The sequence below is a fragment of the Phragmites australis genome, chromosome 13 (assembly GCF_958298935.1).
Source record: "Phragmites australis chromosome 13, lpPhrAust1.1, whole genome shotgun sequence".
Taxonomy (NCBI): Eukaryota; Viridiplantae; Streptophyta; class Magnoliopsida; order Poales; family Poaceae; genus Phragmites; species Phragmites australis.
In genome coordinates this window covers 19,218,270-19,351,740 of record NC_084933.1, presented here as the reverse complement: position 1 = coordinate 19,351,740, position 133,471 = coordinate 19,218,270, and the positions used below count along the sequence as shown (strand labels likewise).

The window sequence follows — 133,471 nt, the reverse complement described above, 5'->3', positions numbered from 1 at the left end:
CCTTATACCTAGTGGAATTTTTATGATCTAAAAGAACCCTACGTTGTTTTCCCGTGGCCACAAGACAAAGGAGTGTTTGGTTGTCTGTATAAGGGCCTGGTTAGGCTCGCGGGATGTAGGTTCTTGCTGTTTGGTTGTTTGATGGGTGCTTGGGCATAGCTCACCGGGTGCAAAAATATTATTTCAGCTAGGCTCCACAAAAATGTTTTGCGCTTCTCTAGAGATAGGCTCACGGGATGTAACCATGCACTCAGTTAACGATGGTATTAGCATATAATTAGTGAGTATTAATTTATATTAGTATATTTCAAATTGCATTGAGGGCTTTTGAGGAAAAATTCTTTATTTGCCATAAAAAAAGTAGATCTTTCCTTCATGCCATCAAATTTTTTTCCCTTCCTTATTTACCATCAATTTTACCTTTCTTTCCTTCCCCGCGACTCTGTGAGTCCTCCGGCAGTTCTCCCCTCAAAAAAGTATTGTTCGGGGGTACTGTTTATAGTGCTGTTCATAGTGCACAACGGCCTTCTGTTCCAAAAAATAAGTGCCTTCTGTTTCTCTAAAAGTCTTAGAATTTTTTTTTACGTATTCTGTAATCTACATACAACCTATTTTAATTATATTCTCACAAAATATATGGACAGAATTTAAACTAAAATTCTCAAAAAGACTATTTTATAACTTCTAATAATTGTTAGGGCCTCAAATAAAATCTTAAATCTAAAAAATTCACTAATAATTTTTTGATGTGATGTACTAATTTCTAAAATTATTTCTAATCCTAGGTTATATGGTGAAAGATTGATTTTCTTTGTAATGCTCCATTTTTATACCGTATAATCTAGGGCTAGAAATAATTTTAGAAATTATTCCATTATATAAGAAGAATATTATTAATTTTTTTCAGATTTTTTAATTTTATTGGAGGTCGTAACAATTATTAGAAGTTATAAAAGTAGCTTGTTTTTGGAGAATTTTAGTTTAAATACACAGGTTTTTGCATGGATCTAATTAAAATAGGTTGCATATAGATTATAGGGCACGTAAAAAAAATTAGGATTTTTTTAGAGAAATAGAATACCACTAATTTGTAGATAAACGAAAGGTTGTTGTGCACTATGGACTGTACATATGAACAGTAACCCAGGCAGTGTTTCTAGATGGGAGAATTGCGGAAGGACTAAGAAAGGAAAGAAAGATAAAATTGATAGTAGATAAGGAAGGGTAAAAAATTTTATGGCACGGAGGGAAGACTAAATTTTTTTGATAATAAATAAAGAATTTGCCCTTAAATTAAGACTTAATATGATAAATTAATTACTATAAAATATATTTATATAAAATAAATATCATGTTAACTCTTGTTTTTTATTTTAATCTCATACAACATATACATATGCAGACAATCAAACACAATCTTTTTTAAGTTAGATTGAGCACATACAACTAACTAAATAAATAATACTGTATGAAATAAGTCTGACTCAAATAAGACTAACTCACTAGATACAAGCTAGTCTAGACCATGCGAACAATCAAACGGACCGGAGAGGCCCATAATTCGCGAGTTTGTGTGTGGTACGTGCGGAAGTGGACGCCAAATTGGAGAGGAAGACTGCAAGCGAGCGAATGGCTCACTAGCAAGGCGCACGGGCGCGACCTTACCGGTTCGGGCTTCAACCCCGGGCATGCACCTCATTTTAGGCCTCCAATATAGGCTCTAAGAAGGGGATCCGACTATAAAAAAAAATGGAGAGGAAGACGGCATCAATCAGCAATACAACATTTCGCTACGCTCAAAGATACCAGTAAGTCTTCTTGATGGCTCAGGGTAGATAGTGATGTAGCGCAATCAGGCGACATGATGCACGCATAGGCGATAAGAGATAGCGGGATTGGTGTTGTTGATCGCCGTCACGTAGTCGTGTGGGTGCGGTGGTGGCAACGGACTTCACCTCGTAGCAGCGCCCATGATGATCGGCAGGGTTTAGAGATGAGGGAGGTTGGGCCTAATGTGAATGACGACCATCAGGTGCCGAGCTCCCCCTCATGTATTTATATGGCATTGTCCAAGATAGGACTGCAAACAACATATTGGTTGCACCCCAATCAGAGCGCCTACATAGGGATGGAGCTCCCCTTATCTCATAGTTCTGTTATGGCACGTTGGACTGAGATCAACTCCAACAAAATGTGCTAGTATCATTTTTAGCTCATAGCTTTGGAGCTCTCGAAGTGGGTGATCCATGCCATTGATAAACGGCACAGAGATTTCCTTTGGGAAGTTTGTGACAAGGTTAATGGAAGACATTGCCTAATTTCTTAGCGTCGTGTGTGTCTTACAATTGAGCTAGGAAGTATAGGGATACATGACCTTGAAATATTGAGTTGGTCGCTGTGAATGTGCTGGTTATGATTGCAGAAAACCCAACCTGACAACCCATGGGTAGGGTTTAAGCCCCAAATCCATGCCAACTCCAAAGCTTTGTTCAACGCCCTTGTCTTTTCGGAAGTCGAAAATGGAAACAATATTGTAATCTTGCAGGATAGGTGGCCGCATGGGAAGTCATTAGCTGATCTCGCCCCTCATATGGTTGCCCTAGTTTCTAAGCGCACCTATAACCATCGTACGATCAGTCAAGCTCTACATTAGAATTGTTAGGTCCATGACATCAAGGGTGCATTGTATGTTACGACTCTTGTCGATTTTCTGCAGCTATGAGATGTTATCACTGAGGTTAACTTGCAGCCAGATGTAGATGATGAACACATATGGTCAGCTAAGGCCTCTGAGATCTTCTCATCCAAATCAGCTTACATAATGTTATTCATGGGAAGCATCAAGTTTGAACATTGGAAACATATTTGGAAGTCATGGGGCTCGTTGAGGGCTAAATTCTTTATCTGGCTTGCCGTCTATAATCGGTGTTGGACTGTCAAAAGGTTGGAATGCAGAGGACTGCAGCATCCCAATAAATGTCATCTCTGTGACCAAGATGAGGAGACAATCAGTCACCTTTTAGCAGGCTGTGTGTTCTCCCACCAAGTTTAGTTCTCATTGCTCAGTGGGGTTGGTTTGCAACATGTCACACCCTTACAACAAGATATTAGCTTTAGTTCATGGTGGTGTAAGACGGCTAGGAGAGTTGATAAGCAAAGGCGAAAAGGTTTCCACTCACTGGTGATTCTTGGAGCTTGGTGAATTGAGAAGCACCGTGAGTGTTATGTGTTGTGGCGCTTTTATTTTTCTTTTTTTCCTCTCATTTTTTTATTTAGGTTGTGTGTTTTCTGTTTTTGTTTTCAAAGAGAAGCGAAGAGTCTCCCATTTGGTTCTAAAGGAGTTTAAGTTGTCATTTTTATTAGGGATGAAAAGGGTACGAAAACGATCGGAAAAGACCTAAACCACTTTCAGTTTTACATTTTCTTTGAAAACGAAGTCGATAATGATAATCCCATAAACGAATATGGTGTCGATAATACGAGAAAAATGAAAACGGTGTTGTCGGGACGGAAACATGCCGGTATCGATCAGGAATCGATAATTCAAATCCAAAAACACCAAACTGTAGTAGATGAACTTCATGTGACAAATATAGTACTAGCATGACTAAAAAAAGTCATGGATACTAACAAAGCAATCAATAGTTATGGTCTCATGGGTTATACATAGATTAAATAACTGTCCTTCAAGTCACTAAGAGATAAGAGTTTTGCCTCCCAAAAGAATGGAGTCTTTGGGCTATGATTGTGGATAGAGATATTGACGGATGACTCAAATAGGTATGGAACATAGGCTAGCAATTAGACTTAACCGCTTGGATCTAGGTCCTTTTGTGTTGACACTTAAAAATTGACATAAGTGGGTTGAAGATAATCGATAATTACTGGTGGATTTATTTTTCCGTCTCAAAACAGAAAAGGTCGGAAACTATCAGAAGAGCCTAAATCTGCTTCAGGCAGAAGACTTCAAAACAAGCCCCAGTAAATTTAACGTTTTTGTTTTCATCCCTATTTTTATCATAGGAATTTTATCTTTGTTGCATGTTCTAGCACGACATGGTGTGATACCCAGGTGTGGGTAGATCATGCTCCTAGTTTTGTTTTAGGTCAGTTGGCCAGCAATTTGCCTGTGACATCTGGGTAGTGGAATGAAGAATGTTTCCTCTAAAATATTGCGTAGCGCATGCATAACGCATAGTGAGTAGCATGACATACTAATTCTGTTTTTATCCAGGGTCAACCAGACATCGAAACTGCATGAGATAGATAGTGCAAGGGATATCAAAATACTTTGGACATATCACTTAAGTACTCAACCGCAAAAATCAGAACATGAGAAACGAGTTCCAGATTTCCATCCTTGGAGCAACAAGGAAATTGATCGAAATCTCTTGCTTAACTCAGGAACCACCAGCTTAGCTTACTGAACCGGCAACTGAGTACTGATCACCATCGTCCTAAAAAAAATTAGTACTACTTTAACCATTTCATTTTGATGTTTGCTTCTCCTTGGTCTTTTGGATCTTCAAAACCTTCTTCACAATCTTTTGCTCCTCGACAAGGAAAGCACGAATGATCCTGCAATAAAAATGTCAGAAGATGCATGTTACAATAGATATATAATGCTTGCCAGAACCAGCAGGTAAAACCATGAGACTTCACTAACCTTTCCCTAACAGCCTGACCAGATAGAACACCACCATAAGGACGGTTGACAGTCCTTCTGTTCCTGGATAATCTGGATCTTTTGTATTCAGCAGGCCTTAGGTGAGGTATCTACAAGATATCAAAACAAATATTGTTAGAAATCACATGACTAAATTCATAACAATATACAGCATGAAAAAAATTGCACCATCAAACAATAAATTCCTAGATGCAAATTATTATTACAGTAGTGAAAAGACTATGAAATTGCAGCTAAAGTGCACTATTACTCCCACTGTATGCAAAAACTGCTAGCAGTGTCTTCTTGCATCAGTGACAGATGCAGACATGTGCAAGAAGCAAGCTATTAATTTATTATTTAACAAGAAGCTTAATAAACAGTACAAGCCAACAAACAATAACATGGAAGGACTTTTAACATGTACATTGACCAACTAATATTGCACATACAGGCACATACAGTTCAAGAAGGTATACAGCGAATCAATGACAGTTTACGCTAGCCTATTACCTATATTCGAGGCAGTGAATTGGTCTTTGTTCAGTTAGGCACCTTCTAAAGAAAACTTTCAAGACCACAAAAGCAGAATTGTGTGAAAATGAATTAGCGTCATTCCTTTACTAGTATAGTTGATTTCATTCACTTTGAGCAACCATGTGCGTAGCAGTTGCAATAAAATTCAGCTGTCTAACTATTTTCTGGTAACAAAATACAACACCGTACCATCACTCAAACAAGTAAAGCTGCTTAGTAGAGGCAAAACATACATGGGACAACAGACCCGATCCTTCATTCAACAAAACTGAATTACAACATGGGCATTTATACAATGTTAGATAGTTTAGACACGAAAATTTGGGCACTCGATTCGCATTATACGATGTTAGATAGTTTATGCACTCGATTCACAATATTACTGCAGACCAAACCCATTCTAGAAATTGGTGAGTAAGGTACAGTGTCACAGCACAGATCACCCAAAGTTATCCTAATGGGGATAACATGCGGTCGCTTACCCCCTGGATCTTCTTGCCGGTGACCGGGCATTTCGGCCCGCTCGCCCTCTTCTTGGTGTACTGGTACACAAGCCTCCCTCCTGCACCAATAGCGCGGCAAAATTTAGCATACGTACAGCGAAGGAGCTGGAGTCGCAGCCTGAAAATCTGCCAAGGGAAGCGGTGGGGAAGATCTTACCTGGGGTCTTGACGACCCTGGTCTGGTTGGACTTGGTGGCGTAGCTGTGCCGCTTCCGGTACGTGAGACGCTGCACCATGGCGTCGACCTCTCTCTCACTCTGCGCTCGGGGGAGGTGGCGGCGGCGGCTAGAGCCTAGAACCCTGGACGAGCAAACTCGGTGGGCAGTGGCCGGGAGCGAATAAAAGGGAGGGTGCCGGAACCTGACCTATATCGGACGGTTCTAGATCGTCTGATCTAACGGCTAGGAAGGATGGCCCTGATAGCGGCGCTATAAACGTCACTTCAGCTGGTAGGCAGAAACTTTTGTTGTTACTGGCCCACGTGTCGTCCTCATATTAGATGTTATTTTTCAACTTGTATGTATGCGTTTTCGTGAGCACATTTTCCTGAAATTATTCGTCCTTTCCCCGCTCTTTCTTCTCTATTTTTTCTTTCAGGACGTGAATCTGTGGATTATGTGGGGTGAGCATTTCCGTCTATTAAGCATGTACCTAGGATTGAACAGGGACGGAGCCAGAAATTTTATACAAGGAGGGCCAATAGAACGAAAGCATTCAATTATATAATAATTTAGCAAAAGAACCGCATGTTTTTTAAGATCAAATTATTTCATGAGATGTGAAATACAAGCAAAAATGATTTAGAGAAACTAGATGTTCACTCTAGTCATTGGGGAAGAATCGGAGAAGAAAGGGCCAAGAGAGAACAAGAAAAAAAAACTTAGCAGGAGGTGTAAGAGAGGGGTTAAGCACATCTGCACATGCCTTTTACGCTCTAAGGGAGAAGGCCAATAAAATCAAAAAGTATGAGCGTATGACAGTCTTAGAAACATAAACATGTGTCAAGATATTCTGTACACATATGATACATGTATTATATTTAATATCAATGAAAGATTTAGAATTTAGGAGAGTCATATGGTGAACCCCTGTCTCCGGTTGCCTCCGTCACTGGGATTGAACGTCTTTAGCCACGAACGTGTCAGCTGCAAGCAGAGACAGTCTGGTGGTGCCACTGCCACCCGGCCGCGGCGCCAGCACCACCGGCTGCGATCAGTTTGATTGATCATCATCCTCATGTGACCTGTCTACTCGCTTTGCCAATTGCCATGGCCACTGAGCTCGCTTTGCCTTGCCGCTTGCCACACGCCCGCTTCTGCAATGCTAACGAGCCACTGGCGCCAGTTCCTGCGTTTGAAACCTGCATTCGACCACCAGGCAACCCCGCTGAGGCGAGGCCACATGCAACCGCAAGCTGTGTTACCTAAATACTTATGGCTAATTTTTTTGTCGATGGATACTTGATTCCGATTTGGATTTCAAACACGCATATTAAATTCTAAGTTGTATTTTACATGTTCATTTTTTTTATAAAATCGGATACTCAAATCCGAATTGGATTTCGATATCCATATCTGTGTTTAGGTAACAGTGGCGCAAGCAGCCGTTGGCTTGGCTGCCTTTGCTGCATCTAGTGACACGTTACCATGTAATCAGTTTCTTTCGAGAACATGCAGTAGCATTGCGCGCCATTTTCTTTCCTTTTTTTCTCGCGCATTTGAGCTTCTGAAACTCAGTACATATTGGAAACCAATTCAAGTTACACATAAGTAGATCGATCTCAACTTTCGAGTTGCGGCAGCCGTTCCCGTTCTTTCCTTGGCACATCTCTGTACAAGTATTTCTATAGCAAAATCGTTTGCACCCTAGAGGGTACAACAGCTCAAACCTCAAAGAGAAAAGTGCTAAACGAAAAAAAGAAACCGAGGATGAAAAATAGAAGAAAACCAAGAGAATTGATTCTTGTAAAGCTCTCTCGAACACCATGGATGTACTCTTCAACGATCAGCACTTGTTGTGTATCGGATCGGACCCTCTCCGGACCCGCCGGTTGCTCATCCTGTCGGGGTCGAACAATGTAGACGGCGACGACCCGGCCGCCGCGGGCTTCTTGGAAGCGTCGAGGCTAGCGCTAGCGGCGGCATTGCCGACCCCTGCAAGCTTCCGTGGTCGCTCCTGCTCAGCCGGCAGGGCACCCCGATCGCTCGTCTGGTCGGCAAGAACGGCCGGGATTCGGACCGCAAGAATCTCAGGACTGGACCTCAGAAGAGCAACGAGAACAAGAACCACCACCAGTGCAGGGCTGAGGACTCTCATCCTCTCCTCTCACCTTGCAATATCCGGGAGGCGATGGTAGAAGCTACGCCACTACCAAGCTTAGCTTCGCAACGTAAGTATGCAGAGAGGAGAAGCCTCGACCATCTCTGTTATTACAATGCCCGCCTTGTGTGCCTTTGTTCTGCTAGAGATATAGGACGGACCCCTCCCCTAGGCCACATCTGTAGTAGAGACGGTTGAGATCTCGGTCCAAAAGCGTAAAGCTCAAAGAGATGGACACCGAACAAGGGCAACACATGACTTTTATAAATCCTACTTGAGGGTGGCTCACCCCTCTTTGCGTTGTTTTCGGCATGGGGAAGGGTGCTACCTCCTCTTGCTTCAGAGAGAAGCTTCCAAAGTACACAGGGCAGGCGATCACGAAAGCGGCAGTTTGGATTGGATGATCTGCAAATTCTAAGGGTAATGAGGCGTAGGAGAGGAAAGAAACCAAGCAGTGCAACCAAGAACAGGCTCGGTCTCCAGCTCCAAGGCTGCTGGTGCTGGTCCCCACACCCGGCCCGAGCTGCTTTGTTTTTCCACCTGGCAGAACCTTCCAAAATAGCGTTCACTAGTTCAGAGTCCAGAATGCTACTTTGTTTTTTTTTTTCGTCGGCACGGCCACCTTTGTTTTTTTTTCCTTTCCTTTCCTTTTCATTTTCCATGTTGATCGTGAACGCAAAACCCTGCACCAACCCCATGATGTCCCCCGTCCTACACAGCCCTTGTCTTTTTTTTACGTGCCAAGCCACGGGGTTTACATGCAAATGCACAAGCAGGGAGCCCAGTGAATGAACACGACCTGGCTTTGTGCCTAGTCATGATCAGTCCCGATCGTGCCGTGCTTTAGCTTTGCTGTGCCGGAGCGGGCTCCTATCGCTCGCTTTGTGTTTCTTCTTCCTCCCGGCTTGCTGTTCTCGCCGTTTTGCTGCCTTGGATTGAGTGGGTCCGAGACTAAAAGCCTCCCCGTTCAAAGATCCAAAGGGGACGCCGCGCAGCAAAAGCTTCCCCTCCTACGGTTGCTAACTTGCTATGTTGCCGCTCGCAGCGACATTCTCCTTCCCTCTTCGCACATCTCTTTTGCTTTCTTCGGGTAGTCCCCTGATTTTAACTTAAAAAGCGTGCAGAGAAGAAGATAAAAAGGCACCATTTCACTACGGATTAACCTTATCAGTCACTCGCCGAATCACCGCCGTGGCGCGGCGCCATGTCCTTGCCGCGCCGCGCGCTGCCTGCGTGCGTGGCCATGTCAGTGAGCAGCGCGCCGGCTGGCTTCGGCCGCGTGGCGCGAGCGCCATGCCTCTGCACTGCAGCCGGTGCGACGAGAGGATGCCTTCCCGGTGTTCGATGCCAGAAAATAACTTACCGCGTGGACGGCGTTACGTGATCTTGGCAGCCGAAAAAGAGAGAGGAAGTTCGATTGATTACGAGCGCAGTCTTTCAGCGGGTTTTGAGAATCAGACTGATCGCAGTATAAGCTTAACAAAATAAACACTTGAAAGTGAGCATCATTTATGGCGAAAAAGGGCTCTGAATCGACTCTTGTTTTAACGAAATAGCTTGAGTGACTGATGCCGCAAACTTATACCGCGGTCCGTAGCTTGGAGATGTGAACTTCGGAAACACATCAAATGCTCGCCTCTTCTAAAGACAAGGTTACCTCAAGAGTTTCAGCACCTCTCCGGATTGTCAAGGTCACCTGATCTCCAACACCGTAGTCATCTAGAACCCTCAGTAGGTCAGATTTGCCTTTAATCTGCTCCGGAAATGACGATACAAGAAACAGAAGCAACGATTCGTAAGACTAGATCACAGAAGCCTACTGGAAGACCACAGAGATCAAATGAAGCTTAATCAAGAAGCACTCACAGGTTTACCGTCCACTGCAATGATGATATCACCAAGAACAATATTACCAGCAAAACCCCTGCTGGTAGGAGCTAGACCTGCTTTGGCTGCAGCACTGCCCCCAGGAACCTGCAGAGAAAGGTCTAGTGAGATCAGGGATAGCAGTGCGAATAAAGCATCGACAGCACCGTATTTGGCCAACGAAATAGTAGGGTACCACCGATTTAATCTACCTGAAATATAAGAGCTCCGTTGCGAACATTAAGCTGATATGCAATTGGATCCGGAGCAAACTCCACATTCAAGCCAGCACGGCGAACCTTATGAGACAAAAGTAAAGATAACTTTTAGACTACAATAAAATACAAAAACTAAGCAGATGTGTCAGCAATGAACGAAAACAAACGGTGTAATAAGAAAAGCCTAACTTGAGAGAGAAATGCAAAGATAACTTGCTTACTCATGCTCTGGATTTTTGTGAAGAAAACCTTTCAAGGCAGAGCAGAATATATAGTGTAAGTGATTTTAAGGAGGGAAAGGCATAGTTGCTTTCTGCTAGTCAAAACTCAGACCAAAATAATGTTAATGATCACCAACAAATGTTACTATACTATTTGCACAAACTCTTTGCCTCTTACTACCAACACCATCCTATAGAAATAATTCTGCTTGTTTCAAAAGCATTTGATCCACAATCATGCTGGCTGAAGGTACTCAACAAATGGAACATAAACAACTGCATACAAGCATCTTAAAAAAAGGCAACAGGTCATCAATAAAGATCTCTAATCTGTAAGATGGTATTTATGCATGACAAATATACTACTCTATACATATGCATAGCCATAGGAATAGCACATGATTGCAAGGCTAATATTAGAAAATTTGGGTATCAAAATGGTCCTGCGACTGAAAGGTGTCCAGGCAACATACTTTTCCAAACTGAATTAATTGAGGAGCGATTTGAAGTACAGTTGATGATGGGATGGCGAAGCCAACGCCTGCAGATGTTCCTGCAACATTGAAGAAATAGTGGCATCTCAGGATAACCCTATAAACTATATAAAATTAAAATAAATTAGGTGTAGATGAATCTGATATATGCACTACCAAGTCAACACAAACAACATAAAACTAACTTATGGTCTGGTTAGCAGCTACGAGGAGAAGAATCTACAATCATATCTCAATCAATTGTTAAGAGAATAGTGGCGAGTAAAAACACTTGTCCTCTAGGAGACTAGAATGGTGTTGATGTATATAGTGATATAAATTGGGAAGAGAGGAGCGTGTGCTGGGTAACACACCGAGAAAATCCTCAATCCAATATGGTATCAGGGCTAGGTTAGAAGAGAGGAGGCGGCGGTTCGGGCGCATCCTCGGCGGGAGCTGGTGGCGGAGCGCGGCGGGTTCACGCGCAGGGAGGAGGATCCCGCAGTGAAGGTGCGTGTTCGGGCTGCGGCAACTGCCTCCCTTCACGCGGACCTGTGCTCCCGTTCCAGACGCGGCTCTGCGCGGAGCTGAAGGTCAGGACGGCCACGCTGTTCATCTGTGACCAAGCCGGCAATGACGTCCCCGCCGTGGGCAAGGAGGGCGCTTTCGCGAGCGGGCTCATGCTGCGACTGGAGACCGACGACGTGAACGGGGCTGCGACGCAAGCGGCGGGCTGCGGTGGCTTCTGCTCTCTATCTTGGGGCGGGGGCGAGTGGGGCGCCCTCTCTACCAGCGGTCCCGGCAACAAGAAGGGGCGGCGCGCGTCGGCTAGAGATAGTTGGCTATGCGGCGCCGCAGTGGCGAGGTGCCTCTTGGCGATCCAAGAGGAGGAGGTCGCCGGGCGGTTGGTTGATACAGCCGCCGGTCGAGGAAGAAGCTGAAGTTGAGCTCCCAACGGTGTTGCTGCTGTTGTCCGCGGGCTGCTCTTTCCCCCACACGACATCTCTTGCTGAGCTGCTGTTGTCCTTAGGCCTTTTAGGGAAGGAAGCCTGGTCCGGTGACGATGACGACTCCGGAGGAAATGGAAGCAAAGAGGAAGGAGAAAGAGGTTATAATCAATGCTGATGATCCATTGATTTCAAACAGTGAGATGAGATGTATGATTCTAGAGCTTATGGGATGGGCATGATTGGCCCCAAGACATTGCCGGGATAACATGAACTGAAGCTAGAGCTTATGCCAAATGAGATGAAGCTAGAGGGAAGCAAGAATTACTTGAGCTAGGCTAGAAGAGTTGAAGTGGTGTTGGGTGGAAGAGGAGTATAGCACTTCTTAGACTATGTCCAACGGTTTCCTTTCGGGGTCCAGAATCCCTTCACGACAGAATTTTCGTTCCCTTCAGCGCTCCAACAGTTTCCCTTCACGGTTCCCGTCACGAAGGGATTCCCAGGGTCATTCTCTCCAGGACGAGATTCTCTCTCATTTCCCTTCGCGGTTCCCCTCGAAGGGAAACTATTGGAGATGAGAGGAAATAAAGGGAATGAGAACGGGGAAGGGAATCGGGAAGGGAACGAAATGAAGGGAATATGGTTGGAGATAGTCTTAGAGGAGGACTGTGTTGAGCCCGCCGACAAGCTTAGCAGTGAATGGAGGGTGTGTCACACTACAAATTCTGTCATAGTGGCATGGCTACTAGCATCTATGTCTCCATCTATCGGCAAAATGGTGGAAGCAATGCAAAGTGCGGCAAAGATATGGAAGACATCGAGACATGTACTTAGGACAGGGAATGTGATGATGATGAAAATTCAGAGCAAGGTGGATGAAGTAAAGCAAGAAGGGAAGCCAGTTGAACAATATGCAAGTGAATTGCAATACTTGTGGGAAGAGTTGGATCACTATGCTCCACTTCAGATGGAGACTCCAAATGATGCATAGACTGTATGGAAATGGGTGGAGGATAGAAGGGTCACTTATTTCTTGAAGAACCTTGACCCTGTGTGTTTGAAAGCAGGAGAGCTGCTTTCTGGCACCAAGATAGTCATCCGCTATGGAAGAGGCTGTTTCAGCCATGGTTCAAGAGGAAAGCAGACTCCGTGTCATGAGTAAAAACAACCCTGTAAAATTAGTATATACAACAACTAGTGATAGGGAGTGTTATAACTATGGAGGGAAAGGACACTTGAGCTACAACTGCCCTAAACCAAGGAACCATAATGGTGGTAGGTCAGGGACTCGTGGAGGCCATGGTGGCAGCTGAGGAGGTCAGGGTGGTGGCCGTGGAGATCGAGGTAGAGGTCATGGTGGCTCCTGTGCCAATGTGGCGATTACAGAGGATGCTCAATCAATCACCCTAACAAGAGAGCAGGCCATGCAGTGGGTGCAGTGGCAAAGGGGCAAAGCCTCTGAGAGCTCCACCAACACTTCCTCACAAGACTCAGTGATAACTCCTACCACTCGTTTTGGTAACATTGCCAACTATGCTCGTGCGAGCAAAGGTACTCAGGCACATGCACTTGCATCATATCACCCTCATTTAAACTGGATCATTGACTCAGGTGCATCTAGGCATGTGATAGATTCATGTCTTTCTCATGTCCTACACACCCTACACACATTTAGAAACTATTCAAACAACATATGGCACCTCTCAACCCATTAAAGGTATAGGATTTGTATAATGCACACCACAAATTACTTTATACTCTATTCTTTATGTACCATCATTTCCAGTCAATCTCCTTTTTGATTGCTCCATCATTGATCAATTCAAATGCACAAGCTTATTTGATGAGAACTCTTGTATCTTTCAGGAGAAGAGGATTGGGACTGGAGTTAGGCATAATGGGTTGTGGTACATTGGCCGAGAAGATGCGGCTCTAGCAGTGAAAGAAAGGAAAGAGCAAGATATTTTGTTGACCACCGTAGACTAAGACATCTATCTTTTGAGAGTTTGAGTAGGATGTATCCCAACAAGGTAGACAGGAGAAAACTTGTGTGTGATGCCTGTGAGTTTGGCAAGCATACACGATCTAGATATGGAACTATTGGTCTTAGAAGTTGTGAACCCCTCATGCTAATACATTCTAATGTTTGGGGTCCATGCCCTGTTACTTCTATGAGTGACTCAATGTGGTTTGTTATATTTGTTGACTGTTTTACATGTATGACTTGGATTTACATGATGAAACATCAGAGTGAAGTGATCAAATGCTTCCAATATTTTCACAAGATGGTGACCGCCCAGTTTAATGCAAATGTTCGAATCCTCCGTTCTGATAATGGGACGGGGTATGTCAATCATGAGTTTGAGACATATCTAAGACGGGGATGCTTCATCAAATTACTTGTCCTAAGACTCCGTCACAGAATAGAGTTGCTGAAAGAAATAATAAACATTTGTTAGAGGTAGCACACTCTCTTATGTTTCGAATGAATGTGCCAAAGTATCTGTGGAGTGAGGCAGTAATGACGGCGACATACCTCATCAACCGTATGCCGTCAAGAGTTCTTGGTATGAAATCTCCAACTGAACTCCTATTAGGAAAGAGGGAGTTCAAACTTCCTCTAAAAGTCTTTGGATGTGTATGCTTTGTACGAGATCACCGGCCTCATGTTGGAAAATTGGACCCCCATGCAGTGAAGTGTGTGTTTGTAGGGTATGCATCTAGTTAGAAAGGCAATAGATGTTGGGATCCGGTTGGAAAGAGGTTGTTTGTGAGTATGGATGTAACTTTCTGAGAATAGGAGCCATACTACCAGCATTAAGACGATCTTGCCTAATTCTAGGAGGCATTCTCTCCTGCCACTGAGAGTGACCATCGAGAGGGGGAGAATGCAGAAGGAGTGATTGGAGGGACTATTCCAAGTCCAATTGAGCCAGTAAAGGAAGAGTTAGAGTAGGAACAACTAGTTGATGATGGCAACAGTGTGACAAGGGAAGAAATAGTTGTTGGCACTATTCCATATCGTGTGACGCAAGTGGAGTCCAGGAGCCAGGTAGAGGGAAATGATAAAGGTGGCAAGGACAAGGAAATCAAGGTGTATCAGAGAAGGCGCTTTGGGAAACAGGGGGAGAAATCAACCAATTCGGTTAAGGAATGGATGGAGGACTCAATGCAGCTTGATAAACAATCCCAACCCAATATTCCAGGTGCTCCAGTCCTAAGTCTCTCCCCAGAACTCTCTCCATCAAGCTCCTCTACAAGTGGTAATAATTCCCCTTTTCCCCTTGAACATGCAGATTTACCACTTGCTTTACAACGTGAACGTAGAACTTGTTGGCCACCTGCTCATAATGGTTTCAAGCATCATGATATAGTCAATTTCATGGCATACTCTCATATCTCACCTACATACAAAGTATTAATTGCATCTACACAGACAGTGCCTATTCTGAGTGATTGGCGAGTTGCAAAGCAGGACCCCAGATAGAAGGAGGTGATGAAGGAGCTTCTTGCACTTCAAAAAAATCAAACATGGGAGCTTGCCTTGCTGCCAGCAGGTAAGCAAGCAGTTGGGTGCAAATGGGTGTTTACTATGAAACAAACTCCTGAAGGGAAGGTAGAGAAGTATAAGGTAAGATTGGTTGCTAAAGGTTATAGTCAAACATATGGAATTGATTATGATGAAACCTTCGCACCAGTGGCAAAGATGAGCACAGTGAGGATGTTAATCCCTTGTTCAGCTAACTTTGGGTGGCCTATTCACCAATTAGATGTCAATAATGCTTTTCTCCATGGTGACTTGCAGGAAGAAGTCTATGGAGGTGCCTCCTGGGTTCATAAATAGATAAACACATGGGAAGGTATGTAGACTCAAGAAGTCTCTGTATGGTTTGAAGCAGTCTCCACAAGTGTGGTTTGACAAGTTTAGATGCTCAATCTGTCAAGTGGGAAATACACAGTGCAATGGTGACCACACAGTCTTCTACAAACATAGGGGACCACTAATCACCATATTGGCAGTTTATGTTGATGATATAGTGATCACTGGAGATGACACTAAAGAGATCAGCTAGTTGAAGGAAATGCTTGGAAAATCATTTGAGGTAAAGGATCTTGGACATCTGAGATACTTCCTTGTAATTGAAATTTTCAGGTCCTCGAAAGATATAGTTTTCTCTCAGAGGAAACATGTTCTTGATCTGCTTGCTGAAACGAGAATGCTTGGATGTTGTCCTGCAGCTTCACCAGTTGATAAGAATCAGAAACTTTGTGTTGAGCCTGGTGATCCAATTGACAAGGAAGCTTATCAAAGGTTAGTTGGACGGCTAATCTACCTGTGCCACACAAGACATGTCATCTCTTATGTAGTGAGTGTGGTGAGTCTCTACATGCATGATCTGAGGACTGGACACCTAGAAGTTGTATATTGGATTGTAAGATATTTGAAGAGTTGTCCTGGAAAAGGTCTCTGATTCAAGAAGGACCAAGACTTTAATGTGGAAGGATATTGTGATGCTGATTGGGCAAGCAACATAGATGACGAGATCTACCTCAGGGTATTGTGTTCTTGTAGGAGGTAATCTTGTGTCCGGGAGAAGAAAAAAACAAGATGTGGTGGCTAGATCAATAGCAGAAGTTGAATATAGAGCAATGGCGTTGAGCCTAAGTGAGATGATATGGATGAAGAGTATATTATCTGAGCTCAAAGTGTGAGGAACAAGACAATTGTATTGCACTGTGACAACAAGTCCGCTATCAACATTGTAAATAATCCCGTGCAATATGATCGTACCAAGCATATTGAGATTGATAGGTTCTTTATCAAAGAGAAGCTAGATAGTGGAGTGCTAAGATTGAAGTATGTAAAATCTAGTGACCAATTAGCTAATTGTCTTACCAAAGGTTTAGGCCCTAGTGAGAGCAAGGACATGTGCAACAAGATGTGCATGATTAATATATTCAGCTTGTCTTGAGGGGGAGTGTTGATGTATATATATAAAAGTAGAGGGGTGTATGTGCAATAGTGATATAAAATGGGAAGAGAGGAGGGTGTGCTGGGTAACACACCGAGAAAATCCCCAATCCAATAAATGGAAGCCAATGTCAAACTAAAAATGCTAATGAAAAAAATGTAAATATGATAACAACTAATCACCCCCACCCTAAACAGTAAGCCATCCAACGTGCCATTATAATAATAGACAGTACAATGAACAGAGGAATCTAGAAACTGAAACCGAAACATATGTAGGTGAACTTTGGAATAAGCTAGTAAGATCATGATAGCAAACTGGGTGTCAGACTAGTGTTTTATATGCTCTTTCCAGTGGTAAGACTGAAGAGAATAGTGGCCGAGGTATAGTGTGGGTATAGAAAGCAGATGTACATTCTCAGCATGAAATAAATTACTTAAAATGGATTGACATACCTAGTCATGTTTTACTAGCACGGTTTTGACAAATGCATGGCAAAATGGAATTAATCTAACCTGTCTGTGTGAAAATTGCTGTATTAATACCAATCATATGCCCCTTCGAATCTAGCAAAGGACCACCACTACATAGAGGTTCATCAGAGTACATGGTTAGCAAAATACTTTGTAACACCTTTTTAGTTCAAGAAATCATAGTGTCTGAGATTTAATGAATTAAATATAACGACACATAACAAGTGCTAAGTACTAAAGATAGAGAGACATAGCATACATAAATCACCACTTGCAATTTATGATCCTTTACAGGACATGGATGTCCTTTGTATAGGAGAACAAGTAATTGTAAGAGATATTAAAAGACGTGTATAAAGAGGAGAATGGCCGAGCTTGTATTTCGAATGTGGTAGACTAAACTATACAAAACATCAAGCATAAAGAAATAGTTTACCGAATGGCTTTCACAAAGAGGTTAGAAATTTAAGTTGGTCAAGCTTACAACTTGAAGATCATGTGCTTAAGTTTCAGAGTTCAGACTAATATGGTAACCACTTATATAATCATTATGCCAACTGATAGAGCTGAAATTTGGCTTTGTTTATTATGACTTAGGATGCTAGTCACTTAAAAGAGTAGCAAGCAATAATTGTCTAGTCTGTATATTGATGTAAAACCCGATTCGCTGTTTTGCATTTTTGCGTATCCTCGTTATTGTGCAATCTCTAATACAATGTTGAGTAGAAACCATATATAGTATATTGCCACGTTAGGTGGAAAAGTAGTGACAAATGCTTAGGATGTCCGTGAGTTAAAATGCTAAGCTCAGTATAACAAAAGGATACCACCATTAACCAGTACTGATGCAGTACCGCTATGCATCAACAGTACTTTCTAAAATGAGTTCCGGTATAGTTGTTGGTTCAGAGAAGATACATCAATATAGAAAACCATTTTAAATTACACTCACAAACCTGTTACCAGGGTTAATAGATGCATCTGTTTGAATTCCACCTCCAATTGTCACTCCAGCTTGACTGAAAATATCTCGGTTTAAACCACTGATAACACCAACAGTTAGAGTATGGTCAAAACCAAAAGGATTTCCAATTGCTAAGCATTGTTGACCAACTCTTAGAGCTGAGGATTGTCCCACATAAATTGGCTTCAAGAGATCTGTAGGAGCATCAACCTATTGCATGTCCCTGTGTTAGATACTAAAATAGAAATAGTTGGACAAGAAGTTTTTCAGCGCAAACTATAGTAGCAAATTAGTCAACATAACTACTGAGTTCAGGTGAGAGATAAGGCCATAAGGGTGAACAATGGTGAACATGACTTGTAGACAATCATTCTATACATAAATGCAGCAGCATTTATGCATCAAATACTGATATTTGATTCAGAAGTAGTCAAATATGTCTTACCTTAAGAACGGCAAGATCTTTAACACGGTCTGCACCAACCAATTTGCCTTCGAAATTTTTCTGTATCCTTTCAATTAGATACACGAGACTATAAGTTGGCTTGCATATGCAGGATACTGGCATATGCATCATAGTGAATCCATGAAAATTTATCCTAGTTATATAATGATTTACCCTTCGGCAGCAAGAATGTTGACTCGTGCAATGACTTCACCAGGCTTCGGATTTTTGGAAAGAGCGCTGCCAACCACTGTAAAACACAATAATTACATGAGCTCATATTGCTCATATTTGGCACAGATATAATAGTTTCTGATTAACATACCATGATAATTTGTAACAATATGTCCAGAATCATCCCAAACTACACCAGAACCATTTCCTTCAGGGATCTAAAATGAATCAGAAGTTTCATTCAAATAAGAGCTTCTCACACCTTTATTAAAATTAATAATACGTCATTTACAGATGCTATCTGCAAAATATACCCAAGAGAAGGAATCAACAAATGAGCAATTCTTTGTCTAGATATACCCATCTAATAGTCCCGAAGAAAGATCAAAATGCTTCTAGGGAAAATATTCATATCAATTCATGCCACAATTGATAAATATTCTTGATTTTAAACATAGAATATGTACATGCATTTAGTTTACCTCAACAACACCAGTTACATTAAGCTGTGGCCGCAGTGTTGCATCAAAAATGTTGACAACTGAGTAAGTATTTGTTTCAAAAAGCTTTGCGATCCGTTTCTGCCATTCAAGAACATGACCCAAAGAAATGAAAATATATTTTATGAACAAGTTGATGGGATAAACCTAGCACGTAGGTTCAACTGAGTACTGACCTCAGTTGGGAATAATGGACCAGATGGGAAAATCTTAGGAGTGACATCCTCAATTTTGACGTATGGATCACCCAAAGCAAGTGCTGCAGTAAGAGCATGCCAAATTACAAAAGACCACATACTGACAGTTTTATAGTAATCTATTACAAGGGGGACGTCATCTGATCAGGTGAGACACATGAATTGATTTCTATTAACACCTAAATTACCATGTAAATTGGTCCGAACCTGAGAAGTACCTTGAAGAATGTAAGCAAAAACAAAAGGCTGACAGTGCAATAAGCTTCCTTCTTGATGCAAACAATATTATTTTGCTTGACATTTCATCAAGTTCCCATGTTGCCCTCAATGCCCTATAGGAATAGTAAAACTCATATACATCAAAAATCAGAATGAAGAGATAAAAAAGGCCGAGAGATTGGTGTCTTTTACAGCCCACTAGCAACACCTAATGTAGGTCAACAGAGTGACAAAGATGTAGAAACAAGGCATCAGTACTCGTATTCTAATAACAACTAGCAAAGTGCCGTGTATTGCAATAAAAACACAAACATTAGACGTGGTAACATCAAGCACAAACTCAAGATATGGAGATGTGGATGTGCCATGGGAGCGCCGCCGAACGAATATATTGAGAGCAATGTCGTAGTTTGATTTCAGATGGGATCCGAAAATGGAGGAGGTAATTATCTGCTAATTTTTTCATTTATTTTCATTAGTAAAACGGGTCTCATATCCGTAACCGATAACGAGACGAGGAGGTTAGAAGATAAGGGTAGATGGCAAAAGTGGATAAATTATTCGTTTTAAGGGTTTTATTAAATGGGATGAGAGTAGAAGAAGATGTGACGCAAGAACCAATTCGTGTTTATATAGTAGAGATATATGAGAGAATGTATGTAAGCCACCACTTGCTCTAGTGACTAGTGAGGTGCTAATTGATAACTAACACAAAACAAAGTTAGATTCTTATGTTCTAAAACCTATTTATTAGATGTCAAACGAAATATACACAGAACTATCTCCCAGTAAAAAGTGCCACAAGCATTGCGCTTTTTTATCTTCTCTCGAGATCCAAGACATGCATCTATTACATATATTAAAGAGCCAATAATTGAAGCAATTCTATGGGTCAAGTTACTGTAGCTATTGCTCATATAGGTCTCACATGTGTACGTGTGTGTGTATATATACACATACGGATACATACATGTATTAGTATATATATACGTATATGTACATATGTGTACATATATATACGTATACACATGTGTATCCATATATACATAAGTACACATATTTTTTTTGAAATTCCAGAAAATAGCGGTAATAATAGTTATATTGATAAATCGGCTGAAATAATCTAAAATGCATAAGAAAATATCTAAAACTCAAAAAAAATGAAACAAATTTAGTTAGGTTCATATTAATGTCTTCTACATGTTAAAATGATGTGCATGCATGAAAGTACCATTGTTTTCCCTACAATTAAATAAATGTGTTAAATATTGATAAATTCATAAATAAATATTGAGATATCCAAAAATAATGAATCTAATTTTTTTAATCTTCTTATATCATGCTCTATGCAAAAAAAAAATGGGCACAGACTAGCACGCCAATCCGCCTAGTTACACTCAGCGCAACAAAAGGAATCGGATATCCGAACGGAGCAGCCCGTTACTACGCACGAGCGAACAGCGAAGTGTCTGCCACTACTTGATTATGCCAATCAAAGGCACGTAGCCCAAGTGCCCAACAAAGTACATGGTATGAAGAAAGAGGTAGGCGGACCTCGGAGGCGCTTCTTCGCCGTCGTGGGTTGCTCCAGCGGCGCACTCGACGACAGCCCTCCGGCGGCCGATGCTCCTGCCCGCGGCACGCGCGGCGGGCATGGTGGTGGACGCGGCGCAGGCGAGGCAGTGCATCCGAGGACCTGGGTTCCGTGGGGGCGGTTCCGTGAGGGGTGTGTGTGTGTCACTGCGCGGCGCAGGAGATGCAATCGGGAGGATGCGGAATTGTGGTTGCGGATGGAGGGAGGGCGGCGTTTTCGCATTCAAGTCCACAAAGAGAGTTGTTATTGTACATCCTTCGATAGGTTCACGCACAAACAAATATCACCCGTATCAGTTCTCAAAATAAATATATACACCGTGAGTCTATTCTACATCTAGACTCAACTCTAATTACAGTTGTATCATCTTTAGTTACAACTTAAAAAACTGTCAGTTATAAGCTATTAGATAGACTAATTATGACCACGCATCCAAAAGTACATAATTACAATATGAGAAGCTAACAGGTTACAATTAATATATATAAGGATCAGAGTTACATTTTAGATTATACTACGATTACAATCATATTTCTTAGTTTGTATATCGTTAGACAAAAAAATGTTAGGACTTAGTTTCATTCATAACGTAATTGTAACGCAATTTTTTTTTATTTACGTCTGGTTGTAACTCCCTGTCTCGTGGATTGTAATTCTACTATTTTTGGATTATAGTTAGGGGTGGCGCAACAATAACTAGAGTTGAACCTAAACATATATATATATATATATATATATATATATATATATATATATATATATATTGTATTCTGTATGTACGCGTAGACCGTGTGCGTGCCTAACCGAGCAGCCAACCAAACTCTGATGTGCACGCTAGCCCCACTTGCTCCCATCCACATACCACGCGGGCTCACTGGATGATCGAGCGCATTCCCACCTCGTGAGCAGTGATTATGGTCAATTACAAATACGTACATAGAGGGGTTATAACTATAAGCATAGAGTGATTGTAACTATTTGTTGCAACTATAGATGTAGAGCGGTTATAACTATGTGTATAGTGAGATTATAACTTAACTGTTCAGACTAACTGATTGTAACTAATTGTGACTATGTTATAATTGACAATGTTGTAACTATATCATTCAGCATGTTATAACTAGAGTGTCTACCATATTCTAATGAGTCCACACTCGATCATACATGTTGTAACTATATTGTTTATAATATTGTAACTAGAGTGTCTACCATGTTATAACTAGTCCACACCCAATCATGTATGTCATAACTAAATTGTATACCATGTTGTAATTAATACTCACTCGATAATACATTATCGTAACTATAATGTCTACCATCTTGTAATTATGTTTTGATAACTCGAGTGTCTACCATATTGTAACTATATTGTTCAGCATGTTATACCTCGGTTGTTTCTAAGTCACAACTATAACCCAAATTATAATTATAGCATAGTACAAAGTACAATTGTATGACTTACATGGATTTAAATACTATAGAGATATTACATTTTAACGATTGGAATCAACAAAAGGTTCGTTGTATGCAAGCTTGTCTGGTGGGTGATGCGGTATAAGCTGTTTTATTGGCTCTTTTGTTTTGTGCATATAGGAGGTGGAAAAGAAACGCAGGTGCTTGCATCAAAATTTGTGCGTAGCGTGAGTCTGTTCTACGTGTATGCGCATAATAGACTCACATATAAGTATATATGTGTGTGTATATATTATGTGTATATATATATATATATATGTGTGTGTATATATATATTATGTACTTAGAATCAACTCTAGTTACAGTTACACCACCTCCAATTATAATTAAAAAATAGTAGAGTTACAATCCGGGAGATAGGGAGTTACAACCAGATATAAATAAATAAAAATTAAGTTACAATTACGTTATGGATGAACGTAACTCGTATTGAATTTCTTGTCTAATGATGTGCAACCTAAGAAACATGATTGTAATCGTAGTACAATCTAAAACGTGAAAGTGCATCTAACCTTATGTGTGGTTTTGGTAATTAATGACAATACCTATGTACTAACAATAGTGTTGAGTTTGTTAGTAGGTTGTTCCATAGGCAATGCATTGAGAGATATGCATGAGCTATAAGTGAATGGAGAGATTGAAAATACATCAAGATAAATGAGCTTTAAGTGATGCTCGGGAGATGCATAAGTGATGAATCATAGATTTCATGAGAAATGCCATGAGAACGAAAGAAATGCATCGTTGTCATTGAGCCCTTAGTGATGCTCATAAGGAGAAGGAAAAGCTTAACAAGATTGGCAATAAACTTGAAGACTAAGTTACTTGTGGAGATCAAGTAACTAAAGGTATGATATTATCAATAGAGTTTTATAGACTAACCCGTGTGCTATGTGCTGAAGAATGAGTGGGGTTAGGTTCTATATGAAGATTGATAAAAGGCCAATAAGTTACGTGTGGAGATCAAGTAACTTAAGGTACAAAAGTTGTCAATTAAGTTTTATGGACTAACCCATGTGTTTTGTGCTTGAGAGTGAGTTGAGGTTAGGATCTATAAGAAGACATAAATTGAATTGAAATCATATATGCCAAGAGTGAAGAACAAGAGTGGACTCTATATTTGATAAAGTAAATTCTTGAAGATGTCGAATACAAAGTGGTTTTCTATGGCAAGACGGTAAAGGGCAACAAGATTCGGCTGCGATGGACCAACCGGTGGTGAAGGGCAAGCAAATGGCTTGGCTCCGAAGGACCAAGGTGGTGGTGAAGAGCGAGTGAAGGCTTTGCGCCAATGGACCATGTGATGCTATGGGAAGCTATGAGTAATTCGCATCAATCTTGTGAAGAATCAAGAAAAGATAGAGTGAAAAATATATGAAAGTTGGTAACTGTCGGAGGGTTAACTCCTCAAGCAGGGATCCGGAGGGACCCCTTTGAGATTCGGCTGGAGGGATGATTCTGAATCTGTTTTGCGGGTGAAATAAATGGGCGTAAATGCGATGCAGGTGGAATGGAATGATCGGATGCAGAAGTAGGAAATACACAGGAGGTCTTTTAGACAGGTTCGAGCCGCACTGAGCGTAACACCCTACTCCTGTGTGTATGCTATAAATGCTCTGAGGATGTCTCTCAGAGATTTTGCTGGTTACAAGAATATTTGTCTAGCCTAGAGCTTCGGGCTCCTTGTTCTTCGGTGATCTGAGCTTCTGTGTTTGTACTGAACCTCTGTCCTCAACCTCCTTTCTCCGGGGAGCCCGCCCCGCCTTAAATACTCGCCGGGCGGTAGCGTGCCTAGAAAGGGAGGGTACGAGTTCCGAGGCGCCATAAATGGAAAGCAACCATCATGGGCTGCTACCGAAGTGACGGGGAGGGTTGAAAACGCACCCCCGTCCGGTCTTGTTCGTCATCATGATGTTCTGCAACGGGCGTCACGGAGAGGGCCCACCGGGCAGCCACTGAACAACCCGGCGTGCCCGCCCGGTCTTGTATACCTGACACAGCAGGGCGGCAAGCGGGGCGTCTTGGGCTTCGCGATGCTATCCCGAGACGCGCAGGATGTCCCGCGATGGGACCCGTGCATTAAATGTCACCACGCCTCCCTACCAGGCCGTTGAAAGTGACAGGCCACGCGCCCTCTTAAATGCGGCCCCGGACCTTTCACTGGTTGACACCTCACCGCTGGACCTCTGTGGGGGCCACCGGTGAAAGACTTCTGAGGCCGTCGTGGAACCAAGTGCTCGAGGATTACTGTTCACAGCCCCGAGCACTCTCTCCCGGATATGCCTTTTCTTGGTCCTCGGGGAACCGAGTGCTCTGGGGCTACTATTCACGGCCCCGAGCACTCTCTCCTGGAATTGGCTGTTCGGGTCCTCGGGGAACCGAGTGCTCGGGGCCACTATTCACAGCCTCGAGCACTCTCTCCCAGAACTGACTTCCCTTTGGTCCTCAGGAGACTCGGGTGCTCAGGGGCCACTGTTTACGGCCCCGAGCACCCCCTTCCCAGCACTTGGCTTTTCTGGTCGTCGAGGGACTTGAGTGCTCGGGGACCACTGTTCACAGCCCCGAGCACTCTCTTCCTGGCACTTGGTCTTCTCGGGTCATCGGGGAACTCGGGTACTCGGGGACCACTGTTTATGGCCCCGGGCACCCTCTCCCGGGACTTAGCCTTCTCGTACCTCGCGGAGATGATCCCCGCGGGAGGGCGCCACGTGGCAAACTGCTGATCTGGCCTCGGGACTCGGGGAACCCTGGTTCCTGTGTCACCGACAGTAACCATCAAGGATTAAATGAAAGAAGCGGTACTTGAAAGTTATTCAAAGGCTCAAAGTGGTTCAAATAAGTTTTATCTTTGAATTTGAGTATAGGTATGCTGCACTATTAAGAGGGATGCAATGTAGAGCTAATTGTCGTGTCTCAGTGCTCAAGAGTTTCTAACCAAACCCAAGTGAGAGTTCCTTTTAGAATCCCGATGTGAAAAGTGTGAAAGTGTCCGAATTAGGTTTCAGAGTGTTCCTAATTTGATCTAATGTGTTTTAGGTCATGAATTCAGTTGGTATGTGTAGCCATCTGAATAAGCTTTCCATAGAGTCCAAAATCATCGAAATCAGACTTTATGATCAAAAGTTATCATTGTTTTTCGAAGATCAGCTGTGCTGAATACGGATATCCCGGGTTAACCCGGATTATCGGGTTGTCCGGAGTCTCCGGGTTAGGTTCCAGGGAGAGGTCTTGGTTTGGGTCTTTTTAGTTGACCCGGATACTCCAGGTGAGGTTCCAAGTCTGGGTGCTCGGTTTTGCCTTCTTTAGCTTACCCAGATACTCCGGGTCAGTACAGAAAAGCCTGTAATGGCTAGTTTTTTAGGTGGGCTATAAATAGCCCCTCACCCACATCCTTTGGGGCTGCTGCAAGGGCACGAAATAAAAACATTTTAGAGCTAAAAGAACTCATTTCCACTCCAATCTAGTGTGTGATTTGAGAAGAAAAGTGAGTTGGGTTGTGAGATTGGAAGATTGAGTGCAAGTGAGCTAAATCCAATCTTGAACACTTGAGTTCATCGGCAAGAAGTTCGTGAAGCATTTGTTACTCTTGGAGGTGAAGCCTCCTAGCCAGCTAGGTGTTGCCCAGCGAGCTCCCGCGAGTGTGATGAGCTGCGGAAAAGTTTGTGAAGGTCGATCTAGCCTCCGCAAGGGAAGAGATAAAGCTAGTGGATCGAGGAAAACGGTTGAAAGAGACCCGGTTTGTTGGAGCTACCTCAACGGAGATGTGGGATTCATGGTGGTGAATCTGAACTTCGGTAAATAAATATTTGTGTCTCCACTTCGGTTGTTTACATTTGAATTCTTGCTCAATATTTGTACATATTGCTCGATATAATTGTTTATGTGTATTTGATTGTAGGTTCTCTATGGATCTATTTGGAATCATCACTTGGAACACACGACTTCATTTGGTTTGAGCTAGAACTCCTTAGGCGTTGTTTATTTTTAGTTTCAGGCTATTTTCTGTATAGGTCCCGGAAATTCCGGATTTACCCGGAGGTTCCGGAACTATACAACCCGGAGTATCTGGATTAATCCGGATACTCCGGTGAACACTGTTTTAGTATTTTTCAATTAATTTTTTCTTATATATCTTTTGATAGAATTGAATAATTTGTCACCTTAGGATTATAACTTTCACACTTATTTAGGTAGATTGTGTACTAGTTGAGCCTAGCATATTTAGTTTTTTCACTTGTGAAAATCTGTTAGTTTATATCTGCTGCAAGTTTAGGCCAACAGTAAAATAGGACGAATTTTTGTAAAGACGACTATTCACCACCTCTAGTCGACATCATTGTCTTTTCAAAACATAACTCCGGTTATTATATATACACACACTGCATATCTTTTATATGTATAGGTGCACTATAGTTCACTGTTACACTACTCTCAATTATGATTAAAAATAATATAATTACAATTCACGACATAGGTTGGTTATTGAAAATATATATGTTCGTGTCCAGGCCTGGCCCGGGGGGGGGGCGAGCGGGGCAGCCGCCCTGGGCCCCCCAAACCCAGGGGCCCATTTATGAGGCCAGCCGTCGCAGGCCCGCAGCCGAGCCGACGTATACTCGCGTGAGTCGTCGAGTCGCGCCCGTCTCCCTGCCGAGTCAGCGAGTCGCCGAGGCCGAGAACCCGATTACCCGAGACCGCGAGAGCTAGACGGCCGACTGGCGGAGACGGGAGACCGGAGACCGCGACGCGACACGCGAGAGGCGAGCGAGACACAGACGACAGACGTCCATCACCCAGAGCCCCAGACCCGAGTACGGGAACGGCGAACGGCCGACGCCGATTACCGAGTACGGGACGGCGTGCGTGTTTGTGACTTCGTGTCGACGAGACCGAGAGTCCGTCCGAGTCTCCGAGATCTTTGTGGCTCTGTCTCCGGGGGCGATTGCCGATTGGACGAAGCTACGCTGCTACGGTCGCCCGTCCAATTGCACTGGTACGAGGAAAAATAAAATTTTAGTTAATTAACTACTAAATTTTACATCTTCTGCATTATCTGATTTTAAACATATGTATCATTTATGTCTAGATATATCATATATTGGAGTGTACTCCGTCGCCGGTCGCTGGCTTGCTGCCGTCTGCGGTGGATTGGATTTGTGGATTCGTGGATTCGTGAACCGTCTGCGGACTGCAGTGAGTATGAGTCTGATAGTCATTTTGTCCGTGAATCCGCGATCAATTACTAAAGTATACATAACTCCTGACATAACTATTATTAATTTGTTTCAATTTGCAGCGGGGAGATAGTGGCTCGTCTTAGTCGACGAATTGATGATCGGTGACAACGGTGAGAGTGTGAGACGGTGACTTGTCCTAATTGGTGAGATAATTACTCGTCTTAGTCGTCTAATTGGTGATCCTTTTAGTACTTTAACCCCTAATGTATTTTCTTTTTTAATTTGCAGCATGTTCTTGAATCATGTCTTCTAGAAAGCATGCATCTGGTAGCGAAAAAAGGAAAAAAAGGAAATGGGTTGATGAGTTAGTGGAATCACAAAAGGGAGCCATTGACAAATTTTTTAAGAGTAATACGAGCAGTTCAAAGAACCCGAACGAGTTGGCGATAGTTGTTGTGGAGGAACAATCTAATGGGAATTCAGAAGACCAATGCCCTACAGAAGAAAATATTGATACCAAGGGGGATGATAACAATATGAGTGATCATGAGCATATATTTAATTCATCTGCTAGTGTTGATGAACAACCGTTTTTTTCCTATGAATATCTATGATCCAAGAAATTAGGGTAATTTTGATAACAAAGCAAGGGACGTATTAGTTGAGAAGGGACCTATAAGAGAAGAAAATCTTAAATTTCCTTTAGATGGTAACTCAAGACATTTTTCGTATGCTCATTATTCTAGAAAAATGAGCAATGGAGAGGTACATGACAGAAAATGGTTGGTTTATTCTAAGCAAGTTGACAAAGTGTTTTGCTTCTGTTGTAAGATTTTCAAATCTAACAATAATAAGAGTTCATTAGGAGATAATGGATTTAGATATTGGAGGCATCTCAGTGAAAGGCTCAAAGAATATGAAACAAGTGTCGAGCATATTACTAGCATGAACTCTTGGAATGAATTAAGTACTAGATTGAGCAAAAATGAAACAATTGACAAAGATTTCCAACAAGAAATCACAAAGGAGAAAGAACGGTTGAATCAAGTTTTGTTTCGAATAGTTGCCATTGTGAAATATCTTGGTAAACGAAATTTGGCTTTTAGAGGATCCAGTGAGCAGCTTTACAATGATAACAATGGTAATTTCTTAGCTTGTGTTGAGATGATTACAGAATTTGATTTGGTAATGCAAGACCACCTTAGGCGTGTTGAAAACAATGAAATTCATTATCATTATCTCAGTCACAAAATTCAGAATGAGTTGATTTCTCTTTTGGCTTCTAATGTTACAAATACTATCTTAAAGATTGTCAAAGAGGCCAAATATTTCTCCATTATCCTAGACTGTACCCCTGATGTGAGTCATGAAGAACAAATGACTTTGATAGTTCAATGTGTTAATATGTCTAAGAGAAAAACAAAAATTGAGGAGTACTTTCTGGGGTTCTTGAAGGTGGATGACACATCTTAATGTACTGCTTGAGTCTATGAAGTCATTTGGTCTTAATATTGGTGATATAAGGGGTCAAGGTTACGATAATGGTTCAAATATGAAAGGAAAACACCAGGGGGTAAAAAGAGGTTGCTTGATATCAATCCAAGAGCTTTGTATATGCCATGTGCTTGCCACAGTTTTAATCTCACTCTTTGTGACATGGCAAAATCATGTGTTAAAGCTATTACATTTTTCGATATTGTGCAACGAATATATGTATTATTTTCTGGTTCTACCAAAAGATGGAAAGTTTTGCTTGACCATGTTCCAAGTTTAACTGTGAAATCATTGAGCAATACCCGTTGGGAGAGTCGAATCAACAGTGTTAAAGCAATTAGATATCAAGCTTCTCATCTAAGGTCAGCTTTGTTTGAGTTACATCAAGCTTGTGATACCGAACCCAAGGACAAGAGTGATGCAAAAAATGTATTCGATGTTCTTGGTAGCTTTGAGTTTATACTTGGCATGGTTATTTGGTATGGCATTTTATTTGCTGTAAATACTGTGAGCAAGAAGTTGCAATCATCATCCATATGCATCGACTCTGCCTTGTACCAAATTGAAGGTATGATTCAATACTTTGAGCAGTATAGAAATGAAGGGTATGCATCTAGTTTGAACATTGCCAAAGATCTTGCATCAGAAATGGGTGTTGAGCCATCATTTCCAGTAAAACGTCGGGTTCTTAGGAAGAAACAATTTGATGAAATTGATTGCAATGAAGAAATATTGCAAGCTGAGAAGGCCTTTGAAGTTAATTACTTTTTGGTCATGGTTGATATGGCAACAACTTCATTGAAAAATAGATCTGAAGGACTCCAAGTGTTTCAAGGTATATTCGGGTTTTTACTGAGTTCAAACATCTTGAAGTCACTGAATAATATTGAGCTAACAGATTGCTGCACTAAATTTGCAAAAACTTTCTATCTACATGGTTCATCTGATGTGGAGTTAAATGATCTAATATATGAATTAAGGGTTATGCAATTGACTTTGCCGGATAAAACAATGTCTGCTATAGAGGTTTTTGAATTTGTTAGAGAAGTGGACTGGTATCCTAATATTTCTATTGCTTATCGAATCTTATTTACTGTACCTGTGATTGTGGTATCGGCTGAAAGAAACTTTTCAAAGTTGAAGTTATTGAAGAACTATTTGAGGTCAGTAATGTCTCAAGAAAAGCTAACTGGTTTGGCGACTTTATGTATTGAGAAGAATTTGCTAGATGAGATTGATATTGATACCATCATTAGTGACTTCATTTCTGTAAATATTAGAAGAAATTGTTTCAGATGATCTCCACAGGTAAAGTTACATTCATATGCTATTTTACTTTGTAAGCTTAGCTACATTTATTGTCTCTAACATGTATAATCGTATTCTTATATTTGTTTTAGATCTATGATAAGCTGACTTCTATTTTCAAGTTGGGTGATGGAGTCGTGATTGCTAATTTTGGTGCTGAAAAATACGAAGACTTGACTCAGAAGTATGTTTTTATTTTACCCTATCATATAGTCATATACTCATATGTCTCGTCTGTATCTTATTTTATCTGTTTATATTATTATATATTGGGTTATGCTATTTTTTTATATGATACATATAACTGCTATTTTTTATATATATATAATACAACACTGTTGTTTTAAGCCACTGTAATATATAAATATTTTAAACTTTATATTTAATAAAATTTTACTTTTAATCTCACCTTAGACCACCAAAATATCAGGACGGTCATAAGCCGCGTCTCAAACTTCGCGAAAGAACTGAGGCAGCACAAGTGGGTCATGGCCGCGGCCGACCTCACGTCGCCGCACACGTGGTACCCCTTCGCGCGCGCCATGCGCTGACGACGGTGGTGTACCACTGTGGCCCCACGAACAGTGGCAAGACGCACAACGCGCTCACCCGCTTTGCTGAATACTGCAGCCCGCTCCTGCTCCTCGCCATGGAGGTCTTCGACAAGGTCAATGCCCTTGGCGTCTACTGCAGCCTCCGCACCGGCCAGGAGGTTAAGGAAGTTCCTTTCGCCAACCATGTCGCGTGTACTATTGAAATGTTGTCCACCGAGGAGCTCTACGAAGTCGCCGTGGTTGATGAGATACAGATGATGGCTGATCCTGTCAGGGGGTTTGCATGGACACGTGCTGTGCTTGGGCTCAAGGCAGATGAGATACAGCTCTGTGGTGACCCTAGCGTGCTCAAGATTGTCCGGAAGATTTGTGCAGATACTGGAGATGATTTGGAGGTGCATCAGTATGAGCGATTCAAGCCGCTTGTTGTTGAGGCAAAGACACTTCTTGGGGACTTCAAGAATGTTCGCTCTGGTGACTACGTCATTGTTAAAGATGTCTAAATGGATCGTGTAATATGAGCCGACTTAAGACACGATACTATTTATACGGCCCAGGCATGGCACGGTACGACGGCTAATGGGCCGGGCCGGCACGGCACAATGACTTGGGTCATGCCTAGGCTGGAGCCGTGGCACGATGGGTCGGCACGGTACAGCTCATTTAACTGTTCATATTTTTTATATTTTATATAATTTGTTTAGATCTAATAACATATATGATATATGATGCAATGTTAGTGTGTTTGACTCTCAAGTAAAAGGTTCGGTGTTTGATTTCGAGTGAAAGCAAGTTTTTATGATTTTTTTAAATTTTTCGCGGGCTGACGAACCAGAAAAAGTCATCGGGCCTATCGTGCCACGAGCCGGCACGGTACGACCCGATCTTAAATAGGTCGTGGCTGGACTAGAGTCACAGCACGTGGGCCGGCACGGTACAGCTCGTTTAGCTAACGAGCCTAAACGAGCCGTGCCTTAATAGGCCCGTGCCGTGCCAGGCCGGATCGGCCATTTAGCCATCTCTGGTCGTTGCTTTCTCACACAGGGAGATTTGAGGTGAAGCTGGCAGTTGAGAAGTTTATAAAGCATAAGTGTTGCGTTATTTATGGAGCTCTGCCACCAGAGATACGACAACAAGCAAAGCTGTTCAATGAATAGGATAATTAGGATGATAAGCTTGTAGTTCATCACTAAATAAAAAATGAACAAGAGAACACACATAAGTGACGGGTCATTACACGATTTGTCACTTATGTTGTCTCAGATCGGGACCAGATATTTACCCGTCACAGATAACAAATAATAGGTGACGAGTCGTAATATTACCCGTCACCTATAATATAAGTGACGGGTAATAACTAAACCCGTAAGTCATAAGTGACGGATCTTCCTGCATCAGTCATAAGTGACGAATCATGTTACGAACGGTCACTTGTGACTTGGCAAATGTGATGGATTTCTCTAGGCCAGTTATAAGTGACGGCGACGATAACCATCTTATCTTTATAGCATAGACTAACACAACTGGCATTCTTTCACTATACGTCGCCACTTTTCACCGTCATCTTAGATGATCTACGTAATCAATAACTATGCACTATGCATCTTGAGATCAATGATAAAGGGGGAATATTGACACTACTATATTTTAAATTATGAATCTTCAAACATGGCTAAGTGTTAAAGGCTGCTCACAGACTTTGAGACTACATGATGAATTAAATTTTTTGAAATATACATTTAAATTAGCAAATAGTTTCTAATTTTGTCGATATTTAGCAATTGTTAACATTAATGTGTTTAGGCTCAAATCATGAGATATGTTCATACCTATATTTTGATTCAGCCTTTAGGAAAGAAGTGATAGGATCTTTAAATATAAAATAACAACACCTATATTCTGACCCTAGACACGAAGTGACCACATGACAGAGCTTCAAATATGAAATAACAACACGCTCATTTCTGTCTCAGTTGGTGGACGTTACGTGACGCAGCCAGTCCCGGCATAAAATAACAAACACAAAGTGTTACGTGGCACAACATTTTCCAGCATAAAATGATAGCATCAAAGTGCCCGCAGTTACAGGCCTTATTCGACACACGAGGTGCCGAATATGGCACTGTAGCTCATATTCGACACCTCATGTACTGAATATACCTAAAATTCGGCACATGGGATGTTGAATATGGGCTACAATGCCATATTCGTCACCTCGTGTGTTGAATATGGTCGGATTCACGTTTTTTCGACGTATGATGTACCGAAAGTCAGTTTTCGGTAAATAAGGTATCGAATACAGATACTAAAATTATAAATACGAAGATATGTTGTTTATTTCGGTAAATATGGTCACATATGTTATCAAATTTTGGATGTTTGCCCAATAAAACCAATGGGGGCAATGGGCTTCGATGGGGAGCTGGGGACGGGGATGCTGTACAGTTCGTTGTTGTTTTAGGAATTTCAAGTATTCATATACAAGTCGGTTTGTGGTTGCTGCGTTGTGTTCTGTGGATTTCAGTCTGTATCAGGAATCTGTAAACTAGTGATATACTGATTCCTGTAGGATTCTACTGTTATACCTCCAAAAAAGATGAGATAAACTAGTGACTCCATGATTCCTATCATCTGGATTCCTCTGCCGACAACACGGCCCGTTAGGCCTGCCCAGTTTCTGTTTAGCAAACCCCACCATGGCTCACAATGCCCAGAGGCCCAGCCCAACACTACTCAAACCGGCGGCAAGCGCGAATCTCCGCGCGGCCTGGTATAAAAACCCCGCAACATGCCCCCCCCCCCCCCCCCGCGCCTCCGCCCTCGGTTTCCTCCTTCGCAGTTCCCCTCTCCCACCGCGCGCACGGCGGCAGCAGCCAGTCGGCCACCCACCCTCCCCGCGGAGAGCTAAAACCCTAGAGCTCCTCGCGAAGGGGTTCTCACTTGCCCTCGCGATGCCAACAGCGGAGGAGAAGGGCAAGAGGGCGAGGACCGACGACGCCGAGGATGAGAGGGGCGAGCACGTCGACGGCGCCATCCTGCTCTCCATCGAGAAGCTCCAGGAGGTCCAGGATGAGATCGAGAGGGTGAGTCCCGTCGCTTCTAAAGAGATTTTTTCCTACATCTTTTGGCGCTGGTGATCGGTCGGGCATTTCATTGGTAGCTTTGTGGTTTCTGGAGCGGTTGCTGTTTAATTTAGGTGATGCTTTACTGCCAATTTGGTGACTAGTGAGCTATTCCCGGTTTGACGCAGCGTTAGGTGATTGGCTGGTTGATTGCGGTGTCTGGAAGTATTGTTTTGGGGCGTTGGGTTGGAACGGAGGTTTTTTTTTTTGCTTTAGTGCTCGAGCTGGAACTGCGCCGTCCTGTTTAGTGTGCGAATGGGACACTTGTTCTGTGCTCTTGCAGAATTGTGACTAGTTAGATACAAAAAGACACGTACCCGTGTTCTTTAGTGTCAGCAGGCTCTGAAGTCAGAATTCACATGCTTGTGAGCTTATGCCAGTGAATTGTAGACGCTTGCATAGCTTGGCTGCAGTTAAAATTAAGTTTCTGAGCTCTACGAGGTGCCCACGGGCTGGGGTACTTGACAGCTGATACAATTTGCTTTTTATTCAAAATAATGCTTAGCAGCTTGAAAATGTGGTGTCAGATGATTTTGGAAACCCATTATTGCCATAACTGTTGTACCCCCCTGGAAATTAAATATTTTTGGTGAAAGTTAATCATGGAAATGTACTGGCTAAATTGCTCCCATGTCCAGAACGAATGGCTAAATCATTCAACACGACTTCGCAGGATTTTCTCCTTTGAAATGAGAAGATACTCACATGCATTTTAAATGTAGGCTGTTTCAATGTATTTTAAGAGTATGTTGTTTCTCATAGCATCATTGATTACAGGTTAACGAGGAAGCAAGTGACAAATTTCTGGAGGTGCAACAGAAATACAATGAAATTCGCAAGCCAATTTATGTTCGACGCAATGAAGTTATCCAGAAAATTCCGGACTTCTGGCTGACAGCGGTTTGTAATATATTTCTATAATGGTTTTATTTGATGTTCTTGTTGACAGTGCTTATGGGCTGATCTTTTAAGTACTAATTGTGCCATTGCTGTGTACTGTGTACTGTGTTACCCTGCAGTTCCTTAGCCATCCCATGCTCGGTGAACTTCTGACTGAGGATGATCAACAGGTACCTTGATTTGACGTGCTTTGAACTTTTTGGACATTTGTACTAATAAAATCAATACACCTATATGCTGCGAAACTCTGCAAAACCAATCAGCAAATTTACTTACTTAGTATGGTTGTTCTGTTGTAGATTTTTAAACATTTGGAGTCTATAGATGTTGATGAGTTTGAGGATATTAAATCGGGCTGCTCTATTACTCTCGTAAGGATCTTTTGCACCTGCAAGTTACAATTCCATTTTTAAATGGTTTTACTATCTTTTGATTTTGAACTGGCAGACATTTTCTTCCAATCCGTATTTTGAAGATAAAAAGCTTACAAAGACGTATTCCATGAGTGATGATGGAGCAATCTCAGTAAAGGCTACATCCATTAAATGGAAGGCGGGAATGGTATTGCGCCTTGACTATCAAACTATGTGTTTAACTCACTAAGTTCCTGCTGAGAGAACATAATGAGTTTTCTAATTTATACATTAGGATATTGTCAATGGAAAGACATGCACCAAGAAGGGGGACAAGCGACTACTGGTTGATGAAAGGTATCTAGATTCTATTTGAGCATTTTCCCCATTTCTAGTTTCTCCCAAGTGATACACAATTATATAATCAAACAATCTATGCATGCTAGCTTCTTTCTTGTGTCAATTATTGTTCAAGCGGTTGCATTCTCTTGTTCACTAGATGTGTATATGTTATCCTATACATTCTGTTGGCTCCCTTGAGTTTTTACGATCTAGCACATTTCTATTTCCATGCTATTTTGTCAACAGCTCATGAAATTAGCTGAAATGTTCATGAAAATATGTTGTATACTAGTGCCTACTGGTTTAGTGGTTGTTTGGTCTTGTGATTTAGCATACAAAAACAAGCTTAAGCCAATACACTTGCAATTTTTATTGAAGACACCCTAGCAAGGCCATGTAGCCCCCCTGAAGTATCTGTTTGCGTGGCTTATTTTTTCATGGAGAAGCATCAATACTGTCAAGTATCCAACACATCATGGTTTTATGTCTATTTAGCAAGATTATCTTTTCGTGTACTTTGAAAATGTTCCTTTTTTGCATTTTTACCTCGTTTGTACATTACATTGTTTATTCATTATAGTAACATGTCTATCTCAGTTGAGTTGCAATTAGGAGATTATGTAAAGATGACTCGTCTTCCGTTAATTTTGCAGTTTCTTCACTTGGTTCAGTGATACAAAGAACAAAAGTTTTGCTCACGGTGAGATGGATGAGGTATAATAATTTCCAGGTCTCACCATTGAGGCCTCAAGAAAATATATGTATTCCAGCTGAGGATGTTCTCTGATAACCTCAATCACGTAGGTGGCAGATGTCATCAAAGAAGACTTGTGGCCTAATCCTTTGAAGTTTTTCAACAATGTTAGTGGCTCTTTTTTGACGAGTGATTTCGTTCATTTCTTTTTTGTATCTTTATCTAGTCCTCAAGTCTCTCACTGCAGGATCTTGAAGACGAATTTGAACAAGAGGATTATGTTGAAGAGGTAACCCTATTAATTTGTGTGTGGTTCTATATAATTTATTCCTTAGGCAAAAGTGCATTGTGTTCTTTCGTATCCCAATGATATTTTGATCTTTCAATAGCATTAAGTTTTATCATGTTACTATGAGCTTTTTTTTGCTGCACCTGGCTGTTAGGTTAATTGTGCTGCTGTCTGTCGTGTCATGACTAGTATACCAATTAGGCATTCACACACCTTGGAATGCCTAGTCATGTTTGTGATATCAGAGCACCTTGTCAAGTGTCTATTATTTGCGTACACAAATTGGAGATGTTGACCACAATCGTTTTTCTGTATCCATTCTATACCTGTATTCATCATTCTCTTGCAATGTTTTTAGGGATTTGGTGAGGAGGAAGCCGAAGATGAAGGAGGGGAGGATGGAGAGAACTGAGCCTGATCGGCATTGATAACTTATGTCTGCAGAATGAGGAGACCGGGCCTCTGAAGGGCTGATGAAACAAGGCGTCCCCTTTTGCGGTGTTCTGGTGCTCGACTTAGTTGGAGTTTTAGGAGCTATTTTTCAGAACTTTAGTTTATCGAGAAGCAACTCATGGATTTGCTGTTCAACAGATTTCTGTATGTGCAATCCAATGTACCGCGGAAGTACTATTTAGGCTGCTGACTGTTTGTTCTTTGTTGTGCTCAATCTTACGAGTTACAGCTTGTCCTGCAACCTTCTCATGGGCATGCGCCCATGTCTAGTACTTGTACAGTGTGTATGACCGGATCGCCCATGTTCAGTTCTCAATTTAGATGGGATTTACTAACAAATAAATGCTGCCCGTGCATATTAAAACCTGTCCACTAATATGCCACTGATATACGGAGGTATTTAGAGTTAGCTTTCTCATCAGAGATAAATGGGGTGTTTCGAATTTCGATCAAAGCTTGGAGCGCAATATAAAGCAAACCACGAAGAGCACATTTTTATCAAGAAAAATCACACGTAGGGTATTTCCAGTGTAAAGGTGCTTTATAGCAGTGCCTGTGTAGAGTTGTGAAGCACCCATATAAAACACGTCTCTCTCATGCAGACATCTTTCTGTAAATACTTAATTGGGTGTTTGGCGTACTTATTGATGATAGCTACATGTGTAAGTAGCTACCATGTATTAATGCTTGACGAAACACCGATGCTACAAAATAAGCACCTTACTCATCTTATATGGCAATAAAAACTGGTTTTCTTTTAGAAAACACCTCCACCCAGAGCCCAAGAGTCTAGAAGCAAGGCAGACTTCGTTTTATCAGAAAGTCCGCGGGCGGAGGGCAAGTTGGCAGCGGATGTTTCAGTTGGCAAGACCTTCGTCCGAATCGAAGTGTTTTTACTGTCTTGGGACCTACCATAAGTACCATCAAATTATACCTTCAAATGTATCACAATTTAGTACTAGGTACTGAAATTGGGTACTATCTTCTTTTTTTTACTTATCAATTAGGATATTAACATAGTCTTCAGTACATATGTTTTAACATTACTTTATAATTATAACTTAGTAAAATTTATTAAACATATAATCATATGAAATTTTTCTATGACGAATCTACTCATATCATTTATATATATTGAATTCTAACAATTTTATATGTATTAAAATTATTTTTAATTTAACTACACACATTCTAAAATGACAACCTATTTTAGAACGGAGGTACTGCTCTCAGTTATAACTGCCGAGACCTTGCGAGAATGTCAAGAGTAGGGATAGTAATTTATTTTGATTACCCGTTTATCCATGGGTAAATACCCGAATATGGTAAAATATGGGTAGCATTTGCTACCCATGGGTACGTTTATGAGCGAAAAATACTACTACCCATTGTAAGATGCTATTTTGTAAATATATGTGACATAAAAAAAGAGAAAAAAAAAAGAAAAGCCATGGCCAGTCCGTTCTCTTTCTACCCGGCTTGCTTCTTTCCCTCCTATTCTCTTTCAATCGAGTGGGCCGGCCCACATAGCCACTTCTCTTCTAGCCCAACACCGAACTGGGCCAGAGGGGTGCCGGCCTTCTCCTTCCTCTAGCTGACACCTCATCCATCTCCCACGATCGAAACTAAACAGAGCGGTCAAACCCTCCAAACCTGGATCAAATAGGAGAGAGGTTTCATCTGGATGCTATCGAATGGGATTGGTATCGAGTTCCAAATGGAATCCCCCTTTTATCTCGAGCCAAAATCAATTTAAACAGCCCCAAATCAAGTCGGATCGAGCTCCACCGATCGTAATCCCCGTGGAAGATCGTCAAGCCGTTGAGGTGATGACGACGTGATGCTAGCCAGCAATGTGTGCCACCTTGCTACACACGTTGCTCGTCGTCCAATCACATGCTACCGGATTCGTACGTTGGCGCTGCATGCATCGTAGGCCGCCCCAACCCGCCTCATCCCTCCGCGCCGCCCAGCCCCCGCCTCATCCCATTGCGCCACTTGCCGTTCCGCGGGTAAACGGGTATACCGCAGGTGAAATGTACTCGTGGGTGACGAGTTTGACGCTGGTCCTCACCCACATACGTTCACGGGTATAACCGTGGGCAAATAAAAATCCAACAAATATAGATATACACATAAGTATTACCCGAACCCACCGTATGCTATTGACATCCTAGTCAAGAGGCTCGTCGCCGAAATGCAACCCGACTCGACCCTCGGTTCTTTGCGGATGGGGCTCGCCCCGATCGGGTCAGCCGCAAGGCCCGCCTGCCCGACGCACGAAGCTGCCGCTGCCTGCCGGAAGCGGAGCCGATCAACCTAGCCGGCCGGCCGCGGCGGATCGCTCAGCGTGCATAGCCTCTACAGTTCCGCGTTGCGACGCTGCGTCAAATCAACACGTGGCGAGTCCGCCCCCTCGCCGCCTATATAAACCGCCTGAATCGCCGCCTATATAAACCTCCTCTCCGCGCACCTTCTCCGACGCTCTGGAAGCTTTGTTTCGATTCCCCCTCTCCTTTCTCGAGACCGAGAGAAGCCGGTCGAGATGACCGAGGAGAGCTGTGTCCCGCGGCCCTTATTCGGCGGCGCCATCTCCAGCACCTTCCCCGTCCGGTTCCAGGTACGAGGTTCTCCTTCCGTCGCACTCTCCGGGGTGCCTCCTCCTTCCTTCCGGCCCGAGGTTAAGCTTTCTTTTCCGTGTGCGCGTGCGCTAACGCTGTTTGGGTCCTCGTTTTGATTTGGTCAGGACGTGAGCAACATCCGCGATGTCCCCGACCATCAGGTTTGTGCGCTCTTCGCTCCCAATCCCTTGGGATGTGTTCGCGTGCATTTGGTGTTCTATTTTCCCCTTTTGGAGTGATCGATGTGTTTGATCTGTTGTCCTGCGCAGGAGGTTTTTATTGATCCAGCCCGCGACGAGAGCCTCATCTTCGAGCTGCTCGACCTCAAGGGCGAGGTGGAGGACGCCGACAGTGCTCTCTGGTTCCTGCGCGACATCGCCAACGAGCAAGACGCGGGGGACAACATGGTAACAATACAATAGCCCCTTGACTTGTCTGCTGTTTAATAAATGGTCGGGCATCGGGTCCTAATGGGTTACTCTACATCAAATGTTTAATGCCACCAAGCCATGTAATAACTCATGCTCCAGAACAAGTAGTTTTGTGTGCCTGGCATTTGGCAATTTGACAGTGTGTTCAGAAACTCCTTGTGTGCTTACTGTGCATTCGATGGTAATGATGCCTGATTGATTAGCAGAGGAGGCATATGGGTAATTCATTGCTTTTTTTTTCTTAAATACGTATGAGAGTTACGTATATTTGAATTAAGAAGAATTGAAGAGAACAAAATTTAAATATAGCAATCTTAGATGTCAGAGATCTGGTCTCAGCTGGCCTGAAATCAATAGAAAAAAATATAAAAAGGAAGCAACAAGCCCCACACATGTGATATTAAATCATATGATTGATGTGTAGCTACGTAGACGCTCTATTGTGATTGATAGGCTCTTAGCACCGATCTGGCACCTCCGAACCATATCCTCCCTAATGAGAGCTATCAACATGTTCGGAGGAACACGTTGATTGTTGAAAACGATGGCGTTGCGCGAGAGCCATAGTCTCTAATAGGTAAGAAGGATCAGCGAGTCGAGTCCCTTGTGTAGCCTGGAGGCCACTTGGTTTCGAAGCTGCAACCACAAATCACCCAGAGAAATTTCTGTCGCAAGTGCTTGAATCCCCAGGATTTGGCACCAAGCCTCGCGTGCCAGAGTGCAATGGAGGAACATATGGTCAATGGTTTCCAACTGTTACGAGTAGTGTGAGCAGGAATCATCGAACTAGAGACCGTGGCGCCTCCTACGCGTCGTCGTCCATAGCCGGCCATGTAGACAAAGCCAGGCGAAGAACTTAACTTTGTAGGAGGCCTAGGTTTTTCATACAAGATTAGCACCATCCAAAGGGATGGAACCCAGGAACATGGCAAGGTACGCCGACTTGGAAGAGTAAATCCCAGAGTTAGTCCACTTCCAAATGATTTGATCGTTGTCGTTGGTCAGAGTGGTACTTTCAAGTTGGTGCCAAATCCTCAGATATTAAAACATTGCAGTAGGGTTCAAAGGTCCTGAGATGTCACTGACCCAGCGCCTATTGTGCATGGCGTCCTTGACGTTCCTTTTTTTGGCGGTTGATGGAGACACACAACTGAACGGCTCAGGTGCAAAATTCTTGATCGATTGTCCGTTGATCCATGGGTCCGACCAAAAGAAGGTGGAACTGCCAGAGCCGACAACAAAAGAGGTTAAGGATTCAAACAAGGCCAAGACCAGACTATTATGATGCAAGGGGAGGTTGGCCCATGGCTTGGAAGGATCAGTGAGTTGCCATCATAGACAACGGAGTCGAAGAGCAATGTCGGCCAGTCTTAAGTCTTGGATGCCAAGGCCTCCATAGCATAAGGGCTGGCAAACACGAGGCCAAGATAGGGAACTTTTGCCTCCCGTCATCTGTTTGTTGCCTGCCCAAATGTAACTCTTTCTAAGCTTATCAACTTCCTTGATAACACAGGGAGGCACCGCGACAAATATCAGAGTATGAAGTGGGGTCAACGAGAGGACAGACTGCACCAGAGTGGCTCGCCCTGGCTTAGAGATCAGCCAAGCCTGCCAAGGAGACAATTTGCAGCAATCTTGTCAACTAATGGCTACAAATGGGCTTTACGGAGGCACCCAGTGGTAAGGGGAATTCCTAGTTATTGAATGGGAAAAGAAGCCAACCAGAATGGAAGATCCGCTTGAACATTGCTGATCTCTTCCTCAGTGCACCAAATGGGAACTTTAACACTCTTGTCCAAATTGGTTTTAAGGCCCGAGGCTGCCCCAAAAAAGTTGAGTATTGCAAGATGTGCTTGGATGTTCTGTTGCGCCGGTGATAAGAATATGACAACGTCATCTGCATAAAGCGAGCAACGGTGAAGGATAGAGTTGTGCCCTAAAGGCTCGATGATAGAAACTTCTCCGACCAGAGACAACAAACGAGGAAGAACGTCCATGACCATTACAAAAAGAAAGGGGGAGAGGGAATCCTCTTGACGAAGACCTCTGGCATGAAAAATGGTAGGGCCAGGGATGGAATTAAGGAGAATTAGAGTGGACAAAGAACTCAGAATGCCCTCAATCTAGGCACACCAGCATTGTCCGAAACCCCAAGCTCAGAGGACCTCCAAGAGAAAGGCCCAACTAATTGAATCAAATGTTTAGAAATGTCGAGGTTGAACAAGATCGTTGGTCGGCTCGTCTTCTTCAGTAGTCTCGTGGTAGAGTGCACAAGCTTGAAGCTGTCATGGATGCAGCGGCCCACAATGAAGGCGCTTGGGTTTCAAGAGATGAGTGAACTGAGCCTAGGAGCGAGTCGAAGGGCCATTGCCTTGGAAATCAACTTGCCCACGCTGTGGATGAGACTGATCGTGTGGAAATCAGATGCGGAGGAGGCCTCAGCGTGCTTCGGCAACAAGGTGATCCAAGCATTGTTGAGGTGGGAGAGGCCTCTGCTGTCACCGTCGGAGATGGCATTAATGGCAAGCATGACATCTGCCCTAATGACCATCCATGCGGTGTGATAGAATTCCACCGTGAACCCATCAGGGCCCGGAGCCTTATTGAGGGGCAAATTCTTTATAACTGCTACAACAACGGTCACATTTGACTTCTGGACACAGGCTGGCGGTCAGACCGCCAACCCTCTCGGTCAGACCGCCAGCCCCAAAACCTTCTGTACGCGCACGGTTAGACCGGCATGGCTACTGCGGTCAGACCCATATGCACTTGGTGGTCAGACTGACTGATACGGCAGTCAGACCGCCACCAGACCAGAGGCACTCAGAACTCTCTGAGTTGGGGCGATTGGACCGTGACAAGCCACCGATCAGACCAGCACCAAAAAACGAACTGCCCGGTCAGATCGCCAGCACTCAGTGACTTCCAAAAGCAGCCTTTTCAAAAGGGGTTTCTCTCAAACTTAATTTTTTTAACTCTATATGTAATGCAAGTATGAGCAAGTTTGGCACTATAGAAACATCAAGTAAACACACATCAACCCCTCTTAATAGTCCGGTATTTATGCTATAAATCCGGTCATTTTCTTCTCTAATCTCCTTCGACCGGTAAAACAAAAATGCCCTAACATATATCTTTGCCTTGAGCTAGCCTTTTTTTTATGCCTTCCACTTACGCATTCTTCTAGCTCTGCAACATCTTCGTAACTAAACATTTTATAACTCAATCAAACAGGTTAGTTCACAAAGACATATTGTCATTAATTACCAAAACTTAAATTAGGGGCCTAGATGCTTTCACAACGTCCATCCTCTTTGGACAGCCTCTAGAAAACCTGGCATCTTAACCCAAAATGCCTCGAAATGAAAGCAGTGCTGCCTAGGAGAGTGAACAGAAGTTGAGAAAAGTAAAGGGGAGTGATCCGAGCATTCTGAGGCCAGCGCTTGCAAGAAGCTCTCGGGGTAGGCAACGTCCCAACCTGAGGAAACTAACACACAGTCCAGCCTCACCAGGGTGGGAGAGGATCGCTCATTGGACCATGTATATCATCTGCGGAACAGATGCATGTCTTTAAGCTCATGGTCACCGATGAAGCGGCGGAACCTAGCAATGGAACGCCTATTAAGATTGGAGTTGTTCTTGTCTGCAACAACTACGATCTTGTTGAAGCTCTCGATAGCCAACCACGGACCTGAAAATTGCACTTGGATATCTGCAAGCTCGGTAAGAAGGCTACTTTATAACTTTCATCATTCAGACCATAAACAGCGGTCAGGTGAAAATTGCTTGTCGCCTACGAAGATATGCGGACATTGACAGAGAATTGGTTGACTTGAACTGCAGTTAAGGAAGTTTGATGATGACATGCCCCAAACATGGTCTCGCCACGCGAGGACTTTAGTCAAGCATTGTGGCGCCATGCCCTACTGTGGATAGGAAGGTGACATGCTACCCTACCACGATGCGCATAAAGTTGTGCTGCCGAAGGTATGCACTTGCCGCGAGTCCAACTCGGAGGCTCGCGAGGCCAAAGCAGGGTCTCACAAAGCCATCATGGCGAGAAGGCCCGGCACAGTTTTGCTGCCGGAGTCAAGGGAGTCGTACGTGTCGGAGCAGATGGCTGCATGCCTGCATGCGCTGTCAGCATACAAGTACATAGCTAGTAGGGGCCAAGACCACGACTACGTTAAATTTATTAAAAGTGATCGGTATCAGTGTGAGAAGCGGAAGTAGGTAAAAGTACTTTTACTCCCTGCCCCCCCCCCCAGCACCTTTTGACCATGCTCACATGGCCGTAGTATGTCTACCAACACTAGGACTGGGCCTAACGGTAGCTGGCAGCTGGTGTGGCGCTCCCACACTACTCAAAGTGTGCATGGACTGATAAGTCTTGTCCCCCTTTTTAGCACTAGCTGTGCAGGCTAGCGACAGCGTGAATATCTAAACACAGGCATCAATGTACGAATTTAATACGAGCAACTTTTACCGAGAAGCATCTTCATGCTGATTAACTATTTGGCTATGTAGCTTTGTGAACCCTCGTTGTTCGAGGTTGGCTTGGGCTTGAACGCGAACCTCACAAGCGCCACATGGACCATGCAGCAGCAGTCTAGGCACGGAACCAGAGCTCGTATGCGCAGGTGTGCAACGCGGCGGGGGCTTCGATGAAGATGCTGAACAAAATGGCAGTGGCAATCTGAACACCAACGGATTTAGGCGCGTTGGACGGCGTGAATGGCAGCCATGGCAAGCCCACCCGCGCTAGATGGTCCAGTCCACCAGCGGATTTAGGCGCGTTGGATGGCGTAAATGGTAGCCATGCAAGCCCACTCGCACCGCGATGCACAGACGTGGGAGCGCTCCTTGGGGTCGTCTACCCGGGCTGGCCACTCAATACACGGCTGGCCACCCCCTCATGCCCACCGAAAGGGATGACAAGGATGAGCAGCGGTCCCCCTTGCTACCGTATGTGCAATGCAGTACGCTCGCAACGTAGTTGCCATAGGTAGTTGCACGCCGCATCCCATCAGTCTCCTCCCTACCTTTTTGACACAGCAATTTGCTCGAAGATCCCCATAGACAACGCCTCTTTTGGCGCATGAAAAGTGCTTCGGATAGAGCACGGCAAGAGCCCCTCCCAACAGGGGAGACTCAAGCTTGGAGAAGAACACTGAGCCAAGATGAGGGAGAGAGTGAGAGGAAGAGAGTCTGTTGAATGAGTGAAAAAAGTCTTGTCCCCTCTATCTACCCCTTGGGGGTTCATTTTATAGGGAGATGGGGCAGGAAAAATTATCATTTCGCCTCTGAGATTATGTTACAATCATGTACATATGAGACTATTTTTAACTTGTTGTTACTTTTACTTGCACTATACTAATTTAGAAATTATAGTCGCCATAGTATGACGTCGTACAACGTCGGGATATCCATATGCTGAGGCATTTTCCCCAACAATGGATATTTAGTGTTCAATTTTGTACAAGTATCCAACGTTGTATCGTGAATCGACTTCCCATGAATTGCTCGGCAATTCACCTTCCAATTTGTGGGGTGCAAATCTCAACGCAAATGAGCGATTTTGATAAGTCATATGTGCACAAGGGCATGTGCAAAGTTTCACATTTGGTGGTCATTACGCTGGCTGTGGGGATTTGCAAATTATGGCTGTGCAGGCTGGGCCTTATGGAGTGCAGCTAAGCAGAAGATACCCTACCCTTCAGTTTTCAAAAGGACCTTCTACTACCCACTTAGGCGTTTTTGGCCCATCTAGCACCTGAATTTTTTTGGACCGTTGGATCTCTATCCATCTCTCATCCGACAGCTCCCCTTCTTTCTTTCCCCTCTGGCATTCTTCCTCATTGCTATGTGCCCCTGATGCCCGACCTGCGAGCCTTCAACCCAGTCCCGCCCTCCTCCCGTCATCTCCGGTGGCACCCACCGCTAGATCCACAACTGCTCCTCGCAGTTGCGTTAACCCGTCGGAGAGAGTTGCCCCCACCCCGGTCCTCCTCACTGGCCATCCTTCACCACCACAACCGGTAGCGCCACTGCATCCTCGCTGGCCTCCCTCTATGTCTGGGGATTGGAAGAAGGCTCGTCGGAGTCAGAATCCCCAAATCCTAACCCTAAGTTCATCGGGAATGGAGAAGACAAGATCGGATCTCGTCGGGATGAGAAATCGCGAGGTGTAGAGTGGGAAGAAAAAAATAAGTTGCGGAGAAGGCGAGAAATACCCTAGCATCATATACCTTTTCCGTTTCAAAATATATTTTCCACCAATTTTCTAGCGGAGAGATGTGGACAAGCGTCGCTCTCCACCTACGTGGTGCCATTTTCGAACGGTTTTTTACTTTCACCTTACCAGCTGATCTTATGTAATGATCGCAGCCACAAATGACAATACGCGGCGACTCATCCTACCTTTGCTGTAACGTTCCGAACTTGTAGCTTCTCTGCGCATATATCTATCGCATTACGTACTAACACTGATCATGTATTTATTACACATATAACGGAATCTAACCGGCATGCCAGTACGCGACATGGACAAATAACTACTGATAATCCACCCCACATTGTACAAGATCTCAGCCAATCCAATGGCATCAGAACCCCTGCCGTCCCGGTGAAGCAGCGGCTCAGTGCTCACGACTCGCCATCACGCGCTGCTCCACCGAATGGTTGCTCGGCCACACAGCAACAAACATCCGGCGACGCAGGCCGTGAGCCGCGCGGGGGCGGGCAGCAGGAGCCAGAAGGGTGTGCGACCTTGGGCTGTAGGTCACAGAATCACAGATGCATCCTGTAGACGCCCGCCGTGTCGACCGTCGAGTCAGACTCAGAGTACATGACGTGCGCCTGTCCCATCCAGCAGTCCAGCCCAGTCATCCACGGACCAGTGCAGTAACTTACCACACGTTGTGATGTGCTAGGCAAACACGAAAATTCCGCTTGGCATGCAGACACATGGCTTACTATTACTGTTAATTTACGATGAGATTCATATTAAAAATAGTAAAAAAAAATATAAGATAAATAAAAAAATTAATAGATATATGTGTATCAGATAAGAAAGATTGAGATCAAAATAGACCGCATACATAGGAACATAAGGAGTTATATTTCTCATCCTCGCCTCATGGACGACGAGCCGTATAACAACGTTGGTCGTTTCCCCTCATGCTTGCTCCAAGTCGGGGTGGGTCAGGCCCAGGGCCCGTGAAAGCCCCATGCCCGAGTCGTCATCCTCCAGAGACCTCTCGCAGCTTCTGATTTTCTTTTCTCAGACTTTCTGGAAGCAAAAATCTAGCCAAACCAAGCAGTACTTTTTCACAGCGGAAGGCAAAACAGATCCCGTATTTGTACACTAGTGCTAGTAAAAAAGAACTGCAGGCGAATACGATTCAAACGCACCATTAACTGCTCCCCGAAACGAGTTAGAGTAGTTAACGAATCAGCAACTTCTTCGAAGTCCTCGCAATCATCTGTTTTTAACTAGCCACAGGCCACAGCTTGGTGTGTTTTATACATCCACAGCTTCGCATCATCGCATGTGCCCTCGGAATTTTTAAACCCGAACTCGGCGTGCCACGGAATCTTTCTGGAACTGAGCCGCCGGATAAAATACTGCAAACCTACAACCCGCACAAATTCGAACAGGTTCCACGCCACGCTGCTCCCGACAGGCCACATTCCTCCCGGCCCGCCCCGACCCACGCGTGCGTGTGAACCGAGCAGCGGGAGCCGAGGAAGTTTTGCGGCGGCCTCGATCGGCGGCAGCTCGCGGCCGTTGCACGCAGAACTGCAGAACACGGTGCACCGGCCGCCTGCCACCGCCAGCTGGGCGGACGCACGCCATCGCCAGGTCACTCGGCTCGGAGCCCGGCTGCCTCGATTCCTGCGCGGCTGCCGGTGCCCGGAGCGCGGCGCTGACCGAGCCCATCTGCGCCCCACGTGACGGCGCGCAGAGCTGAAAGAGTAGCGAAGACGACCGGCACCATGCATGTGAGGGCCTGCCACGCTCCGCTCTGGGACGTCCCTGGCTGGGTCGGACCGCCGGGTCGGACGCGACTGCCTCTATTGGTAGTCGGGCGGGCCCTGCCCTGGACTACACGGTCACGTCACTGACCGCTCGCTAGCTCTGTTGGCCCCGTGCTACCCATCATGACTCGTGCGTGCGTGCTCGCTTCATGCAGTTGCAGGAATGCAAGGGCAGGTGCGGGTGCAGGGCATGCCCTTTCTTGTCACTGGCTCGTTATCAGCCTCTCCAAAGTCCTAAGCCGTAAGCACACGGACCCTACAAGGCCTACACCGGACGTTGTACTTGGGCTAGTACGTGTCATCGACTCGAGTACTCGCTCTATACGATCTCCTTGCAAGTACCTGTGCGCCAGTGGAAGCTATTGGCACATGGGCGGAGCAGGGATTTAATAGCCCTCATGCTTCTCGTTGCCGGTATACTTTAAGTTGATCATCGAGATCACAGCAATAACGCTGCCTCCTGCACAAGGCCTATCTTAAAAACAGCACCTCGGACCTCTCCTGGTAGGCACCAGTCGGAGTGGGACACAAAATCGCGTGAAGCTTAGCAGTGGCAGCATATGAATGGCGACACAACGCTCGGTCTCGATCAAGAGGAAAACTGCCGCCGTTGGGAACCGAGCAGGAGCACCGATTTCGGAAAGATATCCTCTACAGGTAAGTTATCCATACACAAGGTAAGTTATCCATACCGAGCAGGAGCATTAGGAGTTCTTCTTCGTCTATCTAAAACCAATAACTTATAGGAGATGCTACAGCGTTCTATAAACAGTAGAAACTATCGTGGCAGTAAACCAACATACTGTTACCAAAAGTACGTAGTGTCTACGGCATAGAACTGTTCACTCCTCACAAATAATGTAGCGACTGCTACAGTGATATGCACCAGCTTCAGTACTGCAGTATCCGTCATCCGTGTCCACCGAGTTCACATTCCGCCGACGTCGAGTCCAACAGTAGTTTGGCAAGTGCTGAAGCGCCTCGGCATCGATGTACGGGTTCGTCGATGTCCATGAGATAGAGCCGGGGTCGTTAGGATCTGGCACAATCATCCTTTCTCGTTGGATTTGCATAGGAACAGCTTTGAAACTCCACTCCAATGCAGTATCTACATGGATTCCATCTTTGAACCTCACAACTCTAGATCAGGTTCTCCAATAAAATCACGGTTCTCTTGTAGTACGAGCAAGTCAAGCAATGCACAGAATATGGCTGGGCTAGGCCTCCACTAAAGATGGCCAAAAGCTGTGTCTACTAGTCCAGCCCGAGTCACGGCTAGTTGAGTCGTGTCTGGGTCGATATTTCGGCTTGATAGATCGGTATGACACTGTTCAATTTAGATAGATCGGTACGGGTATAGTCTATTCAGCCTCGCATCGCCCGATAGTTGTGATGCCGTGCCACTAACCTCTTCACCCCGCCACTTGGGCGCCCACCTTGCCCTACCCATCGTCCAACCACTCGCCCCCGACTGCCCTACCCCATCGTCGTGCCACTTCGCCCCTAGCCTCCCTGCCACGCCACCTCACCGCCTGCCATGCCATTGTACCACCCATCTCGCTGCACGGCAGCCCTGCCCTCGGCCTCGCCACCCTATCGTCGTGTCGCCGTGCAACCCTATCTCACCACACAGTCGTCGCGCCCCGCCCCGTCCCACCTTGCCCGTGTGCCGCCCCACCGTGTGTTTCCCTGTCTCACCGTATCTATCAGGGCGGCTGTGTTGTAATAATGTCTGAACTGATCCAATATAGCATAATGATTGTCTACTCGTATCTCCGACACATAGATCAGTATGGCACGGCATAGCTAGTTATCCTATCAGGCTTGTTGGATCGTACTGTAGCAGGCCATCTCTACACGGACTCTTACTTAGATTGATCCAACAGACCCATTTAGGTCCTGTTTGTTTCAGCTGTAGATTGTGAAGAGCAACTTATAGATTGTGGATTGTAAAAAGTTGGATTGTAAAATCTGGATTGTAAAAGCTGAATTGTGGATTGTTATAATCTGGTAGAAGGTAGATTGCTGGATTGTTATAATCTGGGTGTTAGATTGTAACAATCCAGCTGTTTATTTCAGCTTATAAATTATGATCACAATCCAACTGTTTATTTTAGCTTTTAAATTTTGATCAAAATCCAGCTTCTATAATTCGAAACAAACAGGCCTTAGACATCTCTGGCCTTCACCCGGATGCCAACGTGCCGGTACCGCGGCGGTGTGACCCACGCTACACCAGACTAGCTCGCCGCTTGCCACGCTCAGGCCAGACTAGCTTATGAAACAGAGGAGCTCGAGCTGTGCTAGATTCCTACTTGTACATACTCCCATCCCATCAACCCGGTGCCCGCGATGGCCATGCCTGGTAAAGCTGTCAGAACAAGACCGTAAATGGTGACCAAATCAGCTTGGATCACATCTCATCTCGTCGGGATCAAGTCCAATCACTCAGCTGTTCGATTTGACGTGTCGTTAGTTGGGCGGGCCACTTTGACCGGCAGCTCAGCTCGCTGTTGGCCTCCGGTTACTTTGCCGGTGACAGACTCACAGTTCTTGCCGTGCGCTCTGTGAGGAGTAGGAGCTGTAAGTAATGTTGCCAGTACAAGTGGGGAATCGATTAAGGCAAGCCCACCCGCGTTATCTGTGTCATGCAAAGGGCATATGCCGCTGCCTAGAGAGTCGCGCTTGCCCTTTCGAAGTTTGGGCTCTTTGAGGCCGTGGAGGGAGAGAGTACCTGCTGCTAGCAGTGAAAATTAGAGAGTAAAAATTTGAATTATTCGATATTTATATTTGTTAAAGTATAAATATAAATATTTGTATTTATATTTGTTTATAAAATGGATACTAAAATGAATATATCTAAATTCGTTTTCGAAAATCCGATTCAAATGTGGATATCCGAATTACTTTTAATTCGGACGTGAAAATGAATAATATCCGTATCTGTCAACCATAGTACCAAATTGTGCTAATATTTTCGAAATTTTAGAGGTGAACAAAATTTATATATTCCAGCCTAATCAAATTGGAACATTTTCAAATTTGAACAAACTTCAATCAATTTTGACCAAAAATTTAAATTTTCAACATGAATTTCAAATTAAATTTCTAAAATTTCGGTAATTCCAAATGTAAACTTTTACACATTAAAATAAAAATTCTTATCGTTAAATGTGTAGAATATTTGCTTACAACCCGATCGAGTAGATATTCGAATGCGGATTCGAATTCGAACTATCTGATTCGTATTTGCATTTGAGTATTTTTGGATTTGTATTTGTATTCGTATTAAAATATGGATAGTAATATGAAAAGTGGACTATTCGATCCGTATCCGATCTGTTTTCATCCCTATTAGCTATGCTGTGGGGCTACATATTGTTTAGGGACTGTTTATTTTAGTGTTGGATTATAAAAACAATTTATGTATTATGAATTATAAAAATTGAATGGTTATAATCTAGAAGTTGAATTGTACATCCAGTTTTCACAATTCAACCTATTTATTTTAGTTTATAAATTATAATCACTATATATAATCTGTAAAGTGAAACAAATATATCTTAGCTAGTGCGCCGGCTTCAGAAAAGGAAAAGAAATGGCTCGCCCGTGCTTATATCTATGCATTGTTCCCCGTTCTCACCATCTTGTTCCCTGCTGGAAGCGGCTTAAACCATTTGTGCGCGCATCAGGCGTGATTGTCTTGTCACACACGATGCCAACCCTGGAACCAACGCAACGCACATACCGCGATACTGTAGTGGAGTCGCACAAAACGAACCCTTGGATCAAAACATGCCGCGGGTGTAATACAAGGTGGAGTGAGCTATAGACCATCCATAGCAAGAGGCGAAGCCAAGCATGCAGCAGAAAAGGGTAGTGAAGATGCAGGAAAGGCGCCGGCCTCGCGTTGCACGACATGTCATCGGCGGAGTTAGGATTTCATCGCTAGTGTCTGCATTGGACACTCTAAACTTTCGATCCAACGAATAAGTATAAATTGTATTAAAAGTATAATATAAATATATAAAAGTTTTCAACATCGTAAATTCGACAAATAAATTTGAAATTTACGAAAACTATAATATAAGTAGTTCAAAAATGAAATAAAGTTTTGCATAGATAGAAGATTATAATACTTATTCTAAACTCATCTTTACATTTTCTTATGGTCATAAAAGTCTCGATTATATCATTATCACTTGTCTTACAGAAAATATCACGCTCAATAAATATAACTAAACAATCATTTAATAATTTTTCAGTCATATTATTTCTCAATTTATTTCTTATTAGACTTAATATTGAAAATACTCTTTCAACACTTATTATTACCACCGGTAAAATCAATAACAATTTAAGAAACAAGTACACCAAATCATAAAGAACATGCTTATTTGTTTAAACAAGCACAATAGAGAGTTTATCGAAATTGTTTAGGCCTTTAAATATATTATATTTTTCCATATCATCAATAAAATTATCAAATTAGAGTTAAGTCTTATCAAATCTATACTTATATGTCCAAAATCTAGTGTAGTCTAAGCCTGTCCGGACTACCCTTGGATCCACCCATGCATGTCGCCGTGAACAACGCAGTGGGGGCCATGAGCCACAGCTTGGCGTCTTGGCTGCCTCTGTTTCGCTTGGCAGGCGTGGCCCCGATCAGCAGCGGCGGTGTTTTGGCGGCCTCTCCCTGCAGCTCAGGATGGTCCCTAACCTGCACGGATTAGCCAGCCGTGGAAACGGCCACAAGGCACGCATCGGGCTAACTGCATCGTGGCCAAAGCGAATCCAAGATTTTTTCAACTGTTCCGGCACCCCGTACGTCTCCGTGCAAGGTTTGTGTGGCGCCCTGGCTTGCTTGGCGCTCACACGTACTCCACGGCTATCCTCCTGGTGCTCTTCAACTTCAGTGAGGGGGATATATACTTTCCTTCTTCATGTCGACGAGACACCGCATGCAGTGCAGTGGTTCGCATCTCCTGGTGTTGCTCAGAGTCAGAGTAAAGATGGACCCTGTGCTTAGCAAGGTGCTCGTGATGACAGTATCAGAGGACGATTCTCTGCCGTTGCCCCTTCATCGATCCTGGACTGGAGTAACGAGTGTGCAAGCCGCGTCGCTGTAGCTCGTTTAATTTTGTTTTTCAATGTGCATCGACCCATTTCGCCAATGAAGACGACGAGAATCCAAACCCAGCCTTGTCACCGCGGCAGATCGATAAAGCCGGAGTACTACACGCGAGCTGACCTGACAAATGGGCGCGAACGCTAACGCCTCCAGGGATCACAGTTCTTGGCGGGTACCGAGCTACGAACTGGCCTGCGGGCCCCTGCACCTCTGATCGCCGCAACCCCGCCCGCTGCACCAGAGGAGTCTCGTGATGGCACAATTCCTCGGCGCATCCCGAGCGTCGGAGCGTGACCCTCTGGCCGATCATGCGCGCGCCCTGAATTCCCTCTCCGTGCCCAGCGTTCCGTTTCGTGCTCCTAGGATTCTTTGACCGCGAAACTAGAAAAATAACTGAGCAGGGATAAAAACAAATCTGATCCCCACCACTGGCCACCGCTACGGACAAAACTCGGCTAAATCATCTTTAACAGATACTATAAAATTTCATCTTTTATAATATTATTACAACATTATCTAACATTATTACAGTATCTATTATTTTTTTTATCTCCAATATTTTACGGGAGCTACTGGAGCTGCCCTAACATAATTGTTTTATGATAAATTTAAAAATTATAGAGTAATGTTAAAATCAAGATCACTTATGTACGAGTCCTCCGTCTAGACCCACACGTCATTGACCATATCATCCACTGATCCAGTATTCAGCTTCACATGCCGATTCTTTTCTCCCGCTCTGCAATGATGCAAAACGCACTTGACTTGGGCAATTAGATCTGGCAACCAGAGCGATGACCGGATGACAATTTGAATTGGCGAGTTTCCTTGAGTTATTTTTTTCACCTACCTCACATGCCGTGCAGATGGACTTGTTTTTCCTTGGTTATTTTATCCACCTCTGCATCTCAATCTTGTGAGCTGTGCGTGCTAGTAGTTGACTGAAATTTTGTATCCACCCTGTGTTGTTACTAAATGAAGAATGGAGATGCCGTTGATTGTTTTTTCTTTGTACATATTGTTTTATCTATGGCTGCCTTTTACCAGCGATACTTGAATCTAAATAAATGTTGGTATGTATTTCTGGTTGCTATAGCAGAAGCCAGTGCTTACATATAGTTGATGCATCACCTAGTTACTTTAGCAAACTAACATACTGTAGCATCAATGCCGGCTGCTGACCTATATATAATGGCCAGCACTCCTGTTCAAGGTTTGCAAGCTTAGAGCAAACTTCTGAGCTCTTAGCTTAGAGTATGTAATAGTGTTGTGGTGTGAAGCTATAAACAAGTTGTAGTGTGGAGCTATAAGTAACTTGTAACGAGAAGTTATATGTAGTAGCGTAAAGCTATGTATAGTAGCGTAAAATTTTGTAAGTAAATAGTGACTAAGCAGTGTGAAGCTACCAGGTAAGAAAATTTTTTTAGTTACTATTTGTGTTCTCTCGTGTGCTTGTGTGATTCAAGATAGAGAAAGAGCAAATAGAGAAATTGAGTGAATTGGTTCCAACAAAGAGAGGGATTGAGTGAGTCGGATCCTAACAATTGGTATCAGAGTCTGAAGATCCTAGAAGAAGTGAGAGATTCACATGTGTGAGTTGAAACATAAGGCTTAGGGGGAGATAGTTAGAGTGAACCTTGTGTTTCTTATCGGCATTGTAGAAAGCAGTGCACGGTTGCTGTAGCAAAGGACAATGATTACGTCACCGCTGCTATAATACATAGGATACTACAACAATCGACATACTGTAGCAATAATGCCGGTTGTTGGGCCTATATAATGGCCAGCACCCCTACTCAAGGTGTGCAAGCTTAGCTCAGGAGTGTGTAGTAGTGTTGTAGTGTGAGGCTATAAATGAGTTGCAATATGAAGCTATGAGTGAGTTGTAGTTGAAAGCTATTTGTAGTAAAGTAAAGCTATGTGCAGTAGCGTGAAGCCATATAAGCAAGTAGTGACTAAGTAGTGTGAATCTACCTGATAAGAAAAAGTGCTTAGTTACTACTTGTGTTCTCTCGTGTGCTTATGTGATTTAAGAGAGAGAGAGAGAGGGAGGGAGAGCAAATAGAGAAATTGTGTGAATCGGTTCCAACAAAGAGAGATATTGAGTGAGTCGAATCCCAACATCTATCACAAATGGAATGTACAAACTCAATATTGTCGCTGCACTCCTCCAACAATATTGTCGGTCCAAGCATCATATCTCATTTCTTATAGGATCATTTAGTGTCCAAATGTCTATTTGCTAATCTTTGTATCCTTTATAGTATTGATACAATGCTAGAAAGGACATTCCAATTCCAGTATAAAATTCTATTATGGATTCCAATTATGCACAAAGTGTGAGAATAACATTCTAGCCCATTCAAAGGCTCTGAGCGGCATATTTGTGTTTGTGGAAATGGATTAGTCGTGTATTTCAAGTTTCTTATGGTTTCGATGGCTCCTTTCCCCTTCCCAATCACCCTAACCACCACAAATGATTAGGGCTGCTATCCATGTCTAGCTCCCTATGCACTATTGCATCCTACCGTCAACTAAGGTGGTAGGGTCGTTCCTAACACAGTAGGGTCCGTAAGGCAGAAAAAAGTGGAGACCCAAAACACAACCATTTTATGAGAGGCAACCTAATAGCACATATATTATCTTAATAATTGACTGTTAAAAGAGTCTTAGCGTTCGCTCTCTAAGGTCACAAATTTACCACATTAATCAGTAAAAAAAAGAGAAAACTTAGCATTGATTTCCGTAGGATCAAGTTATAACGGTTAGATTCATGAGTCCATATGTTACTATACATGGATCCAGTGCTAACGATGAAATTCGACATACTAAAAATGGAATATAATACTTACAAGTTTAGAGTTCATCTAATCCTTTACATGTTAACATACTGATAAAAGGTTCATAATCCTAATAAAATCCTCCATCAGATTCTGACACTTAAAGCTCCACGTGACCCTTTCCAACAGCACGAAGGTGCCCCCTGACCCAAGCCACACCCACATCACCACAGAACAATTTTGAGGCGAAGCGACACTCGCGAGGTTCGTCGGACGCTGCTGGGAGTCAACGCCATCGTCAGCGTGATTCTTAGTTCATGATAGAAGATTGAGTGCTGATAAATTTGAGTGTTGTCTTTTGATCATGGACAAAACTGCAAGAAAGAAGATGGATCGAAGAGGAAGAAAATGAAAGATAGAAAGGAGCGATATGTTTTTCCTAAAACGAGCATGAGGTAAGGGATATCAGCGGCATGATGGGCTGGAGTTGCGACTCCCTGAAATCGTGGAAAGGTGATCGAGCAGCGTGGCATGGATACGGATAAGTTTGGAACATTAGCTTGGATGACCTTGCCTCCCTTTTCTAGTCCATTGGGAGTTTGATTCGAGAATTTGAGTAGTGGAGGACTGGAGGTCAGTTTGGACAGCGGAGCTCGATTCATCGCATATCCAGGGTGATTTAGCGCTTGTTCGAGCTTGATGTCTTCTCGCAATAGTGAAGCATAGCGAGGAGAGGTATAAAGCGATGGATGGAGTCGCTCTGGGCCATGTGCGGCACCCTCATCCTGTTGCTACCGAGGAATAGTTCGATTTCAGATGTGCATGAGTTTGATAAAGCGTAGAGAATCTTTCCTATGTAGGCAAGTAGACTTGGCTCGCTGCGGATGGCAAACTTTTTCTTTGCTCACACAGGTGAGATTGCCAGACAAAGCCAGTGCGAGCGATGGGCAAGGGTGGGGCAGAGAAGAGCGATGCAAAGCAACGGCCGATGTAGGCAAGGGGCAGCCCAAGGGTTTATATTTGTCAGATGAATGCCAAAGGCTACCACATTTAGCAAACACAACATATTACAGGGTCTTTAAGGAGTGAATTAAAGTTTATCCTATTCTAATTGAACTTATGCACACTCAAAGATTTCATGGACACCAGTACAGAAGATGCTCATTGATTGTAACAAGATCACACAATAGCATGTTTTTGTTGTAGATAAGTGAGTTACATATTATGCTCGTATATTGGTATTTACTCAAAAGCAAGATGGGTATGGAAATATTGAGGTAAAAAAAGAGGCCCTCTTTTAGTTAACTGCTAAGAGTTTATTTCATTAGTCTCTACCGTCATTATCCTACAATAATGATTTAAAATTTTCTTGATGAGAAAGTTACATATAGAGAAGTTTTGAGCAAATTTGAATACAATTACTAGCTTCATGTAATTTGCAAATACATGTTAATTTTACAATGCAACAGGGAAATAAAGAAAACCACAACTTAATAGGGAAATAACTAGAAAAACTAAACAAGTAGCAAAGACTGCCACAAAAATCCACGAAAAATTACTCTAACTTGAAGAAATCCAGCAACCATGAAAAAAATTATTGTAACAAATCTAGTCGTGCTATTTGCGTGAATTAACTTACTAGTTATTGTTATTTATAAGTCTTGTAGGGGCCAAATCACATGATCTTGACAACTCTTTTGCATTGGAACTGAACCTGAAGAAGAGGCAAATAAGAACTGAAACTAAGATTGGCCATTGGCACAGTTTCTCGTTGAAAGAAACAGATAAACACGTAGAATTACAAAAGGACGCAGCTAAAGAATGCATGTGCATACTTAGGTCCATCGGCACACACTTTTTTTAGCAAGTTTCCAGCCGTTCGAACAGAAAAAGGAAAAAAAAAAAAAACAATCTCCAGCCTTGCTGCCCCCATGCAGCCACTTCGGTCCCTCTCTCGCCCGCTCACGCATTCGGATAGATGGGATAAGGAGAAAATAGAAAAGACCGTGTGATTTGTGATAGCAATTCTATGCAAGTTTAAGGGCAAGTCAATACAACTTCGAAAAGCAAATTTAAGAGAAAATTTAAGCACAAAATTCGAAGGAAAAGTTGTCCTGTAAATTGTAAGGACAAAACGCAGCAAAAATGAAAGCAAATTGTGTACATATTTTGGATGTGAAAATTCACAATCAAAGAGCAAAACAGTGGGATTTTTAGGAGCAAAATCAGGAGGTTAGAAAAATAAAGGGTTAAAAAAGCAAATAAGGGTAATTTCAAAAGGCAAATTAAGATATCAGGAGGAGCAAATTGGCTTAAAATTTGAGAGCAAATCAGATTAAAACATTTGAACAAATCAAGATCACATGATGAACAAATTAGTTGATGAAAAGAAATCAACATAAAATTTGAACGCAAATAGTTGATTCAGAAAGCAAAATAGGATTACTAAAAACAAAAATTGAAAAGCAATTTGATGTATTTCACTAAGCAAATTTGATTCAGTATATAGGCAAATTGGTACATCTACAAACAAAATTCGAAAAGCAGTTTGATGTACTTTGCTAGAAAAAATGAAATCAGTAGATGTAAATTGGTACAAAATGCCAAAAGACATTTACATGGTTTAATCAAAGGAAAAATGCAACCCCCCAAAAGTCACTTGAATTTTGACCTCTCCCAAAAGTTGTTTTGTTGCAAGAAACCACCAAAAATTCAATTTTTTTAAAAAAAAATCACAATTTTTTTTAAAAAAACTAGAGACAATTCGAAGATCTTTTGTGAAATTTCTTTTCAAAAATAATATCCTTTGCATCATATTTCATGTAGAGTAAGTTTGAAAAAAAGAAAAACGTGCAGCTCATTTATTAATTCGAGTTAAATACATAGTTAATTATTTACTAATCCAAAAATTATGAAACAAATTTTTTTAGTCTTCTTACATGATCCTCTATCTTCTAAAAATACATGAAATCTTGAAATAGTTATTGTAACATGCATGATTGAGTAAATGTGTTGCAAATAGATTAATTCATAACTAATCCATAACACCCAAAATTAGTGAAACCACTTTTATTAGTTTACTTAAACAATTATTTGTGTAGGAAAAATAATGGTAAACATGACAAAGTTAAAATAACATGAGTTAATAAATGAGCTGCATATTTTTCGTTTTTTTCAAAACTTTCTCTCCATGAAATATGATGCAAAGTATATTATTTTTAAAACAAATTTCACAGGAAGTCTTAGAATTGTCTCTAGTTTGTTTTAGAATTTTTTTGTGATTTTTTTTTAATTTTTGGAGGGTTTTTTACAACAAAGTCAAAATTTTGAGGGTTTTTTTCAACAAAATAACTTTTAGAAAGAATAGTCAAAATCCAAATAATTTTTAGAGGGTTTTTGCATTTTTCTCTTTAATCAACCCTCATCTCCTCGCCACAATTAGCTTCCTCCCCTCGTCCACACGCCCTTCCACAGATAGCTCTTGTACCGCCACACCACCCTCCTCGATAAGCATTTCGTCGTACCAGCTTACGGGCTTCCTCCCAACGGTGGCGCCCCACGAGAAGCCTGAGCAGGCAGTTGCAGTGGGTCACCTCAGGGATCTTGCCGTATCACTCCCTGCCGAGCTCGCACATCTCGACGGCCTTCTCGTCCATTTCAGCATCAGCATAAGGAGCGACGAGCGCCAGGCAGGCGCGCGTGGGCATGGGCGCGACTGCAACTCCTCCGAGGGACAAGGATTGGAGCGTGGCCCTCTGTGGTGTCGAAGCGGCCAGAGCGAGCGAGGAGGCAGAACATCACGGAGGCTGAGTAGAGTAGAGTAGAGCGTTGGTGTGCACATCTCCTAAGCTTAAGAATACAACATTTGGACAGATAAGGCTAGGATGAGATCCATCTTCTAAACAAGTTGGACAGGCATCCGATATAGAGAAACGATTGCAATCCAATGACTATCACAATGTATATACTATCCGTCTAAATACACGTTTAAAAACTAGTCTTTACCCTAACATTAAAGCCCTACCCTTCGTTGTGTCGGACGGTCCACCAAACATACGGGCTGGAGCTTGAACGCCTGCACACTCGGAAATTAACCTTTACCGTAACAAAAAAATCTCTTGCACTCGCGCTCGAAGCTGTTTCCTACGCATGCGGGACCCACTTGCTCTGCCTTCCAATGCGTGGTCCCCACGTCCTGCGCTCCGTAACAGAAGCGGGTAACTTTTCTGTGGGTGCGGTCTGAGAGTCCCAGACTGCTGCTGTTTCGTTTTTGTTTTTACCGCCAGGTAAAGCAAAATCGATTGCTTCCGTCATCCGTGTAGTAGGAGTAACTCGCACGCAATACGTATATACGCGCATACGCAGCGTGTACCGTACATGTACGACCATACCATACACACCTGTTCCGCCGTTCACGCTGCGCACATATTCAAGGCTCCGTATACCGCCAGCGACCTTTGTACAGCAGGCATGTGGGCCCACATTTTTCGGCCCCACAGCCCAGCCGCAGCGGTACGAGACACACTCCAATGCGACCGTACACGTACAGTGGTTTTTTTTACATTTTGATATTTAATATATATATATATATATATATTCTGCTAATAGACTCTGGAAAAATAAATTCAAAAATAATTTTTTTTCACTGCACCATAATATTTGAGGTCGTGGTCAAATGGCGATAACCTTTGACACCGTGCTAGCAATTTTTTATTTCAGATTTGAAAGATTATACATGATAATTATCACGATATCAATTATTATGGTATCGTGCTATTTAACTATGACATCAAATATCATAATATCTTAAAAATTATCTTTTTTTAACATTATTTCCTCATAGGTCATGCATAGAAAAAGTTCTTAAAAAGATCAAAATTAAAAATTCCGCACACGTACATGGGTTCTATACTTCTAGAGTACGAATACCCTACATCCTACTCGTACTGACACGTAGCCCCCGAAATGGCAGCGAGCCGCGTGCTCTGCCAATAATGAATTTTTTGCATCTCCCATGCTGCTACGCTCACCGCACAAGGCAAGCACACCGCCCGGGAAACCACCGATACAGTCCAGGGCTCGGAGCGATTTGATGCCGAGGCGTGCGTGACCTGACCCCTCGAGCGCAACCTCAACTCGCTGCTACTCCTCCTCACTTCCCTCTCCCTCAAAGGAAACAAATTCTAGAACCAGATTTAAAAAAACGCAAAAGCGTTTTTAAGCACGCCAAGTGCCCCGGCCAAAACAATCCGCGCACTGCGACAGTGGTGCTCGGCTGCAGTATAAGATCAAGGCGAGCGGCGCCGGGAACTGCTCGAGGGGAGGAAGAGTAGGAGCGGCTTTTTAGTTTTGAGTCCACGCTTCTGTGTGTTCTTAGGTCCAATGCGAAGGCCGTGAGGGCGCTCTTGTGTCGTCAGGGAAAGCCGGGGAGGCGTGGCAATGGCGGAGGAGGCGACGAAAGCGGAGGCGGGGAGCTGCAGCGGCGGAGGGTGCGAGGCGGTGAAGAAGCGGCCGGAGCAGAGCGTGGCGTTCCACGAGTTGTTTAGCTTCGCGGACCCGCTGGACTGGCTGCTCATGGCGGCGGGGAGCGCCGGCGCGGTGGTGCACGGCGCCGCCATGCCGGTGTTCTTCCTCCTCTTCGGCGAGCTCGTCAACGGCTTCGGCAAGAACCAACACAATCTCCGCCGCATGACGGACGAGGTGTCCAAGGTACGTATTCATTCGCGGCATCATGCCGGCTTGAAAATCTCTCGTCTTTATGCTTGCTATTTCCTTCTCCCGCTGTGAGATTACTAAACACTGATTCTTTAGTCTGTGCTTTCTTTGTGCGCTCCAGTACTCGCTCTACTTCGTCTACCTCGGCCTCGTGGTCTGTGCCTCGTCGTACTTGGGTTGGTGCCTCCCCATGCTCGGCTTACGCGCCTCTCAGCGCTCGTTCTTGCCGGCCAGTGTTGCGGCGTCGTGGCCTTAGCCTGTGCTCCGTTTTCGTGCAGAGATTGCGTGCTGGATGTACACGGGCGAGCGCCAGGTGGGTGCGCTGCGGCGGCGGTACCTGGAGGCCGTGCTGCGGCAGGACGTGGGCTTCTTCGACACCGACGCGCGCACCGGCGACGTCGTCTTCAGCGTCTCCACCGACACTCTCCTCGTTCAGGACGCCATCGGCGAGAAGGTGACCAGCCCACTCATTATCCTGCCCCTCCACTACAGGTGGCTCATGGCTCCGGCGTGCCTAAAGATCTGACGACCGTGACGAACGGAAATGGAATGGATGCAGGTCGGCAACTTCATCCACTACCTCGCGACGTTCCTCGCCGGGCTGGTCGTCGGGTTCGTCTCGGCCTGGCGGCTCGCGCTGCTCAGCATCGCCGTCATCCCGGGTATCGCCTTCGCCGGCGGGCTGTACGCGTACACGCTCACCGGTCTCACTTCCAAGAGCCGGGACTCGTACGCCAATGCCGGAATCATAGCCGAGCAGGTACCATCTCCCTTCTCCCAAGTCCCAACCACTGATACGGGCACGGAGCACGTACTATTTCTGGAAATTCCTTTCCATTCCTACAAATCAAGATGGCTGGGTGGGGAAGGGAACTGTGGGAGTGTGGGCTCTAGCTCGGGTCGGTCAAAGAGTCCAATGCAGCGCGGTAGCTGGGCACATGGCTTCAATATGATGTCGTTTTGGATCCTTTCAAGCTTCCTTGTTAGATCCGATCGGCATTTTTCGATGGATGATCTAACGTTTCATGTCGTTTTGCACTTTTCCTTGGGATAGCTCTTGCCACCCATGCTGTACTTGACCACCTGGTTTTTGGGTGACAAGCTCAAATGTAGGAAAGATTATATCCTGCCCCTTTTTGATGTAAATTTGTGAGTAATTTTGATGCCAAAGTTTCAACCTTCTGCGTAGGCCATCGCCCAGGTGAGGACGGTCTACTCCTATGTGGGGGAGACCAAGGCCCTGAACTCCTACTCGGAGGCGATTCAGAACACCCTGAAGCTGGGGTACAAGGCCGGGATGGCCAAAGGGCTTGGCATTGGCTGCACCTACGGAATTGCTTGTATGTCATGGGCGCTGGTGTTCTGGTACGCGGGCGTGTTCATCCGGAACCGGCAGACGGATGGTGGGAAGGCCTTCACGGCGATTTTCTCGGCGATCGTCGGCGGCCTGTCAGTGCTCTGAACCGTTCTTCAGCTTACGCTGCTGTTCTGCAGCTGCACTATTCCTGTGAGAAAAATATGACCAATGCGTGACTTTTTTAATGATCGCAGGAGCCTGGGGCAGTCGTTCTCGAATCTTGGAGCATTCAGCAAAGGGAAGATTGCTGGTTACAAGCTGTTGGAGGTGATAAGGCAGAGGCCGACGATAGTTCAGGACACAGCGGACGGGAGGTGCCTTGATGAAGTTCATGGCAATATCGAGTTCAAGGAAGTGTCCTTCAGCTACCCTTCCCGCCCGGACGTCATGATTTTCCGTGAATTTTCGCTCTTCTTTCCTGCTGGCAAAACTGCAGCGGTCGTCGGTGGCAGTGGGTCTGGAAAGAGCACTGTTGTTGCTCTCATCGAGCGGTTTTATGATCCTAATCAGGGTAAGCAAATGAATTGTACACCTGATGTTGATGTCATTCTGCTTAGGTTTTAGTAAGTGACCATAGTTGTTGCTGCAGGGCAAGTTTTGCTGGATAATGTGGACATCAAGACGCTGCAATTGAAGTGGCTCAGAGATCAGATTGGTTTGGTGAATCAGGAACCTGCACTTTTTGCAACTACAATTCTTGAGAATATTCTTTATGGCAAGCCTGATGCCACGATGGCTGAGGTTGAGGCTGCGGCTACTTCAGCCAATGCCCATAGCTTCATTGCTCTTCTTCCTAATGGCTACAACACTCATGTGGGTTCTACTTCTACTTCTACTTATATTTTGTACTGGCTTATAACACTATGTTTTGATTTACTTGCAATTTTCCCTCAAAGCACACTTGCAACTCTTTTATTCATGGTAACTTATACAAACTTCTTGAATGGAAGTGACCAATCCCCTTTTGTGAAACGCAGGTGGGAGAGAGGGGACTTCAGCTCTCTGGTGGTCAGAAGCAACGTATTGCCATCGCTCGTGCAATGCTGAAGAATCCAAAGATTCTGCTTCTAGATGAGGCCACCAGTGCGCTCGATGCTGGTTCAGAGAGTATTGTTCAAGAAGCCCTTGACCGCTTGATGGTTGGAAGGACAACTGTTGTGGTTGCGCACAGGTTATCAACCATAAGGTGTGTTGACATGATCGCCGTGATCCAGCAAGGTCAGGTTGTTGAGACCGGTACTCATGATGAGCTCCTTGCCAAAGGAAGCTCAGGAGCTTATGCCACGCTCATTAGATTCCAAGAGACAGCCAGAAACCGTGCATGCCCATCAACCCGCAAGTCCCGGTCATCCCGCTTGAGCAATTCCCTGTCCACTCGTTCATTGAGCCTCAGGTCAGGAAGTTTGAGGAATTTGAGCTACTCATACAGCACGGGTGCAGATGGCCGCATTGAGATGGTTTCCAATGCCGACAATGACCGAAAGTACCCAGCACCAAAGGGTTACTTCTTCAAACTCCTTAAGCTGAATGCACCAGAGTGGCCCTACACCATACTGGGTGCTATCGGGTCCATCCTGTCTGGGTTTATCGGCCCGACGTTTGCTATTGTGATGAGCAACATGATCGAAGTGTTCTATTACCGGAACCCCAACAAAATGGAGAGGAAGACCAGGGAGTACGTGTTCATTTACATTGGCACCGGACTGTATGCTGTTGTTGCATACCTCGTTCAGCATTACTTCTTCAGCATCATGGGTGAAAACCTGACCACCAGGGTGCGGAGGATGATGCTTGCCGGTATGAATTCACAAGTTGCCTTAACATGTTCCCCCTCTCGCCAGCTTTGTACAATGCGCATTACTTGATATTTGATAACCTGAGGTTGTCTCAAACTTCTTTGCAGTGATCTTGAGGAATGATGTTGGATGGTTCGATCAGGAGGAGAACAATTCAAGCCTTGTGGCAGCACGCCTTTCCACTGACGCTGCAGATGTGAAGTCGGCCATAGCTGAGCGGATTTCGGTCATGCTGCAGAACATGACCTCCCTCCTTGTGTCCTTCGTGGTGGGCTTCATTATTGAATGGCGGGTCGCCCTTCTCATCCTGGTCACCTTCCCTCTCCTCGTCCTCGCGAACTTTGCCCAGGTAAAACAATGCAACACCACTTACTCGCATTTACCGTCAGTAATCTTAGCTGGATTTGGTGAATTGACCTAGCTATTTCCTCCCAAACTAAGTGCTTTGCACAATGATCTCACCTGCGCGGGGCTCAGGCAGCCGTTGCAGCTTGCCGAATCAGTTCGAGACAAGAGGGCACCATTGAATTCATGGGCACGTCATGGTAGGATCCGTGGCCCATGCCGCTACTGCCGCAACTGGCCTGAATTACTGTGCGAGGCATGTGAGCCCACTGGCAAGCTTGCTCCTCTCTGCCCCTTCTTTAATCCTCGCAAGAAGATGACGCCCTTCCCGGCCATGGCTTATCCGCAAGTGCCCGTAAATAACTATTACGAAGCTCCCGATAGCGTTTAGGCCCTGCGCCATTTATCGCCGGAAGCTGCTGATTGCTGCTCGAAATGTGCATTTTAGAGTGATGAAACAAAGCACGGCGTGGGCGCGGCCATGGATAGGGTTTTCGCCTGTGGTCCCGTCCTCGGCCTGCGAGGCTGCGGCAGTGTCTGTTGCACGGCCGCCTTGTGCACGGGAATCTGGGGGCTTTGCTTTGCTCCACGGGGGGCAGCGGCTTTACGATCGCAGTCTCGCACATGGCGCTCTTGCAGGCTCTGCGCCGTCTGCGGCCGTGTCCTGTTGCCGTGATCGCGTCGTGTCCGCGAGGACAGTGTCGCGCAGAACGCCGCGCCAGCCAGCCTCACGTTTTCGCGCCACAGGGCCATACAGACCCCCGTGGCTTCTTGCTAGCAATAATTTCCTGCGGTGATTCGTAAAGATTGCATGACGCATGCTCGGTGTGCACGAGACAGTTCGCTTTCAGTGGCCATGGTCCATGGCCCGCCAGCTCTTTCAGACAACGGCACTACTCACTACTCACTAGTACAACCTTTTTAAGGCGTGCACTTCGCATGTGTGTTCTACGTTGAAATGATTACGTGACGTGGAGCTTTGTGAATGTCGAGCGGCGATGACTGACACTAATGATTTGTCTGGTGGCAGCAACTGTCCATGAAGGGCTTCGCGGGCGACACCGCCAAGGCGCACGCCAAGACGAGCATGATCGCCGGGGAGGGCGTCAGCAACATCCGCACCGTGGCGGCCTTCAACGCGCAGGACAAGATCCTGTCCCTCTTCTGCAGCGAGCTTCGCGTCCCGCAGATGCACAGCCTGCGCCGCAGCCAGATCTCAGGGGCGCTCTTCGGCCTCTCGCAGCTCTCGCTGTACGCCTCCGAGGCGCTCATCCTCTGGTTCGGCGCGCACCTCGTCCGCTCCCACGTATCCACCTTCTCCAAGGTCATCAAGGTCTTCGTCGTGCTCGTCATCACCGCCAACTCCGTCGCCGAGACCGTCAGCCTCGCGCCGGAGATCGTCCGTGGCGGCGAGTCCATCCGGTCCGTGTTCTCCATCCTCAACAACAGGACGCGCATCGACCCGGATGAGCCGGACGCCGAGCAGGTGGAGTCGATCCGTGGCGAGATTGACTTCCGCCATGTCGACTTCGCGTACCCGACGCGTCCCGACGTGATGGTCTTCAAGGACTTCAGCCTGAGGATCCGAGCTGGACAGAGCCAGGCGCTCGTTGGAGCGAGCGGGTCAGGGAAGAGCACTGTCATTGCTCTCATCGAGCGTTTCTACGACCCCATCGCCGGTAAGGTTATGATCGACGGCAAGGACATCCGGAGGCTCAACTTGAAGTCTCTGCGCCTCAAGATCGGCCTGGTGCAGCAGGAGCCCGTGCTGTTCGCCACCAGCATCCTGGAGAACATCGCCTACGGCAAGGACGGCGCGACGGAGGAGGAGGTCATCGAGGCCGCCAAGGTGGCCAACGTGCATGGCTTCGTCAGCGCGCTCCCGGACGGGTACAAGACCCCTGTCGGCGAGCGCGGGGTGCAGCTCTCGGGCGGCCAGAAGCAGCGCATCGCCATCGCGCGCACGGTGCTCAAGGACCCCGCCGTGCTCCTGCTGGACGAAGCGACGAGCGCCCTGGACGCCGAGTCCGAGTGCGTGCTGCAGGAGGCGCTGGAGCGCATCATGAAGGGCCGCACCGCGGTGCTGGTCGCGCACAGGCTGTCGACGATCCGGGGCGTGGACTCGATCGCCGTGGTGCAGGACGGGCGCGTGGTGGAGCAGGGCAGCCACGGGGACCTCGTGTCGCGTCCCGACGGCGCGTACTCGCGGCTGCTGCAGCTGCAGCTACACCATGGTTGATCTGCTTAGCCTTTAGCGTCTCTAGCTCCGGCGCGACGGGTGTAGATACCGAGGGCGGTGTTAGGCGAGGTGAGCCCTGCGACACTCCGATGAGCAACAGAAATGTGTTGTAGTGTGGTATGGCCCAGCCTGGCCCGAAGAAGTGCTTTTTTTTCTTCCCTCTGTAACGATCAGGATTATGAAGAAAAGTTTCGCTGTATTGTGCTTGCACTAATGGCAGCTCTGGAAATTTTATAACACCCCAATTCCCACGACGAAATATTTGATCTCCTTGGCTGCTTCTGCTTCAAATCGATGGAAACCATGAGCTCTCACCACTGTAATTAGCCTCCTGTCTGAATAAACAAACTAGGAAACCGAAAGTAACCCAAAGTAAAGAGAGTACTATTCAACATGCACACAGATGAAGACAGACGATCATGAGGAAACTCAGATTGTGCAGAAAGTTACACATCAAGAAGGATAAAGTTTACCTCAGATATTGTAGAGAAGGGCGGCAGCTGGCCGGCTGCCAACAACAGAGCCACAGCGAGCATCGCCAATGCCCACAAGTCAGGGGTTCGGCCTTGCCGACGTTGCCGCCGCCGCCGCCATCCCTACCGGACGAGACAGTTTCAGCGGGCGAAGCATCACTTTGGGCCATATATTTGGTAGGCTGGCCCATACAAAAATAGAGCAGTCACAAGGAAAGCCCATTACTGACCCTCTCATCACATGCCTACCCGAAGACCGCATCTACTCTGCTAGAGCGGACATATTCCTCCCGGCGTTCTTCATGGCGCAGACTATCTTGCTTGAACGGTGTTACTACATTATTGAGATTCTTTTTTTCCCCAAAAAAGGTTGAGATTATTTTTCGCATTAGTATAGTTATATATCTATCATTCCTTCGCACTAGTTATGTTGCGAACCAGTCACGAGTGATGTACTTGACACATTATAAAGAAACTAGCGACAATTGGATGGTAAAAAAAGAAGAGAAGGAAGGGGAAAAATGATGCCCGAATCTGGTACGGCCTCGGCAGAAATAAGCAGTTATAGCAGTAGTAGTCAAGTGGTTGGACTGGATTAAAAGCAGGTCATTTCAACTGCTGAAAGCTACCGATGGGGCGCTCGAAATCTCTATAAAAAAGGCCGCAAGGTGGCCGGGGTTATGGGTATAGAGAGCTACAGGCCACAGCCACCTCAAGGAGCGGAGGAAGGAAGCTTTCAGAAAAGATGGCGTTGCTTCTTCCTCTTCTCGCCCTCTCGCTGCTCTTCGCAGTGGCCACTCCTATCAGGGACATCACCTATGCTTGCTCGTCAGAAGTAAAGGGTACTGCTCCTAGCCTTTGTTAATCTTGCCGATTATTTCTTGTTATGTATGCCATTAGTTAGTGAACAAGATGCAAACCAAGGTGAAAGAAAATTTGAATTCTATCAGGTTTACTTTGAGAACAAAATTAATTTGATGATATGTAATATGCGTATGTCAATATAGTGCATGAAGAAGGTATGGGCATGGAGCATACCAATCAGCAAGATGCAAACCAAGGTGAAAGTGGTACGCGAGTTTTGGATCTGTCAGGTTAACTTTGAGAACAAAATTAATTTGATGATATGTAATATGCTGATGTCAATATAGTAACGGCCAAGAAGAAGGCATGGGCATGGAGCATACCAATCAGGCGAGTTGCAAACCAAGTGGTAGTGGTCCACGAGTTGTAGCCTCAGCAATTGGTGACAAAATTTTGGATCTGTGTCCGTACTTGTCGATCGAACTCCAAAATTTGGGTCTGCGTGTATTGTTCTGGTCTTTCGTGATACCATATTTATTGTCATGATAAGCTATTGATGATGAATCTATTAAGGATACGAAGATGCCTATAATATTTAAATATCTATCTGCTTTCTGACATAAAGTTTTGGAGACCAATCCGACCTGTGCTTTCGGTTCAATTTCCAATTGGTATATCCAATCCGAGCCGTGCTTTCTGACGTTTTCGGTTCAATTTCCAATTCGTATCTCCAATCCGAACCGTCCTTCTTTCTGACGTAAAGTTATACATGGTGTAGATATTTTTCATTTTCTTCGATTAATGTGGGAATTTGTAGTCCTTGAGGATTAACGTGGAGGCTCCTTTTTTTTTCTTCCCCGTATACTAAGATAATAGATTTTGTTAGCCATGGTTAACACTTTGAGCTGTGAGCTAAAAGCTTGGCTCCTATACAAATGGTTCTCACTTGTCAGGTGTTGGATGGACTACACATGTATGCTTTTCACTCTGTAGTATTGTATACACTATACAGGACCATAGGTTGATTTCTAATCATAATGCCGTTGTCCCCCAAAAGGAGAATAACCTATTTTAGAAAACTACTAGACAATGGTCAGCAAAGAAACAGATAAGAAGCACCCAAAAATGCACAAACCCAGAATCAATCCCATTGACCAGGGCCAAAGACCCCAAAGATTCAGGCTGTGCAGCACGACAGCTGATAATTTTTTCCCCAAATAGACGATGCACTTCTACAGGTCAAAAAAATAACGACCGCCAACGAACACGGCTGGCCACTCAAGCAACGGCCACACCATCCACGTCCGTGCGCAACCATTTCGTTCCCAAGGTCATCCCTGAGGCTATAAATTGGCTTCCTCTCCGATGCCATGACAACCTTGCGGCCAAGATGGCACAGAAGTTTCTCCTGGGCGGCCTGTCGGCGATCCTCGTTGTCGCGGTCGTCGTCGGCGTGGTCGCCACCGTGACCCGCTCTGGCAACAAGGCCGGCGACAACTTCACCGTCCCAGGGGAGGCCAACCTGGCCACCTCCGGCAAGTCCGTCAAGTCCCTGTGCGCTCCCACGCTGTACAAGGAGTCGTGCGAGAAGACGCTCACCCAGGCCGCCAATGGCACCGAGAACCCGCGCGAGGTCTTCCATTCGGTCGCCAAGGTGGCGCTCGAGTCAGTCAAGTCGGCGTACGAGAGGTCCCAGACCATCGGCGAGGGCAAGTCGAGCGACCCCATGACGGAGAGCGCGCGCGAAGACTGCAAGAAGCTCCTCGACGACTCGGTCGACGACCTCAAGGGCATGGTCGAGATGGCCGGTGGCGACGTCAAGGTTCTCTTCAGCCGCTCCGACGACCTCGAGCACTGGCTCACCGGCGTCATGACATTCATCGACACCTGCGCCGACGGCTTCACCGACGAGAAGCTCAAGGCCGACATGCAGCACGTGCTGCGCAACGCCACCGAGCTTAGCAGTAACGCGCTCGCCATCACCAACAGCCTCGGCGCCATCTTCAAGAAGCTCGACCTCGACATGTTCAAGAAGGACTCGCGCCGCCGCCTCCTGTCTGAGCAGGACGAACAGGGCTGGCCCGTGTGGATGCGGTCGCCGGAAAGGAAACTGCTGGCCTCAGGCGACCGCAACCGTCCACAGCCAAACGCGGTTGTGGCCAAGGACGGCACCGGCCAATTCAAGTCCATCCAGGAGGCCGTGAACGCCATGCCCAAGGGCCACCAGGGAAGGTACGTCATCTACGTCAAGGCCGGCCTCTACGACGAGATCGTCATGATCCCCAAGGACAAGGTCAACATCTTCATGTACGGCGATGGGCCTAAGCGCAGCCGCGTCACCGGCCGCAAGAGCTTCGCCGACGGCATCACCACCATGAAGACCGCCACCTTCTGTGAGCGACCGATTCTTACACCCTCCAACTCTTCTTTACCACTTACACGAATGCACACGTATGTGACAACTGTTTCACTTCGTTTGATTGGGTTTAATTCGCAGCCATTGAGGCGTCCGGGTTCATCTGCAAGAACATGGGGTTCCACAACACGGCCGGCGCGGAGAGGCACCAGGCGGTGGCGCTCCGCGTGCAGGGCGACCTCGCGGCGTTCTACAACTGCCGGTTTGACGCGTTCCAGGACACGCTGTACGTGCACGCCCGGCGCCAGTTCTTCCGCAACTGCGTCATCTCCGGCACCATCGACTTCATCTTCGGCAACTCGGCCGCCGTTTTCCAGAACTGCCTCATCATCACGCGGCGGCCCATGGACAACCAGCAGAACTCGGTGACCGCGCACGGGCGCACAGACCCCAACATGAAGTCCGGGCTCGTCATCCAGAACTGCCGCCTCGTGCCGGACCAGAAACTCTTCCCCGACCGCTTCAAGATCCCCTCCTACCTCGGCCGCCCGTGGAAGGAGTACTCGCGCCTCGTCATCATGGAGAGCACCATAGCCGATTTCATCAAGCCCGAAGGGTACATGCCCTGGGACCGTGACTTCGCGCTCAAGACGCTCTACTACGCGGAGTACAACAACCGCGGCCCCGGTGCCGGCACCAGCAAGAGGGTCAACTGGCCTGGGTTCCGTGTCATCGGCCGGAACGAGGCCCAGCAGTTCACCGCCGGGCCGTTCATCGACGGCGCGACGTGGCTCAAGTTCACCGGCACGCCGCACATCCTTGGTTTCAAGTTATAAGGCCGCATGGCGTGCAGGATCAGACGCACAAGCATGGATGCATGTACGTGCATGATGGCATGCAGCGCACGAGAGTGAGGTGGCATGTGTGTGTGTGTGTCAATGTACAATGACTGGGACATGCAAGATACGTACCTGAGATGTCGATGGAGGGCATACAAACGTTTGTACTTTTACCACTTCTCTTTTTTTTTTTTTCTGTTTCCTTTTGGTGTTCCTGGAGTTTTCTCTTGGGGAAATTCATGTGTAAACGAAACGTCTTTTGGAGCATGATTGTTGTGACATTGACTAATGCATATTGTATTTCTCAAAAGTCCACTAATTGTGCTATTGCTGGGTGGATGACCAATAGATCATTTCCAGTATTGGCCTTTTCTTGTTTGTGTAAATTTTTCAAGCAAAAGGGGGAGAAGCTTCCATTTTTGTGTGGATGTACAATTTAGCTTTGCGAGACAACACATGTATGGCTACAACGAGATTGACCAAACCATCTCCATGCATGCATACGCTTTTGCTAATTGCAACCTTCTCCATTTGCATCGATTGCTAAGGTGATTGTGAGTGTTGCAGTAATGACTGCTTGTCGGTCGGCTTGATAGGTGCCACGTGAGCTCGAGGAAATGCTTGTAGCTGATGAATCTTTCCTTCTTTTTTTTTTTGAGAGGGAGCTGATGAAGCTTTCGATGAGGATGGGAGGTGTTCTCCTGGATGCAGCTGCCGTGCATATCTTCCGGCATGGCGAGGAGGGACGCTTTGACTAATAGAGGAGTAATACTCCCTCTCTTCAGAAATAATAGGTGGATTTATTTTAAGCTCGGTCTTTGACGTTGAATTTTGATTAAGATTTTCTCACAAAATATATCGTTTATATTTATAAAACATATATAATGTGAAATTATTTTAAATTATAAACCTAGTTGTATAATTTATATACACTAGATATTCTTATAATTTAATTAAATATTAATCAACGTTCATAAAACTTGATTTTTTCAAAAAAAAATACGTTTACTGTATCTGAACGAAGGGAGTATTAGTTTCTATTCGGTCAACATGCCTGCAGCCTGCTTACTTGCTCACCCTACTGCTAGTCTCTCTCTCTCCCTCTCTCTCTATACATACATACATACATACATACATACATACATACATATATACATATACATATATATATACATATACATATATACATATATACATATATATATATACATATATATATATATACATATATATATATATACATACATATATATATATACATACATATATATATATATACATACATATATATATATATACATACATATATATATATACATATATACATATATACATATATACATATATGTATACATATATATATATGTATACATATATACATATGTATACATATATACATATGTATACATATATACATATGTATACATATATACATATGTATACATATATACATATGTATACATATATATATATATATATATATATATATATATATATATATATATATATATATATATATATATATATATATATTGAGCATCATTGGATTCAAACAATTTTGAACATGCAAGTCATTGTTAAATCCGAGGAACACTGACGGCGGTCAGCACTCAACCTGAACGAAGGCATCAGCATGGCCACTTCTGCAATTACAGGTTTTCAAGGTTGCGGTCACGGACCAGGCTACCTTGCTGCAATGCACATTTGCAGTGTTGAGTTGATTTTGCAACAAGCTACCATTTTCCCATCCTTGCTCACAGGGACTCTGGAATAGGGCAAGAAAGCGACGACGTGGATATTGTCGTTCTATCTTTGCAACATGATGAGGGAAACCCTCCAGATCTGGTGTGAAGAGCAGAGGACAGGGTTGGTAGCTTGGGTGATGGATGAAGGCGGTGGCAGCCGACCGACTGAAGTGCGACAGGGGATGTACGAGGAAGACGATGGGGGCTGCTGGAGTACTCATGAGATCCAGAGGTCCATCGAATCTGGCAGCATCAAGGAGGTTGACGATGATGGGGCGCATTGATGAACGCAATGACAACATGATCACCATCGAGCTCACTAACCTAGGGGTCGGTAACGAGTGCGACGCTGACAAGGTCGGCAGCAAGCTTGACAACGACAAGGCCATGGACAAGCATGACGATGACGGCGAGAAAGATGACTGAGGGGAGGCACCGGAGCTATTGCGCCTTCGACTTTATTCCCACCACAAGGGCAACTTCTATTGTGCCTTCGACTTTATTCCCACCATAAGGGCAACTTCTCCACATAGGAACTCAACTTATACCTAATATTACCAATATTATACAGATCAAGGATAATGTTTGGTCTCCACTCCTGGCTACCCACGAGGTTGCTAGAGAAGGAGGAGGACCGACTGTTGGCGATAGGGAAAGCCTAGGGGAGGGGCACGTGCTTGAGTATGTACTCTTGAGAGTGATTGCATTGCGATGTATTGGTAGACAAACACAATAGATTCAAACTCATTCTTTATTGATATATATACATGCTCAAGAGGTGTCCGTTCGGGAGACATCCCTCCCGAACGAATGTCTATAGACAAATGGACAAGAACAACCATCGGGCAGTTGCTCGATGTGCAACTGCTTGGTGGTTGCCTTGATGTGTATCATTTGTTTTCTAACACTCTCACTTGATCGAGTCCATGTACATATAATCTTGAAAGCTCCTCCAAAAACCCTGTGGGAAAAGTATGAGGAGAGTAGTAGTGATATACTGTTAAAACTCTTTTTAAATCCAGTGAGAAAATAAGGAGAAAATGATACAACATATACTGATTATTGACTCTTTGTAAACTCATATAAGAAAACCTTTTAAAAGGAAAAACCCATAAGCGATTTTAGAGAACAATAGGTATGTCTTATATACCTCCTTTAAAAACCCCGGTAGGAAAAATAGGAGATATGACATATGTCCATGTGTAGATATTGTCTCATTAAAAATCAGTTATGAGAAACTTTGTAAGTAAAACTCATAGAGTAAAAAGAGTACAATATGATATATCAAAGATTAAAATTCAAGAGGAGACTCTCCTGATCCTTGTAAATCTCGAAGTCGTCACATACCAATACCATAAACATATTTTTAGAATACGGAAGTTGGTAAAGACTTAGTGAATAAATCAGTGAGATTATCACATAATTTAGTTTACAAGATTTCTATCTCCCTATTATTTTGCAATTCATGAGGATAGAACAATTTAGGGGCAATATGTTTGGTTATATTGCTCTTTATGTAACATGTTTGCATTTGAGCAATATATACAGAATAATCTTCATAGATAATGTTTGGTGATCCAATGGAACAAATACCACATGATTGTTGTATGTGGTTGATGATTCTGCAAAGCCATACGTATTCACGTGATGCTTTATGTAATGCAATTATTTCAGAATGATTTGTGGATGTAACCACTAGAGACTGTGTTTGAAGACTTCCATGAAATGGTTGTTCCACCATATAAGAACACGAAACCTGTCTGTGATCTAGTACTATGGGGATCTGATAAGTAGCTAACGTCACTGTATCCAATTATATTCATATCTTGTTTTCTTTTAAAGAAAAGACCAAGATCTATAGTGCCTTGGAGATATCAAAAGATATTCTTGACTCCCGCCCAATGATGTTTAGTTAGGACAGCGCTATGCCTAGTTAGTAAGTTCACTGCAAATGCGATATTAGGCATGGTGCAATTTGGAAGATACATAAGTGCTCAAATGGCACTAAGATATGGAACCTCAGGTCCAACTATCGCTTCTCCTTCCTTCCGTGGGCTAAATTGATCTTTGTCCATATCAAGAGATCGAACAACCATAAGAGTCTTGGATGGATATGATTTATCCATATTGAATTTCTCTAATATTTTCTGGGTATATACGACTTGGTGTACTAGAATACCTGAAGGAAGATGCTCGAGTTGTATACACAAGTAAAATTTAGTTTTACCCAAATCCTTCATTTCAAATTCTGTCTTAAGATGATTGTATGCTTCATCTATATCTTCTATGTTTCTAATGATATTTAGATTATCAACATATACAGAGATGACGCAAAATCTTATTGAGGATTTCTTTATGAAAACACATGGACAATCATCATTGTTGGAGTACCCTTTATGTAGAAGGAACTTTTTTAGTCGGCTATACCACATTCTTCCCGACTGCTTTAAGTCATATAGTGAATTTTTAAGCTTTACATAATACATGTTGCGGTTTGCATTTGGATTCGGAATGTCTAGGGACTTCCATATATATTTCGAATCAAGTGACCAATATAGGTATGCAGTCACTATATCCATCAACTGCATAGATAGATGATTTTGAACTGCCAATGAAATCAGATATCGGAACTTGATTCCGTTCATTACTGGAGAATAAGTCTCATTGAAATCAATATCGGGTCTCTGCGTGAACCCGTGTGCTACATGCCTCGCTTTATATCTCACCACCTCATTATTTTTGTTCTGTTTGCGGACGAAAACCCACTTGTATCCCAAATAGAAGATGTTGTGAGGAGTAGGTATTACTAATGTGAATACCTCTCTTTTGGAGAGCGAGCAGAATTCTGCCTGGATTGCATCCTTCCATCGTGTCCAGTCCGAGCGCTTGCGACACTCTGCCATGGTCTTGAGATCTGGATCATTGTGAAGGTCATTTACAATCTTTGAGGAGAAGTAAGTGTCGATAATTGTGGTCTTTCGGTCAAATAATTTTTCAGAATCAATATAATTGATGAAAATTTCATCCACCCTTTCTGAATCATCATGATTTTCTATTACGATAGAGTCGAGGTGTGCCAATGTCCCAGCATCAATATTTGTGTGCATACTTGAGCTGGGATGTGGATGTTGATCATCCACTGGATGTATAGTATCCATAGACCTTGGGTGTCGTTTAACTTGATGTTGATTTGTATTTACTGTTTTGGAGGAGGGATTCCTCTGTTTCTGTGGTGGTTGCAAAAAGCTTTATCCTTTGTAACCGTACTTCTCCCCCTCTTATTTTGATTAGATGGTTGAGTGATTTTGTTTGGTACCATCACTCTTTTCGGCACATTTCTAGCAGGAATGTAGGATTTGGTGATACCTTTGTTGTCAGTAAATGTGTTTAACATGTTATTTGCAATATGTTATAAATTTATGATACTCTGAACTTGGAGTTCAGATTCTTGAGTACATGAATCTATGGAGAAAATGTATGTGGCATTCCAATTGATTTCCTGACAATCTTTCTAGTACTTGAAATCTCCCTCTAATACCGGAAAATGATCCTCATCAAATATGCAGTCAGCGTACCATGTTGTAAATATGTCCCCTGTTAAGGGCTCAAGGTATTTTACGATCGACAGAGAGCTATACCCCACGTAGATCCTCAGTTTCCTGTGTGGGTCCATTCATATATGCTGTGTTGGTGAGATTAGTATGTATACAATGGTGGCTGAGTTGCCCTAGCTGCATCGCTGCAACAGCGGTGCACCCGCTTTGGCGCGAGTCCCGCCAGCGACCAACGACGTCACACCAACGCCCTCGACCCACCTAGGCGGTACGATGGTGGCTCGCTGTGGGTTACCCCCCTTCTTTACTGACCTGGTGGCCAGATCCACTTCAGACAACATCAACGCCGCCTCGACTTCTTGTCTTCGGCTCTGGCTCGCTGCATCCTCCGTCACGTCGCAGTAGCGGCAGCGAACCGCCGACCTGACCTCCGCCTAGGATCTTGGAACCTGCCATCCTCGGGCCTTCGCTTCGGGGCCCACATCAATGGTGGCAGTGGCGACCCGACCTCCTCCGACGAGGAGGAGGAGTACACGCCGCGCTGAGAGGCGCGGTGGCACGACGGAGTAGAGGCGAGGCAGACGAGGCGGTGTCACGGTGCTAGCAGGCAAAGCGTGATGGGCAGGGCGAGGCGTAACCCTAACCGCCCCACCGAGCCGCTCTTATACGCCCACGCACTACCGCCTACCTGGGCTGGCCAAAAGGCCGTCAAGGCCCTGGCCCACGCCGTGGCCTGTCTTCCTTCCCCGCGCCCTGCCGCATGGGTCAAAAGGTCACCTGGGTTGCATCCCAGGTTGCCTCGGCCCCCTTTGCACCAGCGCCCTAAACCAAGCCTAAGTCCATTTTGCAGAAAACCCCTTGGGTTCTAATATATTGCAAGATGTTCAATACTGTGTATTAAGTACTTTTCATGTTTAGTCCCTGGATGTTTACAATAATTGCACATCGTGTGGTTTACTGTTGTAATTTCATATTCTAGACCCTATTTTTCTGGAATATTGTGTATTTTTCAATGTTTTTGCTTCAAGAAATCCCTATAATATACAGTTTACTTAGCAATCTTTGTTTATTTTGCAATTAATTTTTTTATTGCAAAGTTTACATTCTACACGTACATTTACAATTAAGCCCGCAATTGCTTCATATAAGCACACAACACTTAATTAAAGTGTCCCTCTAAATATTCAATTTCGCATAATACAAGGTAGAAGAATTCTAGGCATCTACTACCATTATCAGATTATGCCTCTTATTACTGCAAGATCTACACTATTTTGGTGATTATCTTCAACGTGTTAGCTACATAATTTAAGATCTACACTATGTAATTTAAGTCTCAGCTTGACTTTACAAATTTTGCATTATTACAACATTACAATGATTCTTGAATTTACCCAGAGTGTAAATTCATTCAATCATTGGTCATTTTGTAGGACAAAATGTCCAACGTTGAGTTTGATAGACTCGGGTTAGATGGCAAAAACTATCTAACTTGGGCGATGGACATGAAGATAAGTCTATCGTCCCACAGACTCATAACAATGATTAATCCTTCTCAAGTAGGAGATCCGTCATTTCAAGATCAAATCAAGTATGAGACTCTATACTACATAAGACACCATCTTCATTTAGATTTAAAATCTGAATACTTGATGGATGAAAATCCATATGATTTATGGAACTCGCTCAAAGAGCGTTATGAACAACAAAAGGCAGTCATACTGCCTAAAGCACAACACGAGTGGTCCAACATTCGCCTCCAAGACTTTAAGTCCATTGCAGAATACAACTATATTGTTCACAAAATCTGCTCTAGGTTTCTATTTTATGACAAAGGTCCCACATATACGGAGAAAATTGAAAAAAACTTTGTCTACAATGCTTCCTACCCATAGGGTATTGCAACAACAATACCGTGCTAGGAATTACCAGCACTATTTTGAATTAATTCACACTTTACTTCAGGCTGAAAAGCACGATAAACCTCTTTTGAAGAACCATCATCAGCGCCCAATAGACACTGCTCATTTACTTGAAGTTAACTCTAATATTCAGAATACCAAGAAGTTCGATGGCAACAACCGCCGCTCAAAGAACTCCAAAGGCAAGAAGAATCGCAACAACAAGCAGAAATTCCACATACACAACAAGAGGAAGGGTATTTCCAAGAACAACAAAGACAACTCTGACATTTATTGTAAGTGTGGTTGCTACAGCCATACAACTAAGAAATGACGCACCCCAAAACACTCGATTGATCTCTATCTCAAGTCCGTTGGATGAAGCCGACTAGCTCAAGGTGAAAGGATTTGAAACGCATTTCAATCTTCAACCTGACACCACCAGGCAGGCCAGTTGTTCCCAAAGTGTTCCTCTAGAACCGGACAATGACATCACTCTGCAACAGTAAGAGGACCTTGAGAGCACCGACAATATGATCATGGAATTTGCTTCAACAACTTTTTTGAGACCTCAATTAGTCTTCCAATTAATTATATATTATTATATCTATGTCCTACATATTGCTGTAATAGGTTGTTGTCATATTATACTATATTGTATATTCCAATAATGTATCACTACATTGATACTCAATAAAGTTGTATGTATTCTATATATCTATGAAGAATTTCACTTTAAAATTCTCCTTTTCTATATATAGATGTCTATAGGAGACAATCCGATGGAAGAGAAAATGTGCTTTATGGATAGCTGTACCACTAACTCTATATTTAGGGAAACTAAATATTTGCAATCTCTTAAAAAGAGTAAAGGAAATATTATGACAATCGCTAGACGTGATGCTATGATTGTTGGATCTGGTCGCGCCATAATCACACTCCTTATGGGTACTCAAATCACAATCGACGATGCACTATTGCATCTCAATTCAACTCGTACTCTACTAGGTTATAGAGATATCCGTCAAAATGATTTCCATATCGAAACCCATGATGATAACAAAGAAGAATATCTCCTTATTACCAAAAATAACAGATATACCAAACAAATAATAGAGAAAATTCTCTCTGTATTTTCATGATTGTACTATACATACATCAAACCCGTACCATATGTTACGTATAATGTAATTTTTCAGAATGTAGACACATTCCAAATATGGCATGATCGCCTTGGTCATCCCGGCGTTGGGATGATGTGAAAAATTATCAGCAATTCAATTGGTTATGATATAAATACTACCAAATTTCCACAATCTTTGGATTTTGTGTGCACTGCATGCACCACAGCAAAACTGATTTTAATGCCCTCTTATCTTAAAATCTGAGTTGAACCATTAAAATTCCTTCAACGCATTCAAGACGATATATGTGATCCAATCCAACAATTAACTGGACTACTCAGGTATTTCATGGTTCTCATTAATGCATTTACACGATGGTCACATGTGTGTCTTTTATCCACATGAAACCATACATTTACCAAAATATTTGCTCAAATTATTAATGACGAGCACATTATCCTGAACAAAGTATACAATCCATTCGAATGGATAATGTGACTGAATTCACGTCACATGCCTTCAATGATTATTGTATGGCCCTAGGAATTCAAGTGTAACATTCAATACCATACGTTTATACTCAAAATGATTTGGCTGAATTTCTCATCAAGAGAGTCAAGTTCATCGCACGACTATTATTACATAATTGCAACTTACCAACTTCATGTTAGAGTTATACAGTCTTACATGCTGCCGACTTAATTCAATTGTGACCAACAGCATATCACACAGCTTCTCCACTGCAGTTAGTACTTGAAAATCCTCTTAGCATTTTCGATCTGCGAAAGTTCGGTTGCAATTAAATTAAGTCAGCAGTATATAAGATTGTATGACCCTAATATGAAGTTGATAAGTTGTAATTATATAATAATGGTCATGCTGATAACGTCTTGAGAGTAATTATATTGCAATGTAATGGTAGACAAACATAATAAATTTGAACTCTTTTTTAATTAACCTTTCATTGATATATACATGCTGAAGAGGTGTTCATTTAGGAGACACCACTTACAGATAGATGTCTATTGATGAATAGACATGAATAACCATCAAGTAATTGCTCGATGTACAACTACTTAGCGGTTGCCTTTACGTGGATCATCAGTTTTCTAACATGTACAACAACTTGATCTCTCTCTAAAAAAATGTTTAACCTTTTACTCTGGATTTAATTCTTTTTACTAACGAATTGAGAGAAATAATTAATGATGTCGCACCCACGTGGAACATGTACCGCACCTCACCATTTCACCTGAAGCAAAGCAGGCCACGTCTCCTTTTTCCTGCGCTGTTGCGCATGCCCACGCCCGTTCGGTGCGCCCGACTTGTTGTTTTCTCGTGCTTCCACGTGTTGAGCAGTGAGCGTTCCTCAGGTCCACGTGTTGAGCAAAGCCGGTTACCGGAGTATATACTACTAGCTGGAAAGTGAGGCGTGATGTGGCGTACGTCGAGGGAGAGCTAATTAACGTATGTGCTTTTACCACTTTTGTTTCTCCTTTTAGTTTACGGAATTCCGTTTTTCATGGAATTGTTTCTGCAAACAAAATGTCCATTCGAGTATCAAGTCTTACCTTGGGTGATTGTACCTCATATCTATTAGGGATTAAATTTTATGTTTGCTTTTTTATCTCATTAAGACATAATTTTTTTCCAGTAGTAACGACGTACTCATCGACAATAAGACGTCTATGGTAAATCCATTAATCTACAAGCTCTGCATATTCCGTCTTTAGTAGACGATGTGTGAATACGTACGTGTGGTAGTGTGATCGTGTGAATGTATATGTGCGTCCGCGTGTTAGACTAGAGTTAAAAAAAAACGAAATGTCCTTTTGTATAATTATTGTTGTTGTCACACTGATTTATCCAAAGTTTCTTTTTCATAGGTCGTTTCGTTGTACTATTGACTGCTGGTTGATTCCATATAATATTTTCCTTTCCAGCATATACTTGATCGAAGTGACATTTTTCTCACTCTGTTTGTTCCTGGTTAATGACAATCAAATGGGGAAGGACTGCTGCTGCCATGCATGTCGATCGACGCAGATTTTGAATTGTGAGCAGATATACACGCATGGCCAAGTGGGGATTGAACAAGAACTTCATCGTGCATGTATGTACTGCAGTCAAAACAAACTTCCAAAGCAAAGCATTTACGCCTTGCCAAAATATCATGCGTTCTGGCATTCGGCCGTCCTCTGACGCCTGACACCCGGACGCGAGAAAATCAGAAACGCAATGAACCCCGAGTGGAAATCTCGGCCATCCCACGCGGCCACGCGACAAGTGTCAGCACCCGGCATGCATGATAATACCCTCCTGCACTGTCTCACTCGCCTCTTGCTCTTACAAAAGGACACTGGACTGGAGTCCCCATTCTCCTCCTCCTTCTGCTTGTGTGTTCAGCTTGTCCTTTTTGCCAGTTTCTCCAAAACTCCAGTCACATCATCCTCTTATCTGACGAGGAGGATGAGCTCTGTTGAGAGGCAAGAATCCTTCGACAGCTCGGATTCCTACCTCTCTGATGACCTTCTGGAGCCGCCTACCCTGTCCAGCAAAGAGATCGAACATGCTAGGGTATTTGTATGCTCTATCTTAGCTACTTGTGGGTTTTGTATGTCGAACAGTATCGCCGTTTCGTGACTTTTTTCAAACTAGTTTTCGCGCCATTTCCACATTGTTTGAATTTTACAAACTTACAGTGCAATTTTCTGCACCACTTGTGGTGCTGTGTATGTTGAGTCTGTCTCGGATAGATGCCGTAACAATGATTTGATTCCTCTTTTAATGAATAGGCAGAGCTCCTACCATATGTTTCAGAAAATTTGAAACAACCACATAGAAAATCCTAATAGAGGAAAGTGGTATATCTAGGAAAGTGGCATTTGCTTCGGTAGTACAGTATTAATTGACTCGCTACGTTCTCTGGAGCATCTCTTTACCACGGTTTGACTCGTTTGGTACAGGAGCAAGCTTTGAAGATCCTGGAAACCAAGTCGCCTGAAGATGCTTTCAAGATTCTCACCGAGGTAGGAGTAGTAATACACGTCATTTTACAAACTACTAGAATAGTTCTGTTATTTCAGCGTTAAACGGGAGCTTATGAACCATGGATGTAATACGAAGATACAAGTCGCCATCACTGCTGACATGCTCGCACTGGTGGTGTACTTGTAGGGTTCAGAGGTCAAAGCTGACAATCTGCTGAGGGAGAAGGTCGCGGCCGCGACGAAGCCTCCAAAAGCTGCCGACGGAAAGCCCAACGCCGCCGTGCAGCCCCCGCCGAAGAACTGAGGCTCGATCGAGAGAGCTCGCTACGCTCGATCGGCAGGAACAGTATAGCTGCAGCGTGTTCATTCGGCAGGGGTTAGATTTTAATTTGTTAGCTTCTCATGTCCCATCATGTGTCTCGATCTCCATTCTCCATCAAACATGTGACGCCGAGCCGAGCGTTTTTCCTGTGTGACAAGTGCACTTTTGCTGCAGCCGCCGCAGCTAGCGGCGTCGCGCGTGCATGGCGACGGCATGCCTGACCTCGTCCTCTAGCTACGTGTGTGCATGTCTCCCTTGACGCCCACTCCTGCGCCTTGCATGTGTTCTGCTTCGGTACGTACGTTCTGCTCCGCTATGGCTTTTCGGGCTTCGGTGCTCGGCTGTTTGCTTGCCAACTCAACTGTGTGTCACAGATGCGCAGGCTGACGCACTGCCTGTGCCGACTAGTGTGCAGCATTGTACAGTTGCATGACAGAGGATCAACTGTCTGCCATTCACGAGAGAGGGGTTCACAAATCGCATTGCATGGCTAGCTCAATGGGTTTATTGTGGATGCCAAACCCGCAGGCCTAGCCCAACCCACCACAGTGATTTGGTCTTTTTCGCTGCCACTATCACCACTCCAGTTGAGTATCATTAAAGCTCGATGTCCTAGCTGCCATTAGCCCATCACCGCTTATGCTGCGATTACACAGGAGACACCCACAAGTTCTCAGCCTTGTCACCAGTACCGCCAACAATGCTCTTGCTACAATGACGGTACCAAGCAGAAGGATGTGAGAGCAAGTTTGGTCCAGCAGAGCAGCACGCAAACACCGCTGCCCACTGGTTAGCAGTGGCAGCTTGCTCTCCTCCCTGGCTCAGTCCTAAAAGAGAATGTCATCCTCTGGGGCACTGTCTGTCGTACCAGAGCGTTCCGTCCTCCAACGAGGCAGCGTCTATGTCGGGCACAGTCTCTGGCCTTGCTGAAAAACACCTTCTCTCTCCATAATAACATGTGTAAGGTTCGTGGGGACTTGGTCGAGAATAGCATAATTTGGTGCGGGAAATGGGGCGCTTACCTGACATGAAATTCTCGCATGGACGCATTGCTAATCGCTTTACAAGTCCTGTATAAATACTGCACTACTTAGTCACTGACTCGGGCATCAGCCGAGCTGTTTCGTGACGAGTGGCACTAGTTAAGCCTGCCCGCGCGTGCGAGCGAGCTGCAATGGCCGGGGGTGGGTTCGCCGGCCGTGCCGATGTCCCGTCAGTCGACCACGGCGGCCGCATGGCCTTCTCCGTCGCGTTCACCTGCCTTGCGGCGGCCTCATCTTCCGCTACGACATCGGCATCTCAGGCGCTTCTGGCAGTCCGATAGCGTTATTTTACTCACACAATTGTAGCTGCAGCGGATACAGATGCTACCCGAAAGCTGAAGGAGCTAGTGGAGACCGGAGACTGCATGGTTCAAAGAACAATGCCGCCGCTTGAAGAGTCACATTTCTGCACAACATAAGTAGGCATGAAGTAGCTCCATCGACACACACAGGCAGCAAATAGAACAAACATATCCTGGTATCATCATTAGATTGTACAATTACCACTTCTGAATAAACAGCTACATCAGTACCGAGTTTGAAACCTTCATTAGCATACCACTGCACGTACTAGGGCAACGTCAGTACTTCCAGCAACTGAACTACACTGATAGCTAGCGGGTCCGCATAAGTTTAGGATGGCCCGAGAAAAGGGACCAAGCGACAGTCGCTTTCATTCTGCAGGCACCAATTTCAAGCATTTCAAAGCTTGTACCCATTTCCTGAGGTGTGAAATCCTTTTCATCCGAAAAAACTTTGTCACCTTGCAAAGCCTTGACAGAAACTACCAGTTTTCCATAAGATTCAACAGAAGTAACACGCCGTGAAAGTTTGATCTCATCACCAGCAACAGGCAGTTTCTCATCTCCAGAATCAAGCAACACGACTTCCTTGCCTATACTGGCAGTACGGGCAGCAAACTGACCACGAAAACCATCTGGCCATGATCCATAAATGACTTGCACACTGATTGTCGCTTCCACAGAGTAAACAATATGGCCAAGTGAAAACTCTAGTGTGGTAAGCCTGCTAGTGTAATGTTCATTAATCAAGATAGAATCAAATGGCCAAGAATTGCTCCTGAATGGAACAGCTAGAAGGCTTATTTCTTTGTCCTCAGATTCAATAGTGCCCCTCACATTCAGCGAAACCTCAAAGACCACACGACAACTCAACACGACAGCACGGACAGGACCTGTCAGTATTAAATATGGATCCTGCATGCAACACCGTTATATAGTAAGTAAACTGAAATGAAAGAAGAGGCAAACATTGAGCAGCATAATCAATACAAAACACTAAAACAGTATAATGAACGCAAATTGCATAGCACAAATGATGCAAGGTGTATAAAACAAATGATGGGAGACAAATGTTAGCTTAACACATTAACGACAAATAAAAAATAGGATAAATGTTGCATGCATAACATCCAAAGACGTTAAAACATGTCTATTCGGAACATTTACTTGCCAATGCCTTGCAAACAATCCTGAAACATTTTTCTAGCCGAAATTCAAAGAAAACTGCCACAAAAACAATAAAGTACAACAAAGCACATATCACAAGCTTAAAATAGATTGAGGAACTAAAACACAAAATGAGTCTCCCAATGCGTTGTAGAGGAAGATGTAAATAGCCTGGAGAAACCAAGGGCACGGTCGTTGTCAGGTACACATTGCAGGCAATCTTCCATAGGGCTCCTATACCTGACAACAGTCATCTACTCCCTATATTACGGAAGTACCAAATTCAGTCAATGTCATGAACCAGTAATTAATTGAGTCTACTAAGTGCACGAGTTCGAATTCACAATTAGCTGAATCTGACTTGTGTTGTGCCATGGGATGGTTATTTCCTCGTGGGCATGTCTCTATGACCAAACCCACAGACATATGACTAAATTTTGAGATATGACCACCTTATTTTCACCTTCTCGCTTGTTTATACACAGTTAAAACTGTCTAGATGAATCCAATGCAAGCAATAGGCATGGCAATTCTACATACAAGAGTTATGGTAATTTCTAAAGAGCAATAAAATCGGATCAATATGTATAAACACTCTCTTCTAAAGCTAATTAAAGGTGGCCACTAGTAAAATTAAATGGATTCACTAAGAATGTTCAGTGCGGAAACTACAGGAACAACGACTACATGGTACTAACTCCATGCATGCTTGCATGGTAACAACAATACCTAGGACACAGGGTGCATGAGAAATCATGTAGGAAATTAAGATTGTTTCTTCATTGAACCACAGCAAGAATAAAGAAATAATGAGGCTAAGAAATACAATGAACCTTTTCAGTGAGGGTTTGACAGTTATCCCTGTCACGGTCGAAGATCATATTACGATTTTGATCTACTGAGTCACGTAGGGCAACCATGCCAAACACATTGAGCGGCCACTGTAAACCTCCACTTATTTCTGCAACTTTGACTGAAAATATCTGTAGAGTACTGGGCTGTTTGCCACCATCTGGCGCGGGCTTAAATGTAAAACGCATGCAAGGGATCTCAGCTGGAGATGTAGGATATTTGAAATGAGCTGAGATACTCGAGTCCAATAATAGGCAATAGCAGCAGATAAGTAGTAGCAATAACAATTAAAAGTTACATGGATGATCCTACCACATATAGTAGACTAGATCACTGCACAGTACTAGGAAGTATGAAATGGTTCGTGATACATGGAGCACCGAACCAAAGCAACACGAACTAATTGGGTAACTAAGTAATTAGCGTGTAGATGGAGAACGATATAATTAACAAGACACTCACTCTTGTCATGGAAGGAACCGTAGACCCAGTTGGCATAGTGTTCGTTCCACCTCTGTTCGAACGACCTAGCTTGGAAGGCGTAAAAGTCCGTCAACTTCTCCGGGTCCGGAGCAACCTCCTCCGCCTCCTTCCTCCTGCGCCACTGCGCAAACTCCTCCAGCCGCCGCTTCCTCTCTTCCGCGCCGGCGTCTATATTGCCCGCTTCGCATTCCCCTTTTTGGTCTATCTTGCCCGCTTCGCGTGCCCCTTTGTGTTTGATGTTCTTCGCCGCTTCGTCTTCCTCTTGCTCTCTCTTTTTCACCGCCTCCCTCTCCCTGAACAACTCCTCCACCTCCACCTCCACCTCCATCTCCATCTCCACGTTGTTCGAATCATCCTCTTTTCCCTCCATCCTCCTCTGCGACTCCGCATCTGGGTCTATCTTCGCCGCCTCGCACTCCCCTTCCCCTTTGTCATTCTCTTTTTTCTCCACCGTCTTCTGCCACTCTGCAAACAACACCGCTGCCCGCACCTCCCTCTCTTCCGCATAGGAGTCTATCTTCGCCGCTTCGCCTTCCTCTTCCCCTTTGCGATCTCTCTTCTTCACCGCCTCCCTCTCCCTCAACAACTCCTCCACCGCCATCTTCTCGGCGTCCAAATCATCGACTATTTCGTCCATCCTCCTCTGCCACTCCGCAACTCCCCCATCGGGGTCTATCTTCCTCCTCTTCGCCGCTTCGTCTTCCCCATCCCCTTTTCCTTTGTAGTCGCTCTTCCTCCCCGCCTCCGTCTCCCTCTCCCTCTCCGACTCCATCTCCATCTCCATCTCGCACGGGCACAGATTGTCCTCGCCGACGCCGCCGTCACCGCTCTGGGTAGGAAACCTAGGCCTGGTTTTTGCCTCTGGGTGGGTAGGGTAGCGGACACAAAGGAAATAGGCAGTGGGAACGAGTTCGTCGGTTACCGTCGAAATTCGTGGTAACCGAATTTAGCCCTCCGTTTCTATAATATAAACCGGTCCGTTACCAAGTTTAAAATAAAAAAAAATCATTTTTAAAAAAAACTAAAAGCCAATTCTAAAAACTTATGTGAATTATTATTTTTTAAATAATATCGTTTGCATCATATTCTATAGAGAGGGAATTTAAAAAAAAAGAAAAAACTTAAAACGCGCAACTCATTTATTAGCTCATGTTAAAGAAAATTTTAACATGCATATATATATATATTTTAAGGATGTATCTTAAGAAGATCTTTAAAATTATAATTAACTTTTTTATGTCTACCATTATTTTTCCTATATAAAGCATAGTATAAATAAACTAATAAAAGTAGATTCACTAATTTTGGAGGTGTGATGGGTTAGTTATGAATTAATCTAGTTGCAAAACATTTACACAGTCTTGCATGTTACAACAACTATTCCATAAGTTCATGTATTGTTAAAAGACATAGGATCATGTAAGAAGATTAATAAAATTAGTTTCATGATTTTTGGATTAGCAAAAAGTAAACTATGGATTTAGCTTGGTTTAGCAAATACATTTTCTCACAGAAAATATTCAACTTTTTATGAGTATAAATACTTTATCATATAGATCATGTTACAAGAAAACTAACAAAATTTGTTTCACTTGATTTGAAGCTTAGATGAAATAGTTATTGCTTTTACAATGTTGAACTATTTTTTTTTATCGAACTTCACTAAAATTCGAGAAAACCACTCGATAAATCGCTAAATATAATCGACTGGTTACCGATAATACGGAAAATTTGGTCGATAAATCGCTAAATGCGGTCGGTAACTGGTGCAAACCGATCAGTTACCGTTCGGTCAATTCGGTCTGAATTCTCGTCGAATTTTAAATTTGATCAAGTAAATTTTAAGCGAATTCTCACCAAATTTTACCTCGGTTATCGTGGTTACTGTGATTTTCCGGCAACAGTTGACGGCCGGTTTCCGTTGGCACAATGAATTTGTAAATTTGTAAACCTTGGTGGGTAGGTTATATTTTTTTTGGATGGTGAGGTTACGTTGTTTGCTCGTCTCCTCCGCTGCTACGCCCAATCTGACCCGCGTACTCAACAGCGGAAGGTTATTTATGCTTAAACTTGTGAATAAGATGTGTTTGGTTGGAGTACAAGTATGAATATGGTGAGACTATTTAATATAATAAATTAATTTTTTTATTTGGTTGGTTATATTAAATAATCTAATTTTTTGTTTGATCGGAGGGATAAATGTAGATAAGGTGAGCTAGATTTTGGTTTAATTAAAGGGATGATATATGCTGAGTTGGTTGTGATGACCTCTTTATTAATGAGGTGATGAACTTGCCCTCGACTACCAGTGGATTCGGCTGCAAACGTCCAACCTGAAAATGTGAAGGACGTATGGAACCTGAGAGGAATCCTAAACACATCTTGGCATTGGATTAAAATACATTATTTGTCATGCATAGGAATATCCAAAAACACACTTCATATTGTAGCTTGAGCATGAAAATATAGAACTGATGCTTGAAATTACAGAACAACAGAACATATAAGAGTAAATGCTGAGGAACATATAGGAGTTGCGTAGATGTGAATATGCAATCAAAGAATTCTCATGAAGCAATGCAAGTACCCAGACCATTCGAGACTAACAAAATGTTACACATGTTTGGTTCGAGGAGTGAGTTAATGATGGATACTAGCCCTGAAGCTACTTGCTTGTTTCGAGAAAAGGAATTGGTTGATTCATTACCATCTCATTGCTCAAAAGCACCAGTGTAACATAAGTAACGGTGTTATGACATCAAAATTCATAGAAAGATCGATGAATGGCCATCCCATTGAAGATGGCATGAACCCTCCAACAAGAAACCAGTGCTAGCACAAAGCTTAGGATGATCCCATAATTTTCAGTTTGATAACGTCGTAGGTGTTATAAACCCTATCCCGTGTGGGCAAATTCGGCCATGCTCGCATTGGGTGTGGGGCCCACCCGCCTCCTCTCTAGCAACCGGGTTGGCTTAGAAACCTAGTTATAGGCCTATACTAAATCTACATCAAGGAGGATGTTCAGTTCTATATTACAAAGAGAAACTTCATTATTTGTAACAAAGTAAAAAAATGATAAAGATTATACCTCTTTATTCATTGTGTCCCTTGCGGTTGATCTACAACTTTATCGTACTTTTGGTTGTTCTTTGTCGGCAATGCCTTAGAAACGCAAGTTTGACAATAATAGGGATATCCAACCGGGATAACTATTAAATAAGGATGTCAAAAGCTGAATTGTGCCCACTTACAAACATTCAAATTAAGCAAATGTCCAAAAGATGCGGACAACCGCTTATGACAGGTTTACCAACAACCATCTTAAGGGCCCAAGAGACCGGTTTGATGGGGCTGCATAGATCTTCTTTTTTAGTTGCAAAATTATAAATAGAAATGGTTATGCAAATGCATGAGCAAAGAAAGTAAAAGAATATTTGATAGTAAAAGAAACTAAAGGAAAACATTTTAAACAAAAAATAGAGAAAATTAGATAACATAGAAAATAGTACGAAAGGTTATCGGGCAATTGTGTGGTCCGGTCAACTATAGAAAAATCATTAAATCCAAAAATCAAGACGTGTCAACCATATTCTTAAGAGCAAGAAAAACTTGGGGGACAAAAGAACATCTTAAGATCCTCGATAATATAGAAGATCGTATAAAACATGGACATAAAATTGCCCGGGTCATTGAGCACCTAGAAAATATTTTATACAACAGTTTAGTGAAACACTGAAACATAGGGACCCTTAGCGAGTTAGAGGTTCTTAATCAAGGAAACTAAAGGAAAAATTATAGAAAAAAAGGAGTGGCTTATACTTTTTGAAATGCTATTTTAACTGTGTATATTAATTGGAGATGTCGCAATTGCATGCGTTTAACTATATCTTTAGTGTTAGGCACTAGAACAGTATTTTAATTGCAATTGCTCCTTTAATCATAAAACTAGCTTGTGTACCCGCGCAATTGAGCGGCTACTCCTATATTTTGCTATGATTTTGCTCCATAAAAAATATAAATCCTGATCACACTGAACGAAATGTAATTTTCATAATGTGATATATATATGACTTTAATATTTAGCCCTATATTACGTGGTATGGATTATTCATTAATCGAACATTAATAAAAATTACAAGCTATTTTATGGTACACGACTATATGTGTGACATGGACTCCAGTTCTTCAAGAAAAGGAGTTGGAAAAATTGCTACCTGCTCAACGATATCTGGTTGAGGACATCTCTCAACGGTGAACTCCAAAGCATTGCAGCTGTCTTCAGCAATGAACTTGAGCATGTTAATATGTTATCCGCATTAGCACAGGAAGATTATTCTGAACACGCCTATAGAGCGTACTAAATATTTCCTGCTAAGACTCCTCGACAGGCTATGCGAGAATTTTCAGTGTGAAGGACCTTCAATTTAATTTCCAATTAGCGCAGCATTGGTGCTAGAATTGGTTATTATTTCCGAGTAAACATTACCTGCTCCTAGTTCATCTGGTCTTGGAGGCGCTTCAGAAACAGTATGCAAACCATACATACCATCTTACGTACAACCTGACTGTGATTCTGTGTCCAGAAAATAAGTGGACAAGTTTACTGAATCAATAATCAAATACGAGTATTGTATTTGAATCATGAATCAACTCACTGTAGCCGGATGTTTTATCAGATTTGCTGTCAAGATTCACAGTTCATTCATATAGTTGGACCCTCAAGCTTCATGACTTACTTCAGGTCAAGTCTAAGAGTTCCATTTTCCAAATTATATCCAACTTGGAGTCAGCGGATAATCTTACTAAAGTTCTCTAGAAAAAATGATCTGCATATAGTCCATTGGTTTCCAGAGGAATTTCATTTGCAGCTACACTTGATTCTGATGAAACAATACTCGAATTATAAGTTTGTATAGAAAACTCTGAATATAATTGGGTGATCCACCACCTTAAGAATCTGATTTATGAACAAACGGAAGTGCACCCTACTACTCATCAAAATTGTCTTCTCGTTTAGCTGGATGTCCAACTGCAAACGCTGCAATTCCAGTGCAATGTTGGGCCACTTCATTTTGATTTCCTTTAGTGCAAGTAATTAGCTCATCCACAACCATGTCCTTCCAGCGGCGCCAAAGTGAGAACGCCGCCAAACCTTTGCAGATGCATCTCACCCTCTGCATCATCTTGGCCGCCTTCTTCCTCGCCAGTCGCCACTCGCCACGGCCACCACCACATGGTCCAGGACTCCACATTGTCCTCATTTGGTCAATAGCATCATCGTTCATCACCACCTCTATTGTGATATTTTCCTTCCTAGTAGCAACAGCCTAGATAGCAGGTTGTGCTGCACCTGCGCGTAAATCTCTCCACGGTGGCGAGCACCCGTGGCAGAACCACCTCTCGAGCGTGCTTTTTTTTCTCTCCAGAAAATGGAAAGCATTCCGGCTTTTTGCGTCTGGGATGCGTACAGTCACTATCGTTATTACAAATTTTTGGCTAATAGCCGGTAACAAAAAGGAAGCAAAGCATGGTAAATAGCATCATGCATCTATTCCGTAACTACAACGCCACCTATACTTTGCGAAGATATCTATTACCATTATCCCCAGAGTGTGGCACATCTTTAAAACATCTTCTCTTTGATCCTCTTTTTTAGTAGTCTACAAAATCTTAGCCAGTATATTCCCTGAAAATTGCCTGTATAAATAACATATTTATTTATTTATTAAACATAATATCATTATGACAAATCCAGATAACCCAAAAAATAGCGGCTACCCCAACCAAAGTTCTTTTCTTTCTCTTTTTTCCCACCTCCCGTAACCAATTACCCACAATATGAGCTATATTCTTAGGTCTATTAATGCCCATGGTCTTGGCTAGTGGACATTAAAAAAAAGATGATGTATGTTTTCATTGTGATTGTAAAAGCAGCACTTTAGACTACCCTCCCAATTTCTATTGATCAAATTATCTTTGGTCAAGATAACCCCACGGCCTATATACTATAGGAAAATCTTTATCTTTAAAGAGAGTTTCAATTGCCATAACCACTTGTGGGAATTCGTAATGGGTTGATTCATCATATACTTATAAATGGATTGGACTGAAAATAATCCACTTCCATTTAGAGCCCACTTAAATGTATCTCTCTCATTAGAGATTTGTGTGAACTAATTGCAAGGTTAAAATTTGTCATTCAATTAGTTTATCACCCATAATTGGTCGTCAGAAAGATAAGTTAAGAGGTATGCTTCATATTACTTCCGCGATTGTGGTCTGCTTGTGCCTCACAACATTATAAAGAGATAGAATTGCATGCTTAATAGATTATTGCCCAATCAAATATCATTCCAGAATCGAGTCTGACTCCTATCCTGTACTTGAAAAGAATCCTATTTTAGGAATTCTTTTTTGATCTTCATAAGGCCAGACCAGAAATGTGAATCATCTAGTTTGCCATGTGCTTATGTGAGTGCCTTGGAACTTAGATACTTATTTCTGAGTAGTTTTTGCCACACCCCGTCCTCATTAAGGAGCTTGAAAAGCCATTTATTGAGGAGGCATATATTCTTGACCGAAATGTTAGTAATTTCAAAACCACCCAGGTCCTTTGGTTGGCAAAGAATATCTCAACGAGCTAATCAGTATTTTTTCTTGTGATTATCACTTTGCCAAAAGAATCCAGACTGTAGATAATCCAGTCTCTTTAGGACACCACGAGGGATTTCAAAAAAGACATCATAAATACGGGAGGGTTGCTTAATACAGAATTAAGGAGGACTAATCTGCCCCTAGATGACATCATCTGCCCCTAGATGACATCATCTTCTCTTTCCAACTGCTCAATTTACGCTCAAATCTTTCCTCAACCCATTTCCAATTGCTATTTCATAACTTTCTATAATGCATTGGAATACCAAGATATTTAAATGGATATGTACCAATATCACACCCAAATAATTGTGCATATTATTCTTCACATTCCTTTGCTTCTCCATAACAAAATAACTCATTTTTATGGAAGTTTATTTTTAACCCCGAGAGTTGTTTGAAAACACATAGGAGGAGCTTCATATTCTTTGCCTGTTCTATATTATGGTCCATAAATATGATAGTGTCATCTGCATATTGTATAATTAACAGTCCATCATCTACCAAATGTGGAACCACTCTTGTTATTTGACCGTCCTTTTTGGCTCTTGATATTAATATTGCAAGTATATCTGCTACAATATTAAAAAGAATATGTGAAAAGGGATCTCCTTATCTCGGTCCTTTATTCGTTTGAAAGTAGAGGCCAACCTCATCATTTATCTTGATTCCTACATGACCCCCTGAAACAAAACTTTGGATGGATCCACACCATTGTGTCGAGAAACCCATCATTCGTAAAGATTGTTGTAAGAAGGACCATTTAACTTTATCATAGACTTTCTTAAAGTCAATCTTCAAGATTATGCCATTTTGCTTCTTCTTGTGCAATTTATGGATAGTTTCATGTAAAATTATTACTCCCTTCATTATGTTTTGAACTGGAATAAAAGCAGTCTGTGTGAGTCTTATTACTTTCTCCGCAACAATATCTATTCTACTAGTGGCAACTTTAACAAATATCTTAAATATGACATTTAGCAGACAAATAGGATGGTATTCTTGAATTTTTAGCGCTTCCTTTTTTTTTGGGATAAGTGTTATGATGCCGAAATTAAGGTTGTATATAGCCAGTCGCCCTTGATGGAAATTAGGGAACAAATCCATGAGTTCACCCTTGATCACTTCCGAGAAGACTTGATAAAATTCAGCCGGGAAGCCATCTAGGCCAGGAGCCTTGTTATGCTCCATCTGGAAGATTGCTTGTCGCACCTCGTCTTCGGTGAAGTATGCAGTGAGGATTGCATTTTCTTGCTCACTCACTTGGGATATATCATTTGTAATTGATTCATCTAATGCAAAATTATTAAGCTCTGGCTAAATAAACCCTTGTAATATTTGGTGATATACTTTTAAGTTTAGGTTCCGTGATATAGGAGTCATTCTCATCCTCTAATTTGTATACCCGTTGTTTCTGGTACTTACCACTAGCAACAAGTTGGAAATACTTGGTGTTAGTATCACCCTCAAGTAGCTCTTTCACTTTGGCACGTTGATACCATTTAAGCTCTTCTTCTCTCAGCAGATGTGCGAGTCTCTCATTGAGATAATGTTTGAAAGCCACCTCATTTGGTGATAAGGAAATTGTTTCTGCCTTCTTATCGAGCTCATCAATTTTATTGGCCAGCTGTTTCTTTTCTTTCTTCAAGATCCCAACAATATGTTTGGCCCAACCGCTCAAGTATTGTCTGAGGGCTCTAATTTTATTTTGCCATACTTCAATGGCATTGTTTCCCCGATGTTCTTCTTGCCAAATATTATCCACCATCTCATAAAAACCATCTCGAATTAACCATTCCAATTCGAATTTGAAAGGAGGTTGTCTTCCATAGTGAAAGGGAGCTCCTGTATTGAGCAATAACGGAGTATGATATGATATTACCCTATCCATAGCCTCAACAGAGACCTACGGATATTTAGCTTCCCACTCAATACTCATCAGTACCCTATCAAGTTTCTCGAAGGTTGCAGGATCAAGATCATTAGCCCATGTATATTGGCGACCTTTTATCTTGATCTCCTGCAAATCCAATGTTTTAATTACAGCATTGAACAAATGAGGCCAGCGTGGATCAAAGTTATCATTATTCTTATCCTTCGGTCTCCTCATAATGTTAAATCCCCCCCCCCCATCACCCCCATCAATCAAAATTGGGTAGGTTTGAACACTACAAACATGAGCCGTTTCTGCTAAAAATTCAGATTTGTACTCATCTTGGGCTGGTCTGTAGACCGCATATAAAGCCCATGTCAAACCATCCTCTTTGTTTTCAGAAGTAACTTAGAATAAAAATCTCCTTTAATGATAGAGTCAATATCAAATATTGTCGTATTGACTTCGATGAGTATTCTACCAGATCGACCTCGCGGAGGTATAATATGCCACACGAACTCAAGCCCACCACATAGGTGTCTAAGGGTTGAATCATGAAAAACACTTCTACCTGTCTCCATAATTGCAAGAAAATCTAGGTGATATTCTTTACAGTATCTAAAATAAAGTTATATTTAGCTAAGTCTTCCAGACCTCTACTACTCCAGAAGATTCTTTTCATGAGATAACTAATTTTTAAGGGGTGCTTGGCTTTTTGGTAGGGCGTTCAATTTTGTGATTCTTTTTTATAGAATTGGACTTTTTCTTCCTTGGCACTGCGTTTAGATCGTAACATATTTGATCTAAACCCTTATCATTGAGGACCTCAGTTAAATCACGACATATGTGACTAAGGTGCACATCAAGTCCATCCATATTATCCTCATCCTCAATATTATCAGAGCAAGGAGGAATCTTTGCACAATGGTTATTACCTTTTGAATTAGTTTTTCTAGCAGCAACTGTAAGATGATCTACTTCTATATTTTTAATAGAAATAACAGAGTTCATGATATCACTATTATTTCTACCCATAGATACACCTAGGTTTGTTATATTGGATCTAATATTGTCAAAAGGCATAGAAACAAAGGAGTTGTTAGACATACCATCATCTAAGTTCCTCTTTGCCGCCAAGATCTTTGCCTTCTCCAACATATCTTCATCACTATTTGTTGTTGTCCTCTTGCTACTCCTTCTGCCTGATCTATCACCCCCAAGAATACTTGTAATATTATCCACCTTCGAGGTAATCACACTATGTGCATTTGTCTTGTTCTTCATTACAGAAATCCTATCAATCCCCACCACAGGTGTCAAGCACAAGCAACGCCTCTGCCATTGCCACATTAGTCAGATTGGCTCATATACCATTTGTTTAGAAAGTGCTTGTAACATGTGTCAGGGAAGACCATGGAAATCACTTGAGACCTGTGTTTTGTTCGGATGATCGTCAACCTCATTTAGTATGGCATTATCAGAAATCCCCTGCTGCCTTGGAGCAGTCAAAAGCTCGAAACAATCCATGGCCTAACCAGCAGCTACCACCTTGCCTAGCAACTCTAGAGCCAAGGCAAATGAGGCCTCATCCGCAACCATCAAAGATGATGCATCAACAAGCAGCTTCTTAGCTGCCTCTAGTCCAGTACCCTCAGTGAGAAGGAGAGGCGGTAGTATGTTATTCGCCGCTGTAGCCTGCATGCACTGGTTGAGGCCCTTGTTAACCATGCCTGGCTGCATTGGCAAGTTGAACAAAGGTCCTGCAGAAGCCATAACACCATCCTTCCCACGACCACCAATTTCCAACAACAACGCTGTAGGCCAGCGGGCATCACTTGACGCTATCATCGGCGAGGGCGAATCAACGGCCATCAATCCCACGCCCCGCCGTGTACCCTCCTCGATATCAGCAGCACATTCATCTGCGGCTTTGAAGTCACATAACTCCCGCAACTCCTTCGACGGACAACGACCTTCCACACTAGGCGATAGCGCAGCTAATCCCATGCAAGGCTGCTCACTCATCCTCAACTGCAGCAACACGGCCAAGTGCGTTGTTGCCGTCAAGAATTTCCTTCAGCACCTCGGCTGGCCAACAAGTGTCCGTGTGGGACGATTGAACGATTGGCAATCCCGCGCCAGGCCATCCACCCCCCTCACCAGGAAGTACATCATCGTGGGGCCCCTCTGGCACCAACATGGGTGATTGTGTTACCGACTGAGAGCTCGGCAGTTCACCACCCACATCATCTGCGGCACCAAGGAGACCACCTGCTCCTGGAACATACCAGCTTGTACCACATGTCATCGATAAGCGCAAAGTTGCGCGTATCATTTTTTGTGATCTCAACATCTTCATGAATCACCTTATCAGCTATACCCACGAGAAGATCATCCACAACCTTGTCCAATATACTGTTAGCCATGGAATGAATTTTTGCATTCAGAGTCTCATGTTTAGGCAACTCTTCCTACATATCATCTACAGTAGATTGCCCAATGGATGATGCACTTGATGTACTTCCCAGATTGTCATTACTCTTGGGCCTCTTATTATCATGGTCATCATGCCCTTTCTCTTCATTTTCTTGCTGGGTATCTTCATCGTGGTCCTCTCCTTCATCAGGATCAACACCTAACTTATTAGTTGGCATTACCTTATGAACTTTAAAGAAAATTTCATAAAACGCATCATCCACTGTAATATCAATAGCATCCGAGATCTTGTTGACATCGGTTACTACCACACAAATGCGAACCACCCCTATTCTTTTAAGATAAACCATATCTACCTTCTGTGTCGCTCCAAGAATTGATACCACAGCCCAGAGCGGCAAAAAAAAGATCGTATTTCATATGGAACTCCATATACATTGACCCAAACATGCTGTAAATATTGGCATGGTTCGATTTTCTGATTCCATTCCTCAATAATCATAACCCCCTCCTCATTATTAGTCCTGATATCCTTGATTGCCATCATACGCTTCAACTCGACATGGTAAGGAAAAGGAACAATATATGCCCCGTTGCCATGCTCTTGAACAATCCACGACCATTTGATAGGGATCAGCCATGCCATCTTGGTTTTAATTAGATCAGCTGAAATATTGCCTTCCTTGATACGGATTAGAGCTGCCATAGCTTCATTCTTGTGAGCCTTGGTTGTACCATCATGGGGGATTTGGAAGAAACCAAAACCATCATTGGCAAATCCGCAAAAAGTCATTGTCGATTTGGGAGCACGCAAAAGAAGGCATTGAGGTGTGAAGTGCTCCTCCTCGCATATCTGACAACATAGGATGATATTTTTCTTACCCTTAATGTTATGATCCTTTTGGACTCCAGAGACCTCGCTCTTCTCCATATTCCTCTTGCGGCCATGATCAGAATTCTTGTGGACCTTAGTGCCCGCATTATCATGGTTGCGGTGCCACCCTTGATTCGCCATGTCGCTGGTGACTCTGTTCTTTGTTGGCCGCGCCTGGGGTGGAGGTGGCGCATCATCACGACCAGCACCCTGGCCATGACCGTCACTGCCCTGGCGGTTCTCCCATCGGCTCTCGTTGGGACCACGCCCATATGGGAAGAAGTAGCGAGGGGGTCTTGATCTGTCGCCCTCATTTCTGCATCCTGCGCCACGACCGTCATTGCCACCGCGAGCTTCGCCTCCAGCTGAACCACCGTCACCTCTGCCAAAACCAGGCCAAAACCTGCTTCCACCATGTCGGTGAATCAGGAACCAGGGGTCCCCAAGTCCCGAGGCCAGGTCAGCAGTTTGCCACGTGGCGTCGTCCCGCGGGGATCATCTCCGCAAGGCACGAGAAGACTAAGTCCCGGGAGAGGGTGCTCGGGGCGGTGAACAGCAGCCCCCGAGCACTCGGTTCCCCGAGGAACTGAACAGTGAGTTCCGGGAGAGAGTGCTCGGGACCATGAACAGTGGCCCCCGAGCACTCGGTTCCCCGAGGACCAAGAAAGGGCATATCCAGGAGAGAGTGCTCGAGGCTGTGAACAGTGGCCCCCGAGCACTCGGTTCCCCGACGGTCTAAGAAGCCTTTCACCGGTGGCCCCCACAGAGGTCCAGCGGTGAGGTGTCAACCAGTGAAAGGCCCGATGCCACATTTAAGAGGGCGCATAGCCTGTCACTTCCAACTGCTCCTGCCACTCTCGGTGTCAGTCCCTGCCACGTTCTGGCAGGAGGGCGTGGGGGCATTTAATGCACGAATCTCATCCCGCGTCATCCGGCGCTCCTCGGGATAGCATCGCGAGGCCCAAGGCACCCCACCTGCCGCCCTGCTGTGTCAGGAGTACAAGACTGAACGGGCACACCGGGCTGCTCGGTGGTTGCCCGGTGGGCCCTCTCCGCGACGCCCGTTGCAGAACGCCATCATGACGTCCGAGACTGGCGGAGGCGTGTTTTCAACCCCCCATCACTTCGCGTAGCAGCCCATGATGGCTGCTTTTCCATTTATGGTGCCTTGGAATTCGTGCCCTCCCTTTCAGGGCACGCTACCGCCGGCGAGTATTTAAGAGGAGCCGGTGGACACGGAAAGAGACCCCAACCCGGACAAAGACCGAAGACAGAAGAACACCCTAGTACAAGCACAGAAGCTGAGACCACCGAAGAACAAGGAGCCCGAAGCTCTAGGATAGACAAACATTCTTGTAACCAGCAACATCCCTGAGAGACATTCTCGGTGCATTTATAGCATTCACACAGGAGTAGGGTATTACGCTCAGTGCGGCCTGAACCTGTGTAAAAACCTCCAGTGCATTTACTGCATTCTGCATCCGATCATTCCATTCCACCTGCTATCGCATTTACGCCCATTTATTTCACCCGCAAAACATATTCAGAATCATCCCCCAGCCGAATCTCAAAGGGGGTCCTTCCGGATCCCTGCTTTAGGAGTTCACCCTCCGACACACCAGCTTCGCCTCCAGCTAAACCACCATGTCCCTTGCCACCGCCCGTAATGTTTCCATCGCAAAGAGCACGAACGAAAGAGCGGCGATCACCAGACACAGTACCCAACCAGCTAGTGTTAGGTCTACGCCAGAGTCTTGATCGTAATGCGGATAGACCTGGGTAACGCCTGGCCCAATCGGAGGGGAGTCCATCTGGCCCCGTGGTCCCACATGACGGCCCATCAATAGCATCATTGTTTGAAATTTGAACCTGCCTGAATTGTGGATGTGCCGTCGTCTACCTGCCGCCAGAGTTAGTGACATGATGCATAGGAATTGGTGATGGAATCACATCTCCAAGAGTACACCGAGGAGAGATTCTCGGCTTCGGGAGCGGTTCGCTCCATGGACATCTCTTTTGACCACCGGATGTCGATGGTGAACGAGCTACCACCATTTGGATTGTTCGATCCGCCCCCGATGTACCTACACATCTAGCAGAAACACAGACCTTCACCGGCTAGATCGTTGCCGCCCTCAGGACCGACTGCTTGACTGGCATCAGCACCATGTCATTGTGCATACGGGCGAGATGAACCCATGCACGTTGGTTTCACTCCGCCTCTTCCTCCTTCCTCCCAGCCGTGATCTCAGCTGCTACTTGCACATTATGTCGTTGCACCGCCTGAATTGCCGGTGCCCACGTAAAATGCCGCCCAACCATTCAACTCATCGGGGGAACCATTTCACAATCTAACAGTTTGTAGCAAACAGAGAGGGTGAACCAGTGCCTCAAGACGTACTTACGCCGCTTTGTGAATAGATGTCCACACAAATGGAGCTATTGGCCGGCCCTCGCTGAATTTTGGTATAACACTTCGTACACCTCCCGAGAAAGTAGAAATTGAAATGTGGCCTCCCTTAGCAGGAGCAATTGTTCTTGCCTTTGTCGGTGTCGAGGACACTAAAGTTCTTGCCGAAAACAGAGTCCCTAGTGTTGGTGGCAAATTTGGGGTCGTAGGCCAGGTGATCGCCTTGACCCGTCGCACCATCGGCGATGAACCAGCGGAGAGCTCCCTTCAGGCGTGGGCCCCACCTACCTAGGTCGCGACGTCTTGTTTGATCTCCTTGAGCTGGTCGTCAGCCTAGGCAGGCGTGTCGGACGTGCACACGAGCAAGGTGCGTGCCTCTTCACCGCGCCCATGCATGGTGAGCCACCAGGGCGACTCTGGTACGGCGAGCATATTGACCATGAGGAGCACCTCTGCACCTACGGCATGGCGCCCAAGGTGAACATGGCGCTCCAGTCGAGGCACAGGTGCGCAACTGCAGGCCAGCGAGTGCGTAGTTGGAGATGTAGTTGAAGAGGATCCCAAGCTCCGAACGTTGATGAAGTTATCTAGCAGGGACGATCTTGGTGGCGTAGACTGGCACGACGACAATCATGAACCCGACGCCGATGATGGTGATGAAGCCAACGCCGATGATCACGAACCTGACACTAATGATAATCACGAACACGACAACAAGCGTGGGGCCATGAGCGCAGCGTAGCTTCCGCCGAGCCACATGGCATGCAAGCTCATCTGGTCATTTCCGTGGATGGATCTGAGCCGCTGTGGACAACTCGTAGGTGTAAGTCGCCCTAGAACTCATCATTTCCAGAAACCGAGTGTGGCCGTACGAGGGTTGTTACCAGACTGTAGATAGATTCTCCAACAAATCTATTGGTCACTGTTTATTAATTACAACTTGATCTAAGAAAGTTTAGGCGTGAAATACGGATCTCTGTTTAATCTCTCCTACCTAAATAATTCCTAATCCATGTATAGTTAGCTTTATTCTGCCTCCCAATTGTTTCGCCTCCTTCATCTCCACTCCTCGCTCCCTTTCCCTTACCCGTTCCGCGTGGATAGATGGACCCCACGCCACGCACGATAACGTCCTCCTCCCCGCTCACTCCCTAGCTGAGCCACGCACGATAACACCGCAGAACCTTCACACCGCCACGAACCCTAGCACACCCTCCACAGCACCTCCTACGCACACTTTCTCCTCCCACCCAACCCCTCCCCACCCCCGCTACCGCCACCGCCTGTTTCTGCCTATCGCTGGTCCAGAAAATGGGCAACATTGTTGATCCTCCTCTCCATGCAGATCCGTCGCCGTTGTTCGGGCTACGTAGGCTCGTTGAAGGGGAAAGAGAGAGCACTCGAGGAGATGGAGATTGTGTACCAACAACTACCGCTACATCCTTCGTCTCTATCTCATCCAGAGCACTAGATCTGTGGCAGCATGGAGTGCGAGGATGAGATTAGGTCCAAGACGGCTACCCCGGTGCTTGCAGATCCTCCGGTGCACGCAGATCCGTTGCCGTTGTCCGGGCTGCCACCTCATCCAGTGCTCCACAACATCCCCCTCCCCTACCCCCTCCACCACCCGCTCCTGCCTCAAGAGGTGCACCTGCTCCAGCCGCTCCCATCACGATCTCTCTCTCTCTCTCTCTCTCTCTCTCTCTCTCTCTCTCTCTCCCCCCCCCCCCGCATCCCACACAACCGCCTCCGCGCCTTGAACCGATGGATGCACGTGCACGGCGATGGATGCACGCGCACGGCGTCGTCTGCAACGATGTGCTCCGCCTCGACGACTCCGAGGCCGGCAGCGTCCACATGCATGTGGTCGCGCCACTCCGCGAGGGCGACCTGGTTGCCACAATCCCGCGGCGCGCGTGCCTGCCCCGCGCCCATCCCGCGCAACGGCCATCGATGCCCACAGGAAGTCGCAGCGAACCAGCCGCCGCCACTACCTCCCATGGTCTAACACCGCCGCCGCCCATCCTACACCACCGCCACCGCCGGACCTCCATAGGTAACTCATTTCCACCGTATGTTCATGTATCGATTTGATGTTTATATCAGTGCCATGACGCACAGAATGATGTCTGCTCTATGTGCACCGTGAACATCGATTTGTGTGTGCAGAGTTTGGATTAAAGTAGTAGTCGGATAGGTTGCAGCTTTCTGTTTTTGTTCACTGTAATTATGCTCCTAGATCAGTGATGTGCCGCCTCTTGTGGGCTCTGGCAGATCAGTGATGTACCGCCTCTTGTGGGCTCTGGCAGGTATCATAATATGGGGATCATGCTTGGGAACATCCAACAATCATAGCAAAGTTTTGATCTATTTAGTATTATAGTTAGTTCAGGTGCTTGATAATAGGTTGCCAATTTGGTACCTTTCAATTGCAAAGGGAAAAGGCAGAAAATTAGTCACTTATCATGGTTTCCAATATCATGGTAGCATGGCAGAAAAGTAGCTGTTTTCTTTCTATGATTTGCATGCTAGCATTGTGTTATGATGTTTTTATTTGCGTTGCTTTACTCTTCTGCCCGTAATCTTGTTTCATGGATATCCTTAAGTTTCTTTGAAAGAGGGCTTGTGTTTGCTATGAACAAAGGTTCATCATTTTAAATGAAAAAGATATATCTGAACGTCAAGAGGAAGATATAAGTAAGATGACTGTAGTGTTATCAATTACAACAAAAGAGGCATGTGTTCTCCTTCATCTTATAAATGGTTAGTTTGTTATCTCATCCTTTTTCCAAAGGCAATAGACTTAGCATTTGTAATGGCAATTATCCATATTATTATGTTGTATTCTAATAGACAAGCAACTCAAATCCGATGCTACTCTATTTATATATCATCTAACTGACACAGAGCATAATACAGAAGTAGGTCATTTCTTACTTTTAACCAGTTCTCAAGATGCTGGCTGCCCCCTCTATTTAGTGTTGAAAATACCTATATGAAGCCTTATATAGAATCTGTAAATGTTCTCTCAAAATATTGTCACAAGAATGAACATAAGATATACCACGTGCTAATCATGGATTCATGGTAGTGACTTTCCAGTTTCCATAGGCTTGCAACTGTACACAGGGCATCAAAACTGAAAACTGCTATCGTTGCAATGTGTATTCCATTATTAGCACATGGTAAGGGGTTCAGAAACACTTGCCTAATCTTTGTGCTAACAAACATTTTTGTCCTTTGAGTTTGAGATGGCATTTGCCAAAAAAAAAAAAAAAAAAAATCACATCCAGTTGAAGGATGATCTTTGTACAGAAATTTGGATACTTTCTTGTTATACTTTTCTGCATCTATGCAGCTCTGACCATTTAGTGCTTATCTAATCAAACCTATTGAATTTGCACTTTTATTACTTTGAACAAAACAACAATTATGTAATTAAAATAAATGATGTTTTGCATTGTGGATTTTCGCAAGAGCTATTCATTTTTTTAAGCCTTTCTGCATTTTTCCAAAAGACTTTAGCCTATATAGCTGGCATGCAAGTGTGTCACACCTGAATAGATGATGTGACTTTAGCTTGCATCCTAAGAAGGAAACAATTAAAGCATCACATATCTGATTCTTTCCATTGTAAAATCCATCATTTAAGTTGACGCTCCAGGGAACTCTCTTATTGTTTTTTGTCCATATGCTAGCTTATCTAAGTAGAATGTTCAAACAAATTTGCAACAATATAATAATACAAGTAAAAACGCATGCATCTTTTCTGCGTAGCTAGAGCCAAGGATCTTAGCAAACCTCTGTTGTTGTAAAAGCATCCTACCACCTACATGATAGACTTTCATAACTAGACATCTATGTGTAGCAGCATAATCAAAAGGTTGAAGAAAAGATTGGACTTCTCGATTAGCATCCTCAACCTGATCAAGACTCAGGAGAAATTGTTAAACATGAAGATTTTTGCACCGAAGAGAAATTGTGAAACATGAAAAATTTTGCACCGAAGAAAGTGTGAAGTTCAGTCTGCGTGTGTGATCTGGATTACTTTTCTACATTGCTGGAATTTATGTATCAATCAATTTTGTGTTATCAAATTAATTATTGTTTTATTGCAAATGTATGTGTTTCACCGGTCAAATTAATTGTTGTGCTTCACCGACGTGATCCTGGCGCCCCAGTTGGTCATCCTGACGGAAAAATCCCCCCTCCTGAGCTAGTACACACCAACCATCTTCCTCGCGTCGGCGCCGGTGGCCAGCGCGGAAGCCACGAGGCACAGCAGCGCAAGGAACAGTTCACGTCTCGCCATTGGCGGCCGACCGACACTTGCTAGCAGAGTAGCAAGCTATCACCGTCACAAGAGGAGGTGACCGGTGAGAAGGAGGAGGAAGAGGAGATGCGGCTGCTGAGCGGTGCGGCAAGTGGTGGTCGCCGATGACCCTAATATAGGCAAACATCAGTAGGTGGCGAGGGAGGCTGACGTGGACGGGTTTGAAGTGGTCGTTCTTTCGCGGATCTGCGCGCGCCGGCTTGTACGTGTCCCGCAGATCTCCTTGTCCGATAGCTCGCCGTGCCCATCGTATCGATACATACATCGGGGTGCCCTTTTCTGTCAGAGCTAGGGTGCCGGGCGCCGCCGGTTGCGCACGGCGCTGGCCGGCCAGGCCAGGCCACGATGTGGTGAGCAGCGCACAACAGGATGACCAGCATCGGGGACAGGGAGGTGGAGCCTCTCTTAGAACGAAGGGCAATGGGGAGTTGGAGGCTTTGCATGCCACCGGAACCATGAGCAGGAACCGATCAAACCCAACAATAATTGTTATTTCCAAATTAACTTCGAATAAGATATTATGATGTATCCTCCCAGGCCACAGCTCACAACAGATTAACCGAAGTCGCCAACACTGGCTAGAACGAGAACTTGAACACCATGTCGTGCTTGTACACCCCGCCGGGCCTGACGATCACCGAAGGGAAGTTGGGGTGGTTCACGGCGTCCGGGAACGCCTGCGTCTCCAGGCACAGCGCGCCGTACTGCCCGTACACCTTCCCGCCCTTCCCCTTGACGTCCTTGAGGAAGTTGCCCGTGTAGAACTGCACCCCGGGCTGGTTCGCCCATAGCTCCAGCGCCCGCCCCGACGCGCCGTCCCGGACGACGGCCACCTTCCGCAGCGCCCCTGCCTCCCCGTCCACGGCGTAGTTGGTGTCGTAGCCGTAGATGCCGGCGCCGCCGCCCGAGACCTGGTGGATGCGCGCGCCCACGGGGGTCGGGGACCGGAAGTCGTAGGGCGTGCCGGCCACGGGCGCGAGCGCGCCCGTCGGGATGAGCGCGCTGTCCACGGGCGTGTACCGGGACGCGAAGAGCTGCACCGTGTTGCGGAGGACGTCGCCGCTGCCCTGGCCGCCCAGGTTCCAGTACGTGTGCTGCGCCAGGTTCACCGGGGTGGCCTTGTTCACGGCCGTCGCGTTCATGTGCACGCTCAGCATGTACGGGGTCGACAGCTGGTACGTCACATACACGTCCAGGTCTCCTGGGAACCCTGTTTCACAGACACGTTTCGGTACGTTTAGCAGATACTGGGAATGTGCCCCTGGGTCATACACAAGTGATTTGGAACTTCACTCCATTTAGGATCGCACATCGTTGTGTTGTTGTTTCTCTTTCTTAGATGTTTGTCATGTCACCACTGTTCCATTACGACACATCGTGATCGTGGACTATGGTTTTGGATAAAAAAAAGGGGGCATTTGCAAATACCTCTCTAATTTTTTTTTTTTTTTTAAGAATGTCACTCGAATGATAGTTTTAATGGTATTTTTTAATTTTCTAGTGGTAAACTTGCAATAACACCAGGAGTAGTGATTTCTTTGCAATTGTGAAAAAAAAAACGGAGAAAAAGAAGCTCTGGACAGAGCAAAGTGATCTATTACATGATGCTGTGGGCTCTACTATTGATGTCTTTAGGCAGACATTCCCAGCCATTATCGAGAATGCCGGCATTTCGTATCAGAAAGCGATATCCATGGGAAGCTTAACATGTATCCTCTGTTCATACCAAGAGCTGTACTTAGCTACTTATTTTTCCTCATTCTGGAATGAGCTGGAAGTTCACTGATTTGTGTGTGTGTGTGTGTGTTCACAGCTCTAACCTCTTGGTACCAGAATAGATTCAGAAACAATTAAAAAGCACAAGCATATATGGGGTATCTCTTTATCATTTAAATTGATATTACCTTGTTCTCCGTCAAAGCTGTGGTAGTACAATGTGATGTATGGGGAGTCACCGCCGCCAACATATTCCTTAACCGTCCATATAACTTTGCTGAAGCCCCTGTGGCCACCTAAACAAGAGCAAGATGATAGACTTTTCACGGAGCACTATGGAGTTATCTCACATTCTTAACAAGTCTCTGAACTCTGAAGCATACCGTGAAGTGCGTTCTTGCCATCGTTAGCATACAAATGATAGACTTTTCCATCGAGCACGAAGCGTGCGTTAGCAACTCTGTTGGCTACTCGTCCGACAAGCGCTCCAAAGTAACCAGAACCATTCTGATTAACCAGATAGAGACAGCAACTTGAAGTTAGGAGCTTTACTTACCCATGGAGAAGAAAACTGAATAGTGAATACTGTAATGGAGAACTATGGAAGAATGTCATTTCCTATCATTTTAGATAATTTTTTTTGCCAAAAAAGCTGGCAAACTTTTTTTTGAAAAAGATTGCGTACGAATTGTTGTCGTATTGGCACAAGAGTTTGCTTGTGGTTATGCTGTTTTTGTGCTGTGATTCAATTTGAACCACACTGTACATAGACAAGAAGCTTCAGAAAAGAGGCTAGAAATAAAAAGGAAATCTTTGTATGGATAAATGTGGAGAACAGGTAACGATGCAAGAGTCAAGACAGGCAGCACATGGTGGAGTTGTCTTCCCTTTATTTCGTATACTATCTCACGGGTAACATGGTCACCAGCATAAAGAAAACTGCATCCAGCTAATCGTTTTGACGAATCTGCTGGTTATCAGAGTTTCTTTTTGTTTTGTTTTCCATCTTTGTTTCTTTACCCCATGCAATATTTCTTTGTATTCTACTAGAGCGAGACGTGGCGAACACATCTAAATTTTTTGTGGGGGTTGTTTTCTCTATCTGGGACCTCCTTGTGTAGAAAATTGAGCTCAAACTGAAGGCGACAACACAGATTTTAGTGGATGAGCTTGTTTTTTAATACCCAGATGATTGACTAGTTGACAGCGGTTTTGTGGGAGATTCGATGGCCAATCAAGTTGAATATGTCTGCTTGTTGGATAGTACAAAATATGGGTAAAATTTAGTGAATTTGGGAGTTGAGTAAGGAAAAGGTATGACACACATTTTCACTACGTCATTCAGTTCTACAATCTGCATTGATCAACGAGGCGAAACTGGCCAATAGTAGTTCGCAAGCCTTGAAGAGAGAGAACAAACAGAGGATAGGACATAATAAGTTCTGAAAAGAAGAAGGGGGGTAGTGTGATCTGCGAGCTTACCACATATTCAGCAACGGTGTCATAGCCAAGCACTACATCAGCCAAATTCCCTGCAAAGAAGTTATACTCAGAAATAGCAAATTTGAATACATCAAATACCCCAAGCAAGGACTAACTAATCACAGTCACAGAAAAGGGGACGCCATGGATTGTTGGAAGCAAGAAAGGCGCGCACACCTCTGGAATCAGGGAGGACGACGGAGGTGATGGTGGCTCCCCAGTTGGTGACCTTGACGGAGAAATCGCCCTTCTTGAGCTCGTACACGCCGACCATCTTCCTCCCCGCCGCATTGGCGCCACCGGCTGAGCCGAGGGCCGCAAGGGACAGCAGCGCGAGAAGCAGCGGCGCTCGAGCCATTGGCCGACACAGCAGGCTAACACAGAGACAGAGGGTGTGGCAGCGCGCTCTGCGCCTTGCGAGAGGAAGGCGAAGATGGAAGGGACGACTGACGGACGACAGCTACTCGAATGGGCGGATGTCCGGTCAAAGATATACACTGGGATGCGATAAGATGGTTCAAATTTGAAGTGTTCACTCTCCCTCGGTTCCTGCTCCCAAGGCCAGAAAAGAATTGTCAACTCCCCGGCGAGCACTTGTCCCGTGCTGTGCATTTTCCTTGTCCCCTACCTCTCCCCAGCGACTTTTGTTTTCTGATAGAACAGCAGGGGCACCGGGCACGCCCCTACTGGTTAATATATATTAACCAAAAAAACAGGTTTGAGAATATACAATCAAAAGGAAGAAAAACCAAAACACAAATGCAAAAATCATCTGATCGACGAGGAGCCAAAAGCGCTAGTCAAATAGTAGGAATTATGCTCTATCTTGTAAATAATATGAGAAAACAAGTTGAGATGTGTCTTAATTTGATTGTGATGAGTTATTGATAATGTTGGTCTTGAGTTGAATTTGGTTTCTATGAACTTGTTTGCATGTAATTTTGTTTTTGGCTAACCTAAGTTGGTGTTGGAGTTTCGATCTCGGGTTAAGGGAAATTGACCTCACCGAAATATCCGATGAGAAAACATTTTCTCACATTGGATATTCCGATGTTGAGATAGATTGTGCACCGGAGCAATTTTTGGTTGGCGGCAAAAATTGAAAGGTGCACTGGATATTCCGGCGATGGGCTCACGTCAGACTATTTTATAAAGAAGAGAAGTCTTGGCACCAGATTTGAAATGCCTCACCGGATGATCCGGTGTCACTTGGTGTACACGCCGGACAATTCGCTGGACTAATTTTTGCAGAGATACTGCATATGGCGAGTCTGGTGGTGTTGAAGGCATCGGATCATTCGGTGTTGGACTGTGAACACGTCGAACAAGGCATCGAACTATTTCCTGCAGAGAGGATGCAGAGTAGTGAATCTGGTGAAATTGCAAGCATAGGATGATCCAGTGACAAGAAAGTGAGCACCGGAGCTTCACACCGGACTAATTTTTTTGCAGAGAGCATTTTTCAGTGCACTGAATGGAAACACACTCACCAGATGTTCCGATGCTCAGTGAGTAACCACGACGGGACATCCGGTGCTCACGTTTTCTACAGAATGAATTCTGAACTGTGGATTTTTGGTTTGTGCTAACCTGGATATATTTCAGAGTATGAAGAAACATGTTTGCATGTCTCATGGTGTGCAGGTTATGGATGTGACTGGGCAGTCGACAGTGAGATGATCGGGGCTAGATGGGAGGCTTGGTACTGGATGATCAAGGAGGCCAGGCAGAATCAAGAGTGATCCTAACGGTACACATGGAGGTCAAGCAAAGCATGGATGGAGAAGGATGAAGACAGCGTGTTGACAAAATTAAGCGAATGGGATACCGGTGCAAGTGACAAGGTGGCTTGAGGGATCAGAAGCGGTGGAGATTTGCCGGTGATCAAGATCACAAGATGAAGTACACGTGTTGACATCGGATCTTTTAATTGAGGCAAAGAAAATGACGACTAGTCACGCTTTGAGAAGTGTGCTAGGGTTTCGCGGTTTGACCATAAAACCGCGGGAGGACTGGAGGGTCACGTGGCATCATCATGAAGGTTTGCTTGATGTGAAGCTAAGTCATGAAGAAGCTGTGGTTGTTCGATAAAAGGAACAAAATTTGGACCAAAATGCCCCGAGGATAGGTAAGAGTGCACTACCGGTGAAGGTATTTTGAGAATATGGAAACTTAAGGGACAAGGAATCTCTCAAGGGATATAAATAGATGGGTGAAGCTGTGGGAGAATCGTACGCCAGCCATTTGAGAGCCTAGTGATAGGTTTTCGAGGAGAGAAGATGGTAGGCTTAGTCTTTGTAATATGCTGGGGCTTTTTTGAGAAAAAATAACTTTGTAATCTACCGAAAATAGGACTGACATCTGTGCTTAATGAAGTTTATTTTCTCGTATAAGATTGTGTTCATCTCCTTCTAGTCTACTTCTTTTGGTTTCCTTGCCTTCGGTGCAAGTTTTTCGATTTTCCTGTAGATTTTTGTTTTTGTCTTTGAGCTACAATTTTTCAACCTTAGGAAGTTATTATTCTTGTTGCTAGAGGCATAAATATTCATGCACTCATGTATTTGAGAGGGTCTTGAATCTCTTTGCCTCTAGATCATCAACTTGGAGAGTTACTTTTTTCGGTGACTATCATTTGCTTTATTCTTCGTTCAAGTTTTAAGCTTTTGTGCATAAAGACATATGGAATGATTTATAGAGTATATGGCTCATATCCATCCGTGGAGTTATATTGATTTGGAACTTTTTCTCTCACTTTGTCTCTCTAAGTTATGTTTCTGTTTGTGCGGTTTTGAGAAGCGTTGAGTGAACAAGATGTAGATCATCTATTTCACAAGAAATTTGTAAGTGCCTATTTATCCCTCTTCTAGTCACATATCTCAATCCTACATAATAGGGTTTCAATCCTTTAATATACCGATGACATAATCCTCTTTATGGGCTATGATCTCGAAAAAGTAAAGCTCTTGTTATGTGCATTTGAACAACTCTTCGGTCTAAAAATAAACTTTCACAAAAGTGAAATGTTCTTTTTTAGCATGGCAAAGGAGCATGCTTACTAGTATACGGAGATTTTTGGATGCGCTAAGGGTGAACTAACATTGCGTTATCTAGGGATTTCGATACATTATCATAAGATAAGAAATTCAAACTGAAAAGCAGTAGAGGGACGTTTTGAAAAAAGAGTAAGCAATTGGATGGGCAATACTTAACTGTAGGGGGAGACTCGTCCTTCTTAACTCGGTTCTGTGCAGCCTAACCGTATACATGTTGTCCTTCTTCTTAATTTCAAGAGGGGTTCTAAAAAGATTTGACTACTTTCAATTCAGATTTATCGGCAAAGTGATAGTCAGAAAAAGAAATACTGCTTGACAAAATGGAAGGTCCTATGCCAACCTAAAGAACAAGGCTACCTTTCATTTTAGAATAAAGCAGTTAGATAGTTTTACATACTTTTTTTTAGTTATAAATAAATATTATTTTGAACATCGATACGATTCTCAAAATATTTTTTTGATAAAACACCCCATTCTGAGCAAGACAGTAATACTACTTTGCACGGTTCGGTTGGCAATTTCAGGAGGAACCATTCTCTCTCTCTCTCTCTCTCTCTCTCTCTCTCTCTCTCTCTCTCTCTCTCTCTCTCTCTTTTTCCCTTTTTTTTCCTTTTGATTTGCTTCACATTTCAGGAGGAATAGATATATGTACTGCTATGTTACCTAAGGACGACATCAGCCAAGTTTCGTACAGGAAGAAATCACGCAAATTTAGATTTTGTTTGGCAGAGCTTTCAAAGTAGCTTCCCAGCTAGAATCAGGGAGAGCTCTGCCAAATAACAACTTTCAACTTTTAGCTCTCTGAGTGGAATCCGTGAAAGTGATTTTCTGAAATGAACTAGAAGTTGGGGAGCTGAAAAAAGCAGCTTTCTCTGATTCACTTCACGCAGAGAATCACTTCTTCTATATATTTTATTTTAGAGAATCACTTTTAATCACATAATCACTTTATCCAGAAAATCACTTCCCGCAGAAAATTTAAATCAGAGAGATCTCTACCAAACAGACCCTTATTAGTCAACATTGCATCATAAATCAGCACGCAAATGGATTCTCCGGAAGCAGGGAAACCTTGCATTTTGGAGTCAGGAACAATGACAGACATCAGGGTGGCTCCCCAGTTGGTGACCTTGATGGAGAAGTCTCCCTTCTTGTTCTTGAGCTCATATACCCCAACTGTCTTCCTTGTTGCATCAGCACTGCTGGCCAATGCAAGGCACAAAAACAAAGCAACAGGGAGCAGTGCAGCTCTAGCCATCGGGAAACACTGTTAGCAGTTAGCACAGACCTGTCTGCACCTTACAAGAGGAGAGGAGATATGGCTGCTAGAAGCCTAGAACGAATGGTAGCATATGTATAGATGTAGACGATAAGTTGCTCTTCGCCATGTTCTTATCCCCAGTAAAAAAAACTACCCATTTCCATGCTGTCATCCAATGGCTTCTAATTTTTTCTTGAGATCTGAGATCGACTACTAGTTTATGGCATATAGTCTCAGATTATTCATTTGATCGTTTACTGTCTTATTTTTCGTTGCATATGGTGTCCTTTGTCGGGGATCTGAGATGCTTCTAATTTTATGCAAGTGCTAGTTTTCTTTAGTCCGAAACTCCGGATCTGCTCTTGTTTATCAAGTGCTAGTTTTCTTTAGTCCGAAACTCCGGATCTGCTCTTGTTTATCAAATTTGGCAGACGGTGCTAGTACTTTGTTCAACCAAAATCAATTAACCACCCCTCGAAGCTATCAAGTTCAATCAAAATGAGACATGGAGGTGGTCAGCTCCTGCAGCAAGATTAGAGTTTTCCCGGTGATAGCAGCATTTTGCATTCATCGTAAAATGGAGTTCCAGAGAAAAATAAATAAATGCTGGAATCAGGCATAAGTGCCGAGAACAATGAATTTGAAAGGCATGACGAGTCACAAGCCAGGTAAGATTCAGTCATAACGTAACTCCCCAAACTAGCAACCCAAGTACCTACAACTGTTCGGATGAGCTAACCAAAATTCAACTTCAGAATGCTTTACAAGCCACAAGTCTCTTAAGAATAATAATCACAAACAAATAAGAACAGTATAGCAAATACATAAATTTTATTGCAGTACTGACTAGGACTGGAATGACATGCCAAAAGCGTTCACAACAATTGCCACAGTGACCACTTGGGCTAACCATCCACAGACCATTTATCTAGACAAGAAAAGCAGCATAAAATTCAATAGGCAACAAGGCGCCTTAATTATATACAACAAACTGACCGAATTTGCGGATGGAAAAGCACTGGATTCAGAGCTTTTCCACATCAGCATTCCTGAAGCTGCCACCGAGAAGTGACAGAAGGCCACCACCATGCACCCTCCCCTCAGGAACAATACAGGCTCCCTCTCTGCCCCTATCTACCGGCTCAGATGACCAAGAGGACATCATAGAGCGAGGAACCAGCAACTGAGGAGGTATCATCGATTGGCTCCTCGCTGTACCATCGCAGTCTGACGCGGTACTCATGCCCGAGGACGAGTGCTCGTTAGTCATGCTACTTGCCGCGGTGGCCGATGACACCACGATGCCGCTGAAGAGACCTGGTCCGATCATGCTTCCTACGTTCTTCACCAACCCTTGTTCTCGCTGCTTCGCCATCAAGGTACCATGGGCAGCACAGACGCCACTCTTGCCACGGGAGAACTTCTCACAACCCGTGCTCCATGTGCACCGCTTGCCTCCACCATGGGCTTTACAGAAGTCTGTGCTCCCCTGCGCGCTCTTGCTACAGTTGTCAATCTGGCACCGCTTGCCACCGCCATGCTTGACACAGAAGTCAGTGCGGCCACGGGCGCTCTTGGTGCAGCTGGGCACCGAACAGCGCTTCCCTCCTCCATGCGCCACGCAGTAGTCAGTAGCCCCGTGTACACTCTTTGCACAGACGCCGCCTCCTTCAAACATGCATCGCTTCCCACCACCATGTGCTTTGCACAGAGGTGTGCTACCCTCTGCACCTTTGCTGCAGCCATAAAAAATGCACCTCTTGCCACCACCATGCCCCTTGCAGTACAATGTGCTGCCTTGAGCCCCCTTGCCACAATCTGGGTACTGGCATCGACGGCCACCACCATGAGAAATGCACAATCCAGCCTTCCCTTCCGCGCTCCGGATGCAACCTTTAACAGTGCATCTCTTCCCACCACCATGCTTGATGCACCGCCCAGACTTACCTCGTGCAGCTTTAGGACAGCCAGGATGTTCGCATCGGTGGCCTCCGCCATGAGCGATACAATAATCTGTCTTTCCCTCTGCACTCTTGGTGCAACCAAGCTGCTCACACCGTCGACCACCTCCGTGGGCTTTGCAGTATGCCGAGCTGCTTTCGGCACCTTTATGGCATCCAGGCTTATGACATCTCTGTCCGCCTCCGTGAGCAATACAAAGCCCTGATGCGCCTCTTCCACCTTTGGAGCACCCCTTGAACCTGCATTTCTTAGTATGTCGGGGATGGCTACGTTGTTCTGATATCGATGCTGCGGTGACAACATCAGAACTCACACCAAATGAAGACTCCGTCATTGCAGAAGGCTCAGGGCTGAGCTGAAGGCGATGTTGAAGATGCTGAGTGTCATTGTTGGTGTTGTGCGTGAGGTCTAGAGAATCCCGGGTGTCTACTTGGGCTTCATTGATATCAGAAGAACTGGAGGGAGGAGCGAAGAGTAGGGATGGCATGTAGCCACCCATGTTCCTTACAGTAGCAAATGTTGAGGTCTCATCAACTACAGCAAAAGAATGAACTGTTGCACTTGGTGCTTGCAAATATTGAACTGCTTCTGCACCATCCATCTGAAGGCCAAGCCTCAGCATTTCTGGATTAGCAGAAGTGAAACTCTGGCCAGACAATCTCTGAGCTTGTTTTGATTTGTGTACTCCAGTGGACTGACAATGTGCGGAATAAAAGTTGGGTGTTGGACCCAATCCAAGGACTAACTTGCTGCCATCATCTCTCACTGTTATGTCATTCATTCTCTGAGTATTTTCATAGTCATGGCCACAATTAGCCATTGCTGGGCCCAGGCAGTCCATGCGGAGTGTGCTTTGGCCCAGGCTCTCCATGGTGGAGCTTGGTCCTGAGTATGCCACTAACGCAAAGGGATCATTCATCAGAGGTTGGTGTGGGATGTGCACAAAGCTATTATCCATCGCGGTTAAAAAGTATGACAGTAGTGGGAGAGCAAATGATACACTGGAGAGCTCAAGAACAGGGGCTTGATGATCTTTCTGGCCAGGCCGGATGAAGGGGTCCTGATGATCTTTCAGACGCGGACTGTAGAATAGACGAAATGGAAGAATATCAGCAGGAGTGTAGTACCAAAGCAACCACCACTGACAAACCCAGATGTGTCTGCACGATCCATAGTTGTCTAGTTTCTGGGGAATTTATGATCCAAAACTGCTCAACTTCCCCAGCACTAAACAATATCTCTGGTAGTCGACATCAAGCATAGGCAGGAGCATCCAAATGATTTGTGGTTGGACAATCTTAAAATTTCAAAAAAAAACAGTGTTAGCTAAAATTCAGATATTAAATATATTGCTTCACATGATCTTATTTACTAATTATCAATATTACGAGAGCCAAATGCCCAAGCCAGTAAAAATGCATCTCTACTGTTTATGCAAAGATGAATGCTTGAGACCATACAAGGAGACCAACATATGCAAGAAGAAATAATCAAGGATTGGTAACTTTGAAAAGGAACTTTAATTATGAACTATATAAAACAACAAAAACCAGCACCCATGACCCAAGAGTAGTATCAAACTAGAACTCTGAAGGTGTTTGACACATTGAACTTTTGTACAAAAAAATCACTGAAAGTGGGTAACTAAAATGAGTAAAATATTTTCCAGCATGGCTAGAAAAAAGAAATGTCATCACTAACTTGAGAATTGTGGGTAATGATTTGTGTGAATGATATGAGAGCAAGAATTTGCACAAGTGAAATCATAAGTACTAGTTCTTAACAGAATCTCTATCCTTTCTCATACTCACTAGTATTAAGCACCCTGATGCTATCTTTGCTGCTTGAGCGGATAAACGGTTTTAACTAGCTTACTCTTAAAAGGGTTCTACCTCTCTAACCCATTGTTCCTTGTCAGTGTATGATAATGAATGAATTAGTGAAAGCGCCCATGGCCCCAAAATGCAATAGTTTGCCCTTTGGAAGCGTTGTATAGTTCAGGGTTCTAATGCCCAAGTATTTACCGATTAGCATACTGAAACTCCCTTGGATTTAGGGGCCATGACAGTTTTCTCCGAACAAAATGAACAGTCAGGCATAACAGAACAACCGCTGTGGAATGATAAAACAAATCGTAGTCAATATGCGACGATGCTTCACATAAACCATCTAAGTTCTAACGCCAAGGAACTCCAAACCAGTTGGCACCTACAGGTAGCCATTAAAAAAAATCCATAGCCCACGACAGTACGTCCTTTTCTCTATGTAAGGATGGTTCAGAGCCCCATACCGTCTCAATTGCAGAACACCCGAGACAAGAGAGAGCCTCAAATTCTCTAAAAACGGAAGCAAATTTTATAAGACCTGTTGTATGAAAGACTCTTCTATATGGTGATATGTGAGCCCAATCATTACATCACGAGAGAATTTACTTGCGAAACAAACCTGCCAAATCTAGCAATTCATCTCTGCAGAGGAAGCAGAATAGCTGGGCTGGGCACAGACAGAGCGGATCTAGCACCACCACCACCCAACGCAGGAGATAAAACGGAATTCCCCAACCAATCAATACATCAAGAGAGGAAACCTGAGAATAAATTGATGATTTGCCACTGAAAATATTGACCCTTCGAAACCTGAAGGGGGTGCTCCGCACCAACTAATCCCAAAACTCCCGCACCCACAGCATCATGCAAAAGACTGGCAGAGGAAAGAATAGACAGCACGCATATAGATCGCGGGAAGAGGAAGGGATTGAGAACAGAGGAGGCGGCGGGAGTGACCGTCACCTGAACACGCGTGGTGAGGAGGGGCGGGCTCGCCGCGGGTCTCAGCGGACAGCGGAGGAAGAGAGCGTGGCGGAGGCTGGAACTGGAATCGCTGCGGAGGCGAGAGGGGACTGGGGAGTGTTTTGTTTCGGCGGACTGCCTCCTGTATTCTGAAACAGGACAGGCTCTGGTTACGGAGTGGAGCTGAGCCGCAACCTCGAATTGGTAGGGTTCGTGCGGGTGGGACGGGACGGCAGACGTGTGGATGACGGCGGGATTACGTGGCATGGCAAATCTGGCTCAGCTCGGGCAAACCCAGCTGTGTTTTTTTTTTTTTCTGACTTGGCTTCATGTGCTGACAACAGGCTGCTGGCTGGGTGTGTCCTTACTCGGTAATCCAGATTGTACAGTATAAAGATAGGAGGCCAGCATAAAAAAGCATCACCCTTTTTCTGCCCTTTTTTTAATAAAGGGCCAACTCGCCTTCTTCAGTGACGTAGCGAGTCCCTATCGTAACGTCAAATAATAATATTATAATAAAGATAAAAAATATAAAAATACTTAAAAATAAAAATTTAAGGATGCATCTCTACTATTTCTCAATTTAAGATAGTGAAAATATACGCATCTTTGCGTAAGGAAAGGAAATGACACATAAAAGAAAGGAAGGAGGCCGAGCTACCCACCAATGCATAGTATGGTGAAGCGGGCTTTGAGTTGAATGCGTCATACGAGGTATGAGAGTTGATTGGTTGTTGTATAGGAGAAGAGATTAAGGAATTTGACTATGTTCTAGAATTAGTGGGGTCTAAATACGAATTTGATTCGTATGATTAAAACTCATGGACGATAAATATTAAAAGATCCTACATAACTCTTGTATTCTATATCTAATTATTATAGAAGATGTATATTGATTCTAGTTATTGATATAGATGGAAGGAAATAATGTTATATTGATATTTTTTAATTCTGATAGTGTCTATTAATTGTAGGTTTTTAAATTGAGTGGAGGTTTCCAAATAATTGAGAGGGGGGAGATGGAGAACCAACTTTGATTGTGGATCGTGTGACCATGTTTGATCGTATAAGATGTACGGTAAAAATCGTTCAGATCTATCATAACTCATCTATTTTATAATAGTATAGATATAGAGATGCTAAAGCTTATTTTGGAACATATGAAAAATTCCTATCAAGGTCTTTGGAATAAAGGATTGGCCTTCTCAAAATAATATAAAATTCATATGAAATGACATGATTCATAGGAATTTTAGAAAAAATCTATTGTATCTGTCTCTCTTATCTAATTCCTATATTTTCCTTGCACTCCAATCAATTAGTTATTTCTATATTTTTTATGTTTTTCTATTTTTTCATATCTCTTTGAACAAAGGCTCTTCTTTTGATATCACTTGCGACCTGTGCTCTCTGGCGATGGCTTTGGGGATCACGTCAAGCAAGATACTCCGTACAACACCGATGGTTCTAGATGTTTGTCAGCCTCAAGCTGTATATTTGGGTGACGATGGTATTTCTAATCAAATAAATAAATAAATTCAGATTGCGATTACCTAAATTAATTCATTTGTAATTGACTTTGAAGTCGGCTGTTGAATTATCGCACGCACAAACTCTCACGGAGCCAATGTACTATGGCTTGCGTTCATACCACTAAAAGCACTCCTGTGTGCACGTGTAATACGTGAGCACAGATATTATGTTCTTGCAATTAATCCAAACATCACATTCCGTCTTTTGTGTTGTGTCGTGGGCGTTAGAAACTCCAAATCCACCACGATTTCGGCGGTGAACGCCAAAAACGACCAAAGGCTCTATAATCAACACAAAAGACATATTTATATAAGTTGAAAAGATATGATAAAAAAATATATCTAAGTAAGAAGACATTCATTCTCAATAAACATAACTCTAATTGATCACATCATTAATACTAAAATGTGTCTACTCATAACACTCTCTCAATCAATTATTTTAGTTGTAAACTTCTTGTTGAAAACTCCTCTAAAACCCTGTAAGAAAATATGAAGAGAAAATAATATATTGATACGCTATTAAAATTCCTTTAAAACCTAATAAAAATATAAGGGGAAAATGATATATTATATATTGGTTATTGCTTCATTAAAACTCATATGAGAAACATAGATAGTAAAAAGTCATTGGTGAACTTAGAGAACAATAATTATGATCTATAGGTCATATTAAGATCTCTGAAAACCTCTTAGAAAAATAACAAGAACAAGAATGAGATAGATATTGTCTCATTAAAAACTCATATGAGAAAACTTTGAAAGGGAGAACTCGTAAGCGAGTTTATAGAACAATAGGTATGATCTGTGGATCAAATATGTCTTTGATATTTTAAAAAAAAATCTTGATAGGGAAAATAGGAAATATGACATATATTATTATGTAGATATTGCCTCGTTAAAACATTTTATGAGAAACCTTGTGAGTAAAACTCGTATAGAAAAAGAAGTACAATACGATGTATGAACAGGTTAAAATTCAAGAGGAGACTCCCATGATCTTTGCAAATCTCAAAGTCGTCGCATACCAATACTATGGACATATTGGAATGTTAAAGTTGGTAACGACTTTTAAGAATAAATCTGCAAGGCTATCACAAGATTTAGTTTATAAAATTTCTATCTCCCTATTATTTAACAATTCATGAGGATAGAACAATATAAGGGCGATATGTTTCATTATATTGCTCTTTATATAACTTATTTGCATCTGAGCAACACAAGTAGTATTATCTTTGTAGATAATGGTTGGTGATTTAATGGAACCAATATCATATTACTATTGTATGTGATTGATCATTCTGCGAAGCTATACATATATATGTGATATTTTAAAATGATAGGTGGAAGTAACCACTGGAATTTGTTTTGATGACTCCTATGAGAAAGTCATATCACCATAAAATCAATATGTGATTTGGCGTTATGTGAATCAATTATATATTAAGTATCTGGATATCCCACTATGATCGTATCTAGAAAAATCTAGATCTTTGGTGCCATAAAGATTTATGCGGATATCCTCTTTTACTCTCATCTAATGATGTTGTTAGAGGTACACTATTTAAGCTAGCAAGTTATCTGCACATATAATATCAGGTCTGCTGCGATTTGTAAGATATATAAGCGCTTTGATGGCACTAAGATATAGAACTTCGGTTTTAATATCTTTTCATCGTCAACCTAAGGTATGAATGGATCTTGATTCATATTTAGATGTTGGAATACTATATGTGTTTTGATAGATATGATTGTCCAATATTATTTGGCTATTGGTGGACTAATGGATAAATATTTCTGAAGGAATATGCTCAAGTTGTAGACTTAAGTGAAATTTTATTTTAACCAAATTATTCATCTCAAATTTCATCATAAGATGATTACATACTTTATTGTATGTGGTTTAGAGATGATACAAAATCCAATTAGGATTTCATTATGAACGCACATATGCAATTGTTGTAGTTAGAGTAACTCTTATGTGGAAGAAACTCATTTAATCTATTGTACCATAAATCAACTTAATTGCTTCAAGTCATAGAGTGACTTAAGCTGTACACAATATTATTGCGATTTGTATTAAGATTCAAAATGCAAAGTCCATCAGGGACTTATATATTCGAATCTATCCAATTCATTTGATTTGCCAATAATATTGAATATAAGAACATAATTTCCACATATATCATGGGGTATGTAACATCGTAATTGATATCGGGTTTGTTGGGGATGATCTCCCGCCCCCCACTTCGGAGGGAACCGCAAAGTCTACTGGAAATGATGTGTGCTAGCTGTCGTGGTTTTGTTACAGGGACTTCATCTGCAAGCGGCGAAGATTGTAGAGCTACGTTGGTCGAAGGGTGTAGGCGCGCCCGCACCTTCGACCTCCCATACCGACGAAGTCGAAGGAGACTTCGGCTGACGAGCGAAGCTCGGACCCGCAATCCGCAGCGTTCGCAGTGGGTGAAGATGTAAGCCAACCTTCACCGAGGGACGAAGGCTATCCGACGGACATCCGAGCGAAGGAGGCTTCGATGCCCTTTGGAGACAAGAATCGCCTCGACACAGTGGGTCCGATCTCGGTCGCCCAGGGTACTACTGTAATTATGTGATTATGCTCATTTGTACCATAATGCCCCCGGATATTCCGGGAATATAGCAGGTGAGGGGATAAGATTTGTAAACCGCACTTGTGGTTGCCGGGTACGGGCTATAAATAGAGCCACAGTGTACCCAAAAGAGGTATCAAAAAACTGTTCCGTCCCCAACACGTGTCGCTCTGAGAGCCCTTCAATATCTCCGTATCCGAAGGCTCACCTTGTATGGAAACTCAGTCCCAATAGGGTCTCTACGTGAACCCTTATGCTACAAGTTTTACTATTTCATCACCTTGTAAAATAAAAATTCATTTTGCTTCCATAGGGAAGATATTATGTTGTTGAGCGAAAGCAATTCTCATTAATTACCACATTTAGTTTGACCAAGTTGAGTGATGAAGCACTCTGCCTAGGACTTTTGGTCAAAATCCAATTGAAGGTGTACGATCATTTTGAGGAGAAATTTATGTCGACAATTTGTAGTCTTTGGTATTGATTGATCCTATGAGATCAATATAGTTTGTAGAAATATTATCCTATTTAACTCCCTGTATTTCCTAAAATAATAGAGTTAGGGTGTTCCCATGACCCAGCGTCTAAATTTGTGTACACATTTATGCTAGATATTTGGATGTTGAACATTTATAGATATTTGGATAGTGAATATCCATAATGTGTCTATTAATTTTATGTTGATTTGTATTTACTGTTGTGGAGGACGGATTCCTCTGTTTCTATGGTAGCTTGCAAGAAGTTTTATTCTTTGTGATCGTACTTCTCTCCCTCTTATTTTGATTTGGGAGTTGAGTGATTTTGTTTGGTATATCCACTCTTTCTACCACAATCTTAGTAGTAATGTAGGATTTGGTGACACCTTTGTTATCAGTAAATACACTTGACAGATTATTTGTAATATGTTGTAAATTTATGATTATCTGTATTTGGAGTTCAAATTCTTGAGTATGTGGATCTAAGGACTAAATGTGAATGTGTGTGACATTCTTTTATGATTCCTGTTATTCATTGTAGTATTAACTCCCCTAATGCTAAGAATTGTCCTTAAAATATTTTGAGCATACGGGCAATAAATATGCCTCTGTGAGGGCCTTGAGATATTATAGGATTGGCGGATAATTATACCTCGTATAGATCTCCAATGTCATTTTATGTATGTTGTATAGTGGTGATATCAGTATGTGCAGAACATAACTAATTCACAGATGAGAAATACTTGGCTAAGGTAAAAAATTCATGTACTAACTGTAATAGAGGAAGTCGTATGATTGCAGTTGGATGAATTTAGTTTAATGATGCAGTATGTAAAGCCACATGTCACCAACTCGATATTAGCAAATTGCAATTATTGGATTGGTCATGCAAATGATTTGATTCTCTTGATGAGATATTCAACTAGACCATTATGAATATGCACATAAGGTACTTAATGCAGTAGTGCCTAAAACCAAATAATAATTGATTGCACATTAAGAAACGATATTATCCATGTGAATGGATTTGATCCTGCGTCTAGGATAATTTACTCTAATTTTAATTATTTGAGTAATGAGTTTGGCATAACTGTGATGCCTTATGTATCAGGGACACACATGAGACTATTTTGCAGATGCATCAATTAGTATTATAGAGTACCTAGATGGTCCATAAAATTGTTTGAATAGACCCACATGTATATCCTTGAATACGTTCAAGAAATTAGGTGGCGTATTACAAATTTTAAGGTAAAAAGGGCTTAAAATAAAATTTCATGTGACACATATGGTGCGCACAATTTGAAGATTTTAGGAATTGATACTGTGACCAATAAAATTGTAATATTTTTCTTATCATCTCTAAGGTAGAGTGACAAAGGCAATCAACGCAAAGTCTTGATTTGATAAAGATAGAAAATTTGTTTTATACGTAATATGTAGTATGGGTTTAATGTATGTACAGTATAATCCAGATGGTATAATGTGAAGCTTGCCATATCCGCTATTTTGATTAAGAGAATTAATTCCTCTTTTGTTGTTATCATGAGTTTCAATATGGAGACCATTCTGACGGATATCTCTATAACTTAGTAAGGTACAAATTGAATCGACATATAATAAAGTATCATTAATTATGACTTGAATACCATAAGGAGAATAATTATGGCACGACCAGAACCAAAAAAAATTACATCACATCCATCGATTGTCAAAACATTTCCTTGTCTCTTTGTGGTTTCCCTAAGTATAGAATTTGTGGTGCATATGTCCACTAGATATATTTCTTTCTCCATCAGATTTACTCCAGTAGAAATCTATATATAGAAATGAAGAATTTAACATGAAATTCTTTATCAGATATATTGAGTCTTTATTGGGTATCAATGTGCCGATACATTATTGGCTTATACAATATACACGTATAGTTGCCATTGTTGGACAAGCTGTCTCCATCGCTATCGGGCAAGCCGACACACCACTGGCGACATCATCGACAAAGGGGTGGGTGCCGCCATGCAGTTGCGGTTCCTTTGTGTGCGCGCCATGGGGTGGCAGCCAACCGGCTAGATCCGTGCTTGTAGGCCGCCATAGAGTGACACTCGGCCATTTGGGTGCACCACCATGGCTTCACCCTGCTCAAAGGAGGTCGCCGGTGCAGAGGAGCATGTCGCGCTCAGGACCGGCTCGAGTGGTCTGGACCTCGGGCAGTCCGATGGTGGGGTTCGTGCGTCACCTCACAGAGAGGCATTTGCTACATGGCCACGGTCCGTGGCCTCAAGCACGGCGAGGAACACTATGGGTGCCTCATGGACGTCCTTGGCCACGCTAGGCTGTACATTGAGTTCTTGCCGTGTTGTAGGAAATGCAAATGGTTCCAAGTGGTGCTTACTGGTGAGTGGCCGAGTAGCGAAGATTTGACAATCATCTTTAGTTCTGTCATTGACATGATGGAGAGATGCTTGTGCTCTTCGCCCATCACATGATGCTTAATGCAGTAGAAAGTTCCGGGCCAAGAACACTGTTGATCGGCATGGGAAGGGGATGGTCGATTGCCTACCCTATTCATCCTTCTTTTCTGCGCTTCTCACTCGAATGGAGAGCGAATGTGGCTGATAACATATTGTAGTAGTAAATTGATAGGAGACAGAAAGTAGAGAATAGAAAGAATGATTGCTTGTATTGATTCATAGAGGTGTTTACATATGTATACATACTGAAAAGATATGATAAAAGGGCATATCTATTGGAGAGATATCCTTCCCTAATAGACACAACGCCTGGTAGTTGACACCTAATTGATCATATGACTAACACCTAAAAAGTGTCTATTCATAACAGTTGGCTCGTTGCGAGGCCTCAACTGCCCGGATGCTTGTCGTGCACCTAGAACCACGTGCCCCCGCTCACTCGATGCCATGCAATCTCCACAGTTCCAGGCTGAGCCACTTGTGAGCTCGTTTCGCTGTGCTCCTGTTCTCCCAGCTCTAGCTCACATTGGACGGACCCGGCAGTCCGAGTCCTCTCCATTGTTTATTTTTTAATAGGCTCCTCTCCAACATTTTTAAGGATACATTTGAGCACGCACACAACTCATTCATATCACACTCGTGCCCTATACACACGCGCGCATGAACGCATGTGCGCGTACCTAACATACCTCATAGAAGATATTGGAGGGTAACGAGTCTCTAGTGCACGGAAAACACAATTTCACTAAATATGTAAACCTATATCCTACACATGACTTAGGACCCGTTCCGGAAATAAATGGGAAATAAAACCCCGATGAGACAACGGGTGGCCTACACAACGGCATCACTCACCACTTAGCTAGCGCTTAGATAGTGTTTGGTTCATGGATTGTTAACGTAAACGCAAAGGGAATTGGGTCACAGGGAATCGACGGTGGAATGGATGATTACTTAGGACCTGTTTGGTTCATATACTAATCTTGCCACTATTTGCCACAATTTTTGCCACACTTATCTAAAGTTAGCTGATCAAAATCTTCGTTACATTTTAGTACACCTAAAGGAATCTTGCCATACTTTTTTGAGTCACTGATGCGTAGGAACATAATAGCATAAAGAGAATCTTGCCACAATTATGATTATAAACCAAATAGATGTCTAAGTTGATCAAACTTGACTACCTTTAAGTATAGCAAACCATGTTCAATTTTAACTATGAACTAAACAGGCCCTTAGTTTGTTTGGTTCATAGAACAATTAACATAAATCCGAAGGGTATCGAATACAATTGCAATGTTTAGTTGGGGACACTGGTAGCATTGGAAGGCCTTAGCCGGCCTTGGCCGCCGGTTTCGATAAACCGTGGGGAAATTGACTTTAATGGACAAGTGTGTCGATATCTAGAGGAAGATGAGAGCGCTCGGGATCAGAAGCACCTCGTCAGCTGGCGACACTTAATCCTTGTCATCGCTCCATCGTGTGATGGGAGGAAAGAAGGAAAACTGTGATCATGTTTGAGAGAACAGACGCTCTGTATGGACGAGCATGAGCTCGGTGACGATACTTACGGAGCCAAGCCGATGGGAATTCGAGCCCCTATCCAACACCTATCAGGTCTCCGATGAAAACCACGTTATAGGAAAGTGCCGTTAAAAAAACATGAGCTCTATGAAGTATTGGTATCAAATCTCACACAAAATCGACCGTAATCAGCTTTCTACTGGACCGTTATCCGATTCGCTGGTTTCTAATTACACAGTAACTGAACCAAACATGTTTGCGGTAAAAGTGTAATTAAAATACGTTACAAAATGCCAAACCAAACATTACCTTAGTTCTCACGAGCCCGGACACTTGTCGCCGTCCCACGGGCGGCGCCTCCGACTTTAGTGGCGTTCGCGCGCCCGAGACACGCCCCTCGGGTGCAGGAAAGGAAAAGGTAATCCCCCGTTCGCGGCACACGCCTCCCCCAGCTCGTAAATCGACCGCCAGGTGGGCCCGCGCAATCGTCTCGGCCCACTGGTCAGTAACTTCCGCTGAATCTCGCTGTGCATAACCCGGGTCGGTCTCCATGGGACCCACGTCTTGGCGCCGCGCGCGCTTGCTTGACAGCCCCGGTCTCTAGCGTGGCCCCATGTACCGCACCATTCGTCCACCAGCAGACGCGGGGACCACCGTCCGTTTGGTCCTGGGCGGCCCAGATGAGGCCTGCTGGCCGCGGCAGGTGACATCAGCGGCCGCGCGGGCGTGTGGTGCGGAAGCGAGCGGAGCACACGCCACAGAGCCGCAGGCTGGGGCTGTTCTCCGGTGGGCCCGCTGGAATTGCCAGCTCGATGAGCCCCAGAAGTAGGTGCAAGGACGAAGCTATAAATCCAAAAACCACCGAGTTACTACTCCGGTCATAAATATTTGTTATTTTTAATTTTTTATGATTTTTAATATGCAAATTTTGGTCATTATTTTTTATTAAAATATAGTTATAATATCTAATAAAAACATAATATTATAAATGTAAATTTTCAAGATAAATCTACATATATGATTTTATATTTTCAAATTAAATATTTTAGAATGTATTGATAGTCAATTTTTTAAAAAAATTGATTAAATTTTGATTAAAATGATAAGTATTTATGATCGAAGGGAGTATATAAATTTAGATGGTGTATATGTTTAGAATTGTATGACGTATAAGAAATAAATTGAATTGTTAATAACTAATATTTTATGTTTTTTTTCTTTGGTATGCTATCGTAGCTTCGCCCCTTGGTAAACTGGTCGTGGTTGTCAAAGGCAAGGTGTTAACACTTTGACAGTAGTTAGTTTGGCTTCGTCTTCCTCCTCTCGACCACTCAAGTGAGGCGAGTGGCTTCCCGCTCTTGAGGTGGAGCATGGAAAGGGGAAACTGAGAGGAGTTGGTAGCCACCTGGAGAGCCAATCACACGCTGGGCTTTGTTGCGCAACTTGTGTCGAACTGTCGATGATGCACTCGTCATGTGGCAAGTCTGTTGTGTGGAGATCTTGTGCGTTTTAGTCCCTGAAGGTAGCACAAAGTTTCCATCTCACATATGGACTCCGTACTGTCAAGAATACTATGTTCAAGAACCTCGTTACCACTGCATGACGCACTCCTGGCTGGTAGCAAGTCTCTCTCCCTGTGGGAAGAGATCGTTACGGTGCTCCAACGTCACAAGAGGAGCATCAATCTTTCAAGAGGAGAGAGAGAGAGAGAGGTGCAAGTGCAGCGATGATTTCTTTTTTATTCCTTTTCCAAAGTAGCAGCGCCCACCAAACATCACCACTACAAAGCTTGCAGATAGTTTAAGCCAACCAACCGGCCAAGAACGGAACCTTCGGGATCCACAATTCCACACAGCCGCATTCGTCCTGCGGAGCTCAGACCATCGGGAATTAATCAAAGCAATTCAGATGCTCCGTCCAGCAAATCTGGCCAATCGTTTGCCCTCCAGCCTTATTCTGTGGCAAATTGACCAGGATCACCAGAGAGTTTCGGTGCGGCAAGCTACGGCATGGAATAAATTTGCCCGAGCAGCCAATAGCGTTGGGTCAAACTTGTTTTTAGAGAGGGATCCAGAATATTACTATTTAGCAGAAGCATTGGTAGTACCTACCGTGGACTAGAACCCAGGCTCCAAGCTCCCAATTATTGGTGCAAGTCGCCATTGATTGGCGATCTCGTCAGCTCTGCATGCCACCCTGAAAAGATCCCCGAGTTCTTAAGCCGATGGCCGGCGAAATGGATTCCATGTGTTCCCAGAAGTGCACGTTCACATCATAGTCTATTCGGAAACAAGGCGCCAAGATGCATCCGACTGTGAGCGACTGAACACGAAACCGGGATGGACACATCGCACATAGTGGTGCAAAGGGATGACTCGTCATAGGTTGTGCAAAAGCATGGAGCTTCCTGTCCCGTTCCATAGCTTAGGTGCGCAATCGAACGGAACGGAACGTACGCAGACTGGGCATGGTTGTGTTGAGAGTTTATGATTAGGCCTGGCCTTGCTGTCTACCCAACATCTGTTTCGTCCTGGGCTTGGAAACCGGTTTTCACTGGCCCACCAGTTTGGCCTGTTGTCCCCAAAAGACTGGAGCAACTTCACCAAATTCGCGGGCCGGCTTAAAAGCAGCTTGGGAGCAAGCTTAAGGTGAATGACAACAGATGGCGTCAACAAAACTCGACTGGAGAGAGATAGTCCAGACAACCGATGACCAGGCCGTCTCTAGGAATTTGAGGCCCGGTGTAAAATATAAATAATGCTTTAAAATTAAAAAATTCATATAATCAAAACATATTTTTATTTAATTATATAACTTCAATACATATTATTTCTTATAATATTTAGGAATATCAAATAATAATGCTAAAAGAGTAAATAATAATGTAGTACTCAAGCAATAACTGATCTCATGTTCTACTGAAAAGCATCATACTTTTAGTATTTCTTGAAATAAAATCTTTAATTATATCTTCATATTTAATATTCTCTCAAACATTATTTTCAAGTGCTATTATCGCTAATTCATTGAGTCTTTCGTGTGTCATAGTAGAACGCAAGTAGGATTTCAACAACATGAGTTTGAAAAAACTCATTTCCGTAGATGCAACAGTCACGACAATGATTAACAAAATTCTATATACAATAACGGTTTTGCTGAGCTTTTCTTTTTTTCTTTGATTAAATAAATACTTAAGTATATTAATTAGGTTGGGACCCGTGAGAGTGCCCACCTTAGCCCTGCTAGTCGACGGCCCTGCCCATGACATCCTCTTAAGAAAAAATACTCAAAGAAAAAAATGTGATCGAACAATGCATGGAATCTATCTTTTACATCTCAATGTCGTCGCATTCGGAGCTCCCAGGATAGTCCACGTTAGCCAATTGCTTCTGTTCCGTCCAATTGCATTTACAAGGAAGTTAGGGCCGTCCGATCTATGTTTCCTGGGTGGCTGGCTTCCTGACATTGATGAATTACTAGTTGATCGGTTACTTCTAGCAGGATGGTTGCGCAAACATGGATTTTGTTTCCGGGATGAAGTTCAGCCTACGCGCAGAAATGGAACTATTTTCTACATGCAGAAATGGAATTATTGTTTTTAGTCTCTACTACTTAAAAAATACGTAGTATTTTTTCATCTAGGCAGGACGTCATGCGCTCTCCCTCTCTTATCATATTTACCCCTGAACTTTGTTAATATTTACCCGCTTATGCCACTGTACCAAAATCTCATTTAGCCGCATTCGTGCATCTAGGGATCCCAGATGCATTAGCGCATCTAGGGTTCACGAAGCCCGTCGCTCCCTTTCCTTCTCTCTCCTGATTATCTCCCAATGACGGTTTTAGGGTTTGGATTAGGCATCATCGAGTAATCGTGCCACCACTTGTTGCCCCTCTCCGCAGAGAATCCTCTCGGCGCCAAGAACCGACGCACCCCAGCCCCCTTCTCACCGCGGCCGCCTCGACGTGTCCACTCCCTTCCCCGGATACAGAATAGAAGCCATCGTCGTTGGACGCCTGCTCCTCCTCCTGCTCTCGCTCCTCTTCCTCACCGTGCCGCTCATCGGCGTGCTGCTCATCGGCGTCGTTGTCTTAGACAGCGACGTGTGGGGGATGAAGCGGCGGTGGGCAGAGTTCGACTACTATATGTTGGTACTGCAGTGGACGGCCCCACCCTCACCACCTCCACTCCCCCTCCCCCTTCCCGCTATGAGCGCCTATGTGTCCGCCACCTCAAGGACACGGCCCCTGCCCCCAAAGAAAGTGAGAGGCGGGGAGCAGGGATCGCAGAACCTGCAGCAGGAAGGGAGGAGGCCAAGGTCATCGAGGGCTTCAAGGAGCTAGGGCTCAGGGAGGAGGTGATGGCCACGCTGGGGAGATGGGCATCTCTAAGTCCACTGAATTCTCCGTCCCCCTCTCCAGCATGCGTTCCCCCAAATTCACCCACCAACAAAATCCCCAAATCGATCATCGAGCGTCTTCCCGAATCGACTCGATCTGATCTTCTTCCCGAATCAACTCGATCTGATCGGCAGAGCGGAGAGAGTAGCCACCAACCATGTGGGCAACTTCGTGCCTGGTATCATGCTGCGCGGCATGAGTGTGCGAGGTGTGTGGGACCACGGTGGGCAGCATAAACCGCCACTCCACCCGCATCACCTATCGCGGCCTCTTCGCTCTCTCTCTCTCTCTCTCTCTCTCTCTCTCTCTCTCTCTCTCTCTCTCTCTCTCTCTCTCTCTCTCTCTCCGCCTCCTGGGCGCTCTACGAGGTTGCCGCTCCCCTCCTTTAGTCCATCCCATGTGCGTGTCGCGAAACCCCCCTCTCGATCAGTTCAATTTGACACTTTTGTTGATCGAAAGTTTTATGGGGATTTTGTTCCTTTCTCTCTGTTTCTGCAGGGATTAACCACTTTCACAAGACGTTGGACCATGAGTGGTTTGAGACTGACGCAAAGTTCAGGGTTAGCCTCGGCAACTTCCTCTTCTTCACCATCCTCACCGTTATCATGGTCGGGATAAAGGACTAGAAGGACCCCGCGACAAGATCCACCATGAAGTCTAGATAGCTAAGATCTTCTGCTAGGCCGTCATTGTTTTCCTCATGTTCTTTGTTGCCAACAGCGTCGTCAGCTTCTACGGTGAGCTAACACTATTCCCAATTCCCACCGGTTCAACATTTTTTATTTCTCTGGCTGTTTGATACATGTTCTGCATGGTTGATTGATTTGCAGACATATTAGGATGACAATTGATTAGGAGATGGTGCTAATCGATTCTGCCAGTCATCTACATTTTGTTCATTATGTTATCAGCTTTATTTGAGCAGAGTGGTCATCACTATAAAGTTTGGATTCTTATTTTAACTATACTATTGCAGAATCAATATCCAAGTTCAGATTTGGGCTATTCCTTATGTTGGACTTTGTGTATGGATGGAATGAGAACTGGGTCGCTAAAGATGAACAATTCTGGTTGGTTGGTTGTTGTTCTCATTTAGTATGAATTTTGATTTCTCTAAATATATTATTTATACTTCTTCTTTATCACTGCAGGTATATGGTTGTCTCAGTTGTCTATTACATCGCCATATTCTCTTTCTCAGGTTTTCTATTTCACTGTCACTCTATTCGGACATAACTGTGAACTAAACATGTTCTTCATCGTCTTCATATTGATTCTTGCTTGTGTGTTTACTATTGTTACCCTCCACCCAAAGGTATTATCTTACTTGCCTTATACTAATTTTGTCCATGTTTACTATTTGTAAACATTTGATTAATACAGAATGTATTGTTGATGCTTGGACCATGATAAGTTGAATACGGATGCACTTGTGCATTATTATTTTTGCTACTCTAGATGTTCTTTGGATTTTTGTTAGAACTAAACTTAGGCTAGTTTTAGAGGAATCAACATGTCTTGTATACAAATTTTTTATTTCCGTTACAATCCACAAATATTCAACTAGTATCTTAAAATTGAGAAGCACGGTCTAATCATTAAGAACGAATTGTTCGCTGAGTGCTTTAGCAGTCTCGTCCTAGCATTTGCAGAACGGCTACGTGGACCACGGGTGGAGTCGTGATCCAAGTGGCGCTGCTCTGCACGCTGGGCTCTCAGATGGACCGGCCCAAGACGTCGGAGGTGGTGCGGAT

General features: G+C 43.9%; 9 protein-coding genes and 1 pseudogene across 11 annotated transcripts; 5 read left to right on the top strand and 5 right to left on the bottom strand.

The window, feature by feature from the left end:
• Positions 1 to 4,281: 4,281 nt before the first annotated feature.
• On the bottom strand, positions 4,282 to 6,307 carry LOC133888771 (large ribosomal subunit protein eL34-like). Its single transcript, XM_062329133.1, has 4 exons — positions 5,864 to 6,307; positions 5,686 to 5,765; positions 4,667 to 4,776; positions 4,282 to 4,578 (listed from the first exon to the last, which is right to left on the bottom strand). Exons 1-4 carry the CDS (start codon positions 5,940 to 5,942, stop codon positions 4,488 to 4,490), a joined length of 360 nt encoding a protein of 119 aa, XP_062185117.1. The 5' UTR covers positions 5,943 to 6,307; the 3' UTR covers positions 4,282 to 4,487.
• A 3,104-nt stretch (positions 6,308 to 9,411) lies between these two features.
• Positions 9,412 to 21,490, bottom strand: LOC133888770 (protease Do-like 8, chloroplastic). 2 transcript variants are annotated; one of them, XM_062329131.1, is made up of 13 exons: positions 21,250 to 21,490; positions 19,684 to 19,808; positions 19,456 to 19,538; positions 19,262 to 19,360; positions 18,931 to 18,997; positions 18,780 to 18,855; positions 18,606 to 18,672; positions 18,153 to 18,370; positions 17,239 to 17,306; positions 10,804 to 10,883; positions 10,104 to 10,190; positions 9,892 to 9,999; positions 9,412 to 9,778 (listed from the first exon to the last, which is right to left on the bottom strand). In XM_062329131.1, exons 1-13 carry the CDS (start codon positions 21,381 to 21,383, stop codon positions 9,650 to 9,652), a joined length of 1,341 nt encoding a protein of 446 aa, XP_062185115.1. In that variant the 5' UTR covers positions 21,384 to 21,490; the 3' UTR covers positions 9,412 to 9,649. The 2 variants fall into 2 exon arrangements, with proteins under 2 accessions (XP_062185115.1, XP_062185116.1); XM_062329132.1 differs by lacking the exon at positions 19,262 to 19,360.
• Positions 21,491 to 34,105: 12,615 nt separating this feature from the next.
• Positions 34,106 to 37,732, top strand: LOC133889775 (NAP1-related protein 1-like). Its single transcript, XM_062330246.1, has 10 exons — positions 34,106 to 34,378; positions 35,195 to 35,317; positions 35,437 to 35,487; positions 35,617 to 35,688; positions 35,765 to 35,878; positions 35,966 to 36,027; positions 36,666 to 36,726; positions 36,817 to 36,873; positions 36,954 to 36,995; positions 37,354 to 37,732. Exons 1-10 carry the CDS (start codon positions 34,247 to 34,249, stop codon positions 37,405 to 37,407), a joined length of 768 nt encoding a protein of 255 aa, XP_062186230.1. The 5' UTR covers positions 34,106 to 34,246; the 3' UTR covers positions 37,408 to 37,732.
• A 2,261-nt stretch (positions 37,733 to 39,993) lies between these two features.
• On the top strand, positions 39,994 to 40,491 carry LOC133889498 (uncharacterized). Its single transcript, XM_062329997.1, has 3 exons — positions 39,994 to 40,068; positions 40,195 to 40,230; positions 40,339 to 40,491. The coding sequence occupies exons 1-3, from the start codon at positions 39,994 to 39,996 to the stop codon at positions 40,489 to 40,491; spliced, it is 264 nt and encodes an 87-aa protein (XP_062185981.1).
• Positions 40,492 to 61,563: 21,072 nt separating this feature from the next.
• On the top strand, positions 61,564 to 68,309 carry LOC133889266 (ABC transporter B family member 19-like). The gene is made up of 10 exons (XM_062329777.1): positions 61,564 to 62,160; positions 62,288 to 62,342; positions 62,445 to 62,620; positions 62,726 to 62,926; positions 63,356 to 63,615; positions 63,718 to 64,034; positions 64,113 to 64,336; positions 64,501 to 65,320; positions 65,427 to 65,668; positions 66,695 to 68,309. Exons 1-10 carry the CDS (start codon positions 61,891 to 61,893, stop codon positions 67,901 to 67,903), a joined length of 3,774 nt encoding a protein of 1,257 aa, XP_062185761.1. The 5' UTR covers positions 61,564 to 61,890; the 3' UTR covers positions 67,904 to 68,309.
• A 2,261-nt stretch (positions 68,310 to 70,570) lies between these two features.
• On the top strand, positions 70,571 to 72,372 carry LOC133889378 (pectinesterase-like). The gene is made up of 2 exons (XM_062329915.1): positions 70,571 to 71,573; positions 71,678 to 72,372. The coding sequence occupies exons 1-2, from the start codon at positions 70,571 to 70,573 to the stop codon at positions 72,370 to 72,372; spliced, it is 1,698 nt and encodes a 565-aa protein (XP_062185899.1).
• Positions 72,373 to 85,578: 13,206 nt separating this feature from the next.
• LOC133889497 (uncharacterized) lies at positions 85,579 to 88,642 on the bottom strand. The gene is made up of 3 exons (XM_062329996.1): positions 87,838 to 88,642; positions 87,357 to 87,577; positions 85,579 to 86,271 (listed from the first exon to the last, which is right to left on the bottom strand). Exons 1-3 carry the CDS (start codon positions 88,640 to 88,642, stop codon positions 85,669 to 85,671), a joined length of 1,629 nt encoding a protein of 542 aa, XP_062185980.1. The 3' UTR covers positions 85,579 to 85,668.
• An 18,271-nt stretch (positions 88,643 to 106,913) lies between these two features.
• On the bottom strand, positions 106,914 to 110,261 carry LOC133889315 (uncharacterized). The gene is made up of 5 exons (XM_062329833.1): positions 109,817 to 110,261; positions 109,640 to 109,689; positions 108,541 to 108,664; positions 108,346 to 108,453; positions 106,914 to 107,651 (listed from the first exon to the last, which is right to left on the bottom strand). Exons 1-5 carry the CDS (start codon positions 109,995 to 109,997, stop codon positions 107,020 to 107,022), a joined length of 1,095 nt encoding a protein of 364 aa, XP_062185817.1. The 5' UTR covers positions 109,998 to 110,261; the 3' UTR covers positions 106,914 to 107,019.
• A 4,506-nt stretch (positions 110,262 to 114,767) lies between these two features.
• On the bottom strand, positions 114,768 to 118,889 carry LOC133887960 (uncharacterized). Of its 2 annotated transcripts, none has more exons than XM_062328005.1 (2): positions 118,705 to 118,889; positions 114,768 to 117,212 (listed from the first exon to the last, which is right to left on the bottom strand). In XM_062328005.1, the coding sequence occupies exon 2, from the start codon at positions 116,871 to 116,873 to the stop codon at positions 114,978 to 114,980; it is 1,896 nt and encodes a 631-aa protein (XP_062183989.1). In that variant the 5' UTR covers positions 116,874 to 117,212; positions 118,705 to 118,889; the 3' UTR covers positions 114,768 to 114,977. The 2 variants fall into 2 exon arrangements, with proteins under 2 accessions (XP_062183989.1, XP_062183990.1); XM_062328006.1 differs by lacking the exon at positions 118,705 to 118,889 and adding an exon at positions 118,361 to 118,683.
• A 12,985-nt stretch (positions 118,890 to 131,874) lies between these two features.
• On the top strand, positions 131,875 to 133,127 carry LOC133889495 (uncharacterized; annotated as a pseudogene).
• The last annotated feature ends 344 nt before the right edge of the window (positions 133,128 to 133,471 follow it).

What these genes read in the sequence shown, in the direction of transcription:
- LOC133889266 (XM_062329777.1), top strand. Translation starts at nt 61,891, where the DNA reads ATGGCGGAGGAGGCGACGAAAGCGGAGGCGGGGAGCTGCAGCGGCGGA. An exon ending in CTGTGCCTCGTCGTACTTGG is followed by an intron (nt 62,343 to 62,444) that starts GTTGGTGCCTCC and finishes GTTTTCGTGCAG; the next exon opens with AGATTGCGTGCTGGATGTAC. An exon ending in GCGGAGGATGATGCTTGCCG is followed by an intron (nt 65,321 to 65,426) that starts GTATGAATTCAC and finishes ACTTCTTTGCAG; the next exon opens with TGATCTTGAGGAATGATGTT.
- LOC133889498 (XM_062329997.1), top strand. Translation starts at nt 39,994, where the DNA reads ATGACCGAGGAGAGCTGTGTCCCGCGGCCCTTATTCGGCGGCGCCATC. An exon ending in CCTTCCCCGTCCGGTTCCAG is followed by an intron (nt 40,069 to 40,194) that starts GTACGAGGTTCT and finishes TGATTTGGTCAG; the next exon opens with GACGTGAGCAACATCCGCGA. An exon ending in GCGATGTCCCCGACCATCAG is followed by an intron (nt 40,231 to 40,338) that starts GTTTGTGCGCTC and finishes TGTCCTGCGCAG; the next exon opens with GAGGTTTTTATTGATCCAGC.
- LOC133888771 (XM_062329133.1), bottom strand. Translation starts at nt 5,942, where the DNA reads ATGGTGCAGCGTCTCACGTACCGGAAGCGGCACAGCTACGCCACCAAG. An exon ending in CAGGGTCGTCAAGACCCCAG is followed by an intron (nt 5,766 to 5,863) that starts GTAAGATCTTCC and finishes CTATTGGTGCAG; the next exon opens with GAGGGAGGCTTGTGTACCAG. An exon ending in GGTCAGGCTGTTAGGGAAAG is followed by an intron (nt 4,579 to 4,666) that starts GTTAGTGAAGTC and finishes TTTTTATTGCAG; the next exon opens with GATCATTCGTGCTTTCCTTG.
- LOC133889775 (XM_062330246.1), top strand. Translation starts at nt 34,247, where the DNA reads ATGCCAACAGCGGAGGAGAAGGGCAAGAGGGCGAGGACCGACGACGCC. An exon ending in TCCAGGATGAGATCGAGAGG is followed by an intron (nt 34,379 to 35,194) that starts GTGAGTCCCGTC and finishes CATTGATTACAG; the next exon opens with GTTAACGAGGAAGCAAGTGA. An exon ending in CTTTGAAGTTTTTCAACAAT is followed by an intron (nt 36,874 to 36,953) that starts GTTAGTGGCTCT and finishes CTCTCACTGCAG; the next exon opens with GATCTTGAAGACGAATTTGA.
- LOC133889497 (XM_062329996.1), bottom strand. Translation starts at nt 88,642, where the DNA reads ATGGAGATGGAGATGGAGTCGGAGAGGGAGAGGGAGACGGAGGCGGGG. An exon ending in CGGTTCCTTCCATGACAAGA is followed by an intron (nt 87,578 to 87,837) that starts GTGAGTGTCTTG and finishes CTACATCTCCAG; the next exon opens with CTGAGATCCCTTGCATGCGT. An exon ending in GTCAAACCCTCACTGAAAAG is followed by an intron (nt 86,272 to 87,356) that starts GTTCATTGTATT and finishes TGTTGCATGCAG; the next exon opens with GATCCATATTTAATACTGAC.
- LOC133888770 (XM_062329131.1), bottom strand. Translation starts at nt 21,383, where the DNA reads ATGCACTGCCTCGCCTGCGCCGCGTCCACCACCATGCCCGCCGCGCGT. An exon ending in GTCCATTATTCCCAACTGAG is followed by an intron (nt 19,361 to 19,455) that starts GTCAGTACTCAG and finishes CTTGAATGGCAG; the next exon opens with AAACGGATCGCAAAGCTTTT. An exon ending in AAGATCTTGCCGTTCTTAAG is followed by an intron (nt 18,371 to 18,605) that starts GTAAGACATATT and finishes GACATGCAATAG; the next exon opens with GTTGATGCTCCTACAGATCT.
- LOC133887960 (XM_062328005.1), bottom strand. Translation starts at nt 116,873, where the DNA reads ATGGATAATAGCTTTGTGCACATCCCACACCAACCTCTGATGAATGAT.
- LOC133889378 (XM_062329915.1), top strand. Translation starts at nt 70,571, where the DNA reads ATGGCACAGAAGTTTCTCCTGGGCGGCCTGTCGGCGATCCTCGTTGTC. An exon ending in CATGAAGACCGCCACCTTCT is followed by an intron (nt 71,574 to 71,677) that starts GTGAGCGACCGA and finishes TTTAATTCGCAG; the next exon opens with CCATTGAGGCGTCCGGGTTC.
- LOC133889315 (XM_062329833.1), bottom strand. Translation starts at nt 109,997, where the DNA reads ATGGCTCGAGCGCCGCTGCTTCTCGCGCTGCTGTCCCTTGCGGCCCTC. An exon ending in ACACCGTTGCTGAATATGTG is followed by an intron (nt 108,665 to 109,639) that starts GTAAGCTCGCAG and finishes CTGGTTAATCAG; the next exon opens with AATGGTTCTGGTTACTTTGG. An exon ending in CAGCTTTGACGGAGAACAAG is followed by an intron (nt 107,652 to 108,345) that starts GTAATATCAATT and finishes TCTGTGAAACAG; the next exon opens with GGTTCCCAGGAGACCTGGAC.